This window comes from Xenopus tropicalis, chromosome 5, assembly GCF_000004195.4.
Source record: "Xenopus tropicalis strain Nigerian chromosome 5, UCB_Xtro_10.0, whole genome shotgun sequence".
NCBI classification, from domain to species: Eukaryota; Metazoa; Chordata; class Amphibia; order Anura; family Pipidae; genus Xenopus; species Xenopus tropicalis.
Genome location: NC_030681.2, coordinates 100,265,127 through 100,409,305, shown reverse-complemented (window position 1 = coordinate 100,409,305; position 144,179 = coordinate 100,265,127). Strand labels below are relative to the sequence as shown.

The window sequence follows — 144,179 nt, the reverse complement described above, 5'->3', positions numbered from 1 at the left end:
TACATTACTTCAAGATATGCAGTTAGCTGAGGCTACACTGTTGGTACCCTAAAAACTGAAAATCAATTTTTTTTCATAATCCAGTTGCAGAAACCATTTAACTTACCTTCGCAAGTAATATCTTTGCAGTGAAGATGAGGTTTTAACCCCAAAGTCTGGAGACCTTTGAAGGTTCATTCTCTTCCTAAATGATACAAGCTGGCCTGGGGAATTCTAATAGAAAGAAAAGATAGCACATGAAGGGAAATCTAAATCCTTTTCAGGACATATTAAGCATTCTATACAAAAGCCCATGCTTATTTATGTATGTACTACATACATACATACTGTAAACTAGCGGGATCCAGGACAGACACTTTCTTGGCTTTAAGGCAGTTTTCAGCATACAAAACAAATCATAAAAATAAATCCTTCCCTCTGGGCGCTACCTTCACACATTACATTAGTTCCCTCACTAACCTGGGCCCCTTGTGGACTACCAGTGGGAAAACACAAATGTTGGGGTCACCCCTGTACTCACAACACTTCTGGGGGATTAGCTCAGCCTCCTGGCTTTCCTTTCAGCTCCTTAGATCCTCAGTCTCTTGGCAGCTTTCTCAAGTCTGGGCTCCCTCTGCTTCTGGCAGTGGCAGGAAGCCCCCCAGCCCCTCTGGGAGTCCTAACACAGAGAGGTATCCTTCCTGCTCTGTGCCCTGCTCTGAGAGACTGTCTCACACCTTTCTATACCATTAAATACCTTTTCCACAGGACAGCCTTCCTGTGGAAAGTAAGCTCCAATAGGTGAGCTGGACTACTGGAATGGATCGCCTGATCCGCTTGTTCCTTCCAGAACCCTATAGCTTCCAGGGCCAGACAGCAACATCCTTTAAACAGAGAAACCATTCTCTGTTTAACAACCTCTCTCTTAAAGATTACATCTCCCACTATGGAGAACTTGAAGGGAAAGCTCACCTTTTCTCTTATTTGTTGGGCCATTCTACCACAATACATACAACAGTGGCAATATGGTGAACAAAAATATTATCTGCAAATTAACCCTTCCCTAATACAAACCCACATTACAGCAGCCCCGGTAATTTTCTGGTAATCTCCACTGTCCTAAAGTAGCTGGGTGGACCATCTTATAGGAGGTTCTCCAGAAGGAAAACAAAAAAGTGATTAATTCTAAGGGCTCTGGCACACTGGGAGATTAGTCGCCCACGACAAATCTCCCTGTTCATGGGGGACTAATCTCCCCGAAATGCCATCCCACCGGCGAAAATGTAAATCGCCGGTGGGATGGCATATGCGGTGCCGTGATTTCCTTGAAATCGCGGAAGTTGCCTTGAGAGTCGCGGGCGACTAATCTCCCCGTGTGCCAGAGCCCTAAAGCTTGCAAAACACGATGGGACAATAATGGCCATTTCCTCTATTTACACATTCAATCAATCACTGCATTTTCACAGCTGTGTTGTTGCCAGGAAAAACAGTCATTCAGAACATGTTTGATCTCATGTCACTCCTTCTACTAAAATCATGGGAATTGCTCTGCCTGGCTTGGATTTTAAACTGTAAGAAGTATACAAAATAATGAAGACTAATAATCAAAAACTTGCTTAGAAAACAATAACATACTAAACAATGTAAAGGTGAAGATCCCCTTTAAAAAAAAAAAAAAAAAAAAAAATGTCTTTATATTAATGTTTATATACAACAGAGAAAATCCAGAAATCAAGTGGGTGTAAAAGGTTTTATGTAATTTTTTCGAAAGTTCACAAATTCAAGAATGAATGTTTAAGCTTCTTTAACATATTAGACAACATTGCAGGTAATTATGCAGAACTGACATACCCGCACACTAAGAGGTGGACGGTTCAGAGGGCTGGTGCCCTTCCATGATGCCATCTTGCGCATAGCCAGGCCTGTTTTTACACCATATGTACGTTTCTTTAACCCCTGTGACCTTAAAGTGTTTCCAGCACCTTAGGGAGAAAAATGTTAGAACACAATAAAATACACAGTTACCTATTATACTGGGATTAACCCAGATATCACTAGACAGCATCAAAATAGTAGCAATAGTTGTCAAAATATATAGGACAATGACAATGTCATCTGGTTGTGGAGATATTAAACCAATATGTGACAAAATGCATGGAACTGCTCTATATTAATTTTAGTGGCAACTGCTTGATCTGTGGGTTAAGTAAATTAATAATTAAACCATTAGAAGCAAGGTAACATCCGCCACATTAGGTGATGCTACTGGGCTGATTATTAATCAGTTCTGATGATGTTTCAATGTACTGGCAATGTGAAGCAACTGTCAGCATCCTACCTGAAACAACTTAAAGATAGAAAGCTGGTGGGGCAAATTTAGAGGCACAGATTTTCAATGCTAAAGGGCCATAGTCCTATTGTATTGGCACAAAAGCCCAAAACACAAAGTGTGGCATTTCTAGCCTAGTTCATCTAGTTATTATTATTTGAAAATGGTACCCTCTACATTAAAGCCATTTTTTTGCCAGGATTTATAATGACTATAATCTTCACATAATTTTTCAGGATTCGTTGAGGTTTGGCATGGTGCCGAGAGACTGGCGAATGCTAATGTGGTGCCGTTATTTAAAAAGGGATCTCGTTCTCAGCCTGAAAACTATAGGCCTGTTAGTCTGATATCAGTAGTAGGAAAGCTTCTGGAAGGGGTAATAAGGGATAGGATAGTTGAATACATTGCAGTTCACAATACTATTAGTTTGTGCCAGCATGGTTTTATGCGTAACAGATCTTGCCAGACTAATTTAGTCGCCTTTTATGAGGAGGTGAGCAGGAACCTTGATGCTGGAATGGCAGTTGATGTCATCTACTTAGATTTTGCTAAAGCGTTTGATACAGTACCTCACAGAAGGTTAATGATCAAATTGAGGAATATTGGCCTAGAACATAATATTTGTAATTGGATAGAGAACTGGCTGAAGGATAGATTACAAAGAGTGGTGGTAAATGGAACATTTTCTAATTGGACCAGTGTGGTTAGTGGAGTACCGCAGGGGTCAGTCCTTGGTCCTTTGCTTTTTAACTTGTTTATTAATGACCTGGAGGTGGGCATAGAGAGTAATGTTTCTATTTTTGCTGATGACACTAAATTGTGCAAAACTATAAGTTCCATGCAGGATGCTGCCGCTTTGCAGAGCGATTTGACAAAATTGGAAAACTGGGCAGCAAACTGGAAAATGAGGTTCAATGTTGATAAGTGCAAAGTTATGCACTTTGGTAGAAATAATATAAACGCAAACTATCTACTGAATGGTAGTGTGTTGGGGGCATCCTTAATGGAGAAGGATCTAGGGGTTTTTGTTGATAACAAGTTGTCTAATTCCAGGCAGTGTCATTCTGTGGCTACTAAAGCAAATAAAGTGCTGTCTTGTATAAAAAAGGGCATTGACTCAAGGGATGAAAACATATTTTTGCCTCTTTATAGGTCCCTGGTAAGGCCTCACCTTGAGTATGCGGTGCAGTTTTGGGCTCCAGTCCTTAAGAAGGATATTAGTGAGCTGGAGAGAGTGCAGAGACGTGCAACTAAACTGGTAAAGGGGATGGAAGATTTAAGCTATGAGGTTATACTGTCGAGGTTGGGGTTGTTTTCTCTGGAAAAGAGGCGCTTGCGAGGGGACATGATTACTCTGTACAAGTACATTAGAGGGGATTATAGGCAGATGGGGGATGTTCTTTTTTCCCATAAAAACAATCAACGCACCAGAGGTCACCCCTATAGATTAGAGGAACAGAGCTTCCATTTGAAGCAGCGTAGGTGGTTTTTCACGGTGAGGGCGGTGAGGCTGTGGAATGCCCTTCCTAGTGATGTGGTAATGGCAGACTCTGTTAATGCCTTTAAGAGGGGCCTGGATGAGTTTTTGAACAAGCAGAATATCCAAGGCTATTGTGATACTAATATCTACAGTTAGTATTACTGGTTGTATATATAGTTTATGTATGTGAGTGTATAGATTGGTAAGTATAGGTTGTGTGCTGGGTTTACTCGGATGGGTTGAACTTGATGGACAATGGTCTTTTTTCAACACTATGTAACTATGTAACTTGGATGTTAGCAATGATTTTAAATTTAAAACTGTATTTCATTATTTGGAATTTGTTGGGCACAGTCCGTAAGCTGATAATTTATTATTTGATGTGCTTATTTATGATTAAGGTTGGCAAAGCCTGAAACCTGTAAGGCAATTAAGGCTCTGGTGTTTTTAGGCTAATGCCACACGTAGCGTATTTTCGGCAAATATGCTCCATACGCTCAAAAATACCCCTACCTGTGCCTGCACCCGAATGGATGAAATACGCTCAGGTGCAGGCACATGTAGCCGATACCTGCCAAAAATGTGAAGTCTCGCATTTATTGACAGATATCGGCTACATGTGCCTGCACCCAAGCGTATTTCATTCATTCGAGTGCAGGCACAACGCAGGCTGAATTTACATTAGCAGGGCGTATTCTCGGCAAGCGTTTTTCAGCTTGTGTGGCATGAGCCTTAAGCTGAGCAAATAAAGAACTATTTTTATTGGATGTTTGGCTGCTATCCTGCACAATTTTTCCTAGATAGATCTAAACAGCCCATTAGGGTTTTTGAGTGGTGTGCGGGTGACCCAAAACCCATGGAAGATATAAAAACAAGTAACCTAGTACTTCCTCCTCATTCATTTCCATCATTTAAACTTTACATTTAAAGAAAATGAAAGACTCTTGGAACAAATTACTGTAAAAATGATCAGGGTGGTTTTCTGAGCACTTGTGCTATTTACTATTAATAATTTCAAGGCATTACCAATTTTTACATTAATAATAAAACAAACATTGCCACCTGCTGGTCAGTTCTGCCAACCACAATGACAGCAGTGAAGACATTTTTGGAAAAATGAAAACTAATATTCTATGCTCTTTTGTAAGCAAAGTAACAAAAAAGCGTAAAGTTCCAGGAGTACAACTGGTTCCGTACTAAAGATACAGCACAATCTGATTAATATAATAAAACATTTTTATTCACATTTTTAGGAAGGTCCAAAAAAAATGTTTTTCATTGCATAGAGCAGTGTACTGTATCATATAAATGCAGGAGTCTAGAGGTAAAGGTGAGCATTATATAGAAGTGCACCTCTTTATAATCCTAACTGCAGTGATAGCAGTGAAGAATGCACCAAAATAATTGTAGGAACATACTATTGTTCAAATTACCTGAGGTTCGCTGAGCTCCCCACCTGCCCCAACTGTTCCTGAACTGCCGGAAAGAGCCATTATATCTCCCTTTAAGTTGATTTCTGTTTTGTTCTTGTTTGTTTAATTTGATAATATCATCTGAAAAAAAAATCTGCATAAGTAAAAGATTTAAATGCTTATAAATGATAGTGTAATTGTGACCTAAACTGTTTTAAATGCAGAAAAGAAATAGCTTTGTCTGAGGAAATAATAAATATTATTGTTGCAAATGTTAAAATAAATAAAGGTGTGTAAAATGGAGGCTTTGTGTAATTTTCCAAAAGTTGTACATTTCCAAAAGAAATATTTAAAAAACTTCCCAGCTTAATTAACATATACAAAAAGATTAACTGGTGTTTGATTAAAGTCTTTTTTTAGCTTGTTAATAATTCATGCTTTGTAGGTTTGGACAAAATAAAACAGTTACATCAAGGGCTGGGTTCACACAGGCATTTTTTTTTGCAAATTTTCCACCAGTCTGGTTTTGTTTGTCACCACCCTAATTCCCCCTGGAAAGTATATAGTATTATGCAGTATCTAAATGATAGTGTGTTGATCCATTGATCTTTAACAGCATGTATACTGATCTTTGGATGACAATCATCAGCCAACTACATGTGCACGTGTGGCTATTGAAGAGTAGATCTGATTATATTTACCAAGAATATTTATAGTCTAGATCAGTGGTTCTCAACCTTCTTAATGCCACGACCCTTTAACACAGTTCCTCGTGTTGTGGTGACCCCCAACCATAAAATTATTCCTAAGACCATCGGAAATATGTGTTTTACGATGGTCTTAGGCGATCCCTGTGAAAGAGTCCCGACCCACAGGTTGAGAACCACTGGACTAGATAGAACTGTGCAACTGCGAACCAGGTCAGATACCTAATAGTGCGCAACCAACAATGTTCCAACATCTAGTGAAAAAGATCCCAGAGCAGTAGATGATGTTATAGCAGCATAGGAAGTTCCAAGTTCACATTAATTAAGTTTTGCAATGAGATAGACAGGAAGGTGGCATATAGTGTTTAATAGTTTTTGTCTATAAATATATATAGATGGTTCAATTAATCTTCCTGCCTTATAGATAGGTACAGCCATGCAAACATTTTAAATGACACTGTGGGCAAGGATTCACAAAGTTTATCCCCAGAAGCATTAGCTCTGGTATTAGCTCCAACTAAGCATTTTGGAGCATTTCATTTTCGAGGTCCTTCGCAACTGGGCAGGTCAATCATATATGGCGTGTCACCCAGAGCTGAAACACCAAGGGCTGTAAGCTTGATATCATTGATAGGGACATGATGTGCATGTGCAATTGCATTTTCATATGTCATATCCTTTCAAGCTGGCCAGCCAAAGTCTTCTTTATAACCACCTATTGTGCCAAGAAGGCAACATGGTCCAATAGTATAGACAGCTAAACAAGCCTATACAGGAGTTTAGCAAGATCAAATGCTTTACTCATTAAAAGGGTCAAACTGTAATATAATGTTTAGGCATATTTTATAAAGTGTAATTAATTCAGCTGTGAGCTTCTAAGCCAAGTGCTCAGAGCCTGAGTGTTTCTATATAAACACTTCCATAAGGTACAGAGCTAGGCATTCTGACTTCTATGTTCCCCACATATAATGCATGGTGGCTAAATACCCCAGATCAGCTGCCATCATGCTTACTGTTATCTCTGAGTATCCCTCCCTAATCTGACAAGCCATTTTTGGGATATTCCAATTTACATTAACAAAGGGCATCTGCTGAATGTCCCCAAATAACTGAAACAAAGTAACATATCTCTGCTTTAAAACACATTTAAAAACAAGAGTAAAATGTGCAGAAAACTTAGCTGCATAACTAAATAGCATGCAAATACCGAGTATCCGCAACAATTAGAAAAACATACTGCTTTAATCGGTTACACAATGATGCAGGTTAGCTGAAAGAACCACAAGTCTCCATAATGACGGTATGTGTAAACTACACTGTTATTCCCATGCGCATGTAAATCATGTATTACCACGTAAATAACCCACTGGAGTACCAGTTCCACGTATATATATATATATCCATTCCAGGAAGAGGGTCACGCACACGCAAAAGGGACTACACGGGTATCCTGGAACAGTCATCGCCCGCACGTACTACACTACCCAACGCAGCTTCTCACAGCAGCCCCCAGTTCTCACCAAGTGACATGTCTATTTTATCCATGGTATCAGGAACGCTGGTTTTCAACGGCGCCATCTCTGTCTCCTTCTAAAACCGTAATATCCGTTGAAACTGGCGACGCTCATTGAAGAGCCCTGTCGCTCTAGTACCAAACTCTCCTTTATCACACTAGCGTTCAGCGAACAGGCCAAACCCTATGCCTTTTGCCTTAGCTTAATCAGAAAACGTCACACGTCTCTCTGTGTAGGGACGTAGCCGCCATCTTTGAGGAGGCAACGAAACACAACTTACTATATCATGCACAATACTTCCCGTAGATAGACTACGTTTTTGACACTAATTGACCCCTTAGAAATCAATGCGTCATACATGAAGTATGCATTTCACTCATTAAACAGATCGATTTGTAATATTGTCAGAAAGAGCTACATATCTCTTAATTTTTAAAAATTAAATATTTTTGATAGTTAAGGCAATGCCCTTCATACCCAGCCCTGGCAAATTACATGCTATTCAATCCACAAACCCCATTGTGTTCTGAAAGCCCATCAAAGGTGCAGCTTTACCAAAATGTGATATTAGAACTCACCACAGTAACAACCCCTGCTCTCTATTCAATTCTAAAGGAATATGTGTTGAATAATGAACTCTAATGTTCACCCATTGATAAATACTGCTTGAAAAATCCAACAGAAAAGAATAATGCAAAGAGAATTTTACTGTAATTTCACACTTTGCTATATCTACCCTGTAGAGTTCACACTAAAACATAAATTCAAGCATATTCATCATCTCAGGTTTTAAACATACTCTGCTTATCAGATAGGAATATCTGGGCAGGTAACACAGCATAGATGTTTGGCGTGTATGGGACCAGTAGGAAAATCATGACCAATTTAGGAAATCACATGATCATAGGATGTAAGAAGTTATGGTCATTTTATTCTTGGTCCAGTCCATACTCATGGGAGGTTGTAAAAAAACTCAAGCCATGTCCTGTGGGTGGGGACTAGTGTCTAGTTACCTGAAGTCACTGACATTTGGCATAAATAGTGAGCTCTTCTGCCTAAGAATTAGATGTACTTGGGAGAATCAATTTTTCAGTTGGATGTTATATGTTCTCATTTCTTCCTATGTTTCTCTTTTTTTATTTTATAACTGTTTGTAATTGTATCTTTTAATGTATGTCTTTTTGTAACATTTTTATCTATGCACTGTTACATTTTTTGTAATATTAAAGGAGACATATCCTATAAAAATTAGGAATGTACCAGTGAATTATATGCCTCTAGATATAGAAGGATCGTTCTTAAAAAAATTGTGTTTCGGAATTATTTTTTAAAAAATTCCACCAAATCCCCAGTAGTCCCACCCATCTGTTCCACTTCCTGCTGGCTGAATTCTCTAGATGTGCAGGGGAGCCGGCAGCTCTCAGTACACTGCTCTGTAGGATAGGAACCAATCAGCAGCTAGGCTGACCTGACAGGGAACTGAAGTCTGTCTGTGCTTGTGTGACTGCAGGGCTGTGATTGGCTACTCCCCTCCTACTTTGCTTCTGCCAGGGCCGTTAGGACACACCCACCCTTCATTTCAAACATGGACAGAGAACTAATAGGAACTATAGGGAGCTCCAATAAAGGGGCCATTTTTACAGATAGGATTCATTTTTAGCCCAAAGTGAAACCAGCACCATATATTATTGATAATTGTCTAAAAAAATTAGGGATTTTCCCATTTATCCAATATTTCTCCTTTAAATATAAAATGTAATACGTTTTGTCCTTGGTGTTTTGAATCATTACTCTTACTAAGGCTGACCAAAGCAAAACGTGAAGCTCTGCCCTCTTTGGTATACTGAGCTTTCATTCTTCGTTGAATAGGAAGCTGGTCAAAGACCTGGCTACTGCGCATGCCTGCTGCCTCTTGCTCCAATGGAAATCAATCAGGCATATGCAGTAGACAGCTCTTTGCATGCACCAAAGTGCTTATAGATGCATTCCGCCATATTAAGCATTATAAGGCTTCAGCAATTAAAATTCTATACTATTTCTGATTTAATCTTCTACCATTCACTATCCACACCACAGCACTCATTAAAATACAGTTAATGCTAAAACACTGTCTAGGCAAAGAGAGCAAACACCAATAAATTCACCCTGTTTAGTGCAAGACATTAATTTAAACAATCAGCAAAATATATGTATGATTTATTACTTTGCAAAAAAGGGCAAAAGGTTTGTCCAGCACAAAGATATTAAGCACCCCATGTTGGCAGATTAAAAATAATATACAAAACCCATACAATACATTTAAGAAAAAATAAATAATTTTTAATTTCATTCTGAATGAGAGAGGTGTAGAAGTTTTTATAAATGACCAAAACACCAGCAAAGAGAATGTGTTTGTTGTATTGTGTACATTACTTCATTGCAGATACAAAAGAGACCTAAAACAAAAAAAAATACAGTTTGCGTGAGTGTTATATTCATTTAATATTAATTTAAAATGTTCAGTTCAAAATCATTCAATTGGCTTACTGGTTTCTATAAACTTAACTCTGAAGCTAACCCTCACCCTACATAAAGAACAGTTCTTTAAAGATTATTCTGAAAAGGTCATATAGCCCTCTATTTTATGTTTTTCATCAGTGCTCCAACATGTTGCTTGTTTACCCCATTTCTATCTGTAACAGGTGTGTGCCATAGATTGGCATTTTATCAGTGGCCATAACAAATAGGAAAGGCAGCTAGTTGGCTGAATTATGCCTGCCCACTAGGTGGGTGACACCTGATTTTTCTACATATCAAACCTAACATACATAGCCCTCTTCAGTAATAAAATTCAGTCTGACTAAATTTGGCCTGAAGTCTGTAATATGCATAAGACAAAGTTATCGTGACTCAATAAGACAGAGAAACAAATATAACATCCTATACTGAAGTGTCATTGCAAAGAATACATTATTTTATATAAAGGGGTGGTTCACCTTTCACTTAACTTTGAGTATGTTATAGAATGACCAGTTCTTAGAAACTTTTCATTTTGTCTTTATTTCTTATAGTTTTTGACTTAATTGCTTTCCAGACAAAAAACTACTGCTCTTTGAGGCTACAATTTTATTGTTATTGTTACTTTTTATTACTTATCTTTCTATTCAGGCTCTGTCCTAGTCATATTCCATTTTGTCATTCACAAAACTGCCTAGTTTCTAGGGTATTATTGACCCTAGCAACCTGATAGTGGCTGAAATTTAAACTGGAGAGTTGCTGAACAAAAAGCTAAATAATTCAAAAACTACACAATAAAAAATGAATACTAATTTCAAACGGTTTCAGAACAGCACACTCTACAACAGGGGTCCTCAACCTTTCTTACTCGTGAGCCACAATCAAGGGCTAAGATTGGCTATTAGGTAGCTTACAGGAGGCTTATCTGGCAGTCCAAGTCAACCTAAACTTGCCACCAAGTCAGGAATGCAAAAATAACTACCTGGTTTGGGGCCACTGAGAGCAACATCCAAGGGGTTGGTGAGTAACTTGTTTCTCACGAGCCACTGGTTGGGGATCCATTGCTCTACAACATACTAAAAATTATCTAAAGGGGAACAACCCCTTTACTGTTCAGTTTTCTTACCTCTTGTAACATCTTCCCAAGTGTTTCATGACTTTGTATTGGTTTTCTGTCAAAGAAAATGAACATTTTTTGTCAAAAACTGTACAAGCCTTTGTAACTAGGGTTCAGTTCTAACATGTACAAGAATAAGAAAGAATGATTTACCTTTCCATTTTTGTGGCAATAGTTACAGTAAAGTCAGACTCCTGGTCAGGTAGGTAGGTTGAAGGCACAAGGGTATATTGTCCAGGTAGGAGAACACAAAGTTTGGACACTTCTTGGCAGTGGCTGTGAGGAATGCACTTAACACATGGTTCCAATGAAAAAACACTTTGGTTGCTTGTTACCTACAGGGGTAAAAGGGTACAAACAGTGATCTTAATACCAAGAATGTATTGGCAAGTCAACAATTTACCTATTTTTAAAAGAAAAAACCAGAAGAGGCAAATAATGAACAATTTTGCTGCTTCATTACTTTCCTAGCTTCAAATGAGTTGGTACAGAGGCAGCACAAGACTATGGGCCCCAGAGGTATTCTTCTGTGTTAGACAACTCTAAAAGAAGTATTCAGATATTACTGTCCTTTTTTACTGCCTTGTACTATGCAAACTACTACATTCTCTATTTATGACAAAAATATTATTCCCAAGGTAAAACTTACTGGGTATACATGGAATCCAATAGCATGGCATTTTTCACCATCATGCTGCTGGCGCAGCATCAGCTTTATCATAGGAGTACCATCAGGCACAGAAAATGGAAAACAGGGATTTATGATGTGAGAAGCGAAGTTTCTACTTCCTCCTGCGTTGCTACCTTTCTTCCACTGTCCACTTAGCTCCTGAGTCTCCCACATTCCACATGTCAAATCAGCATTGGCAGAGGGAATATTCCAAGATGGTGCACATTCACTGTGTCAGACATAAAGAACAGTATGAGAACAGCAGTGTTATCATCCTTATCATTCATCGGGTATTTCTGTAACAACAAGGAAAAAACAAACTAGAACAGCTCACTTCCTGTAGCTACAAGAAGAAAGCCCTGTTATCTTATAGTTATGACATGTTTTAATAAGAATTTTTAGTGTCTGGGGTTCTAAAAAAGGGATTTTCGGTGTCATAAGCAAAGATTTACTGTGCCATACATTTTACAATTTTCTGCCAACTTGGCAACTACTGACCAAGTTTACAACTTACTGGTCTATATACACAACAAAAAATGGCCTCCCCAACTAACAGATGGGCTGGTTGAAGAATCCTATTTGATAAGTACCACATTAAACAATCGATGCAGTCCTTCATGACAGGTCCCTAAATGTGTTTCATTTCAACCTCAGGTATCTACCTATTTACAGTTAAAGCATCAGACTATTATTTTTTCATGCTGCAGTTGTGCATATGTAATGCAGAACAGTTTAATATGACAGAGCTGCGTTTTTGTTGTAAGGAGGGTGAGATGGTATGTTGTGATTTGTGTTGCATGATATAACCTCAGTGTGAAGTTGCCAGTGGAAAGGATGCGCAGCAAGAAATTCCCCTCTGCCTCCCTGAGGAAGATGCTGGGGATCAGTAGGTAATACCCAGGGGAAAGGTTGCAGCATAGATGCAGTTGTCGATCATAGCAGTGAGATGAGGTACCAGCCAGAGGCAAAGATGAAAGTGTCTTTTGTAGCTTAAATCGGCGCTTCTCCACCTGACAGGGGAAAGATAAACTTACATCATTTCAAGCTAGTAAGTTTGTAAAAAAATTTTTTAAAGATGTCTGCGACACATAGATGCAGTCTAAATGCACTGGAAAAGGCAAAGCAATGCTTCCTATTTTATGTAAATTGCTGACTGGAATTTTGTTATGAACTCTATTTATTGTGATTCAGAATATTTGGTTAGCATATTCTTTGTAATTAATGACTCAAAAGCAAATTGTGGAATTGTTGAGAATAATGGAAATTACATGAGTGTGTATAATGAAACTGAATAATAGGTAGTGAGCAGATGCTGAAATGAATGACAGAAGTTTGGCTTATTATAAGTAAATGATTAATTTGGCAAGAAAAACAGAGATTGCCCCTGCTATAGTGTTGTTACCTTCCACACATGAATGCCTACAGCATTAATGGCTGTTTTATTATGCCTCAGATTTCTCCGATATACACCATGCACAGGTTCGGGAATTTTGACTCCTCCCTGAGGTATTTGCATTAGAGACAGAAACACTTCACTTGGTTCTTTTACTCGCAACCAGAATTTGGGATTTTCAGGAAAACTAACGTTGTTACGAGATCCACCAGCACTGTAGCCTTTAACCCAGGATCCATAAAATTGCTGCTTGTGAAGCAATGGTAAATCTAGTAATAAAACAAGACCTGTACATTAATTATTTTACACCAATTACAACAATAAATTATTGAAGACCAGTTAAAAAGTTGCTAAGAATAGGACATTCTATAAGGTGAACCACCCCCTTTAACAGGATTTAGTTACATATTCAGAATTTACTGCTATTAGTCTAGAATTTACATACCATGTTTATTTCTCTTTTTTAAGAGAAGTCTTTCCTTTTCTTCTGACAAAGGGGCGTAGCTACAGAAGCATAACAGTATGTATAAAATGTAGAATATTAATTCTGTGGCAATAAAATGCATTTTCTTGCACCACTCACAACTAAATAAGTAACATTTTTTGGTGTTAGAGTCTTCTGTACTAAGAGACCTTGTTTGTATTGTGTTTTGTACCAACCTGTCCAAATGCTTTGTAAGTGCCCCTCATGGCTGTAAGGAAAAGCTATTGTGATTTCATCAAACTCTTGTAAAAATTCTTGCTTTTCTACCCAGAATTCTCCTTCCTGTACTTCAGAAAGAAGTCGAGCGCTGTCTTTGAGGTTCAGATCATTCCATCCATCACCTCTAAACAGAGGAAGAAATGAGATAGAAAACTGAAATCATTAATGAGAACTTCTCTATACTAACTTGGCTATAAAATTACTTACCCTTTGCGCCAAGAGCCTGCCCAGCTGCTTCTTCCCCAGGGGTTGTGCAAACGGAGCAGCAGCAAGTCTTTGCAGCTCTTAGTGACTACATGTTGAATATCTGTGATTGTGTAGGCATGAAGTTCTCCTAACTCCATCACTCCTTGTGTAAAAAAATGGAAGAGCGGACAGATAGTGATTAGATGGAACCTACTAGAAAACACATTTACGATTAATTATATATACCTTTTATGACTATTTTATGACTTTAACAATTATGTGAACAGATACAATAATACCGAAGAGCGGATTTCATCTTTTCATTGTTCTTAAATTTTTAACATAACAATGCTGATTTAAAACAAATACATATTAACTGAATTTATTTGCAAAGAGCAGTTTTGAGATTTTTTTTATGTTGGATTCTCTTTTCGCACCTTGTGTAGTACTAACTACATTTAGATGCATTTTTTTGGTAGCTTTGACATTATAGTGTGAAACCTTGCATCTCTTATCTTTTGAATAATTGACACAGCAGCAGCAGCCTCTGAGTGGATTTTAGAGCGAAAATGCATATTCACTCCGTGTATATGGTCAAAGGCTGATGATGAGCCTGTTAGTGGACTTGTAAGAAAGAGTAAATATCAGTACAAAACACAGGTGGAGAAACAGCCTTTTGTGTTTGTGGCAAATTTAGCCAGTTGCAACTCTTCTGTACATCACCTATAATTGAATTTAATGTGCTCTGATAGTCCCTTTGAAGTTATGTAAAATATTTACCACAGACCACAGACACTCCAATAGGTAGTACCACAAAATCCAAACAATAGTACACCAGCTCCCTTATCCTGGCATATGAAACCTTCCTTAGGGCTCTGGCACACGGGGAGATTAGTCGCCCGCGACAAATCTCCCTGTTCACGGGCGACTAATCTCCCTGAGTTGCCATCCCACCGGCAACAACACGCGGCGGTGCGATTTCGGCAAATCGCCGAAAATGCCAAAATCGCCTGCTTAGCGTCGCCGGTGGGATGGCAATTCGGGGAGATTTGTCGCCCGTGAACAAGGAGATTTGTCGCGGGCGACTAATCTCCCCGTGTGCCAGAGCCCTTACATCCATCCATTCTTTTAAACATTACCTGCTTTGACTAATCACAGCATTACTGCAAACGTTTTTGGTGATCCAGACTATGGCAGTTACTTTATAGCTAAGACTGGTGCCATCTACAAAACTTTGCTTTACACAGCCCTCTAATGCAACCCTTACATTTTACATGAGAATGACAAGAATTCTTTTATCCACTCATATTACCAACTGCCAACAAGATATAATAAATCATAAACTCACACCAAATTTATAATTCTAGTACTGACTGAAATATTTTGCTTCTGTTTCACCAGAGGTTTAACCCTCTGCCTTGACCTTGACTCATCCTTACCTAATAACTACCTCTATAACTTCCACCCTAATTCTTCAAGCCCCTAAACTAATCTGAATACCTTAAATACAAATCGCATATAAATCGCTTTTGTAAACATTTAACAGCAACTGTTTTCAAGGAACATAAGAAACCTGGCTACACACATCTCCTAAAATCAAAGTCAAGAAAATTATATCTGCATACATTTGTTACTTACGGTCTCTGTTATGTAGCACTGAACAGCACATTGCACATCTATCTTTTAATGACACTAATTTGCTGAACAATTTTTCTCTGCCTCTGTCATCCTCGGACTCCAGAGACCATCTCTCTACAAGACCCCCTGTGAGATCCACCAGAGCATCAGCCACCTGTCCAGCCCATAAAGCCTCATAACAGCCATGTAGCCTGTAAAATTGGAAAAACAAATAGACTACAACTGAATAAACATTACCATATCAACAAGAGTTTAAACATAGGAAAATATCATGCAATGTGCAAGTTGTTAAAGCAAAACAGATCAGGGTGCATACAATCTGATCCCATCAGAGCCCCCTGCTTGCCAGACCTGAGCTTCACCAACAATCAGTGCATATTATGAAGCCCCTTCTCCTTATACACAGATTGTTTAGCAGAAAAACTTAAAGGTAGTCTTTAAAATTAATTCTCTTTTTGGGAGACAGGTGTCAGGTTTATCTACATTTGAAAAGTATGAAATGTTTTAATTAGCTACTCAAAAAAATTTGATTATTTCATTTATTGTTTCCATATTTTTATGTAAAGTGAATTTTCACAGAACTTGAAACCTGAAATCTGTTTAAATAGTTAAGAGTTAAGAAAAGGTGATATAATATGCAAGTGTTTCCAAACAAACATGACTTAAAATACTTGCTTGGACTCACAGAAGTATACACATATTTGAAAACACTGCATGAAAAGCTTTCAGTTATATCAAATGCCCAAGGAACCATGAGGAGAAACAAACATACTTTGCATATGCTTTTTCCAGCAATGGCAGCCAAAAGGCCCCTTGGTCTTGGCAGTGGGAAAAGCAGAGCTTGTTTCCTAAGCAAGGAAGATTGTCATCAATGGTAACCTCAACCCAGCAGCCAAAGCGCCAAAATCTGCAGGTGAATTGGCCCAAATAATTGGAATTAGTCCAGGTGCACTGACCAGCAGGGAAAACCTAAAACAGATACAAATAGAGTGTGCTGGGTTTACTTGGAAGGGTTGAACTTGATAAACTCTGGTCTTTTTTCAACCCTATGTAATTATGTAACCAAGTACTTGCATGTCATAGAGACAGAATGAGGAAAGCTTTGACTTGTTGCAGATAATCGGGATATTACAAAGACACAGGACAATAATTAGAAGCAGCCTGATGTAGATTGAATAACTGAAAAAGAGCTGTAGTAAAACATGTCATGTGTGTGTAGGGACCCATAGGATTAATATGCACCTACGGCTTCACACCCTATCATTTCCTTATTTCTTGTTACCCATGTATCTATTTTGTTTTTTACATATACCTCTATTATTGGCCCATAGGTTAGACCACACCCTACCTAATATATGCGTTTGACAAGGGGTGGATCTTCATTCTTGGCCTTTAGAAGTTTACCTGTGTGGATGTGCTCCAGGAAGCCTGGGATCCACACGGCCCATAAATATTCTGCCCTAAGGGAACTCATCACCCTTAGAGAAGTCGGGGAGCAGGGACCCCATGAATGGGGGGTATCTACAGCAGATTATTTCTGTAATAGCATTTTCTAGGCAAATTAGTTAGTCAGTACATAGCTAGAAAGAGCAGTTTCTTGGCTCCAACCAGTTGAGGATAGTTAAAGGAGTAGTCTCCTAAAGGATCTGCTGCCTTAGTTGGGGACCACAGTAGTTTCAAGAGTATCAGACTATCAGGCTATTCTATCTCTGATCCACGTCTGCTGTGAGGGATCTGTACCACTTAAGGATATGTACCACTTAACCCCGAGGCTTCACTGAACTGCCCTTTTCTACTCACCATGGTGGTGCCGGGCTGTTTGGCTATCTGTACCCTGCCCACACTCTGCAGAGTGGGGATAAAATGGTGGAAACTATACCTTTCTGTATGATTTCCAATATAATCTATTGTACCTGTTAAATAATTGCTATACCTACATCCAATTGTGAGTATTATCAACCCTGCACTTGAATCATTTGTTTGAGACAAATTAAATGTTACTTCAGTTTTGCTGCAAAGAGCTCCTGGCATCCTTATTATCTTTCATTTCTTCTTTCATTCCACTCATACACTTGCATCTGGCAGTTGGGAGGTGTAGGTCAACCACACAATTCCTAACAAATTCCATCCCCTTAGCGAAGGCCCATTCTGTGTGTGTATAGAGAACTGCCCATGGCCAGTATAAACAATATAAATAATTTATAGGAAAATACAGTGAACATAAAACCTACTTCTAGACATGCCATAATGTTTGAAAATGGTGGGCTTGGCAGAAGAGGGGTTCTTACCTGACCAAGAAGTCGATCATATTTCTGCAGTGCTGTGCATGCACATATGAACCAGCAGTCTCCCAGAATTCCCTGCTTCCCCAAATTCAGCCTGTTTTTTTCTGAGAATAAACTTGGGGATGCACAGATATCCTGAAATCAGGGAAAATAATACATAAATCCAGCTTGTACAGACAGTTGCTACTGAACTCTGCTAGTGGCAATCTTCCCTATATGTTCTTACCAAGGGCCTCTGCCATGAAATATTATCACTGTGCAAAGACAGTTGTGTATCCCCTCCATGCACCAAGGATGAAACATGAGCTGGGAAATCTGAATCTACAAACAGTCCAGACAAGGGAGATGACATTTCCCCTACATGGAGAAAATAACAAGACATATTACATAGAATGCCCCACAACAACAATCTTTAAATTGCCTATAAATATCCCCAAAAATCTCATACCACACGCCAGGTATTCAATCCGAACAGGTTTCCATCACAAAAGACCAAATCTGCAGCACAGATCATTCACTTCCTCTTCTAGCGTGTAGCCCCGCCCCTTCTAGGTTACCGTGCTCTCTGCTAAGACCGGCTTTCTGTCAGAGTTAGAAGTCTGTTCTGCGCATGCTTGAATAGAACGGGTACCAGTGTCTGCAAAATCTGTGGTTGTGGCAGCGCTTGTTATTCATTTTCAGCAGTAGATCTAATGTGTGATATATAGCTTGTTTGCTTGTGGCATTTAACTAGCTGTTAACAGAATTTTAACAGCATGGCATGTAGCTAGCTAACAGAATATATATATATATATATATATAATCAAAGAAAAATCGGCCCTCACCGTTTCACGAGCACTCGCCGGGTGCTAACCAAAGAAGTAAACAGTGGATGTGTAGAAAGCACTCACAGCATATAAAAGTAAAACAAAAGTTTGTTTGTTTATTAGCTCATCGCATCAACGCGTTTCGATCCTAATAGGATCGTCATCAGAATCCTATTAGGATCGAAACGCGTTGATGCGATGAGCTAATAAACAAACAAACTTTTGTTTTACTTTTATATGCTGTGAGTGCTTTCTACACATCCACTATATATATATATATATATATATATATATATATACATATATATGTAATTCTGTTAACAGCTAGTTACATGCCACAAGCTATATACAGTATATATATGTATATATATTACTGGCACTGGAGTCCAGCACAGACCCGATTTCTGAAACTTGGAAACAAATAAAACTTTTACTATCTTGGACCCACTACCTCAACTGATCCACTCAGTGCTGGGCCAAGCTGACCAGGCTCCTAGGCAACCTGGTCGGCTTGCCCCCCCCTCTCATGCCCCTCAACCACCCCCCCCCCTGCATCCAAAATGTGTGCACACAAGGTGGTGAGGTTGCCGGGCTGCTGGTGTCGGGGGTACTGTAGTGGGGGGGAATTGGCCCGGAACTAGTGGTAAGTGAAAGAAGAGGTACCTGGCACCCCCCACCGTTGCGCCCTAGGCAGGTGCCTCTTCTGCTTACCCCTAGTTCCAGCCCTGGACCCACTATTGCCTAATGCGAAGATAAAGCACTGCCTGCAGGACCCCATGAAACCAGAAGTGACATTGTTACAAGAGTAATGCTTAACAATCTCTCTGTAATGTGCTGTGGCCAATGTACACAAACAGTTTCAGACTGGCCCATCAGGATACCAGGAAAATTCCCGGTGGCCTATTTCATAGTCATTCCCTATTCCTGTATGAGAACAAAGAGGAACTGGAAGAGACTAGGATAATCATGAGGTTGAGGGAGGAAAGGAGGAATAATAGTTTAGAGAGTGGGTCCATGGTCCAAGGTTTATCTGGCGGGCCTCTGGCATCTTAGTCCAACACTGCACACAAAAATGGTGTTTTGGGAGTACTCACTCAGTGCTGGAATGAACACTTTGACACCCATTAGAGTGCTGCAGCCTGAATTTTCTGCATTACATAGCTTCCCTTGCAGTGGGGTAAGCAGCGTGCACTCGACACTACAAAGAGAGATTGGTATAGTAGAGCATTTCCTCTTTAACTTACATTGTTCATTATAATACACAAGTTATAATGAGTCATGTGATGGAAATTGCATCACTAGGCACTGATTATATCTGATGACATCACCAAGCACTGTTTATAAGGATATAATTTACAGGATATTCGGATATTCATGACTCTCATGTAATATATATCACCACACATATATAGAATGTGCATAACATAACCGGACAACTCACAAAACAGTGTGGTTCGGGTGCCAGAGCCCCAAATCCATAGGAACACTGACACCCTGAGTTACCCTTGAATGAATACTGATCCATTTTGCTCATGTTTCTCCTTCTCTACAAAACACAGGGTTATTTACTAATACTGGAACAGCACCACATTTATCTTTACAATGGACGAGGATAGAGACAGACAACATAATATTTCCAACCCATGAAAAGCTGCATTCCATCATTGGTTTTTCAAATATTAGGAATTTAAATTGGGAGGAGCCTGCTCATAAGAGTTTACTATCTAAGGGCTCTGGCACATGGGGAAATTAGTCGCCCGCGACAAAACTCCATGTTCGCGGGCGACTAATCTCCCCGAGTTGCCATGACCCGCCATCCCACCGGCGAACAGGTAAGTCGCCGGCGGGATGGCACACGCGGCGGCGCGATTTCCCGAAATTGCCGAAAAAGACTCGCGAGTCATGGCAACTCGGGGAGATTAGTCGCCCGTGACAAGGGAGATTTGTCGCGGGCGACTAATCTCCCCCTGTGCCAGAGCCCTAAGAGGAGACAGAGTCTATCGATGTAATGCGAGTAAGTGGGCAGTACAAAGCAGTAAGGCAGTAACTATTGTGTGGAACAAGAGTTGGGACACCAGACAGAAGAACTGGGGGCAGAAATGACTGCAGATTGCAGTCACATTATTTTAATCATACATAACCTGTAATCATAAGGATATGTAGGCACCATAGTATTATAATATTATTGCCCTGTTATACTGAGGCTCCTATTGTAAATTAAAAGGTTCCACTTTATTTAAACCTCAATCAGGAGCTGCATCAACTTCATAGTCCCACCTCACTCAACTCAAAAGCTCCATTCCAAAGATTTGGAGCATCTAAACATATTTCTCATGTGAGTTTACATGTTTTCTGCCATTTGCAGACATTTTCACTTAAAGTTTAAAAACTTCTATAACCCAGTCTAGAATGTTCCCTATAGGTCTGAGCTACCCTAGGGTCAACTGTGGGAGTCTCCCACAAATTTTCAATACACAGAAAATGTGAAACCATGTGAGCTACTGGCCTGCGGCTCTTCCTCTGTATCTCATGTATATTGCTTGGCTGATGGTACCAGTGATAGTGTCTCTATACACTCCCCCAATATGACTTTGTTTTCATCTGCTATAGGTAAGTGAAAGCCAAATGGAGTGACATCAAAGGGCTCATCTAATTATACTATATTTATACTATCAAGGACCATTTGTAAGAATTGTCCCATTTAAGACTTCAGTAATATCAGATTCACTTATGTACTTACAAGGGACCAAGTAATAATGACTTCCTACTTCCTACTTCGGGCGACTAATCTCCCCGAAATGTCTTCCCACCGGCGAAAATGTAAATCGGCGGTGGGATGGCATATGCGGCGGCGCGATTTCAGTGAAATTGCGCAAGTTTTCTCTCAAACCAACTTTGCTCACGAACAGGGAGTTTTGTCGCGGGCGACTAATCTCCCCGTGTGCCAGAGCCCTAAAGGGGGAATAGTTTATTGGTAATCTAATTATCTGCTTAGCAAGGACCAAATATAGAGTACCTTCAATTACCATTGCATGCCCTGTTTAGCTCAAAAGATTTTTTTATAATTAAAACAATAGGCAAAAAGTACATTCAGAACAAGGACTATTTACTAAACTCACATTGCACTGTGATTATAGAGAAGAAAGAGAAGACAAACCATAAAGACATCAGGATGGAGGCTTCGATAGTGCAGTTAGGAAGGATGTGTTTGTTTCTAATACGGACATATGCAACCTTCCAAACTGAGGTACAGGACAGTAAGTTTACTGAGGGCTTATTTTCCTCTTCCTAAGAATGCTTACATTGCTAATAAAAGTATGTCACATATTATATTTACAGTTACTCAGTAGATGGACACCATACTTTTTACATTATCTTTCCTGCCAGTTTTGCTGACACAGAGCACATGCGAGGGGGGAAGTGTGTGGGCTGCAATAGAGCAAAAGCAAAGACGGGATGCAAATTTCTATTGCAGGGGACCCATAGATGCAAGTTATGCTACTGGTTTTGCCTAACCTGCAGTTATATTTCTGTGGTAATTATTAAAAACAATTGTATAAATTCGGTTCCTCTGTTCTGACCTTTACTTTACCTTTTGTTTTATAACAAGTCACTCGTATTATATGTTATGGAGTATGCCAGAGGCAGAATGCTGGTCAAGCTTATCAAGCTATTTCTTCAGCCAGGAAGTGCAGTAAGTTCCTTGAGACAACCTTTGGGGGTGGTGGTAGCTCCAGGTTCCCCTAAATTTACCAAAAGTGTCTTATGATTTTATTTCCTTTTAAAGGTTTTATTCAGCGGAAATAGTGGTGGGATTACAGTACCTGCGAGAGTATGGGATTGTGCATCGCTAAGAACATTCCTCAAATTCCTCTCTTTTTTTTTAATCTTTGTTTCTGGGCCTATTTCCCATCCCTCTTTAGATGTCTTATCCTGCTTATTTTAGCTATGATCTTGAAAAATGATGGAAAAACAAACCCCATTGTGAATAAAAACCTGGCAATTAATTCGTAATAAGGGTAGATCTGGTCTTTCTAACCCTGAACCTTGTGCCATCAAAATGTTTAATATTCCTAACTTCAAAGCAATAAAAGTAGTTAGATCCGTAATACTAAAAGAGCAGAATGACCAGGCCCAGATTTGTGGGTAGGCCACAAAGGCCCGGGCCTAGGGTGGCAAAGATCTGGGGTGGCATGCCCCCAGTGCAACTGGTGTGGGAGGTGGTGCAAGTCAGGGGGCGGGGATGGGGGTGCAACCGCTGGATGGATGGAGCGGCCTAGGGGATCTCAGTTTGACAGAAGCTGTTTCTAGCTTAGTTTAAATCCAGTGATTTTTGGCTCCCTACAGCCCACCATCACACACCTACAACTGTTTGACTGAAATTAAATAGAAATTGTTTTCTGTTTTCCATATTTTCAGTGGACTCCTGTGATTTCTCCTATCATTATAGTTAAGGTAACAGAATATTAACTAATATATGCCTTAAAGTGACCTTGAGCCAGAAAATATTTTGCTGAATGAAGAGGGCCACTTGAAGATCGCTGATTTTGGCCTAGCCTGTGTTAACCAGTTCAAAGGCTCAAAGGCCTATCATTTTTATTAGTGGAACATCAGGATATATGGCCCCTGAGGTATGAAACTTTGTTTACAGGGATACTGGCATGTTTTGGCACTATGTTTTATTAGAATATAATTACTCCTCTTTATTTATGCTCTTATTATTCCCATAGCTACAGTTTGCATTTTACTATAATGGCATTTGGTATGTTGATTTAATTTAAATATTTTGAAAGAACAGGGAGAAGTGATTCACAGGCCACAGACTGGACCAAATAGTAGTGGCACCAAAGGCAAATAATACTTGATTCAGCCCCCTGCCTTTTGCGAACCAAAGTGCTCACTCATCCACCTCTCTGCAGCTCAATCTACACACAAAACACCCCAAACTGCTGACTTTATTTTCTGGCACTCTTTCATACAAAATTACCTGTGTATTATTTTTTGTTTACAAAGGTGTCAAAAATATCTTAGATGTTCAAGACTTCAAGATGTAAACCCAGAAATATCTAATAGGCATCTGCTATTAGTATAAAAGGCACTTACTGGCAAAACCCTTGTGACAAACGTACCTATGCGCATTTTTATAGCACAAAGGAACCTTTTAGCTTGAGCAATTATTAAGGAAACTTGTGTGAGTTCCTTAACTTGGGCAAAAATACCTTTATTTCCCAAGAAGGCTTTCTTAAATAATAGTTTGTCGGAAGACTTGAGCAATCATAAATGTACCCATAAAACTCTGTGTTAGCAGCAGTTCAGAATATTTTTTTCAGGTCCCATCAAATGACCATCCAAAAGCTGTGCAGCCATTCCACCATAATATCCGCTAACACCTGGCTTATTCCATCACTTCTCCATCCTTTGATATCAGGAAAGTGTATCATTCCTTCAACAACCAACACACGCACATGCTGTTTATTGCCATTTTCTATCACTGACTTTTATAACTTGTTACTTAGCCTTCCTACTTTGGTTGCCAAAGATTAGCCAAACACTATGGGGCAGGTTTATCAAAATGTGAGTTTAGAGCTTAATACATAAAAACTCACCCACTCACTATTATGGGATTTTTAGAAGCATATTTATCAAACTGTGAGTTCTAACTTTCACCCATTGATAAATAGGAGAGTTTTTATGTATTAAGCTCTAAACTCACATTTTCATAAATCTGCCCCTAAGAGTCAAAATTTGAATCTACGATACTAGCAGACTGTTACTTGTGTATCAGAGCCATAAATTTTATACTGCCTGGCAAAAGAATTAATAAGTGCAAATGAACCTAATTCGGGCAACCCTGACCACCCTGTCAGCTCACTGCAGGCAATAACTGTAATTCACTGGTTTATATACCTGTTCTGCTCTACCTTAACAAACCTAAAAAGCCTTGATTTCACCTCCTTTCTCTTTCACGGGAAGGTTCTCAACACATGTAGCAACTGACCTAATAAGTGCAGGTTTGTAGCACTGTGGATATGGTAAGTAACACCACCAGAGAAAGTACTTCTATGCTATTTACATACTTTCTTAATTAAGATTTTATTTATTGTTAGTAGCCATAAAACTAAATTCCATCATAAACCTGATGCCACAAATATACTCATATTTACATATGAGTATACAAATATACTATGGCACAGATGCTGGACAAGTACAATATTTAAAAGATCCTATGCCCCGACATACATCATCTTGTCATTGTCATTTAAGTACTTACTGGTGGTTATTTTGTTTTTGTTCTAAGTTTGAAACTTTTCCTCCTTCCTGTGTTAATGCTAACCAGTTACTGCTTTACCTTTCTTTTTCTTTCCCTTTCCTTTCTTTTCCTTCCCCACTTTCTCATAGCCTGTGCTGTCAATAACAGCTTAAGGATGATAAAATAGTTTTTATAACTACAAAACAAGCAAGCCTCTGATAATAATAGGTTTATTATAATAGGCTTATTAACTTTACCAACCAGGTTTGTGCTGTCGCCAAAGGGGAGGGTTTGGGGCGGGCATAGCTGGCGACCTTATACTCAGTCTTTTGCCAGTCACAGGCCATTATGGTACCCCTCTGTGGACACCTCAACCTACATCTAACAATATTAGAACTACCCTGTTATCAACATGTTAAGGATGCTAAAATAGGATTTATAATAACAAAACAAGCCCTTGATAATAGTAAGAAGCTTATTAACTTTACCAACCAGACACCTAATTAATGACATTCAAATTATAAATGCATATTATATTATTTAAGGGTTGAATTTAATTTTATTAATTCAATAAATACAAAATACATTTTTTAATTTATTTTCCTAACATAAGATACAGAGAAGGTATTTAATATGTTCATTTAAAATAACAAAGCACAAAAATAGAAGGTGTTTGGTGCTTATATGCCATACCTTTGTCAAGCCAAAATATATAAAAACAGGGGTAGGCTTTCACAAGGACCCACTCAGGCAAGTAAGTGAAGAGAAATTTATTATCAAATTGTCCTCAAAAAAGTCTGATGCTTCTACGAACAAGTGCACACAGCAGGAAACACATCAGGATATTTTTGGAAAGATTTTTTTTTCCTTTTTCCTTTTCTTACTGTCCTGAAGAGATCCCAAATGCCTAACCCCTTTTTCTTAATTTAGCCAAAAAACTTATTTCCGACCAATATAAAGGGTCCTTTCAAATTTTTTTAGAAATACATTTCCATAACATTTAGAAAGAAAGTAAGGATGCCCCTCCCCCTACCATTGGTCCAGAAAATGAGATTGAATCAAGCATAAAAAAAACCTGCCAGATAATTCCCTATGAGAACATTTTCAACATATTACACGTGTGGCAATGGATACAAATAGTAATTCATCACTCTAGGTTGATTTCCATTATTTCTTTACCATGGTCTATGATATCACTAGACGGGAGGGATGGGGGTGGGCATAGCTAGTGGGCTGTGATTGATCATTTGTATATTTTTGACCAATTACAGTCCACTAGTGGTGTCCCTCTGGTGATATCACAAACCATAACTAAGATTTAACGTGACTTCTCTTTATTATCAAACAGTTTTTATTTAATCAAGTATACCTTATATTCATCCCCAACAGAAAGGCTCTAGATAAATTTACTTCAATTTTCCCCATAAAATAAGAGCAGAGACATGGGTGTCTCAGTCAGTGAATTGTCCTTTCATGACTTGTCCCTTTCTCACCTATATCAGTTCCCTTTTGCGTATTTTTAGGCCTAAACTCTTTCTTTCTATAATGACACCTAGAAAATATGGCCATAGGTAAAAATAAACACTGGCAGTTTCCCAGTATTTCCTGCATCTGTGCAATCTTTATCATGATCTGTGATATCACTAGACGGGAGGGCTGGGGGTGGGCATAGCTAGTGGGCTGTGATTGGTCATTTGTATATTTTTAGACAATCACAGTCCACTAGTGGCGTCCCCCTAGTGATATCACAAACCATAACGAAGATTTAACGTGACTTCTCTTTCGTACTCTTTCTTAGCAAACATTATAACTAATTAGGTAGGATTTATAACTTTATTTTTAAATCAATCTTATAATGTACTCAGGTAGACCCTTAAAGGAGAAAGAAAGGTAAAAACTAAGTAAGCTTTATCAGAAAGGTCTATGTAAATACAGCCATAAGCACTCACAGAAACGCTGCCCTGACTTCTCTGAAAAAAGATTAGTTGTGTCTGTTTTCCTGTGCCAGAGACACGCAGTTTTCTGTTCTCTGCTCTCTCCTGCTCCCCCTCCCTCAAGAATGTTAAGAACTCACCCCCCCAGGAATGTGGATCTGAGCCAATCATAGGTGTATAATGACACCTAGAAAATATGGCCATAGGTAAAAATAAACACTGGCAGTTTCCCAGTATTTCCTGCATCTGTGCCACTGTGCAAACTTTATCATGATCTGTGATATCACTAGAGGGGAGGGCTGGGGGTGGGCATAGCTAGTGGCTTGTGATTGGTCAAATTTGAAACCCATGGCCAATTACAAGCCACCAGTGGCACCCCTCTAGTGATATTACTAACTAAAACATTTCTTATTTAGTTATTATTGAACAGGTGGAGTTTTAACCTACAGACGTGCTCCTGATATTAAAAAAGCCACTGATCAATTGAATAAACCAAACCCATAATAATACAGATTCATAATAATCAAAAACGGGCATTCAAAATTATTGTGAAACAGGAAAGTTTGGGTGACTTCAGAAATCGAACAGCCACATGTGCTTTCCCACCAGAGATTCACTATTTTTTTGCTGGTGGGAAAGCATTTTAGGGAGATTTGTCTCCCACAGTAGCCTAGATTGAACCGTAGGTGACAAATCTAGCTGTGTGCCATTACCTTAGTAGCTAGTACTAGTAGCAGCTACTTGTCACGGCTACAACAATAGACAATGCTAATATTTTACTACAAGTGATGAAATGTTTCGCCAGGCATGGATTCGCAGCGAATTTTTGGACGTCCGTTGAATTTTTTCGCGGCGGATTTTTTCATGCGTTTCGCAAAACAATTCGCCAATGGCAAAACGCATGAAAAAAATCACCACGCAAAAATTCAACGCACATCCAAAAATTTATACAAGCGTCAAAAAATAATAGTCACAGGCAACAATTTTTTTGCCCGCACAACATTTTTGCCGTTTCGTGGATCTTTCGAAAGATTTGCTAATTTTTCACTAAAGATAACCAGAACACATTTGCTCATCACTAGTGGCTACTATTTATAAGCATCTACTATTTATATGATACCATTTATATGTGGCTAATATTTATATACACCATTTATATGTGGCGACTATTTGCGTGCGTAATTTAGCGCATGTGCCGGCAAATACCGCATTGAAATAGTCTTCGCGAGTTAAATAACGCATGCAATATCGCGCGTAAAAAAGCGCAAGTATGCTTATAGTGAATCATGCGAAAAATCGCCAAAATTAAGACGCGGTAAAATTTATAGCGCACGCTAAAAATAGCGCACATTTTATGGCACTTTAGTGAATCAGGCCCAATGTTCCAACAGAAAGTATATTTAAAATAAAACCTGAAAGTATGAAGAGCTCACCACTAAACAATTTTAAACCATTAGGTGAGTGTTCAATGAGGTTGTGACCACAAAATTAATATAGACAACAACAAGAGGTCTCTTCACTCTGCACCCATTATCAATATATATAGGACATTAAGACATTCTGTGCATTAAGCTACCAAGATATGCCCTCCCTTTAAGCAAAACAGGGATTGTTTGTCTATATACTGCAATATATTCAAGCTGCCTGACTATGTCATCCCTGGTCTAACCAGTCCTATGCGTTTTGCAGATGAAAGGGCTCATGGTGGTTGGTTTTGAGCATATGCTTATTTTGGAATATCAATAAAACTTTTCTCAACGTTATAAAAGGTCATATATGTGCTGCTGTTTGGTTAACTTCTCTGAATACTAATTTTTCGTAATGTATCAAATTATTCCCAACCCTAAACTGCTGGAGAACGCTGGTAAATCAAGCACTTCCTTATAGGGAAATCACATACAAGAATAGAGGACATCCAGACAAATATGACAAAGTATCGGGCCCATGGCTCAAAAACTCTCGCACAACAGTCCACTAAAAATCAAATGACCACGATGTCTTGCATTACTAAATCACAACTAACCCCAGGATCTGCCTATGAACTATCTATAAAATGATGTATAAACATAAAATAACTTAGCTATGAGTCTTGCCAAACTTGAAATCACTAATGTACAAATATTGCAAGATGTCAACCCTGTTCCTGTTGTTTCTTATTTGTAAACTCAATAAAGTGTTGAATCAAAATATATCAGATTATTTTTTCCTGGCGATTGACACCCGATATGATGCACAAAGGCATTGCTGTCTAACTTTTTTGTGTAGTTAAGTGGGCATTTATCCCCATGTTCTGCTGTAACTCTATCTCTTCTGTAGCTTAATTCACACAGGTAAAGGTAAAAGCTGCACTTTGTGCTTTTCAAGAGATGTAAAATCAGGTCCAGAGCACACGGAAGTAGGGAGTGTTGGCAATGGGTCAGACCAAGAAGGACCCCTACACAAATAAAGGTGAACCCAGGTTCACTTACAGTTCACTTACATTTTACACCTTCCAAAGTAAATATAGGTTCCCTTTACAGTGCTAGGAAAATGTCAGAAGACTCCTGCATCCTATTTATATAGTACTTAGGGCCAAAACCATTTTAATAAATGGGCAAAAGGGGCCCATTTGCCTAGGACCAACAGGACAGGGGGCCCCATCATAGGAAAACGTGTCTGCTATATCTTTCACATAAAGCACCCCTTAGAAAAAGCAGACACCTTATTCTAAGAAAACCACAACCATTTTCATTTCTTTAAAATGTAATTGGTAAAAATGTTCCTAATGGATCTTTCTAATAAAAAGTTGATATTTTTACTGAATATGTATTTGTTTTGCAGTGCCCTTTGTAGAAGTATGTTGTGAAAGTTTATTTGTTCTCAAGCAATGAGTACTATTCCCTACTGTATTATTTTCAAGTTCACCTGCTTGAAAATGGTACAGATGCAGGGCCCACCAACAAGATCTTTGCCCTGGGCCCACTGGTACCATAGGGAGGCCCTATACAGAGCTGGAGTCGGAGCTGCCAGTGGTGTGTACATTGACCTACCACCTGAGGCAGGAGACCTAATGCCGCTCCCCCTTCACCTCTGAATGTTTTTCTTTGCTTTGTTTTGAGTAGAGTGATGGAGAGGAAAAGAGAGTCAGGAATATGAATAGGGGAGGGCCTATATAGAAAGATAAGTAATGAAAACTAACAATTAGAATAACATTGTAGCCTCACAGGGCAACAGTTTTTTGCCTGCTGGGGTCAGTGACCCCCATTTGAAAGCTGGAAAGATGTAGAAGAAAAAAGGCAAATAATTCAATATCTATAAATAATAAAAATTTATTGAAACGTTGCTAAGAATAGGTAATTCTATAAAATACTAAAAGTTAACCTAAAGGTGAACCACCCTTGTCAAGGTGCTGCCTGAAATAAGGTTCTCTTACCTCATGGTCAAAACACCTGTGCTTCAGACTCTGACTGTCCTATGCTGCGTGTTTGTGCCATACTCTGCCAGCCATACTCTACCTGTGTGTTCCATACTCTGCCTGCCCTATGCTGCCTTTCTGTGCCATACTCTGCCTGCCTTATGCTGCCTGTGTGTGCCATACTCTGCCTGTCCTATGCTGTCTGTGTGTGCCATACTCTGCCTGCCCTATGCTACCTGTGTGTGCCATACTCTGACTGCCCTATGCTGCCTGTGTGTGCCATACTCTGACTGCCCTATGCTGCCTGTGTGTGCCATACTCTGCCTGACATACTCAACCTGTGTGTGCCATACTCTGCCTGCCTTATGCTGCCTGTGTATTCCATACGCTGCCTGTCCTATGCTGCCTGTGTGTGCCATACTCTGCCTGACCTTCCCTGCCTTTGTGTGCCATACTCTGCCTGCCCTATGCTGCCTGTGCGTACCATCCTCTGCCCGCCATACTCTGCCTGTGTGTTCCATACACACAGGCAGCATAGGGCAGGCAATACATACAGTGGCACAATGCTGCCTACAGTCTGAGCCAGAGGTGTGAACAGGTGAACAACTTGGGGTTTACAGTCTAAGCCTGAGGTGTGAACACTGAAGGGGGTGAACAATGCATTGACTAAATGGTGTGAACAGTATAGGGGATTACATGTTTAAACAATACAGGGGTTTTACAGCCTGAATCTAAAGTGTGAACGATGCAGGGGGCCAGTTAATCTCAGTACCATTAAAAGCTTACGCAAAGGTAAGCAGTTACAGCAGCCAGACTGGTGGGGGCACACAGAGGGGGGCCGTGGGCCAGATGTGGCTCACAGGCTGCCAATTGGACAGCACTGCAGTAGATTATAAGTGAGCTGAGGGCTTTGGATTTAGCCAGACACATAAGCACTGAAAATCACAATTTAATGCCAAAAAAACCTTTGCAATCTCCCCATGCCCCACATTTTTTGTGCTGGGAGGACTCAGCTCATTAGTGTTATGCTATGGAATCAGGACTTCCAAAATGTGACTTATTGCTGTTATATGGCATTCATAGGAATAAGTGAGACATAGAACCAGGGAGTTCTACAGTTGAAAGGTCATGGGTTAGAGCATTTGGGCTACTACTAGAGACCTACAAACTGATATTCTGAACTGCCAGCTTGAGAGCAAGAGGTTACAAATTGTGCTCTGTGGTCTGATTGGATCTTTCTTCTTGGGGATTCTCCAATCAGAGCACAGCTTTCTTGACAGACAGTAAAATTGACCAATCAAAGCACAGATGCGGACAGGGCTCGGGAAATATTACAAACTGAAGGCAGTGCAGAAATGAAGACTAAAAAAAAGAATCTGCAGATTTCATCCCACTCCCACAGGTACTATACACAGGTTCTATACACAGGTACTATACACAGGTACTATACAGTTCTAAAGGCTGAATCACTAGCTGACATTAAATTGTTTTTTTGCCTGACCTGACATCTATAATAATGTATAATCTATCACTTGTCCTAACAGATTGATGGTAAGTTAACTCTTTCCCCCTGAAAAAGCTCATTGTGCTTTTGTAAATTTGTTGTTGTTTTTTGCACTTACTATTTTTTTTTGTCATTGTTTTGTTCATTTCTAGTTAGTTACAGTGGGGCCAATGTTGTGTATCCGTGCCCGTGTTATAGTGCCAGGGCCTGAATATCTGCCATCAGTACCCACTGCTTCTCACTGCATATAATGTGCTGGTTTTGTAAATACAGACTGCGCCTCACTGTATATAATGTGCTTGGGGTGTCAGTACCCACTGCCTTTCTTGCTATAAAACTAACGTAAACACATCTAAAGGGGTGGTTCACTTTTAAGTTAACTTTTAGTATGTTATAAAAATGGCCTAATTAATTTTCCTAATTAATTTTTTTTAATAATTTGCCTTTCTCTTCTGCTTCTTTCCAGATTTCAAATAGGGGCCAAAAATTATTGCTCTGCAAGGCTACAATTTTATTATTATTATAATTTTTTATTACTTATTTTTTCATGCAGGCCCCTTAACTATTCTTATTCTAATCTCGTTTAAACCACTACCTGGTTGCTCGGGTAAATAAGACCCTAGCAACCAGATAGCTGCTAAATTACCAAATTAACAAAAAGCTAATTAACTGAAAAACCATTAAAAATAAAAGAGGACCAATTGTAAATTGTCTCAGAATATCAGTCTACATTATATTAAAAGTGAATTTAAAGGTGAACTACCCCTTTAAGCTAACTGATCACAAACACAAATGTATGGAGAACCCCTCACAGAAGTGCAGGTATGAATACTTTTACATCCTAAGTATTTTAGGGTAAAAAAAAGCACCCCCACCCGCACTTTTGCACAGAATCCTTGGAAGTCAGTGGGAATGGCAAGAGGTAGCTGGGAGGTTATTTTTTTACACCAGCAGCGAATCCACTAAGTCTCACATTAGCTTTAGGTCAGTCTATGTATGGCCCATCTTTAGCCCCCCCAAACAAAAAAGTCACCCTCCGCCTATGATCATACCTATTAATACATAAGTGATACTCAGTTTTATACAGGTCCCTGTATAAATTAGTCTGCAGCCTTGTGCCTATATATGGTCACAGAACCCAATATATTCTCTAATAATCTTATAACTTACAGTAGGGGATACATTATTCTCTATGTATCATGTGTTTCCTCTGCAAACAAACTGTGCCAATAACATAATTACAAGTCTAGGTATAATTCTGAAAACATTTTTACCCTTCTAATCTGGCTCATAATGTTCCTCTCACCTCTAGGTCAGAGGAATCAATACTGCAATGTTTTATTCACTTCTATTGGAGAAATATTTATTAAATAAAAAGAGGGGGAAGCACAATGAGGTTAAGGAGGGAACACATTCCCTTGGGGAAGCAGGTGCCATTATTGAAGTAGCCCATTAAAAAAGAGGAATAAAGGGGAGAAGGCAGCAAACCTCTGAGGGGAGCAGGGATTGTTTGGAAGTAGCACATTTAATAAGAAGAGGTGAGGGGGGGGGGCAATAAAGGCAGCAACCCCTGTGAAAAGCATTGTTCATTTTGGGAATAAATCAATCAAAGAGAATGGAGGCAGTGGAAGAAGGCAGCACTCATTTCAAAGCCATTCCAAAAGGAGATGAAGGGTAAAGGGTGCCCAGGAGGGAGCACAGCCCATTGCAAATACAGGCAATTCAAAGGGGATGAAAGGGAAGGAGTGCCTAGGAGAAACAGGGCCCATTTTACATCCTGACATTTTAAAAAGGGGTTAAATTGGGAGGTGTTTTCATGGGGACATCAAGATGGAATGAAGAGGAAATGGTGGCACATCAAGAGCACAGCCAATTACAGCCCAGGGGTTAGTAAATAAACTACCCCCATTGTGTTACAATTAAAAGCACTCTTTTTTTTTGGAGTTTTGGATTTTTATGGAGTATTTTTTATTTCTAAATTACACTATTTACACTATCTGACCATGTTCCTTCTTGTTTATTAGATCTGTACTCACTAAAATACTTCCCAAAGACGACACCATTTGACTCACAAATTGGCAGCCTCCTGCCAGAACTTTTTTAAGCTTTACATCACCACAAAGGACTGGGAGATATCTCTTAATTATTTGTTTTATCTAAATGAACTGATGATTATAAGTGGTAATAAACACTGGTACATCTGACCTCATTTTCTCTTTTGTTCTCTTATTTACTTGATTTTTTTAACAGTTCCAATCTACTTTTATTTACAGCAGATTTTAAAGCTGCCTCCATGTCTCTCAGGGCTCTGGCACACGGGGAGATTAGTCACCCGCGACAAATCTCCCGTGTCTCGGGCGACTAATCTCCCCAGATTGCCATCCCACCGGCGAAAATGTAAATCGCCGGTGGGATGGCATACGCGGCGGCGCGATTTCACTGAAATCGCGCTGCCGTGTATGCGATTTACATTTTCACCGGTGGGATGTCATAACAGGGAGATTAGTCGCCCGCAACAAGGGAGATTTGTCACGGGCGACTAAACTCTCTCCTGTGCCAGAGCCCTTATGCTATAAATAAATGAAATTACCTGCTTACTATTATTTCTCAATTGCAAGTCTAAAAATGATATTTCCAATTTATTATAGTGTCAAGTGAATTTAAAATTAGTGTTTATTATATCTTAAAAGGAATTAAAATGAAAATTACTTGCCACACAAAAATCAAATAATCTATAAAGCATTTATATAGTTTTTATTACCCCCTTCTCACAAATTCACCTCTATAGATTGGGTTTTCTCCCACCAACCCATGTAAAGGTTGGAATATGTGGGTGCAAATTGTTCACCCATTAAGGTCCCTCATCTTTGGAGGTAAAATGTGTGATCAAATTTAAAATTGAGATCTAATAATAATGTAGTCACGCTCGATATAATTTTTTTTGTGCTCGTGTCATAGCTACTGTAAAGTCCTAAATGGTAATAAATTGCTTTAAGCCTTTTTTCATGTGGGATACAGGAATATAGGCTGGAACATGAGACACCCCTCATGTTTGGTATCATTTTGATTGCCCACATATGGCTTAAAGCAAGCTCATATTTTCATAATAATAATGAATACTGGCAAGTGCCAATATTATATGACAAGAAACTGGCCTGAGAATTGCAGCTCTCTACAGGGGGTCATAAGTGACAAGTTCCTGGACACTCCCGCCTCATGCATACGGTAATGAGGAAGGGTCCCAGCAGGGGATTAAAGGGAAAAAGACCCAGTGACTAGCAGCTCATACCTGAGGTCCCAATTCTGTTGGGGGTGTGTGCCCAGTTTCCAAACTCTTGCCTCAGGAGGACACAAAGGAAATTCCTAGTTTAGTAACATAGTTATAGGGCTTCTGTGTTTTATTCCCTCTTATTTTATTTACTGTTTGCAGTGTTATGTGTATGTCGCTTTTTTGTCTGGTTGCTCTAAAAAGATCTCAGATAGGTTGTATGAATGCTTGGGCCTAAATGTATTAACCTCTTGTCTGTGTGTAGAGGGAAAGGTGTCTGTGTAAATGCTTATTAACTAGTTGACTGCTAGCAGGAGGGTGTGTTTGACTGTAAGTTAACCCTTTGGCTGCTAGAGTGCTTGTTGAATGTGTGTGTGTGTTGGGTGTGTAAGGTGTGTGTGTAAGGTGTCTGAGTGTAACCCCTTGTTTCCCCGTCCCGGTGTCACGTGCGTCTGAGAGGGGCATGATTGCGACAATAAACAATCATTTCATCTCTAAGTAATTAATCTTTCTTATAAAATGATTTACACTAAAATGATTTAATGGTGAGAAAGAAAGCCCCCCTAGAAATCAATTACATCTCATTAGTAGACAGCTCTTTATTTGACAGATTCAAAACAGTGCTCACCTTCCCCTGCCCCTCCCCCCTCTTATCCTCAATTGATACCACACTAAATCTCCTTTGTGCTCTTACTCTTCTCATTCTTTTAGGTCCTTTTCTTTCTCCATTCTGTCCATTTACTGCACACTTCAGTAACTTACCCAAATTTATATCAAGTCATTTTGATCCACATTATCCTGTACCTTATCTGTTTGTATCTGTTTGTCCCTTGCAGCCCCCTCCCCCCATATATAACTTTGTTAACACCTTCCACACAGATATTCCTTTTTTCTGGTTATTTGATCTATGAGCTGAATGTTGTATATATATCAGAGAGCACCACAGCTTCATTATAATCAGCTTGAAAATGGAACTAAAATGTTCTGAAAGCTTGCTATGGTTATCTTAGTTAGCCAATAAAGGTATCACCTTTATACCACTAATTTTTATTTCAAAAGGGTTACCCTGTCAACATTTTGACACTGGCTAACACGGTACATCACCTTTTCCTGTACTCTGTAATGCAGGATCTTCACCTTCTCTATCTGATCTCCCAGATGGGAGCTCTCATTATGATTATATGTCAGCAGACACAAACCGCTTCAGGATTTAAATATAATGAAGTTTCTTCTCTTTTAACCATGACCATTGGATCCTGGAGTGCATGCTCATTTTAAAGGGGGTCCCCCCTTGCTCCAAATCTGGGGTGCTGCACAAGTCCATCAGAATGGGTGTGGTGAGCACACGTGAACACATTGTTTATATATGAATAGTGAAAGAAGGGCTCCCCTTAAAGGAAAAGGAAAGGCTAATTCACTTGGGGGTGCCAAAATGTTAGGCACCCCCAAGTGACTTAAATCACTTACCTTATACCCCGGGATGGTGCCCCTGTTTGGAGAAAACTGCACCAGCCCTAGGTAGCTGTAGCGAGCGTTTCCTCTTCCTGCTTCTAACGCATGCGCAGTAGAGGGAAAAGCCAAACTTTAACAAAGAAGTCGGCTTTTCACTCTAATGCGCATGTGCCAGACCAGGGATTTGCCAGCAGAAGAAACGCGGAATCGCTACAATTACCCCGGGCTGGTGTGGTTTTCTCCTAACAGGGGCACCAGCCCGGGGTAAAAGGTAAGCGTTTAAAATCACTTGGGGGTGCCTAACATTTTGATACCCCCAAGTGACTTAGCCTTTCCTTCTCCTTTAAGTAAAGGGTTTGGGGCAAGACACTCGGACCAAACTCATGAAGTGGTGAGCGTGTTCTTTTGAAGAGTCTCATTTTTTATTGGTTTTAATAGGGATATAGAAGGAATATATTTTAATAGTGATTGGAGCACAGTATATACATATATCTACATATTAACCCAAGATATGCTAGTATAATTTGTACAGGAAATTGATAATTATTATATTCTGTAGAAATGGCCAATAACCACCCCTTTAACCCCAGAGACAGGGTCGGAGTGGGCTGTGCAGGGCACAGTTCTTCTTTCCTGATGCTCCCACGCTGCTTGTCTCTCCCTCTCTGCCCCCCTCTGCTTGTAAAAAATCCAAAATGGTCATTCCACATTGGAAAGCACAGCCATCTTGGAGTTTTTCCTCAAGGTGCAGGAAGCTGAGAATAACGGAGGATATGCAGTCCTGTTTGTTGATGCCCACCACTTATGGATTTGTTTGTTTTGTGATGTCGTTGTGGTGGGTTGCCATGGCAATATTTGCACATATTTGCAGTATTGTGTCACACAGTAAGGGATATTTCAGATGGCATTTGTTTGGCTGCTTTGTTCAGACAAAATGTTGGATTTCCCTTAATAAATATTTGATCTGGCTCCCAGTGGCCTCAAAGCAGGTGCTCATTTTTGAGTTTCTGGTAAGGAGGCAAGTTTTGTTTGCATAAAAACCCAGTGTAATGCCAAACAAAGCCTTCTGTTAAGTAACCAAATAAATATTGCTCTTATTTGGCATCTCCAGGAACCTTTTTCACGCTTACATTGCTCCCCAACACTTCTTCCATTTAAATGTGGCCCACAGGTATAAAAGGTTGGTGATCCTTGCTATAGATGAATTAGAAGTTTATTAGGAATGTTTGAGCAAAGGAAAAACTTCATAGACATGAGTAAGCCTCGCTATGTTCTTACTATGTTCAGTCAAAATTCAGTTACTGTTGATATTTTATTAGGCCCCTGAGGAATGTTTCACCGGGAGTAAATGGTGTGTGAATGGCCAGTAACAGGGTTGAAGCCTTGACGTGGCGTTACTGCTCACATATACAGTAGTAACGTGCTAATTCAACCAATTATGAGACAGTGGGTTTGGTAATGTTGTAGTATCAGGACTGTGGTATCTTTCGGCAGAGTAGAAAAAAGGTGGCCATACACGTGCAGATTTTAACTGCCGATCTGGGTCCTTTAGACCTTATCTGCCCAAGTATGGGCACCACTTGATAGGCCTACCAGACTGAGATCTGACCTAAAATTGGCCAGATCTCGATCGGGCAGGTTTGATTTTCCGTTGGATCGGGAACCACATTGGATCATTGATGCGGCCCTTGGTCTGATGGCACCTATGCCTGCCGGTTTAATCCAACCGTTTTGGTCGGATATCTCCCACCTTAGGTAGGCATATGGAGAGACGATCCGTTTGGTGAAATGAGTAGATCTTACAGTGTATGACCACCTTTATTCTGGTACAAATAGGGTTTACAGATGTTCAGGCCCGGATTTGTGGAAAGGCCACAAAGGCCCGGGCTTAGGGCGGCACAAGTTTAGGGGCGGCATGCCGCCCCGCCGCAACTGAATTTTTAAATTTGGCTCCCATACGGAGCAGTCGGGGACCTCTCCCCACTGCTCCGTATGGGAGTTTAAATGTGCGATTGTGCATGCGCACTCAGGGGGAGAGGGTGCCGCGCGATTGCGCATGCGCACTCGGGGGGGGGGGGTCGCAAAGTTAAATCCGGCCCTGCAGATGTTGTAAACCCAAATTTAGCATTTTGCATTATAAAAAAGCATATTAAATTCAAACTGCGATAGTCAGATTCCTCTAGACTTCTTACAATGCCTTGCATGTTGTGATTAACAGACCTGTAAATAAAAAAAAAAAAAAACAGGCATAAGCAAGGCATTGTGGGAAATGCAGTCTTGGCTGGAAAGAGATGATTTTGGGCTCTGGCACACGGGGAGATTAGTCGCCCGCGACAAATCACCCTGTTCGCGGGCGACTAATCTCCCTGAGTTGCCATCAGTTGCCGTCCCACCGGCGAAAATGTAAGTTGCCGGTGGGATGGCAAATGCGGCAAATCGCCAAAAATGCCTCGCGAGGCAACTTCAGCGATTTGCCGAAATTGCCTGCGCAGCGTGTGCCATCCCACCGGCGACTTACATTTTCACCGGTGGGATGGCAACTGATGGCAATTCGGGGAGATTAATCCCCCTGTGTGCCAGAGCCCTTATACTTACCGTAAATCCCTTTTCCTTTTAGTCCCAAAGGCAGCACTTACTTTGAGATAGGCTCCTCCCACTTGGTAGGAGAACACCGCCCTTAAAACTTCAACCACACCCTATAAAGCCCTCCTCCACAAGGCATTCATCAGTGATTTTTCAAGCTGTAACAACCAAATAATATATAGGGAGAATTGTGCTGCCTTTGGGACTAAAGGGAAAAGGGATTTACGGTAAGTATAAATCCTCTCTTTCCCTTACGTCCCAAGGCAGCACTTACTTTGAGAGTTAAGTAGCAGTAATTTTGGGTGGGCAAGTAGAACAGCAATGTAACCATCCTAAGTTTTTCAAGAACTATCCATAGTAGTGAAGCCAAATTAGAACAGTAGGTCATAATCACACTCTGCTGCAACAGAAGTGAGAATTAAATGTATAGATTGACCACAATAATAATATAGATAGATAATCTAGATTGACCAGAATAATAATATAGATATGCTGTAATCACAGTAGTCAGTGACAGGTTATATTACCATAAAACTACAGTGATAATAATCAACATAATAGTCAATATCTTCAGGCAGAAACAGAAGTATTCAAGTACAACCTATTTTGTACAACCCGCTATAGTGCAACACAAATTTGTACTGCAGCGTTGCAGCAACATTATTATGCTAATGACCACTAAGGTCACCCTGCCCTATGAAGCCCTTTAAGGTACTCTGCTGCCACAGTAACAGCTACATGTACCAAAATGTTAGGCACCCCCAAGTGACTTAAATCGCTTACCTTTAACCCTCGACTGGTGCCCCTGTTGGGAGAGAACAGCACCAGCCCGGGGTAGCTGCAGCGCTTCCTACTTCCTGTTTGCTCGCGCGCACATGCACAGTAGAGTGAAAAGCTGAACTTTAACAGAGAAGTCGGCTTTTCACTCTAATGTGCATGGACCAGTCGTGGGGTCCCGGCAAAATGAAGCAGGAAGGAGGAAGCGCTCGCTGCAGGTACCCCAGGCTGGTGCTGTTTTCTCCTAACAGGGGCACCAGCCCGGGGTACAAGGTAAGCGATCTAAGTCACTTGGGGGTGCCTAACATTTTGGCTTTCCAAGTGACTTAGCCTTTCCTTGTCCTTTAAGAAGCAAGATTCTTTAATAATCACAGTTTAATGATAAGGACAACGGTAACACACTCAGTACACTAGAAACAAAAGAAAATGTGCTGCAATACTAGGTACTATAATGGGTAAAACAGCAATACATAGAGCAGGGATCTTGGTTCCTGGGGGTTTCATTAAGAGCTAGAATTGGCTACTTAATAGACCCTCTGTGGACTGGCAGCCTATAGAAAGCTCTGTTTGGCATTCTACTTGTTTTTATGCAACTAAAGTTGCTTCCTTACCAAAAACTCAAAATGAGCACCTGCTTTTAGGTCACTGGAGCAACATCCAAGGAGTTGGTGAGCAACATGTTGTTCTTGAGTCACTGGTTGGGAAAAAACTGACAAAGTATTAAACACCAATAGATTTAGCTTACTATGCTAAACCATATAAGACTTATAGTGGTGATCTTACAGTGTTATATCCAATATATCAAGACGACAAGTAGCACATGATGATTATGATACGGTAACTAGTACCATTGTCATTATGACCTCAGGGTAAACCTGCAAAATTAATATATTTAAAAACTATCCTGAATAGAATGATATGATGCCTGAATAACCTATGTCATTTTAAAGGAGACATTTAGTATAAATTGGAAAACCCTAATTTTGTAGGCAATTATGAATAATATACGGTGCTGGTTTCCCTTTGGGCTGAAAATTAATCCTATCTGTAACAATGGCCCCTTTATTGGAGCTCCCTATAGATCATATCACTTCTCCATCCAGTGTGAAATGTGGGGTGGGCGTGTCCTAACGGTCCCTGCCAGAAGCACAGTAGGAGGGGGAGAGCCAATCACAGACCTGCACTCACACAAGCACAGACAGGCTTCAGTTCCCTATCAGGTCAGCCTAGCTGCTGATTGGTTCCTGTCCTACAGTGTACGGAGGGCAGCGGGCTCCCCAGCTCATCCAGTGAATTCAGCCAGCAGGAAGTGGAACAGATGGGCGGGGCTAGTGGAGTTTTGGTGGAATTTCTCAATAAATCAGTCTGAAATACAACTTTTTTAGCACAATCCTTCTATATCTAGAGGAGTACAATTCCCTGGTACATTCATAATTTTTATAGGATATGTCTCCTTTAAACTGATAAATGACAGCAAGAGAACACAGTACATTAATGTATAACATAACCATTTGTACATAAAAAGTACAAGGTAACTAACAGACCCACACAGTATCCTAAGCTAGAGCAGAGGTCCCCAAGCTCTCTCACTCGTGAGCCATAATCATATATGGCTCACATCAATGCAAAAAGACCTGGAGAGCAATGGTAGCATGATAAAATTTAATGGAGGTGCCAAATAAGGGCTAAGATTGGCCACTAGGGGCCTCTATGCACACTATCAGCCCACAGGAGGCTTTTTTCTTTTTAACCAAAACTTGCCTTCAAGTCAGGAATTCAAACCCAACCACCGGTCTTGGGCACCGAGAGCACCCCCCCCCCCCCCACACTACAGAATAAACTAATCCTTAATAGTCTTAGCTACAGTGCATTAGTATGGCATAACCTGCCATAACTATCCTTCACCGCTTAATACTGCATGAGGCACTTGTGCAAAAGTAGCCTTCTCTGGGCCATAGGCTAATAAACACCCCAAGCCTGCCCATCCTGTGTAACAAACAGCTAAGGAGTCAGCTAGAAAAAACCTGCAAGCTGCAGGTGAATTCAATAAGTTTTCAGCAAGCTGCTAATTAGGCTGCACAAGCTGCTTGTTCTCTTAATTCAGGCCAAGTTGCCAAGATTACTTACCTGATCTCCCAGTCTTCTAGTTCTTATTCTTTTGGGCCGCAGCCGACTTTATTCAACAATGATGCAACCAATTGGTTTGTAAATTGTGAACTTTCGGTAAAGCATGTATGCACAGCTGACAACAGCCTTCTGCACAATATGCGTTTGCATATAGTATATCCCAACTTCATCCTGAGGGCCCATCCGGAGGGAGCAAATACCAACAGCAGTTAAAAAGGCATAATCTGACCCAACGTCGGGGTTCTATTCCCTGCATGTCTTCTTCCATTTGCATTTCCTTGCAGCTGCGTTGGGAATCAAGCTCATGATCTTGTGCTCTGTAGGCAGTTGCCCTAATCACTGTTTCATTAGCTACACCTTCTGATGCACCAGTGATCACAATTATGCATTTTATGCACATTGCCATTTTCAACATACCAACAACACACATCATGCAGCTTGCTTAGGCATCTACAGATGCGTACTTACAGGCAGAGTTGGAGCGCTTCTCCTGAGAAGACCACCAGCAGTGTACCCCTGGGAGCGGCCCTGCGCCACTACATACTCTGGTTTAAAAAGCCTGTCCTTCCATTCATGATGCTGGGCCTGCACTCCACTCGCTACTTAGTGCGTTCTACGCACCTGCATTCAACCAGGCATAGCTATGACAGCGCTTCCGTCTCTGTCAGGAACATGCGGTAATCAGGACTTGCGGCGTCCTATTGAGTAACTACAGGAGGCACAATCATCTGATTGGCGTCCTGTGTTTTAGCCCTAAATCTGGGCAACAGCATAACAGGGTAAGATTACCTTGACCAACACACAGGAGGCACAAACATGCGTATGGCGACCTGGTCTTACGCAGCATATGGGGACACAGTCGTCTGACATGTGCCCAGGCAATTTCGGTATAAATCCTTCCAGAGCCGGTAGGAAAAAAACTGATGAATGCCTTGTGGAGGAGGGCTTTATAGGGTGTGGTTGAAGTTTAAGGGTGGTGTTTTCCTACCAAGTGGGAGGGGCCTATCTCAAAATAAGTGCTGCCTTGGGACGTAAGGGAAAAGTTGATTATTGCAACATTGTTTCAATGGTACATGTAGTAGGAACCAGCTATGCTAGGAACAGACCAATACATTTGCTAGCCTCTGCTCTCCAAACTGCTTGCATGTGAATGATAATTATTCAATTTCAGACATTATCTAGGAAATTCTAATAACTCCCACACTGTACCTGTACTCTGCATTGGTAACGTTCCTCTTAAATGGTAAAGCATAGGTATCTCTTTAAAAGTTGTCTGATCAGAATGTATAGGTAGGTCATCTAGACCTATGCTACATTTTAATGAAATATAAGGTAGCCATGTAAAATATTTGCTTACGCAAAAGTGGGTTTAGGGGCTTTAGACTGAGCACTAGACACTTATGAAATCACACTGTTCTGTTACATTGCGTTTATACAACCAGGGCATGTTTCTTAGCAGACCTCTGGGCAGATATGTGGTATATATTTAGTAGAGGTCCTTTAAAGTTCTTTGTATACATTCATCTTGAACATTTGCCTGCTGCATGTGAAAAGACTGTGTAAATCATTAAGGAGCTCATCAAACAGTGGTTTGGGATTATGACTTCAAATATCCACTTGGGAGATAAGTGAGTGCAATAAAATGTTGGCTTTCTTTAGAGATGCTATAGCACTACAGGTATGGGATCCCTTATCCACAAACCCGTTATCCAGAAAGCTCCGAATTACGGAAAGCCTGTCTCCCAATAATTCAGAATTTTAAAACTGATTTCCTTTTTCTCTGTAATAATAAAACAGTACCTTGTAACTGATCCCAACTAAGATATAAATAATCCTTATTGAGGGCAGAACAATCCTATTGGGTTAAATTAATGTTTTGTTGATTTTTTAGTAGGCTTAAGGTATGGAGATCCAAATTACAGAAAGATCCCTTAATGGTGCCGAGCATTCTGGATAATGGGTCCTATACCTGTACATGTACGGATATTGTGCACTCCAGTTAGTGCTGGGCGGTATTCCGCCAAATACCGAATTCCGTTTTTTAAAAAAAAAAGATATTAATTTTTTACATACCCCCATACCGGTGTAGATCGCCCAGCACTAACTCCAGTATATACAGAGAAGGCTCTTAGCATATCCCTTAGTAGTCTTTGGCTATATCTGGGCTGGCTGCTGAGCTGTACTGCTGTTGTCTGGTTGAATCAGATTTAGAACCAGCATCATCACATATCTCACCTAATTCAGGTTTGCTCTCTGGTAAATGCAGATGCTCTGTGTCAGATATGATTGTACCCACTAGAGCTGAAGGTCTCATTCTCTTACAATAGTGTTCAGTGGATTAACAGTGGTTTGGATGGTGTACTTAATCCAGTCCACCACTCATGAGAGCATAGAGCACTTACTGAACACTTTGGATTAACCATGATGTCCTGTCAGTTACACTACCCAGCTCTGGAAATGGGGTTTTGCACAATAGTGTTTACACATGCCCAATCTTACTCACTTACTAAAGGGGAGACAAAAAAAACCCGTGGAATGCAGGCAGAGCAAGGGTTTATAAGAGTCTAAATTTATAAGAGTGTTAAGTCTTTTTTCTGCCCAACAAGTAAAGGAATATTTAACCCCCTAGCAGCTGCACTGACAGTTGTTTTGTGATCCCCACATCACCTTAGAATAATTTTATGTTAAACATCTTATTTATTAGGCAATAGTTTGGAAAGCCTAATAATGGCTGTGAGGTGCAAATTAGAGAGTTTTAGGAAAAGTTTATTTCTCCTTTCTGAACTAGAAGCATCTTAAAACCAATAATATGGAAATATGTCTTGTAAAATGATACAGTCAACAAAATATCAAATGAAGTCCGGCACTGTTTATTCATTTTCTGCTTAAAATTAAAATGACTTTAAAAATGAAACAGTCAGTATAATTCTGGTTTACAAAACAGGTTATTTCACCCCCAGCTAGTAAATGTGAGATTTAAAACCCCACATAACCACAGCAAAAAAACAAAACAAAAAAAACCTGTAGGTGGGTTTGACAATGCAGTAGGTATAGAATGGAATCAGGAATAATCCAAAAAGTATACAAAATATACTCAGAGCTGTCACTCTGATTGGTTCATGGCTCAAAATAGCCTGTGCAAATCAGTTCTGCAAAAGATATAATTCCCTTAGCAAACACTATCAGTACAGACACTGGTAAAGGAAACAGCAGTCAAAGGAATAGTAACAACAGGAGAAAAGCTGGAGTGGCTATATCCAGCCCGGGCTTCCACATAAAATCAGGGGTAAACAGAACTCAAGAAGCCAAACTCCAGTGTTATTGCTTGCAGTCTGTAATTAAAAGGGTGCAGGGGTATTTGGGGGAGAGCAATCCAGGCCCTCCAATAATGAGTGCAAACAAAATGCTAATTAAAATTGTCAAGGAAGCAGAGAGGGGTCAAAAACGTTAAAAAAAACCCCAAAACAAATGGTGATACAAGAAGTTCTACCTTCAGCAGCAGGTGGTGTATGCATGTATAAAATATCTCACTGAAACAAAAGCTTAAAAGTCACTTTACACCACAATGAAACTTAGATCTGGTAAGGGCTCTGGCACACGAGGGAGTTTAGTCACCCGCGACAAATCTCCCTTGTTGCGGGCGACTAAGCTCCCCGATATGACATCCCACTGGCGAAAATGTAAATTGCCAGTGGGATGGCAAATCGCGCCGCCGCGCATGCCATCCCACCGGCGATTTACATTTCCGCCAGTGGGATGTCATATCGGGGAAATTAGTCGCCCGCAACAAGGGAGATTTGTCATGGGCGACTAATCTCCCCGTGTACCAGAGCCCTAATATGTCTGATTTGCTCAGATTATATAGTTTGCCACCTTATCAGTGATTAAGTGCACTGACTAGATAGCACAAGATAGGCATTTACCATCTTACATTTCTTATGTGTTTTGCCAAGGTTTGCAGTATAAGGCAATTTTGAACAGTGCCAAAAGAACAGAATATTGCGAACAAATGTTAAAATTTACAAATTACATTTGAATAAGTGTGTATCCAAACACATTTAGGTGTAAACGTTAAAATAATTTGGAAGGGGTAATGGTGCATAGAAGTTCTGAAACACATCCAGCTAACCTTTAGCAGACTCTTCAAGCCCAGCAAGATATACATAAGTTGGCATTTCCCTCTTCAAGGTTAAATATAGAAAGTTTTCTAAACTTGGGGGCTTCATTTTTCCCCCTCCTGAGTGTTCAAAAGACAGGGCTCGTCTCCTCCTGTGCAAAGTTCATTAGGCATAAACCCTATGTTCACAGACAAAGGCAGCACAAGGCACGGTCTGCTTAAATTAGCATCCAGTTACTGATACAAACCACAGGCTCTGCTCTGTTATGCTGTAACATTTACGTCCCTGAGAGAGGCTGGACTTTGTGCACAGAGCTCAGTTGCCAGGACAGGTACGGCAGATTCGGGCTGTACCACTGAGCCACCCTGAGCCAGGATTTGTTGTATAGTTTTGCGAAGGTTTGGGTGCAGCCTCCCATGAGTCTGATAAAAGATTTCTAGAGCACAAGATTTTAGAGGTCCAGAGATTAGGTCCTCATACAGCGGGATTGTGTACATCCTGGATGTCTGCAAACATAAAGACACACAAATTAAAACTCTTGCACACAATAGATCTTTTGTGTGGTCTTCCTCCATCTAGCGCACACATTATATATATATATATAAGAAACAGGCCTAAATTTTTAACAACCTACAGCCTTCAACAATTGTTACATATGTTGCTTTTATGAGATATAGAGAGAAGTGACACAAACATTGGTAATATAGCAACATTGTTGCAAGCATCATGAGTTAGTAAGCTCACCACACTATAAAGGTCTAGGGTGTAGTGTTGGATTTTTAACTTTCCTTTCTTTTTATTTTTCTAAAAAAAATTTTAAATACAATTTTTAACTTAATAAAAGTTATATTTTATGCACTTGTAGGTGTTCCTTAATTCTATGTCTCTTTAACCCTTTGACCTTTAATCTATTATTACACATTGTGCACCCTACAAACAAATATGCTGTAGTGCGAGGTCCTTTCTACAGATATTTATATGTGAAACGCATTAAAGTCAATTTTTTTTGCTGTGTTTTTTACGCAAAATGCACTGAAGTCAAAGGGCATTTTCCTGCACAAATACACTGAAGTCAATGGACATTTTTAGCTGCATTAGTTTTCATGGAAAACGGATTGAAGTCAATGGGTGTTTTTTGCAGCAAAAAGTGAACATGGCAACATTTTGCAGTGGTTTTGTGAAAAATGTGATCATGACAAAATGCAGAATTTTCGTGCAAGCAACGAATCCAAACCCGCACTCCCTCAGCCCTCCAACGGAAACTCACCGCTCGGTGCACAATGCTAGAGAGGGATCGGCACCCTCCCCACAGATTCCAAACAAGCAAACAGCAACGGCACTCAAGAGCTACATACGGGCCTTGCCCTTAAAAAATCCTTTATTGCGGAATAAAGCTTGACAAAGGGGATGTCCTAGCCTCGAAACGTTGCATTTCCGCAATAAAGGATTTTTTAAGGGCAAGGCCCGTATGTAGCTCTTGAGTGCTGTTTGCTTGTTTAAAATACAGAATTTTGCCACATATCCATGCCTGGTGTAAACATTTGCTCATCACTACTGTTCATTATTCCACCAAACCTACAGTTTAAGATGCAGAATCTGTCTGCAACAAAAAAATTACAGATTTGGAGTATTGATAAATACACAGTATTTACAGTACAAATATCTTGATTATATAACACATGCATTTGAGTTAGCTTAAATACTAGTTTGTGACACACTAAGGACATGAATACAATGTCACAAACTGAAGTATAACTGCATTTTAAAATGTATACATATGCCCTAACTATGTCCAACATCGGCCAAAAATGTTTTTGTACACTGTTCTCACAAGGTTATAAAAAGAAGCCCACAATGCTTGCCACTCCAAATTAATTCCAAGAGAGAAACTTTTATTAAAAAAAAAGTTCTGAGCTATTTTTCTTCTTTGCAAAGCAGGGATTGTTCCTACTGTCAAGATTGTGGATCTGGAATTTTTTTTCCCCACTTCCTTCCCCAAAAATGATTTAACCCTCTTGTATGATTTAGAAAACCTTTCCATACACATTTAGAAAGACTCTCCATATATAAACAAGACAAATAAATAATTATTGCCTCAACCAACACAATTAGAAATTATTGGCACCTTGTAAGTAGAAAACTAATAGAAATATATAAAAAAAACCATAAGCTATAAAACTGCAAATGCCTTAATTCCGTACATTCCCTCTTACATTACTATAAAAATTCACTGGAAAATAGTATGCGACATGTTACTAACCTGGCAGAGCAGGAAGTGACGTACTTGGGGCAAGTCTGGTTGAAAATTGTTCCTCACCACAATCTGCAACCATCTGATCCTAATTTCAGTGTTCATTGTAGCCAGATCAGCAGAATAACACAGGGACAGTTGCATCATTACCTCTAAAACACAAGTCAGAAGAACAAATAAATACACTGCCAGATACATTGTTTGCTCTTCATGTATATGGTGAAGAAAGAAAAGGAAAGGTCTGCTCTTTATATACATGAGTAAACCAAGAAGTTGGTATACACAATTTACACTGAATAAAAAGTGACTGCAGACAGTTCATAAATTATTTGGATGTATGGACTTATTTTCATGTAGAGGTGCTCATTTTGTGACCAATCATATTGGAATGTTGATTGTAAATACTTTTATTTTATAATCCCTAAAAAGCAAACCAAATTCTAAGCAACTTTGCAATATATATTCATCACAAATTTGCAATAGTTTTTTACTTATTTGTATATATAATTGCTATTAGAAGTATTGTTTGCCTTTCCTTTTCTATTCCCTGCCCCGGTGGCTCTGACATTTGTAACACAAACAATGTAACACAAGGGAGCAGACTGACAGACCTGTATTGCTGGAGGAGACTGACCTTTGCAACATTGTTTAAAAAGAAACAACCAGGAGTTCAGCAAATGGTGCTTTCATTAGCAATTACATTGACAAATAACTTTTAAAGTGGTAAAAATGTTTAATAAATTCATATTGGAAAGCTGCTTAGAATTATGTTTTCTTTTATTAGGAAAAAAATTATTTTTCAAGACATGTCCTTTATTAAAGAGGTTGTTCACCTTGCAAACTTTTTTTTTTTTTTAAGTTTAGCTGATTTCAGATTGTGTATTAGAAATACTAACTATTTACAAATTGCTATTTTTTTTTTTATACCATTTTTCTAATATTGCAGTTTAAAGTTAACTCTGTAACCTATGATACATTTCTTATCTTCAACACTGCTGAGCATGAAATGAACCAGAAAAACTGTTTGAAAGGTGAACAACCCTTTAAAACTGTTCAAAAATTCCTATAATTTAATAATAATTAATATTTTTTTTTCGAATAAAAGTAACCTACCTTCTTCAAGGAGACAATTCGATTGTGTTAATTTTATTGGCTAAACTTTTGTTTATCCTAGGTAACTAATTGATCTGGACAGAAGCTGAACCTGGTTTTCAATAAAAAAAAAAAAAGAAGTCCTGGAAACTAACAATAAAAATACTATTATTTTTCAACATGTGGTGTTTAGAAGGAGAATATGCATCAGTATGCACAGTCACCTGGTCGTAGTGGAGATTTATCAAGTAGCTTGTCTAAAAAGAGCACGGTTTGAAAGGTTTGCCAGTCTGAGATATTGGCAAATGAAGAAGCGGCTTCAACATCCAGAGGTTCAGACATCCAAAGCTGACTGAGGGTCTCCACAGGTGCTGTGTACACTGATCCCTGAGACAAATCTGGCTGGGAAAGTGGAGGTCCTGGGGCATTTAACCAACGTTCAAACTCCAGACCTGAGAATGGGAAAAATATCATAATAGGATGGCATACTAAGAGATATACAGTATTTTCTTTTTTATATCCAACCCATTTTAACCTTCACTTCTTCCTGTAGTTTCATCTCTCAAATGGGGAAAAAAGTGAAGGTAAGACTCTAAAAGCTCATTTGCCACAACACTGCGGAACTTGAACTTCTCAATGTATTCCTGAAAAACAAAATAAAAAACAAATACGTTGTTGCTGGAGGAATATTATGTCATACAAATGTGCAGGCTGTGTGTCCTAAATTTAAAAAAATATAAACAAATGGCTAAACATGGTTATAGTCTGTAATGCCAGAACCATTTTCCTCTGGGAGAGTTGCCTAGATATATAAGAATTTAGCTAAAAACTTGAGCTCATCTGATGAGCCTACTGGATGGCATAATTGCCTAAAGGACAGGAAGTGTGGGCCCATAAAGTTTCAAACTGCCCCAAGGCATGATATCCAATCATGTGGTCAATTTTTAGTCTGGTATTCTGCTTTGGAACCAGAAGTTGAAAAATTAATTCTACCTTAAGAAGGATATAAATGAGCCAGAGAGTGCAAAGACGTGCAACTAAACTGGTAAAGGAGATGGAAGATTTAAACTATGAGGTTAGACTATCAAGGTTGGGGTTGTTTTCTCTGGAAAAAAGGCGCTTGTGAGGGGACATGATAACTCTGTATAAGTACATTAGAGGGGACTATAGGCAGATAGGGGGGTGTTCTTTTTTTCACCATAAAAACAACCAGTGCACCAGAGGCCTCCCCTTTAGATAAGAGTAACAGAACATTCATTTGAAGCAGCGTAGGTGGTTTTTCATGGTGAGGGAAGTGAGGTTGTGGAATGCCTTTCTGAGTGATGTTAGATTCTGTAAATGCATTTAAGAGGGGCTTGGAGGATTTTTTGAACAAGCATAATATCCAAGGTCTTTTTTCAGCCCAAATTAACTACGTAACTATCTAAGAACACATCAATAGGTTTGTTAAAACTTTGTATAAAAAAACAAAAAACTTTGAAAGCTTTAATTGGCCTTAAAAGTTAGATTTTTATTTTTTGTTTTCTTTTTAGGGGAAGGGGGTTAACATTACACAAGTAAATCTGATTATTACCCTGAGAAAGGCATCAAAATTGTCCGGATCTCCGCATATCTGTGATAGATAGTGCACAAAGCAGAAGCCCTTCTCATATGTAAATAAGTTCATGAGGTTACTTGGGTTCACACCTGTGGATCATTGAAAAAAAAATATATAGAAATGACTGTATTGAACTTTAAAGGAACAGTAACACCAAAAAATGAAAGTGTATAAAAGTAACTAAAATATAATGTGCTGCTACCCTGCACTGGTACAGCTGGGGTGTTTACTTAGAAAGTCTACTATAATTTATATAAGTAAGCTGCTATGTAGCCATGGAGGCAGCCATTAAAAGGAGAAAAGGCACAGGCACATAGCAGATAACAGATAAAACACCATTGTATTCTACAGAACATATCTGTTATCTGCTATTTAACCTGTGCCTTTTCTCCTTTTTTCCAGCTTGAATGGCTGTCCCCATGGCTACACAGCAGCTTAATATATAAATTATAGTAGTGTTACTGTAGCAAACACACCAGTTTTACCAGTGCAGGGCAACAGTGCATTATATTTTTATTACTTTAAAGCTCTTTCATTTTTTGGTGTTACTGTTCCTTTAAAGTCTGGTTACTGCTTGTAACGAGATGTAAATTGCTTGGCACTGGCAGTCACATTTGTAGTTCACATAGCGTAAAATTCAAAGAACAAAATATACCTAAAAATAAGAAAAAAAATATACCAAAATCTAAAATGTACTGTTTAGCTGTAAGTATTGGTAAGGCTTTAGTTTAGCTGGCAGACAAGGACCTAGGAAATCATTGCTGAAATACACTGCACTATGTTAGATAATGGCTTACATGCTTGTGCCAGCTTATATCCAGGAAATGCCTGGCCAAAATTGACCAGCAGTAGTTTTTTAGAAAATGCAGTATGTATATTTTTATTTATAAAGTACTACTCATGTACACAGTGCTATAGTCTATATCAAGAAGAAAAATCTAAAAATATGAACCTTCAGGGTCCATTTGACCTCCTCAGTACTCACTTTCTTTAAAACTGCTTTTAAATTAATTAGATTTACCTGGATCCAGTTTGGCCTGTAATCTGCTCAATGGAGTATCTTGGCCAAGGATTCGGATCTGTCTATGCAGAGCTTCCAGCCGGAAGGTAGTTTCTAAGCAAGTAAAAGCAGCACCTGTGTAATAGATAAAAGGTGATTAACTAATGGTTAGGGCTTTTAATTTCTATGTGACAAAATGTACAAAAAAAAAAAAAAAAAAAAAAAAAAGACTTTCTCTGCTTGCATTCTGATGTACATTTCCAGTATTCATGAATGTGTATACATTATATATATATATATATATATATATATATATATATATATATAATATCTGTAAAAAAACAAACCTGCAGTACTTTTGACTAAATTATTATGATACATTATTATAATTGTGATCTTAACACTCTTTATAATAAGTTATCCACTCTCCAGAATCTAGAAATCTCTGTTGTCTACACCCCTGCTAAACCAAATGCTTAAGTGAAAATGCAGAGTGAATGATATAAAAAGTTAAACCAAGACAGAATGATCAAAACCAAATTAATTTTGAAATGGTTTTTAACTTGCGCTTCTTGTTCACCAGATTGGAATATCAGCAACTAGATTGCTAGGATCAATTTACACTAGCAAGCAGGCAGTGCCTTAAATGAGAGACTGAAAGATGAATAGGACATGACCTGAACAGAAAGATTAGCATGAAAAAGTAACAAGAAATATTGCTAGGAATAGAACATTCCATAACATTCTAAAAGTGAATTTAAACTACCCCTTTAAGTAATATAGGTACATTCTACTGGAAGAGTAACCTTTTCATGAAAAGTCTTTAGTTATACAAAACAGTGTTTCACATATGGGCATTTGTATGGGATATATTTTAAAGGGATCTGCAATATACAGGGATATATTTTTCCTACAAGTCAACTGAATATCTAAAGATACAGAAAAAATAGAGACCATTAAATGCCCATGCAAATTACAGGGTGAGGCAGTATAAAGCAGTGATTTGGCTCCTCACCATATACTCGAGTAGTGATGCGACGCTGGGCATAGGTTGCTAGGCCCTCACTCAACCACATTTCCTCCCAGCTTGCATTAGTCACTGCATTTCCAAACCAGCCATGTGCAATTTCATGAATAACATCTATAAGCAGGAAGTCCTCACTATCCAGAATGGAGCAGATAACGAATGTCAGGCATGGATTTTCCATAGCAACAATTGGGAAGGAAGGGGGCAGGAAGACAATATCATACCTATAAAAGAGGTTAAAGTTTAAAGTTAGATCATGAATCAGATACTGAAAAGTATCCGAAACATACTCCTGGCATTTGAAGTTTTAAAATCTTTGTTAATTTAATTATTCACCTTAGAAGGACCAAATATGGAGTAGCTTAAAGGAACAGTAACACCAAAAAATGAAAGAGCTTTAAAGTAATAAAAATATAATGCACTGTTTCCCTGCACTGGTACAGCTGGGGTGTTTGCTACAGTAACACTACACCCGGGGGCAGCCATTCAAGCTGGAAAAAGGAGAAAAGGCACAGGTTACATAGCCGATAACAGATAAGTTCTGTAGAATACAATAGTGTTTTATCTGTTATCTGCTAAGTAACCTGTGCCTTTTCTCCTTTGAATGGCTGCCCCCATGGCTACATAGCAGCTTATTTATATAAATTATAGTAGACTTTCTGAAGTAAACACACAACTTTTACCAGTGCAGGGCAGCAGCACATTATATTTTAGTTACTTTTATACACTTTCATTTTTTGGTGTTACTGTTCCTTTAAATGTACCTCTTTAGTTCAAGAAATAACAAAAACCAGAGAGTTTCCACTATTAAAACAATAGGCAAAAAGTATGTTTAGCACAATCAGCACAAGCCCAATTCATTAAACAAGTCTTCTCCAAGGCTGAGGGCACACAGAGCTCTCAGTTTACGTTTTTGTTTTGCAAAACAAGAATCAAATCCACTCCCTCATGCACTTCAGTAAAACGGCACTGATAATTACTACTCCTGCCTTCCCTCAGCTACATGAAACGGAGGTGAGCAATAAAATGCAGGCTGAGAGAAGCAGATCAGGCGCTTCATGTGCCCTCAGACTATTGGTGGCCATGCACGTTACAATTATGATCTTAAAAATTGTTTTTATACTACACTACCGTTCAGAGCTGAATCATAAGATATGCAGGTAGGAACAAAAAAAATGTATATATATAATATTACTCTTAATATATATCAAGAGTTCCTCTATGGCGATTGAAAACATTAAAGCCTCTGACTTTAGCTCTGCATTATTTACCGACTAGGAATCTAGGGGGCAAGCCTTTGAGAGTACGTAGACTGTATCCTTTATATACCACTGGATAGATTCTTTAAAATGTGTTTTCCAACATTAATATTTTAATAGTGGAAAATCAAAATTTCATTTCAGCAGGTCCTTTGTAGTGGAATAGGGTCTATGTATATGGCTATGTATCTGAGTGATATGATGAAACAAATGCACCAACAGAAGCGTAAAACAGGGAGCCTAAAGGACAGCAACCTCTATATATTACTCTTTTCTTACCTTCCCCAGATGTATGGACCATAAAGACTCTCTGCTGCTTGCAGCCATTGCTCTACTCGGCCAGCCAACTTTGACACTGCTAATTGCAGCACACAGGGTTCAGCCCATACACGGCTCCTACAGAGTGGCATGAAGGAAAATTTTATAAGCATGCAAAGACTAGTAATACCAGATTGAAAATGTATTAAGGACTGTTGCCTATATAATATAGATGCTGTGCGAGTCCCAAAGAACTGTGGTCCTATCACAATAAAGATATTTTCCAATAAACTTTCCCACTACACTTCCATGCACTGATGTTCTGTATGGTTCCTCTTTTATCCAGTATACTTGAGACCTAGGGGCTGATTTACTAACCCACGAATCCGACCCGAATTGGAAAAGTTCCGACTTGAAAACGAACATTTTGCGACTTTTTCGTATGTTTTGCGATTTTTTCGGATTCTGTACGAATTTTTCGTTACCAATACGATTTTTGCGTAAAAACGCGAGTTTTTCGTATCCATTACGAAAGTTGTGTAAAAAGTTGCGCATTTTTCGTAGCGTTAAAACTTACGCGAAAAATGCGCAACTTTTCGCGTAAGTTTTAACGCTACGCAAAATGCGCAACTTTTTACGCAACTTTCGTAATGGATAGGAAAACTCGCGTTTTTACGCAAAAATCGTATTGGATCCGAAAAATTCGTAAAGAATCCGAAAAAATCGCAAAACATACGAAAAAATCGCAAAGTACCGATCATTACGAAAAAAACGCAATCGGACTCCATTCGACCCGTTCGTGGGTAAGTAAATCAGCCCCCTAGAGTTTTCTGAATAAGATATATTTTCTATATTTAGATCACCATACTTTAAAGTCTGCTAAAATTCATAAAAAAACAAGAAAAAGGAAATTATTACATATTAGAATTATTTGCTTGAAATGGGCTCTAAGGGAGATGGTCTCTCCAATATTTGGCTTCTGAGTAACAAGTGCCTGAATAATTGATCTCAAACCTGTTGTGGGCAAGCACCCGTAGCAATTATTAATAACATGTATTTAAAAAACACCAACATATTCTGCAGCGTTGTACAACAAACAATAAATTGTACTGTTTATCACTCTTGTATAGCCCTATATGCAAGGCTGGGCACAGCTGGCAAACCAGACAGGGAGCTCCCTTGTGACTACCAAGGGTCACTGGGTAAACAATCATCTTTGCATTCAGCAGCAAATGTCTCTGGTCAAAGGCTGACAGCAACCAAATGAGACCTTGCGGATTATTCTTAGACAACTTGCAGCAGACATTTACATGCTGTAACAAATTAGCCCATATAGACCTACCCAAGAAGAGTGTGCATGTGCTGCATTCTAGAGAGAGAGAGAGACAGACCAGGGAAAATTAAGCTAAAGCTGTGAGGATATATTCCTGTATAATGCAATGTGCCTGTTGTATTATTTGACTCTTGCATAAGCCCTATGAAAAGAGATAAGCCTCAACACAAATTTAAATTGTGCTTTATAGTCATTTTAATAGAGAGCACTGAAAAAAATAATAAAAGTAATACAGCATATCTGCATTTCTCTGTAACAGAAGATCAGAATGGTACCATAGAATAAAGTAATACATAGCTGCATTAAAAGAGGAACCCAACACAAAACCATTTTTAGTTTAATCAATGCTTTAAAATCCATGCTTTTAAAATGATTTACAAATGTAATTGGTATACAGATTTCAATAGCAATTACATTTACAAAACCATAGAATTTTGCAATTAATGAACACTGGAAAGTTGCTTATATATTTAAATAAGGCATGCATTTAAAACCAGGTCCTTAGCTTTTGCCTAGCCCATAGAAGGAAAAAAGTGGCGCACTGAAAAACTTTGAAAATTGATATAAGTACAGTGAGATATTTAAGACATTAGGTTAAAGGCAGTAACATTATTTTACACTGCCCTATAGGCAGCCTATTTTAATACCACAAGCAAAAACACAGAACATACACCTAAAGTTTTTATATCAAGGCAACAATTTCTCTCACCTGGGACCAATGTCTGCAGGTAGAAGATGACCAGCTGTTAGGGCCACTAAGTAGGCAGGAACGGGATGCTCCATATAGAAGTGAGAGACACCTATCTCCTCTATGAAATAACTATGAGTGCAACTCATGAGAACCCGAATTCCAGAAGGAGCCTGCCACAAACAAAAAAAAACTAAGTTATGATTGAATGGGAGACCTACACATTTCTAATGCAAGGAAAAAAAACAAATCATGTTGCAACATTTACAGACTTATATGTAAATAGCTCCAGTCTTAACCAGGGCTCTGGAGTTGGTAGATAAATTCTCCGACTCCTCTGTTTTTAATATGCTAATTTATTTAGTGAAGCATACAGTCAATGAAAAGCATGCTTCATGGTCACTCAACGTGTTGGTTTATGCACTGCGTGCATTGGGCTTTATTCTTATAGCAGAGAAAGTAATTAATTATGTTTGTGAATTGGGACATTTACACTTGCTTTATTTATTTTATTTATTCCCATATAAATTTAGTAGGAGTCGGTTCATTTTTTGCAGACTCCGACTCCGACTCCAGGAACCCAAAATTGCGGGGAGTCGGAAGTATCAGAAACTGAGGAGTCGGAGAATTTATCTACCGACTCCACAGCCCTGCTAATCTCCCCGAATTGCCATCCCACTGGTGAAAATGTAAATCATAGATATCATTGAAATCGCTGCGCCGCGTATGCCATCCCACCGGTGATTTACATTTTCACCGGTGGGATGGCATACGCGGCGCCACCGCAATTTCAACAAAATCGCGGAAGTTGCCTTGAGAGGAAACATCTCCCCGTGTGCCAGAGCCCTTAGGCACAGTGCCCCATCTGAACCGCAACAGCTTTGTCTGCTACATAATCACAATCATAAAACCACGAATGGCACCATAAACTGGGTGTGATGTGAGCATTGATGTAGATGTAATGTCACCTGTGGTTAGGGAAGGTGAATAGTAACAAGCAACAAGGCCTGTTTATCTGCTAAACTGTACCTATACAGGTATAGGACCCATTATCCAGAATGCTCAGGACCAAGGGTATTCCGGATAGGGGGTCTTTCTGTAATTTGGATCTCCATCCCTTAAGTCTACTAAAAAATCAATAAAACATTAATTAAACCCAATAGGATTGTTTTGCATCAAATAAGGATTATTTATATCTTAGTTGGGATCAATTACAAGTTACTGTTTTATTTCTACAGAGAAAAAAGAAATCAGTTTTAAAATTCTGAATTATTTGATTAAAGTGGAGTCTATGGGAGACGGGCTTTCCGTAATTCTGAGCTTTCTGTATAACGGGTTTCCGGATAAGGGATCCCATACCTGTACCTGCATTTCATACCTACCAAATAGCTACTACTTGAAGGTACCTGACATGTTACAGGAGCCTTACCAATTATCAGGTTTTTTTTACATTCTCCTTAAGACAAATTTCTTTTGTCATAAAGTAGGACTCCTCTAAATTATAACATTTATTGAAGTATATCTGTATCTCATAAGCAGTTAAAAATTTTACACATTAATATACATTCTCTGCATTTCAGAAAACAGGGTATTGAAATATTTATTTACCTTGACTGAGGCAGAGTAAGTACACTTGACAGCTGGAGTATCAAAGCAGGGGAAGAAGGAGCGGTTGCAGACAGAGTGTCCCTGAGTAAATACAAACAGCTGGGAGCCTCCATAGGAGAGTTCTGGATCCAGCCACCATACCTGCAAATAGGTGTGGAACTAAAATGACACAGTTTCTAAAAGGTATCTTTGTTCCAAAGCTATGAACCTTAACTTCAATAATGTCACAGGGCAACATTTGTAAATATAACATATATAACGGATTTTTAAAAAATGATTTGCCTTCCTATTCTACGTGTCTCTCCAGAATGCACTTGTAAATCTTGTAACGGTTACTAACTGGGGAAACTAAGAAACTTAGATATTAAATACCCCCATATTAACAAATGCAAGCTGCACTATGTATAATTAATTTGTAGTATTTAATGAAAATGAACATAAAATCAGTATTGTGGCTCATGAATAATCTGGCCTATTACAAGGAATAGAAAGTGTACAAGACTCACCGCAGGACCTTCGCCAGTTATATAATGAATAATAACTTGGAAAGTTTCACTGGTTCGTAGGTTTTCGGGCACAGAGATGTTAAGTGCAGAACCATAGTCTGTGAACTCTTCAACCCTAAAGTCCAATGGGAAGCAACAAGTAGAATAAGGGGGCACCGAGTCATTGGCACTATGGAGCAGACAAGGGGCTCTGAGAGTATTGGGCAGAAGGTCCACAGATGGCAAGTTTGGGTTTGTGGCAGGTGTAACACTGTTGCCCTCAGCTTTGTGGGATACAATAGGTTCTGGGGATAAAGAATAACATGAGGAGGAATAGGATGGAAAATCAGCGGGTGGAGGACAACCATATAAGGAGGGCTGAGGATTTAGGCACCCAACCCTAGAGCCAGTTGATGGAGGGCAGTGCCCATTTAGAGATGGGCATAAACTGTTGTCAGAAGTGGCCTTGTCATTAGAGGAGTCCATGAGAGAACTAGGTGCAAGTGGCTGTGAGACAGAGAGGTCGAGGGGCTCCGGGGTTATCAAAGGAGAACACCTTGAAGGACGCAGGCTTGGCAAGGGAGATTCGGATGTAACATACCACAAACCTTCATTAGTCTGGGGGCTACATGGTGACTTGGGCAGTGCCAAGCAATCCTCATGAGGAATATGAGCAGTCTCTTCTAGAGCCCAGGAGCACACATTATAATGGCTAGTCTCCTTGTTCAGTGTGCTGCTGTAGTTCGTTTGAGGATAGAAGCGCTCGGTGCTCTCTCCTTCCCCGCCCCCTGTTCTTCGGCACCTTACAGAACTGACCCTGGTCGCTGGGTGTGTGTCCAGGACTAAAGCCGGCCCTCCCGGCAGGAGACAGCTGAGTTCCAACACTAAGCAACCGGCCAGCTCCCGGGACTCCGGCCGCAGTTCCAGGCCGAGATGGAAGTGGTGTAAGCGATAAAGCTGAAAACTGGAAGCCGAAGCGGGGTCTGGGGGCACCGGGGCAGCTGGGCTGGCAGTGACAGGCCGTGTGCGGAGAGGGCGGCGGCAGCAGCACAGAGCGGGACAGGCAGTGGCCGAGGCCATTGCAGCGCTTTTCTGTGTATATCACGGGAGAGGATGACGCACCACAGCAGGCAAAGCTAAGTAAAATCCATCGGGACCCCAGAGGCCTAAACCGAAAGAAGACGCAGCTGAGACCGACCGGCCGGCCTGAAACAGGAAGTGACAGAGACAGAAGGCGAGGCCTGACACAGACAAGCCCACCGAGGGACGGCAGCAAACTGTCACTGCATTTAGAGGAAGCGGAATTCTGTCTCACTGCCTTGCCTTGCAGGGGGTGACTGTGCCAGTTTGCGCTGGCTCACATGTGCCTTTTTATGCAGGGAAGGCTAGTGCCATATATGCAGTGGGGTTGATGCACTTTTATTGCGATGGGGAGGGGGGTCCTGTGCCATTTTTGTCAGTATTCTATTGTATATGAATAGTGACTATGACATTCTACAGTGCGGGCTTACAGTGCTATTCAGTGTAGCATTCGGTGCTGGAGTCACCATGTCATTCTTTTAAGGGGTCAGGTACTATTTTGTACTGGCGCTCACTAACCTGTCACTGTAGTTCTAACCAGTGTTAGGGGAATGGGGCCATTCTGTCCAGGGGGAAGCTGGCATTTTATGCAGATGGCCACACAGCCAGTTTATTAGGAATATCACTTTCAGGCCTATTCAGGGGATGTACAGGTCCTTTTCAAAAAATTAGCATATTGTGATAAAGTTCATTATTTTCTGTAATGTACTGATAAACATTAGACTTTCATATATTTTAGATTCATTACACACAACTGAAGTAGTTCAAGCCTTTTCTTGTTTTAATATTGATGATTGTGGCATACAGCTCATGAAAACCCAAAATTCCTATCTCAAAAAATTAGCATATTTCATCCGCCCAATAAAAGAAAAGTGTTTTTAATACAAAAAAAGTCAACCTTCAAATAATTATGTTCAGTTATGCACTCAATACTTGGTCGGGAATCCTTTTGCAGAAATGACTGCTTCAATGTGGCGTGGCATGGAGGCAATCAGCCTGTGGCACTGCTCAGGTGTTATGGAGGCCCAGGATGCTTCAATAGTGGCCTTAAGCTCATCCAGAGTGTTGGGTCTTGTGTCTCTCAACTTTCTCTTCACAATATCCCACAGATTCTCTATGGGGTTCAGGTCAGGAGAGTTGGCAGGCCAATTGAGCACAGTAATACCATGGTCAGTAAACCATTTACCAGTGGTTTTGGCACTGTGAGCAGGTGCCAGGTCATGCTGAAAAATGAAATCTTCATCTCCATAAACCTTTTCAGCAGATGGAAGCATGAAGTGCTCCAAAATCTCCTGATAGCTAGCTGCATTGACCCTGCCCTTGATAAAACACAGTGGACCAACACCAGCAGCTGACATGGCACCCCAGACCATCACTGACTGTGGGTACTTGACACTGGACTTCAGGCATTTTGGCATTTCCCTCTCCCCAGTCTTCCTCCAGACTCTGGCACCTTGATTTCCGAATGACATACTTTGGACCACTGAGCAACAGTCCAGTGCTGCTTCTCTGTAGCCCAGGTCAGGCGCTTCTGCCGCTGTTTCTGGTTCAAAAGTGGCTTGACCTGGGGAATGCAGCACCTGTAGCCCATTTCCTGCACACGCCTGTACACGGTGGCTCTGGATGTTTCTACTCCAGACTCAGTCCACTGCTTCCGCAGGTCCCCCAAGGTCAGGAATCAGTCCTTCTCCACAATCTTCCTCTGGGCCCAGTCACCTCTTCTCGTTGTGCAGCGTTTTCTGCCACACTTTTTCCTTCCCACAGACTTCCCACTGAGGTGCCTTGATACAGCACTCTGGGAACAGCCTATTTGTTCAGAAATTTCTTTCTGTGTCTTACCCTCTTGCTTGAGGGTGTCAATGATGGCCTTCTGGACAGCAGTCAGGTCGGCAGTCTTACCCATGATTGCGGTTTTGAGTAATGAACCAGGCTGGGAGTTTTTAAAAGCCTCAGGAATCTTTTGCAGGTTTTTAGAGTTAATTAGTTGATTCAGATGATTAGGTTAATAGAACCTTTTCATGATATGCTAATTTTTTGAGATAGGAATTTTGGGTTTTCATGAGCTGTATGCCACAATCATCAATATTAAAACAAGAAAAGGCTTGAACTACTTCAGTTGTGTGTAATGAATCTAAAATATATGAAAGTCTAATGTTTATCAGTACATTACAGAAAATAATGAACTTTATCACAATATGCTAATTTTTTGAAAAGGACCTGTATGTGCTGCTTCATGTTGGCAGTCATGGTGCAGTGTTCCAGTTCATTCACAGGATAATCTGTAATAATTATACATTGTGTGTCTGAAAAACTCTGTGTTCAAGCAATGGGCTGGTTGTGCACTTCACAATTTGTCACACCTACTGGTACAGTTAACTGGTGTGCATGCCTACAAGTACACAACCTGGAGGAAACACTGGTGCCAGGTTATTGATAGTGTCATTGTTTTAGTCAATATAGGTGGTCACTTTTCCATTTAATGATAAGTAAGGGTCACTAAGGACAGAAAATGGAAGGTTATGTGATACTTTTTATTGACTAAGTAAAAATTGCAAGCTTTCGGAGCACCAATATATATATATTATGACTATTATCTGTGAAATAGGACATATTGATTATTTTTTTCATTTTAATTTAAATATATTAGGAGTTGGAGTTGGTGCAATTTTGCTGACTCTGACTCCAGGTACATGTAAGGTTTGATATAATATCCTATATTCATATAATCATATATGCATGTATATTGATACTTTGACTTACTTTGATGATTAGCATATCATACTCCATTTTAGAGATGGATCTCCATTTTGTAACAGCAAACAGCAAGGTTTGAACATCCCATAATAGTTGTTTTTCCCAAATAGTACACTTGCACAACTTGCACCTTATGAATATAAGCCTTGAGAAACAACTTAATCTTATCTATGCTCTGACGCATGTTATACTCCTTATGTCCTCCTTAAAGGAACAGTAACACTAAAAAATGAAAGAGCTTTAAAGTAATAAATATATAATGCACTGTTGCCCAGCACTGGTACAGCTGGGGTGTTTGCTACAGTAACACTACTATAATTTATATAATAAGCTGCTGTGTAGCCACGGGGGCAGCCATTCAAGCTGGAAAAGAGGAAAAAAGGCACAGGTTACATAGCAGATAACAGATAAGTTCTGTAGAATACAATAGTGTTATCTGTTATCTGCTATGTGCCTGTGCCTTTTCTCCTTTGAATGGCTGCCCCCATGGCTACATAGCAGCTTATCTATATAAATTATAGTAGACTTTCTGAAGTAAACACACAACTTTTACCAGTGCACATTATATTTTAGTTACTTTTATACACTTTCATTTTTTGGTGTTACTGTTCCTTTAAAATTCCTGTCCCGCATTAGCCATCCTTGAAGGCCATCTTTGAAGCAACAATAGTCTTTTTCTTATTTGCTATAACACACCCTTAGGTAGTTACGTGTGCAACGAAGGTTATAAAAGTGATGATCACTTAACAATAAATTGGACAAGTTTGAGCTTCCATTGGAGTTGTGTCGTTCTTGTCCCCATATACGTCTTGGTCCTGCCAGGAGGTCTCCCTTTGGATTACTAAATTTACAGTTGGCGGTCAGGAACCTTACAGTACCTAATATTGTTCCCTACTCTGTCTCCACAGCTCTGGTTGCACCACCTTTTCTTTTAGTAACATTCTGTAACCATATGGGAAATGAAAGTGAAATCTTGTGCCATTCTCGCCACCTGATATAGGATTTCAGCTGCTCAACAGTTTGTGGTCTGACTTTGTTGTATTTTGCCTTGCATAATGCTCCAAGTGTTTTTAATGGATTACAGGTCTGTACTGCAGGCAGGGTTTTGGGTTAGCACCCAGACTGTTTTTGTAAATCTTAAATGAGCTTGGGATAAGAGAAGGCGGTGCTATTTCTGGATCATGTTTATCTATGGCTTCTACTTTGCATGATAGAGATCTATCTTGCATTTGTAAATGCACCAATGAACTGTGTTCACAGACAGTGGTTTTGAGCCTTTGCAGTGATTTCAACTACAGAATAGTGTATGTTTCTAATGCAGTGCTGCATAAGGGCCAAAGATCATGACCATCCAATATTGACTTTTTGGCCTGTCCTTTGTAACATAATAAGTTAGGTTAAAAAAGACAAAATACACATCAATCAACTTCAACCTTTTATGTTTATATTAAACCTGCCTAACTACTAGTTGATCGAGAGGAAGGCAAAAAAAATCTAAAGCATCTCCAATTTTCCTTAGAGGGGAAAAAATGTCTTCCTCACTCCAAGATGGCAATCAGACCAGTCCCTAAATTAACTTATACTAAGAGTTATTTTCAATAACCCTGTATTTCCTCACTTGCTAAAAGCCATACAACCCCTTCTTGAAGCTATCCAATGTATCAGCCAGTACAACTGATTCAGGGAGTGAATACAACAACTTCCCAGCTTTCACTGTAAAAATCCCTTTCTGAATATTTAGATGGAACTTTCTTCTAGTCAGAATGGTTGCCCTCTTACAGTATCTGCTGGAAGGACCTATTGGTAAATAAAGCATTAGAAAGATTATTATATGATCCCCTTATATATTTATGCATGGTTATCATATCAGCTCTTAAAGGAGGAGGGCCGGTGCTCCTCTTAGCAGAAAACTGCACCGGCCCGGGGTACCTGTGATTGAGTGATCCTTTTTCTTCTGTCTTTGCACCACTTATGCATGAGCAGTATAATTGACATGTACAGTATGTGTGCCCTTGGTTTGTGTGCACAGTGAATCGTATGATTCTAGGGGGGTGGCCCTTAGTTCATAAAATGTCTATTTAAGTGTAAAGCCAAACGTTAACAAAAAAAGCTGGCTTTTTCACTGTGCTTTACATGTGTCAGCCCCGGGATCACAAAGAAAGAAGACAGGAGGGAGATGATCACTTGCACAGGCACCCCAAGGAAGGCAGTGCATTTCTGCTGACAAGGGCCCAGGGTATCAGGTAAGTAGTTGCAATCACTGGGGGGTGCCTAACATTCAGGTACATATTTGTGTTTTGTCCTAACCATGTTTCTAGTATAAAAGTGCATATGTGTGGGAAACAGAGGGAGAAGTTTTCACTCTCCCAAAAGGTCAAAGGGCACAGGACCGGCAAATCATTTAGGCAAGTGGCTGACCTGATTACAGGACAGATGTGAGAGTACATACATGAGCACTGATCTGCCAGAGAGTTCTAGTTCCGCGGTTTGCTTCTTGCTGCTTATATCATCTGACTAACCAATCCCATTAACCACACAGTACCCCAAGATAGTCTGGGATTTGAGGGAAGGGGCACCAAGGTAGGTAGCTAGCCCACAAGGAAAGGAATCTGTTTGTCAAAGGTCTGTGACTTTTGCCAGCCTGGTCACCTATAGAGGTGATGGCTGATGGATATGATAAATTCCTTCCAACAGTGGGAAATGGTTAGAAGCAGCCAAATGCATATATAGGGGGATGGATTTGTTAACTAGGGATATACAGTCATTTAGACCAGGAAGAGTATGACTTCATTATGACTCATTTTTTAGCATAGAATAATACTGATCTCATTAGTATTCTGGAGTGTGTTCTAGGAAGGAGGTCGTGCCCAAGACCCAACAGACATAGCCAAATTCATATGTAAAGAAAATAACATCATAGATGTGTCACTGAGAGTGTTAAACGTATTTCTCTCACTTTGTATTGCAATCTGTAACCCCCCCCTTTCCCCTTCCCCACACCCATATTCTAGTTATATTCAAATACTTTCTGAAATCAGTTTCAGTTGTTTTGTTTGCCCTGTTTTTTTAAACATGATGCTGGCATCAAATTAGAAATGAGCATATCTTTTTCAAAAAACAATAACATTTCTCAGTTTCAACATTTGATATGTTGTCTTTGTGCTATTTGAAATTAAATATAGGGTTAAAATGATTTATAAATCATCCTATTCTCCTTTTATTTTAATTTTACACAGTGTCCCAACTTTTTTTTTGGTTGGAAACAGTGTTGTATTCACAGGTTGACTGTTGTATTTTTTGCTTTGAGTCATTGTCATTAAATGCATGGGTTGCTATTTCATTATATACGAAGTCTCACTGTGCTGCAGTCAGTATGCCAGTATCTGCTGGATTTATTGTGTCATTGTGTACTATAAAGGAACCATTGTGCTGTTATATGATGAGGGAAGGCTAAGTAAGGTCATCTCATATACAGTAGATTCCATTATAAACCAACATTAATTAACAACCAATTCAAATGGTTAAAGAGTATTTCCTTTTTGACTGTAAAAATACAAAAGTAAGTTGTACGTGATCATAACTAAGATATAATTAATCCTTATTGCAGGAAAAACACCCCTATTGGGTTTATTTAATATTTTTTTTTTAGTAGAATAATGTAGGTATGGAGATCCAAATTACAGAAAGACCTCTTATCTGGAAAACAAAACGTCCCAAGCATTCTGAATAACAGGTCCCATACCTGTATAGGCTATAAAATTGAAGGCAGAATGTTTTTTTTTTTTTTTTTAGCATTCCTTTTCTAATGTTGTCCCATCCATCTCTGTAAAAATGTTAAATGTTTAATATTTTAATAAGCATTATCTGCTTAGCAAGAAGGTAGAGTAGCTTTCAGTTCCAATTTTCCAACCTTCAAAGTCATCGTCAGCGCCTACTTTCTTACTTCCTCTCCTCGATGTCTAGAAGCCTCCTGAGAACTCGTTAGCACTTTCTAATTAGCATAAGCAGGGGATGTCACGTGATTAGTGGAATAGTGGCCCAATGTCTCTATGCTCCAAGTCTTGCCCTGTGTCTTTCTGCTCGTGTCAGTTGTAGGAGCTGCAGTTTATTCCTGAAGATAAAGGCCTGTTGTGTGCCCTAATTAGATTTTATTCCTAACAATGTTAGTACAACAGCCTCTCAATGGACTGGATCAATGTTGCCTCTAATTTCTTCTCTGCTATGCGTGGAAAACATTTTGTGCACACAATTGAAACTTGTGTGCACATTAAATTCAGCTGAACAGCATGAGGAATCTAGTTTTATATAGATTATGTATATATTGCCTCTTTAACGTGATTGCCAAGTAATCCAGCAATTATGAACTTATCTTTTTGTTCTTTTCTTTATTTTGCATTTTACAAATAAAACAGATAAACAACTAAAACTGGCACTTACATCACAATTGGGTACAAGTTGCTTACATCATATACTTACGTAGTGACAGTTGTAGAATTAAAAAGCAGTGTAGCATCAGGTGAAGTGAAATGGAATTTCTCCATAGAGGCGTTTTATCTGATAGTTTAGGGAGAGGGGTACAGGCCTTGGCTTGTAGCTTCTCCCAGACTTTGATGGGGGTGGTACTTCAGGTAAGGGAGGGATATAGTTCTTTAGTCTATATGGCAAGTTGCATATGGCCCAAAGGGAAGCCACAATTATGCATGTGGTATTGTCAGGGAGTTACTGTGGTCTGGATTAAACTAGTTATGTATATAGGGATAACTGAGATGCTCCCCTGTTTCTTTAGGAGCAGTAATGGTGAGCCATGATAGTCATAGGGATTTGTTGTCCCAAATAAAGGAGATTAGTTCACGGTTTAGTTGTTGTTAAAAATAAAAAAATAAATAAAAAAAATTACATATATATTGGTTTTTAAACAATGAGTTTTCAATAAAATTTTTTTTTTGAATTTTAAGGGTGTGCCGGCCATGGATTATAGGACTGATATATATATATATATATATATATATAGGCTATATGAATTTAGGCAAATATAACATCTTAAAGAGATTAATTCTACCCCATAGACTTAGCTGTTGTTTATTCCAGTGAGGGGTTACAAATGTAAACCTTGCAAGGATGGGCTCTAAATTCAGTTACATACATTGATATATCTGTTGTAACTATAATACAGGGTAGCAGAATCTAGATACTAGGGCAAGTGTGGGGTGTTCTCTCCTGCAGCTAAGCTCCCCAATAGAAATAGTATGGATTTCGTTTTTTTTATCCATAGGCCACTTAGCTCCCCAAATTTCCAGTGCAGTTTGGAGTGAAAAACCGACATCTGCCAGGAAGAATAACATATCATCTGCATACAGTGCCACTTTCTCCTCTACGTTACAAATCCTAATTCCTTTAACCATGGGAGTTAGTCTTATTTTTGCTATTACAAACTCAATGGCCAGTGCAAATAGGAGGGGTGACAGGGGGCAACACTGTCTGGTGCCTTTCTTCAACTCAAATACCTCAGAGTGTATTATTGACCCCGTTTTGTGCTACAGGCTTCATATATAAGAACTTGACCCAGTGTAATTATTGCACTGTAGCATGAAGAGGGGAGTTACTCTGTCAGAGACGCATATGTTTCAAGGAGCTTGGGGGGGGAGATAGCTGATCTGCCAGCAGTCTATACCAAGCAGCCGGCGTGAAGTCATCTTTAGCTATAAAATGAATATGCAGGCAGGGAGTAGGGAAAGGGAGTGGTAACAGATCAAATTCTTTGGTATGGTCGTAATTCTTCAAATGCATGGTAAACTTTACAAACACGGCAAACTTGCCATGGTGTAGACAGGCTTGAATATATTTAGCAACTTGAAACTGCACTAATGAGCAGTTTCAGGTTTACTAGTTATAATTAGTAATTAAACAACCTCGACTTGTTCTTAAATTGGGACCCCTCAAAACTGATATTTAGTATAATAAAAATATTAAAAAAAAACCAAAAACCACAAACACACTTGATCCATACTTAACCCAGTGCTCATTTTAATATAAAATAAACCAGCTTACATTTTCACAGTAAATATAGGCTATATACAGCTGCATGTAGAAAGCGCCTTTCTAAGCAGGCTACATACAGAACTATGGTTGCCTGAACCATTTGTTTTTCTTTTCAGTGCATTTTTAAGGAAAATGCATATATTTGTATCTTTAGTAATCAGAATAAATACAATAGAACACGAATATTACTTCCAAAAAAAAACTAAAAGAGAAAAAGAATATAATCAGTCCTGAAGTTGGTTTGTGCTAAAAAAAAATAAAAACATACTAAAGTAAAAAAGGGAAGAAATTAAAAAAAGCCAAAAAGATAACAAGTTCAGAAAATCATGAAATATAAGAGGTGGAGTGTGCCTGCCACAGGCAGGGAATAAGAAGCAGCGAGTAGCCACCGCAGGATGGAACGATTGAGGCTTTGAGGTCAGCCCTTGACAGTAATCTTGTTTTCCACTGCAGCAAACATGGAGAAGAACCTTGTATTCTCATTAGACAGCAGGGCAGAAGGTGTGTCATATTCCATGACCTGCAAAAATTGGACATTTTATGAGGAAATCTGGGCATTTAAGTAACAGGCAAATCTTCATTACTAAACATGTGTAACTCACCTGTCCCTGTGCCAGCACCATAATACGGTCACAGCTAAGGACCGTATGCAGACGGTGGGCAATTGTCAACATTGTGCATTCTGCAAAAGCCTCTCTGATAGTTTCCTGAATGAGAAGATCAGTTTCTGTATCCATGGCCGCAGTAGCCTCATCGAGAATCAGAATCTGAAAATAAAGTGTTGCAGGCATTATTTAACTGCAGCTAGGTATCTTCATTTTCTCTTGCAAAGGTACTTTCAGGTGAGAAGCTCATGAAACCAGTGACAGGTTTTTTTTTTGGTTTTTTTTTTAATACTACCGGCAGAAAAAGAAAAATGCCTGTCACCACCTGGGCTTCCTGCCTTTTAAGTTACCATGAATCAGCATAAAAAAATATGGGGAGCTACTGGTGGCACAATATTCACAGCTTACAGGCTGGTCAAGATGCTCAAAGTCAAGATGTGAGGTCTTAGATATTCTAAGAACTACTGACCAATAGAGTCAGGTTTTAATATGCATGTACATGAATATTAAAACACCAGGTGGCCTTAAACCAAACAGAGCTCATAAGATACCCTGTAAGAAGCACAAATACAATGAACATATGTAGTGCAAATTTAGAGATATGAAACCTTACTGATTGTACAGCTACCTGTACATAAAATACATCATTTTTAGCTTTTTTGTTAATTAAATGTTTTGAGCTAAAGAATCAGCAAAGAAGGGAAGACATGGTAAAAGTTACTTGACAGCTGATTGCACAGTCGGCTTTGTCCCTGTATGGCACCCTTCTTTGCTAGTTCTATAATAAATGGCATGCAAATCCTCCAAATAGGCTGGGAGAGAATTTATGGAGGGCCACTACCCAGACAAGCGTGCCTTCACAAGTGCTTACTTTACAACGACGCAATAGTACTCTTGCAATACACATAAGTTGTCGCTCTCCAACTGAGAAATTTTCGCCATTCTCAAGTACTTCAGTTTCAAGTTTCAGAGGTAGTTGTGCAACCTAGATAAGAACAGTTCTGTTAAACTTATGAAACGTTAGTAAAAGGTAAGTTGGGGGAAGCCAGAGGGCAGCTCCATTAGAAAAGATAAGCAGTAGTAGTGGAATATTCCTGTTAAAACACTAAATACTTTAATAAAGGTGCTCACTATAATGATATTATCCTACAGCATGATGTGTTCAATTCAATACAGTTTTGTCAGCAAGCACATTTTCAGTTGAAAATCACAACTTCTAATGTCATCAGATAGGGGCCTGGGAGTGGGATTTTGGCATGCCACTGTTTTTACATGTCAACACAAAAATAACATTTTGACTCATAAAAGGAAAGCAGAATTCTAAGCACAAGCCAGCTGATTAACAGACTTGTCTTTGCTGGAGGAGACCAACTTTTGCAACGTTGTTTAAAAAGAAGTCATAACATAGGAGTTAAGAAAATGCTGCTTTCGATAGCAATTCCATTTGCAAATAACTTTAAAAGCACTGACAATTTATTATAAATTCATATTTGAAGGTTGTTAAAATTAGTTTTTTTTTTTTTTTTTTATTAGCCACCAAACATTATTTAGGTTGACATACCCATTCAGCTGGCTGTACATACGCCAATAAAGCAAATTACTCAGACCCTTCAGAGTTGACATGTGAATGAAAGTTGGCCAGATATCAATCAGGCAAATTTTAAAAATCCAGTCAGAGAGGGTCACACATCTGCACATTGATGCAGCTCTCATCTTGTGTAGAATTATGCTAGGTAAATGACATTTTTACAATTTCCAAAGACACCTTATTAATTTGATTACACAAATGAATAACAAATGAAAACTTACACATTCTTTCATGTGTGTCCTCTCTAATGCATCCCATATTTGCTCTTCACTGTACTGACTGAAGGGATCCAGGTTTGACCTACATAGACATAAAAAACAGCATGAAATTTTATCTTACTGTATGCCCAAGTGCAATCCCAATTTATATAAGAGCCTTTAGGACAAGGGCACACATAGCAGATTGTCCAATTTCCTCCCCTTTCAATTTGTACACAGGTGCAGGAAAGTGATCTGCTATCACGTGCCCACCCCTGTAGCACCATTCACAGGCCAGGCATCAGCCAGAGTGTAGTTTCCGCATGCATATTTTAGAGGAGGGTGTGTTTGACCTCCTACATTCTAGTACAAATGGAAAAATAAATTATGCCTATTAGGGCTGTCAAACTGGATGCAAGTGGGCCAGATGCAGAACTTTTTTTTTTTTGGCCACCAGCCTGCCCAAAACCTCTGCACAATTCTTTACATCATAAAACATTCATATGCCATAATACTGGCCCACTGCTTTCGCAAGTTAGAGCATACTGATATATGTATTTTTTCTCTGCTTACAAAACGGAACGTATTTAATAAACTGACTCATAATTGGATTACAGAACCCTCGTGTTTACTCACCGCACCGTCCCACTAAACAAAACAGGTTCCTGAGGAATTATTGATAGTTTACTCCTTAGGTCTGCCAGACCAATGTCACTGATTTTAACACCATCGATCTTGATGCAACCACCAGAAAGTTCTACCAGTCGAAAAAGAGCCATTCCTAGGGAAGTTTTTCCTAAAATAGTGAGAGCTGGCTGGTAAGTATCACCAATATATAACCACAAAATAAAACTGTCATAATGACATCATTCTACACACAATGAGAACACTTGTAGAAATACATTAAAGGAGAAGTAAAGGCTAAATCACTGGGGGTGTGAGGCACCCCCCAGAGATTATAACTGCTTACCTGAAACCCCTAATCGGTGCTCCTGTTAGGAGAAAACTCTTTTTTTTTTTTTTTTTAAAGTTTGACTTTTTACTCCACTGCACATACGCTTAATGGCATACACCCCAGCCAGTGCAGTTTTCTCCAACAGTAGCACCAGCCCAGGGTATAAGGTAAGCGATTACAATCATTGGGGCGTGCCTAACATTTTGGCACCCCCAAGCCTTCTAACTTTCCTTCTAGAATAACACCAGTATTTAAGCACCTACACCTACTGCCAACTCTAAGTAGTGGATTTTAAATTAACTTTTTGTTCTGCAGATTCCCAGTCGGAAATTTAAACTATAAGCTGGCTGCAGGGACCTATCAGCTTAGCAACTAGGATTCTGTCTTAATGAAGATTAATACGAGGCGGTCTAAGCTGAAAGATAAATAATAAACATTAAACAAAATCTAAAAGGGGAGTCAGAGAGGATCCACAGTGCTAAACATATTACATAGAGGAAGTTGATACAGGTAATTACAAACATCAAGCAAGATACAACCAGTCCTAGCTTACTAATGCCTGGTGAGTTGCAGGATGGCAAAGCTCAGCTTACCTGATCCAGTCCTTCCCACAATACCAATCTTCTCTTTAGGTTTAATGGTGAAAGATACCTTCTTCAAGACAAGGGGCAAGTTCTCGCGGTAACGCATTTCTGCATTTTCAAATTTGATTTCTCCTTCCTGGGGCCAATCTGCTGGAGGTGCCTTGTTTTTAATGCGTGCAGGAGCCTCTAGTGCCAAAGTCTAAAAAAAAGAAAGTGACAATGATTTCCCTTAAAAGTTTATTATAAACTTAAACAAGAGGCTATGTAACATTAAACCAAATTAAAAGTTAAACATAAGTAAGAAGCAATTCTCTCAGTCAACATGTCTACCCATGTCTCACAATATACTCAACAAAATAAAAATGGATGGCCATAACCATATGAAATACAGATTTATGGCAAGGAGGCAATTAAATCTCCCTAGACAGAGAGGAGCTGGGGGTACGGATACCTGTGAATAATGGAGTAATAAATGTAGAAGTTAATGAAACACCCAATATCTAGCAAAAACCTCTCAAAAGAAAGCTTTAAATAACTTAGTATGAATCAGTAAGTGATATGCAGAGAGAATTTGCAATCTTTTATTATGTGTATATATATACATAGAACCATACCTCCCAACATTTGAAAAACAAAAAGAGGGACAAAAAGATTTGGTGCGCGCAGTGCGGCAATTTTTTGACCACGCCCACTTTTGTGACCACGCCCCAATTAACACACCCCATTTTTTTCTAAAAATACTCCTTTTATATATCTAATATAAATAAATTTAAAGCAACTGGACTTACAAGTTATTACTTAACAAGTCCAGTTGCTTTAAATTTATTTATACTAGATATACCATGACCTGGATGAATGAAAATCTTCAGACACATACTCCTTTTATATAGTTGAAATGGCGGGATCAGATGCAAATGTGCTATACCCTCATACTGTACTACCTAAGGAAAACAAAATAGCAACTCCTACATATAAAATACAAATATAGAGAGAAGGGAGTCAGTTATGTATGTATGTATGTATAACTTTATAAATAAAGCGCCACAAGGGTACGCAGTGCTGTACAATCTTACAATATACACAATTACACACAGGGAGGACAAATGTTATAATAAATATAAGAGAGTTATAACGATCTACCAGTTTTGCCCCCCACACAGGGGAGACAGTACCCCCCCATACACAGAGCCCCCCCATACACAGAGCCCCCCAGGGTACGCAGTGCTGTACAATCTTACAATATACACAATTACACACAGGGAGGACAAATGTTATAATAAATATAAGTGAGTTATAACGATCTACCAGTTTTGCCCCCACACAGGGGAGACAGTACCCCCCAAACACAGAGCCCCCCCATACAGAGCCCAACCATACACAGTGCCCCCCCCATACGCGCTCTGACTCCTTGCGCTGCTTCTCTTCTTATGATGCTCCTTCTCCGGCGGTCCCTGGCCCTTTTATAAGGTTGCGCCCCGTGTGTACGTGTGACGTCATTACGCACGGGCGCAACCTTATAAAAGGGCCAGGGACCACCGGAGAAGGAGCTTCATAAGAAAAGAAGCAGCGCAAGGAGTCGGAGCGCGTATGGGGGGCACTGTGTATTGGGGGGCACTGTGTATGGGGGGGCACTGTGTATGGGGGGGGCACTGTGTACCTTCTCATCCTGCTGTCGCGGATCCTTCTATGAATGTCCCGCATTTCCGTAATCTATTACGAAAATGCAGGACATTCAGGGAACTATCCGGGACAGCGGGACACGCTATAGAAAGCGGGACTGTCCCGCTTAAAGCGGGACAGTTGGGGGGTATGTACAATCCATACTCTATATATTGAGAGTCAGCCCCTAAGCTCAGGTAACTGACAGCAGGCCAGATTGCGAGTTGTGAATCAGCAGAAAAGATGACTGGGAGCTACAGGGGGGCATATTCTTAACTGCTACAGGCCTGTATACTGTGTGCTTCTTACAAACTGGGGTCTGATCTGAAATATGGATGCCTTTGGTTATTGGGGAAAATTTGCCCCTAAAGCTAATTTCTCTCATGTTGTGGGGGACACAGGAACAGTGGTTAAAGGGCCCCCCTCCCACCAGGAGGCAGGACACTGCAGGGATGTTAGAATTGCAGACCCTCCCTTGCCCTTTATACCCTCTTGATCCACTGGCAGTGCTCAGTTTTTTCAAGTTTCTTCCTCACAGGAGGTTAGGACTGGCTACTAGAGAGGCTCTGCACAAGGACAACATTGGTGAATCCCCTGCCTTCAGCCACATATGCTCTTCCGCATTGAGAACTGGGCGCACGCGAGCTTGAGGACGACATCACGTGCGTGCCTAAGTGCGGATCCCTACAATTGTATAGCTACCAAAGGCAGGACCAGGATTTGCATCCTATTCCTGACGTGCTTGTGACGCTGTCAGGGGCATCTTTGGTATTTCCCCACTGTTCCTGTGTCCCCCCACGATGTGAGAGAAAGGAAGATTTATGTAACAACTGTTAAATCCTTTTCTCTCCAGCACTGCCAGTGGAGCAAAGTGCTATAAAGGGATAGGGAGGGGCTGCAATTCTGACATCACTGCAGTGTCCTGCCTCCTGGTGGGAGGGCCCTTTACTCACTGTTCCTGTGTCCCTCTTACGGCTGGAGAGAAAAGGATTTAACGGTAGGTGCATAAATCTTCCTATTCCTCCTTAATTGTTAAACTTTTCAACAGATATTTGAGCAATTCCACACTGAGATATTCTTGAGCAATTCACATTCTAAGAGCCTAGTAACGTTTAACACAATATATTTATATAATTTTTTAGTGAGAAAAGGGTGTGTTTGGTGATCTAAAAATAAAATCTCTTACTTTGATGTAATGGTTGATCCTTTCAACAGATGTGAACCGAGCTTCAGTTTCAGAGGCCAGTCTGACAGTAAACTGGAATAAACCTGTTAACTGGAGAATGGAAAAAACTATTAAACAGTATTAAACACAGAACTCTCACTTCCAGTATTAACTTGCAATACAACAGGGCATTGTGGCAAATTGCAAGTAAATAAGGTAAAATAAGTAGTAAGACAATGCTCTTTTTTTTTTTTTTTACTATTTTCATTAAAATGGACATATGAGGTATTATGGATGTACCTTTGCATGATTTCCATTAAAAAACATCACCATAAGCAATTTAGCTGTTCCATAAGGAAAATAATATTTGTTTCCTCCTTCAAGGCCTATACATTCTCTCATGTGTACACAGACCTTTAAGTCAGCTACATATCTGTACCATTGACCAGAACAGATTATGTCTTATTCCAAACAACTGTGCTTACACAGAAGAGCTCTTTCAACCATGCTCAAAGCATAAATACACACTGGTGTTGTAGGAAAATCTGTTGTAATCACCATTTTTGGACATTTTTTTTAAAAGGTGTTGTTCACCTTCAATTTAACGTAGTATGATATTCTGAGACAATTTGCTATTGGTTTTCATTTTTTATTATCTGTAGTCTTTTAGTTATTTCATTTTCAGTTCTATTTCATTGCTAGGGTCCAAGTTAACTTAGCAACAAGGGAATGGTTTGGATGCCTGGTATATGAAATAGGAGAGGGCCTGAAAAGAAAGTTACAAAAAGTAACAATAAATCTGTAGCCTCACAGCGAAATAGTTCTTTGGCTGCTGGGGTCAGTCACTCCCATTTAAAAACTGCAAAGAGTTTTAAGAAGGCAGCAAATACTTCAAAAACTATAATGAAGACCAATTTAAAGGTTAAGTTAACGTACAGGTGAACCACACCTTTAATGATACGCAATGATATCAATGTATCAATTTATAAAGCCGTGTGGATTAACATAACAGCATACATTTCAGGACATATTGAATTGAGCCCAACTTTATTTTGAGCATTTTGTCTATGTCAGTGCTTTGTAAATAGGTGACCATAATAACAAACACTTTCCTGTCATATAAGGCACTTTCTACAAATTAAAGTTGAACAACCCTGTTAACTTTTATTATGACATAGATCAGTGATCCCCAACCAGCCGTGCATGAGCAACATGTTGCTCCCCAATAGATGTTGCTCTTATTTTTGAATTCCTGACCAAGTTTTGGTTGAATAATAACAAGATTTACTATCAAATAAAGCCTCATGTAGGCTGATAGTGTGCATAGAGGCTGCCTAATAGCCAATCTTAGCCCTTAATTGGCACCTCCTGGAACTTTTATGATGCTTGTTTTGCTCTCCAAGTCTTTACATTCGACTGTGGCTCACGAGACACAAGAAAGTTTGGGGAGCCCTGACGGAGATGGTGGCATTCTAACACTTTTGTGATGTTTTTCCTTTTTTCTATTTTTGTTATTAAAACATTTTTGCTTTGCTGATTTCCAATTCAAAATTGAGAGAATACTAAAGGGTCTGAACAGAGAGTATTGATTATATTATATATTAGTATGAACAGAAAGCTATCCACACTAGGTATCTGCTTTGTCCATTCCAAGCTGGTAAAGGCAGAACATATTAAGGTAAAAGACAGAATATACAATATTGATTGTCTATAGCACGCTAAAAGTTTGATTTTAAGGAGAACTGATCCTAAAGTGTTTCTTATTTAGTTTTTTGTGTTCTAAAATTTGTTGAAACTTTAATTGTAATTTCAAATTATGCAACAATGCTAGTGACCAGGATTTTATTGTAGATGACTTTAAAAGAGACGGAAAAGTAGCCAACCAAAAGGGAACACTAGACGTTTTGTAGATATTGAAGCATTAACAAAAAACAAGGTTGTGAATCCACAGACTCAGTAGTCAGGCAACCATGTATTGGGGTAATTAAATCAAAAAGTTTGCAAGAGGTAAGCAATAAATGCTACTGGCTAATTGGCTGCTGTGTTATTAGACCTGAAGTGACTACATTATCCATTAGAATGCTCTGATCTGTTTTGAAGACCACCAGCAACAGTCCTAGGAGATCTAAAGTATCTAAAGAGCTGGCTGTTCTTTCTAATATTATGTCAAGTGTTTTGGCAACACATTAGGCAACCCTGTGCAGACTTGATTACTTCAGGCCAGCATACACATTATAAAGCCAGTGTGACCAGAAGGATGAACATAACCAGCAGATACAATCAGACTATCACAGCATGGAAGGAAGTTTATTTCAGGACAGCTGAATACTGAAGCCTACAGACAGGATACTCAAAATTAAAATCCAGAACTGCTAGTGGTTTTACAGGGTGGTACCAAATGCCTAAAGCAAAAATGATGGCAGAATTTAAACTCTCGAGATATACACATTGAGCATGCATCCTTGACGAATGTGGGAGAAGACCTACGTAGTGCTGCAGTTATGAAACCCCCCCCCCTCCAAACAAACAGATGCCAGTTCAAGGGTTCAAGATTGCCATGCACGTTCAGATTTTAGCCTTCTTCCGACGAACATTCGGATATCAGTCATACGTTTAAATTAGCAAAAGATAGTAACTAAGGCTAGCTTGAGATCAGAATCCATCCGAGTCACTAACATTCAGACTGAAGTTAGCCCTATGGCCTATGGGAGGATTTACTGAACACAAAATAGCTGGCAGACACCAATTGTGCGACAAAATGAATTCCTGGAAATGCATTTTAGGTCCCCCAAGAATATCGTCAGCTACATGATACGTGCGCAGATTTTATCGTTATTCAACTAAAACTTTCTAACCTGTCAACCTGTCTGTCGACTAAACGACAGAGCCCATATGGACTGAAAATCGTAGGAAACTACGATTTTATATTGGTGCGTCTACAGCCAACTTTAGTTTATTTTAAACTTTCACAGCAACAATAAAGCGTTATGCAGCTTTAAAAATGATCTAGTCCAGTGGTTCTCAATCTAGTCAATGTTTGGATATCGATTTTTAAGAATAAAGTTTTTTTTAAAGACTTCCTCAAAAAATTCCTTTATTATTTGTTGTATTCTAAAACAGAATGGAATAATATAAATGTTTAATTTAGTTACCTGTACTGCATATGACATGGCTAGCCCAGCATATGCTGGTGAGATATTTCCATGCATCAAAACAATCATGAGGCCTGTAGTGGTGATAAGGGACACACTGATGACATCTAGTCGTATGGCCAACCAGCGCATGGCACAATTAAAAAGGTAAAAGGGAGCCTGGTTATTATCAAGCAGTTCTTGATACCTGAAAATGAAACATAACGGAAAAAACTTTAGCACAAAAGACCATACATAGCTACTTATTAAGAATGGTATGTACATTTTTCTAGGCAAACTCAAACAGGGTACACATTCTCCATTTATGTATACTATAGCCCTAGCAAACATCCCTGTAGTATGTTAAGTTCACTCCAGATGCTGTAGCTTGCAAATAATTCACTCTACCATTTAAAATGTTATTCTTGAGCCCAAAAATGTATTTTTTTAGTTGTAATATTTGTGTGTAGGCAGCCATCTCAGGTCATTGGGCCTGAACCTGTTCTTTTAACCACTAGGTGGGGCATGGAAGCACGTTTTGCAATACTAAATCTAAGGGAACTGCTATCTTGCTGCTCTCCCCTTGTTCTGCTCATAGGCTGCAATGTAGGAGGAGGGGGTGATATCACTCCAACCTGCAGCGCAGCAGTAAGAGTGACTCAAATTTATCAAGTCACATGGCTGAGGGCACCTGGGAAACTACAAATATGACTAGCCCCGACATAAAAAAAATAATAAAAAACCCCAGATTTCAGTGCAAGATTCTACTGGAGCAGCACTATTAACTAATCTGTTTTGTAAAACATATGTTTTCCTGTGGCAGAAGTTGTTTACAAAACAAGGTGATGCAATACTGTTTTACCCGAACAGCATATTTATTAAGTTGGTAAATAATTTGAGAGATGCACTCTCTCTCTGTCACTATCCAACACAAAATTATTTATTATGGCATTAACAATCAGGCTAAAAGTGGATAGGATGCTACTAACCTGAGTAGGAACTCATTTCCTTTGCTGTAAGCATGAATGGTGGTAAGCCCTTGAATACTAGAAGTTATGTGAGACAGGAAAGGGGACTGTGTAATATTTTCCAGTCTCTTTAACTCACGGATGAAAACTCTGTAAAGAAAAAAAACTTTTCTTAAATAATCCCAATTTTTTTCATGTTTTCACAAAAGACAAATCTAAATCAGCTCCAAGTTGAAAAATAGACAATACTAAATATGGTCTAACATTTTCAAAAATGGGTCTGCACCAAAAAATATACTTGGCACATTAAAGAAGAAAATGTAAATTTTAAGCAGATTTCCAATAAATGGAGGGGAATGGAGGATGACCCCTAGTCGTTATACCACTGAACACAATTGTGCAACATTGCATAGAAACAGCCCTAATCAGTCTTCAAAAAGTGATTTAAAAGGACAATTTGAAAAGGACCAAGCATAAAAAGACTGAATATTTATGGCTTATCACAATGTTTCTGAAAACATTCCCCCTTTTAACTACAATAAAGGGAAATCAGCATCAGCAACAATAAAAATTCAAACTTAGTTTCTGGATTGCACTGACCTTGAGACGACATGCAGTATAGTAAAGAGAACAACTAGAGGTCCAACAGCCACCAGAAACCAAGGAAATACAAAAGAGATAACTCCCAGGCAGAAGAAGACTAAGATCACATTTTGTACAAACATTTCTGCTTGGAAGGGTAGGCGTACGTCAACTGCATAGTAAAAGGGAAAACAAAGTTGAAATTAAGACATAAAATATAATCCCTGCTTTAATTATTACATATATTTTATTTTAAATCTCCCAATGTATAGTTTCTGTACTGCAGAATTAAATTGAATCTATTACATAACCTTACTCAAACCAGTAAAGGTGGCCATATATGGGCCAATAAAAGCTGCCAATGGCCATCTTATCGGCCTGTGTATGGAGCCCTCAGGTAGGCCTTGTATTTGTAATTGCTATTAAAAGCAGTGTCTGCCTGTCCTTTCTGTACTCTGCCCTGGTGGTTCTGGCATATGAAACAATGTAACACAAGGCAGCAGACTGACAGACCTGACTTGCTGAAGGAGCCTGGCACTTGCAACTTTGTTTAAAAAGTAACAACCAGGAGTTCAGCAAATTCTGCTTTCTATAGCAACTGCATTTATAAATAACTTGTAAAGCACTTATAATTTAATAAATTGATGTTGGAAAGTTGCTTAAAATTATGTTTTCTTTTATTTGGCAAAAAATTATTTTTGGGGTTGACATGTCCTTTAAGTGCAAATTGTGAATTGCAAGATTGGAGCCATGGCAGATAGGACACAATAGCCTCTGGGAAATCTCCTCTTACCTGGGCCACTTGGGTTAAGAAGGAAAATAACAGCTAAGTTTCATACTACCCAAAACTAGGCGCAAAGACAAGATTTAACTAAACTAGTGCAACAAAGTTAAAATTATTTGATGAAAGGAGGATTGCCTCCTTACCAAAAGCACCTGTTTTTGTCGGTTGAGAGCTTGATTTTTATAAGCTTAAAATTGTCTCACCTTCATCCATGTCTTTAGAAAACCTGTTTAGAACGCGCCCAGTTGGGGTGGTGTCAAAAAATTTCATTGGGCTTCTCAGGATACGGCGAAATAACTCATCGTGAAGCCTGGAAGATGCACGCAAAGTTCCCTGCGAAGCAACAAAATAATTTGATTAAGAAACTACATACTATTTTTAATAATCTCTGAAAATATAAAATGTGATTTTACCTTAACAAAAACGATGCCACGCACAGCCTTCAAAAGAAGCATCACAACCATGGAGAGAGCATAAATGGCAGTGTAGAAGAGTACGTGTGGATTGTCCTTCATACTATTACTGACAACCGTCTCATTGTGAACCACAACAGTGGTATTCTTAACAGAGAGAAACATGTTCATTTTAGAACCTTTACAATAAACACTGCTCTCATTGAAATAAAAAGCATAGCTTTATACACTGTGTAAAGTCTGCATTTACCCATTTTTCTGTCTAATTTTAAGGTTCCCACATGTTCCTATCTTTACAAAGCAAATTGTCTTTGCTTAAAATGCAGGAAGACCGCTTTCCCATAATTCAGAGCTTTTTGGATAATGCCTTTCCTATACTTGTACAGTTGTAGTAGCTATACTACACACTCTGTTCCTTAAAGAATATCAAAAATCTTGTTATATATGTATGCAACTGCATATTTTCTTATATAGCACTAAGAAACTAATAATGTGCATTGTGCTGTTCTCCCATCAACTTTCATTCCTATCTGTACTTTACTATATAGTCTTCCCTGGTGGCATTGGTTGCTCCTGACAGTCCTGCGAAGATTTGAAAACTTCTTCAGGTAGAAATAACTGATAACTGACTTGAATGCTTTTGTTAATGATAAAACTAAAACAAAATCTTTATTAAAAAAATAATGTGCATTTGTATGCCCCTGTGTAGTAGTGGCATGCAGACCATGCAGGTTACTGAAGGAAAGTCTTACCCCACTGCCTTGTTTTATCCAATAGCTGAGCCACCAGTTACTGAATGCGGTACTTCCTACATTGAGTACAAACAAGGTCATGATGATAAGGAAAGCAAATGGACCTCCAGCCGACTGAATGTAAGCTCCATAAACAGACCATGGCACAGATCCTTTGCCTTTTTCTTCTAGCTGCATGAGCTGGCCTGGGGAAACAACAACAAACAGTAAGAACATCTTACATTTAAGGCTAATGTCACCCATAGCGATTTAGTTCACTTGGAAATAAAGTCATGTCATACTTCACGGACCATTAAAACCAGTAGATATAAATTAAGTGAATGCTTTTACACATAATGTTAAATTTGTCTGCCCTTACAAAAATGTTGTGTGGTTTTTAGAAGGCATTATATTTGTATCTGGTAACACCTGTTTTCTGGGCGTTTAGGACAACTTGTAAAGGTAGCCATAAAAAGGAGATTTTGTGATAACTCACCGTTAAATCCTTTTCTCTTAGGACGTCTGTGGGACACAGGGACCATGGGTATAGTATCTACCAGCAGGAAACAGGACACTAGAATAGGAAGAAGAGGAAGAAGCCCCTCCTCCCTGCTACTATACCCCCCGTCACTTCCTGAGTGAGCCAGTTTTGTCAACAAGATAACAGACAGTAGAACCGAGCTATATTAGTATATACAGAAAACTCCCCAAGGGGATCGCTTCTGGGGGGGAAGCCCTGTGTCCCACAGACGTCCTAAGAGAAAAGGATTTAACGGTGAGTTATCACAAAATCTCCTTTTCTCTTACAGGTGTCTGTGGAACACAGGGACCATGGGGACATACCAAAGCTGTCCCGTTTAGAGAAGGGTGGGAGAAGCGGTTTTAGGCAACTGAGGCATGTGGTACCTCCCGAATGAGTAGGAATGTTGCAATATTGATTTTGCGAAATTTGGTAGGGAGTGGATGGAGGACCACGTAGCAGTGCTGCAGACCTGATCTGCTTAGGCCCTGTTCCAGAAGGCCCAAGAGTTGCTAATACCCCTAGAGCAGTGCTGTCCAACTTCTACGGTGCCGAGGGCCGGAATTTCTCTAGCATACATAGTGGAGGGCCGCTAATGGAAGCCAGTTTTGACCACTCCCCTTTTTGAAACCACACCCACTTCAAACCACACCTATTTTATCACAATGGTGGTAGCACAGCAAAATCCCAAATGCTTGGTCCTTACTGTGGGGATATCAACCATCATTCATATGTGAAAGAATTATGTCATATTAAGATATACCCTTAAATTCCATATGTCTCCTCCTCCCCTGTGGATAGCACAGCAACCCCCAGTACATAATTACACACCTTAGGGACCATTTAATGGCTATTTCCAACTGCTAACAAACTCCCACAACAAACCCCTGCCAGGTTCACCTCCCACAAGCAGCATAGGGCAGGCAGAGTATGGCACACACAGGCAGCACTCTGCCTGCCCTACCCTGCCTGTGTGTGCCATACTCTGCCTGTCCTACCCTGCCTGTGTGTGCCATACTCTGCCTGCCCTACCCTGACTGTGTGTGCCATACTCTGCCTGCCCTACCCTGACTGTGTGTGCCATACTCTGCCTGCCCTACCCTTCCTGTGTGTGCCATACCCTCCCTGCCCTATGCTGGCTGTATGTGCCGTACTCTGCCTACAGTACCTATGTCTGAGGTGTGAAGAAGTGAACAATGGGAGTGATTACAGTCTGAGCCTGAGGTGTGAACACTGCAGGGGTTGAACAATGCAGAGATTAAAAGGTGTGAACAACACAGGGGATTACATGTTTAAACAATACAGAGGGATTACAGCCTGAATCTGAGGTGAGAACCATGCAGGGGGCCAGTTAATCTCAGTACTGATACCATTTAATGCTTACTCAAAGGTAAGCCATCAAAGCAGCCAGACAGGTGGGGGGCCACACAGAGGGGGGTCGCGGGCCGCATACGGCCCGCGGGCCGCCAGTTGGACAGCACTGCCCTAGAGGAAGGGGCCTTAATGCTGAGAGGTGGTGACTTCCCTCTGGTAATGTATGCACTGTGGATGGCCACCCTAATCCGACGGGTAGTGGTCCTGTGAACCCTCCTGGGACCCAGCAAGCAGGAGGAAGGGGATGCCGACTGACGTATGTCCTAGGTCAAGTAAGAGATTCGGGGCCCGGACTGGTCAAGGGAGTGCCGGGCCATTTCGTTGGAGAAGATGGTTGAGGACAAGATGCCATGGGATGTCCTAGTTGATGCGGAGGAACCACCCTGGAAACGAGATGGGAAGGGTACTTGGGACCCCTCCGTCCGCATGTCAGGCTAGGTAGGGCTGCTGATGGGAGAATGAAATAAAAGAAGGTCCTGTCTCCTTAGGGACACTAGATAAAACTGGCTCACTCAGGAAGTGACGGGGGGTATAGTAGCAGGGAGGAGGGGCTTCTTCCTCTTCTAGTGTCCTGTTTCCTGCTGGTAGATACTATACCCATGGTCCCTGTGTCCCACAGACACCTGTAAGAGAAAGGGCCAATAAAAGCTGCTGACTTACCAAGTACGCATAGCTTAATGCTTGACTATACAAAAGAACTAATGGGGCAACAGAGTTCAAAATCACCATCTTCTTCTGTCAGTTCACCACATCTGTATCTTGTAAACATGCAGACCAAAGATAGTGAAAGATGGCATTTTTGAACTCCGTTGTGGAACTCTTCAGTTTTATGGCAGGTCGGAATAATTGCTGCAGGGAGGAAGCTTGGAGGGGGGGCAGTGGAGGATGGGCTGAGGACAGGCTGGGATTGAATTCTTCTTTTAAGGGATAGCTTACACCCAACAACACCTTTGCCAAAAAATAACAATCTTTTTGGCTTTATTCTTGGGGTCACTTTTTTACTTTTAGTTTACAGTGGCTTTCTCTATCCCACTCTACCAAAAGCTGCAAATGGTTAAGCGCAACAGGTGTTAAATGCCACTCTCTCCAGTCTAAGCAACGGAGGCTTGTTACTCCTTTAGAGCTGTCACAGGTACCCTAGTGGCCTCCAATAGCTACTCGCATAGTCACTTACTTCTAGTGGATAACCTGTTCTTGGCAGTTTTACAGCTGTGCCATACTTTTTTTTTTACTTTTTAATTACTGATTTAACTGTACTCCACATTGGACATTTAGTGACTTTTTCATGGAGTTGCTTGGAGTGTTCTTGCCACAATACTTAGTCACCTGAAGCTGGACCCTCCAGATACATGTGAAATCTTTAACACAAAGATGGTCTCAATTTAACCAGTTATTAGAGTCTGAAAATGTATTAACTGCTCCAGTGATAATTTAGGTGTGTCATATTAAAAGGAGTGTATAATTGTGAAATCAGGTGTTAAGTTTTTTTTTTTTAGTCTATTTTTGTTGACCAGCTCAAAAAAAAAATAATAAAACAAATCCAGTCTACACATGAATATACGAGTCCCCTTAGGCTGGCAGAGTCATTCAGCCCATTCCATACTAAAGTGATATATTTTAGTGCATGTCACGCAGCTTCTACTTCCTACCTCCCTTACGCAACTATATATTTAAAATACTGAATGACTATCATTTGTTCCACACAGCTAATTCAGATAGCTTGAAAGGTTTATAAAAGTTAATTTGTTGAAAAAAATCTTCAAACAGCACCTTCTTCCTTTTTCACAGTCTTTTCTTTCTTCACAGATCCAGCCTTATTGCCTTTTTCTAGAGGTTTCTTTAGTGAGTTTTTCAAATTCTTTTTAAGGTTCATCTGCTAAAAAACATTAAGTATTTTGCAAGTTGTTAACAGTATTGGTGCAGCATAAAATAAGCAACATGAAATAAAACAAAAGAAAATAATTTATTGAACATAAGTTCAACGAATAGGGCTTGTTTTAGTCACAAAAATATATACTTTTTTTTTTTTTATTTCTCAAGCTAAACAGGGCAAAAAGGGAATGTTTGTTTTTTGTGCAGTAGTGCCTTATTCACTAAACTTATGTTGTGTGGGGGAGGTACATATTCCCTATTAAAAAACGTGGGGGGGATGTTAACCTCTGAAGAGACCCGGCGACAGGGGCTGAAAGAACAAATGTGAAAGTTAAGGCCTATGCCAAACTTTGTGTTTGCTTTGCCAGCAGGAAAATGGTAAAAAGGCAGATATGGACCAAACCATTCTGTCACTGCACACACTGGAATAAGTCCACCAATGCACACAAAATGTGATTTTAGTCAGAAAATGCACAACAAATCGTTTTCTGTCTGAAAACTCGTTATTGTGCAATGACAAACAGATTTCCTTTCTGTCAACACATCCATATATAAAGCAGTTTCTTCCCATATGTGCCTTTTACCGTGTGTTTTTCTGCCAAAGGGAGCAACACATAAGGAGTCATTTACAACTGCAAGATCATTGTACAAAGTGCAACTTGAGTCCATTTTGCCATGTTTTTTGCCCAAAATGCAGCTGGAGGGGGAAAATGGGTGCATCAAAAACAATTGTAGTCGACTTGTCAAATAATGCACAACTGCAGGAATATATTGAATATTATTAAATAACACACACTTTCTAATTGCAAACATTTTTGTTGTAACAATAGAATAACAAACAATATCTTTCTGGAGTCATATTTTTTAAAGATAATGGACAGCAATGGCCGATTTGACAATGCAATTACATAAAAAAACAATTGTTTTATGACTATGATGAATTTCAGTCAGACAGCATTTACAGCCTAACAAGCTGCCTACTTGGTTATGACGGACTGACAGCCATCACAACTGGAAGAATAATGCAGACAGAAAACAGATATTCTATATCACAACTGTTTTACTGGAGCCCTGTGGCCCAAACATGGCCTTCCTTATGTGTATGTCTTATGTATGACATTATTTTCATCCAGTCATGAACATGTATTATGTCAACTAGCCCAATATGTGGAAAGATGTGTTGTTCTATATGACCAGTATGATGACATTGACTGCTAAGCTGAACTGCTTAAATGTTAGTTTAATTCATCATAAAATGGGCCAATACTGATCAGTAATTTAAATACTTTTTTATATATACTGATAGCGGACAAAACTACAAAATAAATCATATGCTGACAAACCATTTATGTAACAGTTGAAATAAAAGTTTAACTAGCAGTTAATGTAGATGAAAAAGCTCAATTTTACCTCAATGTGAGGAGCATCTCCTAGCTGGAAATTATTAAATATGGCAGCATATTCCCCATTGAGCTTAATTAGGTCTTCATGTGTTCCTCTTTCTGTGATGCACCCTTCCTTCATGTAAATTACATCATCACAGTCCACAAGGTACTAGAAAAAAACGTGCAACACGATTAACAAATTGATTAAGGCAGCATCATATTTAATGCTGCATATATCTGCAAGCAAAGAAGCAAAGTTCTTGAAACCCGTTGAGTTGTGCTTATTACCTGCAACTGGTGAGTGATGAATAGGATGGTTTTAGATTTCAGATGTTTTCTGATTGCGCTGTTGAATATATGGTTACCAACATGGGCATCCAAGGCACTTAGAGGATCATCAAGAATATAAATGCTGCGATCACTATACAAAGCTCTTGCAAGACTAATCCTCTGTCTTTGGCCACCACTCAGATTTGCCCCTCGTTCTCCAATCTAAATACAGGATGAAACAGCATGACTGTGCTTTAATATACATTTGTACTCAATTTAAAATAATCAAAATAATTCAGAAAAAGCACAATCCACATTACAAGTGTAACAAGCTACTTTTCTATATTATAACAGAGAAAAATATACTAAAAGCTGTCAAGAGTAAGAAACAGAATTTCATAGTACTAACCTCTGTCAGGTCTCCATTAGGAAGAATTGCAAGATCTGGTCGAAGGCAGCAAACGTTTAGAACAGCATTATACCTGTATTTGAAAAGAAGAACACATACATAATTAGATCCTAGTAAAAAAAAAAAACAACAAAAACACTTCAATTATTGTCACTCATAAGGTGTCATAGACATATAGATGTTATAGACAAAGATAGCGTGGATACATATAAAAACAAGTAAGCCAGTAAGATATTGATTTATTTTTTTAAAGGGTAACACTGCTTGAAATAAAGATAGCACTGCATCTATACACCCAATCAAAAGACTAGGCTTCTGGATTTCTGTTTTTACATCTCTATTCAGCCCATGTATCCCATCTGCCCATAAGGGCTCTGGTACATGGGGAAATTAGTCGCACGCGACAAATCTCCCTTGTCACGGGTGACTAATCTTCCCGAACTACCATCCCACCGGCGAAAATGTAAGTCGCGAGGCAACTTCGGCGATTTGCCGAAATCGCCTGCGCAGCGTGTGCCAGCCCACTGGCGACTTACATTTTCGCCGGTGGGATGGTAGTTCGGGGAGATTAGTCGCCCGTGCCAGAGCCTTAAACCTGTTTCATGCCTTTATGTTAGCTGCTAGAACAGTAAAAATATTTTATTCTATACTGCTACAACTGTATCACCAGATCCCACTTACACTAAAAATCATACAAGTTGCTTTAAGGATTTTAGAATTGCAAAATGAATCTAATACATTCATAACTTTTTTTTTTTTTTTTTTTTTAGAAACCCTGTCTAGTAATAAGACAAGAGGATATGAATATTTGACACTAAAAACTATTATATATTGATAACGGTCCAAAACGTTGTATTATATATATACATATATATATATATATATATACATATATATACATATATATATATACATATACATACATATATATACATATACATATAAATAAACACGTGTGTGTGTCCTGAAGATGGCTTGAGTCTAAGCCGAATTGTTGCATTAAACATACACACACACACACACACACACACATATATATATTTCCACAAAATTATCTGTTCATAACAAATGCATGCAAAACTTACTCTTCCTCATCAAATTCCTTCCCAAATAAAATGTTGTCCCTGAGAGTGGCATTCAAAATCCAGGCCTGCTGTGCAACATATGCAAAACTGCCGCTGACAGCAATACTGCCCTCCAAAAGTGTCATCTGCAATCAAAAAGCTTAGAATGAAAGTTTGCTCTTTCCCAAAAGAATTTGTTTTACACAACCTAACTGTGCAAAAGGAATAGTAGGGTCTAAAAAAAAACCCATCACAAAACAAAGTTAAAGCAGACTAAATTGATGGCTATTTTTTAACAGGAACAATCCTGTCAATGACTTGTGTAAAAAACAAGTCACATAGAACGGATAAGTTGAAAAGCATATTTAGTACTGCAGGCATGTATACCTTACAGAGGGGAAAGCTTTCTACAGGTGCTTTGTTCTAGGAATACATCATCATAGTGTTATGTTGATCCAACAGCATAACCATTTTGCATCCTGGGCATGAAAATATGGGCAACATGACCTACAGACCACCCCAAAAATCACTAATTCATGTTTTGTAGAATTTTTTTTACAAAGATGCATTGGAAGATATACAGGAAAGAGCAGTATGAGTATGAGGGTTTGCAGTGTTTATATGGCAGATTCTTCATTTAATTTGGTCAGCTTTAAACAAAACCCGAAACCCTTTATCCAGAAAGCAGCGCAATATGGGAATTTTAAACATGAAATATTTCTTTGTTTTAGAACAGTATCTTGTACTTAATGGTAAATCTAGCATAAACCCATGTTATAAGCAAAAAAAAATCCCATCTGATTAAAATGTTTAGAAGACAAAGTATGGTGATCCAAATTATTTGAAGACTCTTTATCTGGATGACCCCAGGTCCCAAGCATGCTGGTAAATAGAGCTCATACCAGTGTATGCATCCTAAGGTGACCACCTAATAAAAGTTGCAGCAAAAAAAAAAAAAAAAAAAAAAAAACTCCAGACCCTGTGCAGATCCATTTTACATAAGATCCTCACCATTTAAGGTTATGATGTATTGCTTACAGTAGACACAGCTAAAACAATATCAGAAAAGAGATATCTAATACCTCTAGTACTTCTGCAGTCATTTCAATTTTAAATGGAGGAGGGGAAGGCAATTGGCAATTCGTGGATTCTGGCAAATACCAGAGGGGCAGCTGTAAATTGCCATAGACAGTGACTATTTAGTGGGCTGGTAATGGGCTGTTTGGGCCTCTGTGTACTTTAAGTGCTAGAACCTATGAGTCTTAGTCCAGACCTGGGAGGGGAAAAATAAAACCATTCCAGCATATTACCTGTCCCAGAATGGCGGAGATCAGTGAGGTTTTTCCACTTCCCACGCTACCACATATTCCAATTAGCTTGCCCTAGATATGGAGAGACACAGTGGTCACTGCACAATACACAATAAAAGTTGTACATGTTATATTTATAGCACTAAAAAAGAAAGTAAATTTGGTTAATTAGTATTTACTATTTTATGCCATCTGTAACAACGTAGAATTAAATAACTGATTAAACCCTCTTACAGAAAATGTATATAAATGCTTTGGTCCTTCCTCTTCAATAGTTAAATTCTATGTGGTTAGGTCTCTCTCAAACAGGATTATTGGGAGCAAGGCAAAAGTGCAAAGAGTAAAAGAAAGGAAAGGGCTGGAAGTACACAGGCAATATTCAGGCCATTGGAGATGCATCCGCAACCACCACTACAGTTGCACTTTATTGGGAAACACTTAAAGGAGAAGGAAAGGCTAGTAAAGAGTTAATCTCAAGCTGTAGGCATACCTTCAGTTGTCTCAATATTTCTCCTGTTTAGAAGATCAGAAGCCAAACAGGAACAAAAAAAGCTGAGCTGTGTATAGAAAATTCCCAAAATGCCTCACTCCTGCACAGATACCCAGACCAAGTGAACATGCTCAGTGTGTAAGACTATGAGTCAGCTTCCTGCTGATTGGCTCAGATCCACATTCCTAAGGGGGGGGTGAGTTCTTAGCATTCTTGAGGGAGGGGGGAGCAGGAGAGAGCAGAAAGCTGCGTGTCTGTGGTACAGGAAGAAATCTTTTTTCAGAGAAGTCAGTGCAGCGTTTCTGTGAGTGCTTATGGCTGTATTTACATAGACCTTTCTGATAAAGCTTACTTAGTTTTTATCTTTCTTTCTCTTTTAACAGCAGAGGCTATTTTAGCCTGAAATGCTATAATGAGCCAAGGCTGCAGGGCTCTGATAAAATGTGTTTTGCTTTGCAAGGTCCTCCACTTGGAATATTCCAAGTGTGTTTGGCTTCTACAGGTTGGAATAGCATGATGTATTTTATGTTTATTTTATGTTTCTCGTTATTGTTCACTACGTAGCAAGCAACAACACACTTAGAGGCAGATTTATCAAAATGCGAGTTTAGAGCTCAATACATTAAAAATCACCCATGTTCTGTTCAATCCTATGGGATTTTTTAAAGCATATTTATCAATGGGTGAAAGTTCAAGTTCACCATTTGATAAATAAGCTTCTAAAAATCCCATTGGAATGAATAGCATGTGGGTGAGTTTTTATGTATTAAGCTCTAAACTCACATTTTTATAAAATTCTGCCCTTTAAATATCACTCTCTGTTCATTTGTAAGGCACCTGCTTACTTGGTATCTGGTTCCCAGACAAGCTGAAGTATCATGAATGTTTTTTTAATATTAAAATTTAATTGATTGCAAAGTCATTTTTAAATATAATCTATTGGAAACTATCAATTTGAACTACTTTTAACATGCTCTCAAAGCACATTTTTTCTCTCAAGTCAAGTTTTATAGCTGAATCCTCTCTTCTCTTTTATTGGTTTAGCGTCCATGTCAATTTTATATCAGGCATTCAATCAAAACAACTTTAAAAATATTCCTGTCTGACTGTGCAGCCCCCTCCCTCTCTGCCCCAGACTGAAGCAGCTATTGAAAGTCTCCATGTTCTTGCACTTCCCTGCATCTTTAAAAAAGAAATCCTCGCTATACACCTGTAAAGATATCTCTGACTACATCAGCAACATCAGTCATGATCAATGGAGCAAGGTGGCACTGTCACAGGAGCACATGGGGGAATATACAAACACATATAGTCTTATTATTTTGATGTTAAAGGGGCATGAGTTCATTAAGTTGTACATAAAGTACATCATTTTGTTTTGTTCTTAAAAAAACTAATTTTACATACTGAATAAAAAAAAATATCATGATGGGTTACTACAAGCAGAGACAGCCTCTCCCCCACCCCTTACACTGACAGAGTGATCAAACCCCTCCCTCCCCTTTTTCCATTATAAAGTCATAGACTCTGGGACTTGAAGTCCCAAAAATTACCAGTACAGGTATGGGATCCCTTATCCGGAAACCCGTTATCCAGAAAGCTCAGAATTACGGAAAGCTTGTCTCCCATAGACTCCATTATAATCAAATAATTCAGAATTTTAAAACTGATTTCCTTTTTCTCTGTAATAATAAAACAGTAACTTGTAGTTAAGCCCAACTAAGATATAATTAATCCTTATTGGAGGCAAAACAATCCTTTTGGGTTTATTTAATGTTTTATTGATTTTTTAGTAGACTTAAGGTATGGAGATCCAAATTATGGAAAGACCCCTTATCCGGAATACCCTTGGTCCCGAGCATTCTGGATAACGGGTCCTATACCTGTATTACTATTAAAGTTGAGATTGTGCACCTTTTCTATGTAAGCCCAACTGAACAATCTTACATCACAAAGTGAACTGGTGTACTGATGCTATAAAAGCAGAGTAACATAGAAGGCCACTATGTACAGTTGTACTCACCTTTTCAATATCCAGGTCAATGCTGTACAAGGCCCTCTGCAGTTTTACATTTATCACTGGAAGCTCTTTGGTCTCTTCATCAGGGCTGGGGTGCTCATCACTATCAATCAGGAGATGTCCTTTTTGCTCAGCCAGAACTGCTTGGGACCCCTCAATTTCATGACTGCACTTTTCTTTCTTTCCCTTGACCCCCTTTTTTCCTTTTTTCAATTTGGGGGTGCCCTTCGGAGAGCACTGGGTACTAGCGTAGGTAGTGTCCCACGCTAATGTGGCGTTTTTCAGCTCTATGATGAGGTTAGGGCTGGATGGCTTTTTCTTTACCATGTGAACCTCTTCCATTAGAAATAAACTCTGATAGGAGGTTGTGAGAGAGGTGCAAAGATGAGACAGCAGGTCAGGCCTAGGGCACTCACGAAGCAAAAACATCAGGCTATACAGTGGAAGGAAGCTGCTGCGGAGCAAAAGGTAGCTCATTAGCATCAACTAACCTGACTTTGGCTGAGGGGCTCACAAACGAGTAATAACACTAAATACACCATTAATCCATTCAAATCAGTCATGCCTGAGTTACTAGCTCAAAAACCCTAATAAATATAGGCACACCAAAAATGTTTCCCTGCATGTCACTGAAATCTGAAGTATGAACTTCTAAAATTATGTTTAATGTGTGATTGTTCTCAATCCAGTCCATAATCCTAACTTTAAACAGTTAAATTTATTAGGGTGAGGAAAAAAGCCAACACAAGAGATGGACTTTATAAAAAACAATCACTGTGAAAAAACATATTAGTTAACCTAATGCAAGATTCTTACCATAAATTAACTTTAATACTCTTATATTTTGCACCCTGGTTATCTCTGGTATTAATAATAAGTAATATATCTTGCAGTTTACCATCTTTTAGACCTTTTAAGATCTAATGGGCCTACTTTACCTTCATGGCAGCCCATACGTCCCTTTGCCTGCTCCAATGTTATTAAACGAGTATTGACATAATGCTAGACATATTGACCTAAAGACTGGTTAAGCACAAAAAGGTGTTTATAAAGACAATTAGGCAGTTTTAAATATCAAACTAAAGTATATTATCAAGAAATAATGGCTCATGGATATGACAGTCAAAGAATAAGCAGTATTTAAAGTCTATTTTTAAACCTGAGCATATGATATATCATTAATCAGAAGGAATGGTTATGGGGTAAACCAAGCAGATTAAGGAGAATATTTTTCAAGGTCACTTATATCTTGAGAGCTAAAAGCCATAAATGGTCACATAACTAACGGCTGACTAGATAAAAATAACTTTCAACCTCAAAATGGAGCAGACATACAACATATTTATTACCTTAAACCGATCCATGGAAACAGAAGCCTCTGATAGAGACTTCACTGAGAATGGTGTCACTTTTAAGGCAAAAGTCATGGAGTTGAAGACTGTGACAACTGTAAAAGCCTTCATTAAATCGACCAGGTGACAGCAAAGATAAAACAAAAGCAATGAAAATATTAATATACATTTTTCTATTGAATGAGTGAATTTTAAAGAGAGCAAGCATAAACCTTTGTAAGCATTCCATTTGAAGGTCAACCAAGTAAAAGATACATCTTCTAGAAATACAATGTACAAAGAAAACCCAAAGGCAAAAATGTGTAAAAAGCTTAGACTAAGCCCCCAAATTTTGTTTTTATTCTATGATTTGAATTGTGATGTAATAAGGTAGTAAGGCGTGGAATATATTATCTGGAATGTTTGCAACTTAGGGTTTTCCATTATTTTAATTACCATACCTTAAATCTGCTAAAAATCATTTAAACAATAATTAAACCTAAAAGGATTGCTTTCCCAAAAATATGGAGTAGCTTAGTTGTCATGAAGTACAAGGTACTGTTTAATTATTACGGAGAAATACAATTTTTAAAAATCAAATTTATTTGCTTAAAATGGACTCTATGGGAGATGGCCTTCCTGTAATTTAGAATTTTCAGGATAAAAGATTTCCAGATAAGGTATTCCATTCCTGTATTTTACCTTTAAATTGTGCAAGAGTAATATCTAGTATATAACTTTGTAAGACTGAATACAAAACCAAAAACTGTAATCTGGATATTTCAATTTAAGCAAGGCAAATTGAATGCATCACCCAAAAAAAAATAAAAAAATACTATTGCCCACTGGTTTAAAAGCTACATGACACTGACCCCCACATGTAATAAAAAGCAGCAAGTTTGCCCAGGTGCTGTAATCCATAGCAACAGGTGATCAAAAATGGTTTCAGCTGATTGGTCGTTCCTGGTGGATAGACTAGTAGCAAACTTTTCACTTTCTATTACAATACTCTATTCGGGTTCAAATTTGGTTTGGATTCAGCAGAATGCTGCAAGAAGGATTCAGAAAAAAACCCACACTAAATTCCCTCCACAAAGGGGGATTTTCCAGGTAACCTTCTTTTTTGCCCAGTAAAATATCTGGACTTTTCAGATATGTTATATAAAGGTAAACTGCATTCTAGGTTTTTTCTATTAGAGCAACTTCCATTTTTTTTTTTTTTTAAACAAAACATACATTTGGGACAGAGCAGTTCTGTTTATTTAGGTAAGACTAAAGATTACCTGTGCAGCAGTTAGATCATATCCTAAAATCATGTGAACAGAAAACGTCAGAACACTTGCAATGACAACAACAATGGGTGCAATTCCAACAGTGATGCTCTGGAAATAACCGGCTCTCTCAAGTATACTACGTTCATTTTCTCTTATTTCTAGAAAAAAAATGACAAAATTACAAGAAAAACTTGAAAATTCACCAAACTTGAGAAAAAAAACAAAAAACTCAAATCTTAACACTCAATTGCTTAAAATGTGGAGAAAAAACTTAAATGCAGTCTACCAACCATAAAAAACTCCTTTGGACTTCTACATGAATTTTGACTTATTTTTTAAAAATTTTCTTGTGCTTAATACATTCTACACTTCAGTTTAGGAAAAACAAAAACAAAGTAAAAACTAAAATTCAAATGTTAAAGCTGTTCAACTTTTAGTATGATGTAGAGAGTAATATTCTGAGAATTTGCAATTAGTCTTCATTTTTTTTATTATTTTTAGTTTCTTTATTATTTCAGTTTTTGTTTAGCAGCTCCCTAGCTTGGAGTTTCCGCAGCTATTTGGTTGCTGGGATTCACATTACCTTACCAACCAGGGTGCGTTTTGAACGAAAGACTGATATAGGAATAGGAGAGGACTTGAATAGAAAAATAAGTACTAAAACAATAATTAGACTGTACTTTCACAAAGTAATTGTTTTTTGGCTGCTGGGGTCAGTGGCCCCCGTTTGAAAGCTGCAAAAAAGTTAGATGAAGAAGGAAAATAATTCAAAAATTATAAAAAAAAAAAATAAAATAAAAAAAAAAAAATGACCAATTGAAACACTTAGGGGCCGGTTTACTAATCCATGAATGGATCGAAAGCGTCCGAATGCGTTTTTTTTTTCGTAATGACCGGTATTTTGTGATTTTTTCGTCGCCGTCGTGACTTTTTCATAAATTGTCGCGACTTTTTCGGAGCCGTTACGACTTGCGCAAATTGTCGCGACATTTTCGTAGCCGTCGCGAAAAAATCGGAAAGGTTTGCCCGCCGTTTCCTAGCGCTCAGTACGAAACAGTAGTAACGGCTACGAAAAAAACGCAAAAAATACGAAAAAGTCGCAAAATGTTCGTTTCCAATCCGATTTTTCCCATTCAGGATTCGGATTCGTGGATTAGTAAATCAGCCCCTTAGTTTAAAAAGTTATTAGACATGTTGTTAAGCATTTAAATATTAGATTAACATGCCTTCCCATTACTTATCTGGCCCCACTACTAGTTCCCTCAGTTATATTGACATTGTCACAAGCACATCTTCAGGTAATAACCAGTCAGGGGCTTCATGCTGAGCTTTCCCAATGATGGAACTGGGAATTAACTCCTTGACATTAGCAATAATTAGCCATGCAACAGGATTATCATTTTCTTAGCATTCTACTATAATCAACTGATCAATGATCCTTTTTAGCATTGGGAAATCAAAAATTAAACAAATGACATGGGTCACTCAAAACACATTCCATCTCACCCCCTCCCGCCAGAGAAAGCAGACCTGGGCCCCTTCTGCTTTCTATAAAGCTACACCACTGTTTTCTAAGTTTACCACAATTAACATTTTGCTCAATTAACATATATTATATATTCATAGATCTAGTACAACACTTACTTTGCACATTTTGGGAGAAGGCCTTCACCCAAGCATACATTTTTATAAATTTAATGTAGTTAAGAACTTCATTCATTTTTTGAACCCGCTCATCCGTTACAGACACACATTTGCGCCTAAAGTAAGCAGTGAGTCTTGATACAAACATCTGGAAGGAAATAAAAAGGAAATTCAATTTTTGTTTCATTCATTAAAAAAAGAATTTAAAGTGCTTAATTATTCTGAAGTTCAAAAAACTGAATATCAAGATATTACTTTGTCTCACTGGCAAAATATTTGCGAAATTATTTCATTTGAAGGTTTGCGATCAATACGTTTTACATTTATATTTAAAGGAGAAGGAAATTTAAAGATTGAGTAAGCTTTATCAGAAAGGTCTATGTAATCACAGCCATAAGTACTTTCAAAACTTTAAGCAGCCAAAATCAGTCCTTTAGACTGATTCGGCAACTTATCTGCCTGTGTATGGGCTCGAACGACAGGCCTTGCTGACTGACATCTGGCCTGAAATCACGCAGACATCGATAAGGCAGGTTTGGTTTTTCTTATCGGGGACCGCATCGGCTCATTAATGCGGCCCTGAACCGCTGGCACCTATACCCGCCATTTTTTAAATTGGTTTCCTTTTTTTCTGTAATAATAAAACAGTATTTGATTCAGACTAAGATATTATTAATCCTTATTGGAGGCTAAACAATCCTACTTGGTTTAATTAATGTTTTCATGATTTTCTAGTAGAGTATGGAGTATGGAGATCCAAATTATAGAAAGATCCCTTATCTAGAAAACCCCAGGTCCTGAGCATTCCGAATAACAGATACCTGTACTGCCACGCCGATTGCTATAAATCCCTGCACAGCTATTATTTATCCTTAAAATTTGTCCTCCCGATTACATCTTGTATAATCTTTAAAACAGAAATATGCCGGTGACATTTCTGGTTTTAAAAATTATACAAAATAAAATTCATTTTATGACAGATAAAACCCACAGTATTGATAATACTACTTTGGTAATCACCTGCAGGATAAAAATATGTCATACTATATACCAAATTTAACAGGCGTTTCCCATAATTTTCACATTATGTTACTCACCATAGCAGGGTAAAAGAGAATGAAAACAGCAGAGCCCAGAAAACCAGTAGGTCCAAGAATAATGACATTATAAATCATCCCCAGTATTGCAACAATGGGACCGCCAGCCAGTAAACTGCCAACAGCAGCAGCTTCAAACATTCTTTGACCATCACTGGAGCAGACATTTATCAGCTAGAAGACAGAAATGGCAATTCTTCATGTCAATGGCCCTGATTTGGGACCCAAATATCCAAATAAAAATCTTTTTGCACATTTTACAAACCCTGAGTGAGCTAGTATTTACCTTGTGTACTTGCCAATTGGCACCCAGGATAATTTACAGATTCGTTCGTGGAGTGCACCTTTACAGCTGTATATATTATATATATCCTTGAGAAAGGTCCTATTGAGGACCGAAACGTTGGATTCTTTTAAAACAATTATTCTTAAATAAACTTATGACAATTTTAAAGGGTGTGAAGGCCACGGAATATTTATTGCTGAATACTTAAAATTTGTCTGTGCACCCCGCAAAGTTATGAGCTTTGGAGTGCAGACACTATAAGGACTGATATAGAGTGAGTGAGAGTGTGTGTGTGTGTGTGTGTGTGTGTGTAAAAATTGAAATATCTCTGATACTTCCCACTCTAGCGTAAAACTCTGACCCCTTTTCTGACTGTGCAGATGATCAAAGAGGTGTCTACTGATTAATTACCATTGGAGCAGAGGCAGCAAGCATTGATCGTTTGCAGTCAGACAAAGGAGAGCTCAGCAAAGAAAAGCAGGCAGAGCTTCATAGCAGACCACAAAGTAGCAGAGAGCTGAAGTTGAGCTGCTTGTGGTACAGAATCTGCATAAAACTGAATGCAGGGAGAAAGGTATGGTATTCTGGGTGCTATGTACAGACATTTTAGAGACAGAAAAAGGCTTTACTTATTCTTTAAAGAATAAAGCAGAAATGACACAGGTTTGTAATGCTGCAATAAAATTAAATGCATATTGCTATATTGCCCTGAAGATTTACAGATCTCAAATAGACATTTTTAAGATATGAGATTAAGTATTGATATTGTCTGCCATACAACTAATCAGGTGCTGTAGGAAAGCACCCTTTGTAATTTTACAGCCATGGCACACAAAATCCCCCTCACCTCTCCCATTGATTTCTCCTTTATATTCTTCAATTTCAGAATCTTCTTAAACGCCATGGTCAGGACAGCACCTCTAAGACGTGAACCAGTTCGATAATTTAAAGCCCAAGTAAGCGCTAGAGACCAGGATCTAACAATCTCCGTCATCAGCAAAGCAAACACTAAAAGCAAGCTGTAACCGGGGTCCTTGCTGCTCTGTTGAGTGTATTCCAAAAGGCTTTTCACTACAAACGCCTACAGGGAGAAAGGCAAAGGTGCGTGACTTTCTCCTCCACTCAGATTCAACAATAAAACAATCTTTATGTTAAATTAGAAAACAGCCATCTGTTGCAAAATGTATAAGGAAATCAGAATTGTCCATCACAGGAGGTGAAAGTGTAACAATGTGAAGGTGTTTTTTGAGCCAGATATAGGGGGTACAGATTTAACCCATGTTGTCAACATGTTAGCATGTGCATGTAAATTCGAGAATGAAAGATTTATTCTTCCCCAAAATTAAAAAAAAATACCTTCAGACTTTTGAGGCTCTGTTACACAAACACCTTCAATAAAAGTGAAGGACCAGTACAATATGGGCAATACATCTTCTAACTTAACATAAAAATTTGGTATTTCTGAAAAGTATTAAATAAAAATAAATTACTTGAAAACAAATTTAAAACAAAATACTTAAAGACAGTATTTTCAACGTGCGCATTGGATAAAAATGAACAATTGTACCTACAGTTGTACTGGGGAAGAGAAGGACATTTTGGCAATAAATTCCTGAAAATAAATATCAGCAGTTTATTATTTCAGAAAATAAAATCGGGAGCAGAAAAAAAAGCAACAAAAGGTGATAATGTTAATATTAACTGGTCTTCGGATTGTCATTTTTGTATATTCTGTGTCCTTTTTTTTTTCTATTTGGCATTTCAAATTCTTTTTTTTCCAAAATAAGTATAAGCATGCTATTTTACAAGACAGAGAATGGAGAGGTTTTAAAAAAAATGGTATAAAATACTATGAACTTAGGGGAAAAACACAATTTTATTCAGGGGAGAGGGAAAAAGCATACCACTACACATTTCAACAATCTGTTTTCATAACAAAATAGATTTGCATTGATATACATTTCAGAAGATGAAGGTACATCATTTACACATGGCAGCTGCACAGCATTAAACCTGTATTATTTTTTGGGAAGGCTTTTCAGCAAAATAGGCCCCTTTGCTGTAGCTCAATGCTTGTTTTCTGTATCACAAATGAAAACTAATTTAAAAAAAATAAACGGAATAATTGCAAGTATAAGTGATGATGCAATAGGAGCCTAAGATGATTAAGAAGATAACGCTGGCAGAAAACAAGTCTTTTCTAGTCCTTTTTCATCAGTCTGTTGAGCTGGGCCAGGCAGTCACTTGACATGCTCCCAGCACAGGTGAGCAGCTTGGATAGTGTACACCATCAGTAGCCAGTGAAGACAGACCTTAGCTGATGTTACCCAGCCTGCCTGGCCTATCATGTGTAACAGAAGTCCATTAAGTCCATGTCCTTGGGAGTAGCCCAAATCAAGAATCATTCTAGTGGATTGGTTCTGAAGGGCTCTCTGCAGCTCATGATTATTTTGAGGGAAATGCAGAACTTGGGATGGCAGAGATTAGCACTTTATGGCTGGGTATGAAAGGCAACACTTAGATTCTTAGATACCTGTTTGCAAATACAGGTACTGTGAGAAGATGAGCCAACCTACCAGTAAACACTCAGCACAGAGAGAGAACAAACATAGAAAACAACAACAAAAAACAAAATGGAAAAAAAACATCCCTTTTATCCCACAGAATTGTTAAAATTCCCTTAGATATTCTTGTATAGAGAAGGAACTAAAAGGTTGAGAAATTCTTTCCATATAGTCACTCCCTCAACAGAAAACAGAAAAGGAAGGGAAATGCAATAAACATTCATATTTTATCTTTTCGGCAATATGAAATTGAACAAAATAAAATAAATATAAAAAGCAAATAAAAATGCTGAACATTACATTATTTAGAGTTTAATGGGAGTATTACTACTGATTAATGTTACCATGATGTAGGCTTCTTGTGGCTGAAAGCATTCCAGTGGAATAAATATGACCTTACCTTCATCTTGCACTGCGAGGGTTTCTGCACAGCTTGCCTGGCTCAATCAGCACGTAGAGCTGCCACCCTGGAAATTCTAAAGAACAGCTTCTGTCATTGGTTCCACTACAGAGGTAACGTTAGTGCCATGACCACCATCCCACCCTCCACCCCCCGCAACCATCCAGCGTCTCACTTGGTTAGTGGGAGAGGCTGGATTATTTGGTACCAAACACAAACAATATCATTCAGGAAACATTAGTATAGCCTGCTTCTTATCTAGTATCCATTAGAATATTTAGCAAAGGGATATTAAAAAAACAAAAAAAAAAACAAAAAAAAAACCGAGGGGGGGGGGGGGTTGATTTTAGTTAAAGGGGAAGTTTACCAATAATAACTATTATGATGGAGACAATGATGGAGTCAGAAAATAAGAACTGTCTGCATTTTTTAATGATTGTGTCATTTTGCAGTTCCCTAATTTTTTGTAGGTTTTAAATTAATTTAGCTTTGTGTTTTTGTTCAGCAGCTCTCCAGCCTAAAATTTCATTGGCTATCTATTGCTATGGTCTGTATTACCCTAGCAACCAGGCAGTAGTTTTGTTTTTTTTAATGAGAGACTGGAAGATGAGAGGTGGCCTCAATAGAAAGATAAATAATAAAAAGTAAAAAAATAAAGTTTGTTTTTTAAAGCTGAAGAGATGCAAAAAACAATTGCCAATAATTTAAAAAAGCAAAAAAGATAATGGCTGTTGAAAAAACACTAAGAATAGGACGTTCTGTAAAATACTAAATGTTAACAAAGATGAATTACCCCTTAAAACTATCTGGTTACAAGTCTTGTGATTCTAAAAAGTAAGCAGTCCTTGGGAACATCACAATAAATGATGAACCATTGAGTGGCTGAATGCAAAGAAAAGCGAAATAAACAAATAAATAAATAATACGCATGTAGCTTCATGATCTTCCTTCTGGGTGGGGGTCAACAACACTGGCAAGCAGATAGTATTATTTAGTTTTATTTTAAAATAGTCAAAAAGGTAATAAATAACTTAACCAAAAAGTAACCATAATGACATTCAACAAGATAAAAATGGGGACAGTTTTTTCCAGACTAATCAGATTTTCTCCATCTGCAACATTCTAAAATTAAAGGTGAACTTCAGCTTTAAGTGTTTTAATCCTAAAAAAATATCATTTACGTGAAGAGCCTAAAAACGATGTAAGATCTGCAATTATGACTCTGGGCTGGAAGTTCACATGTGGCTAAAGAATTCAAGATGCTTTAAATTAACCCATTCTTAAGAATTTCTTAATATATTTTTTTTAATCAGGGGACCCGAAGAAAGTCAAGCACTTCTATACCAATTCTTTGGTTATGGAGTTAACTATACACCTTATTTTAAATACTTTAGTTTATTCTAACACATTTAACAAAAAACCAATAAAAAGAAATAGGTTAGGATTCACCGAACTGAGACTATCACATACCAAGTTGTATAGAAAAATATCAGCTTTATCTCTAGATCTCTATCTCCTGTACATCCAACCTATTATATGCATTAACCTTCTTGAAATGACATTAAATTATCTGGATAAACATACACAATATCTTTCGAAGGGGGAAATGTCATGCAATATTTTCACTTTAATATTGCTCTTACAGCCAAAAAAGGTTTCACACATAATTAATCTCCAATTTCCTTTTTATGGTTGTAATGTAAACTATTCACGGTGCTATGGATTTTTATTGGCATTTACACAGTGATACATGCCAGCTATAACCAGATATAATGAGAAATTTTGACACTGAAAGGGGTTGTGCATTACAAGCATTTTAAAACTATCAAAAGGCATCAATGTTGGTTTCCTATTCATGTCAAACATCCACGATACAGTAAAGAATGATTTGTATCGCTGATGGCAATCCCAAAGTACTTAGAATAATTTACAAATTCGGAAATATCAATCTCTCACTATTACCTGCTCAACATTTCATTAATCCAGCAGCCATATTAGCTGCCCTAAAGAACTGTTTAATGTAGGGCTTTGTGCATCAAAATATTTAAATCAATTCATTTTACCCATGGCTTTTTACCGTGTAAAAAAAGTTATTCTACAGTAGATCATTAATTCTTATTGGCGTAAAATGTAGACTTACGGGTACTTTCTACCCCTCCTTATTGCAATACAGCAGTCTGATGATTTCCTATTGAGAAGCTGCTTCATCCTTAATAAAGCAAGACATCATGTAACAGGGAAATGTCCACATATATATTATTCAGACAAGCAATAGATTCCTTCACCAAAATAATTGTCAACACATGCAAAAACTGCATTTATCGAAAGATTTTTTCCCCGATTTGGAGAAGCTTACAAAAACTACTTTCACGCAAATTTGAGTTTAAAAGAAAGAATAAAACCTATGTTCAACACAAGCCCTATTTGTTCAACTCAGGGGTATACTGTGCCTTTAAGAAAACACTGTCCTCTGTGTATTTAGGTTAGAATTCTGCATGGCCACTACCAAAGCACTCTTCATAGCCTATATAGGAGTAAATTCGATCAACTGTAAAAGGTAGAGTTAATAAATTAGTCTCATGTGACATCCTGAATGCATGCCCAGGGTTATAATGAGAGCTTAGTCGGTCTGTGGATTCTGATTTCTTTTATTTTCTTAAAGGGTTTTGAATATTAACTACCACAAGAAAAATATCTGTTAACATATGAAGTCTGTACTTGCCTTACGTATTAATGCTAGAACTCAAAAAGGCAACAGTGTTAAACAACTTAATCTTACTTGTGACTCCTCGTCGCCCGTGTAGTGTAACAATGACAGAAGCTCTTCTTAATGAAGGTTTGTTTTGTTAAAGCCTTAAACATTTCAATATTAGAATTAGGCCTCAGCCATTGGATTTCAAAAATCACAAAAAAGTACAGTGCTTTTACCTTTCATTATGATGCCATAAGTTGGCATACATAAAAACTAAATGTAAAAACTAATGTAAGAACAATTTATATTATTAGATCATAATTATAGCTACGCAGTATTTTAACTGTTCCTTTACTTTTTTTTTTAACCTGGACATTGTGCCCAATTAGTACTTACCCACTCATTGCAACTCCAGCTTTAAAACAGCAAACTGAAATTTAGTACTACAAGCAGTTAAAAGTTCCTACACCTCAAGACAAATTTGCAGAAAATAAAAATTTAGTAAATGGGAGTACATATTTATCAAGTAACATGTTACAGGACAAGTAAGTTATAGGATATATTATAAAACTATATTTATAAATAAACAATATGCAGGGAACATTTTAAACAAGTGAACTAAAAGTAACAGTTATACTTGGTAACTTACTATACCACTTACTGGTCCAACAATATTAGCTAGACCATCGCCAGCCATGGTCTGCTAGACCAGCTACCACTTAGACATGTGGTAACCACAAAAAAAGTTTGCATATTTGCCAAATATTAATCTGCAAGAATTAACTTAAAAATATGGGGTTTAAGGAAGTGTCCTCAAATAAAAGTGCAGTATTTATTTAGCTAAACTTCAAATATATCAGATCTTGATATCAACTTTTTAAAGTAATGAAATGAAGGTAACATTTTTATTTAAGTCTCTGCAGAGTGAGGAATACAGATGTCATTCCCTATCTCGAAAATTACCTCAAACTGGGGTGGGGGATTTAATGATTCCCCTAGGACCATATTACCACTGGGCAGTTGAAACAGGGTGGAAACTACTTACTGGACCAATGAAGCCTGCCAGCTGGGTAAGCATCAGGCACATGATGGAGATGATGAGCCTAGTGCGACAGAAGTGCCAGACAACGCTGCGGAGTGAAGACTCGTCAGCCCCCTTTTCAGTCACTTCTTCCAGCCAAAGCTTCTCCAAACTGTAAGAAATAGATTTTTGTCTTTTGAAGCAATGCTCATTCTATTTTATATGCCCAAGATTTCATTTTTGCCGAGATGCACATAACACAATCATAAAAATGTATGTAGGAGAGCAAAAGCATATATACAGGGACGCTGCTGCCATGAGGCAAGTCGAGAAGCTCGCCTCAGGCAGCAGCAGCCATCAAATTACTAGGGGTGGCAAAAAAACACTCCTAGTAACTTCAGATTTTTAAATTGGAATTTTGGCTTTTCTACTGCACTAGCGTTGCAACCCCCACTTGCACCTCTGCAATGCTCGGAATGGTAAGTGCTGTGGATGTGTGGATGGCATCCAAAAGAGAAGCTCAGGGTGGCTAAGGGGCCAGAAACACCCCTGCATATACAATTACATATTTAAAGGAGAATGCAAGTCAAAATTTATAAAGCATACTGCCCAATAGTCCTCCTATTGTTTAGTAAAAACGCCACACTTTTGGCTCACCTAATCAAATATTTACTCAGTCACACTTACTTCACATTTTCTAGAACAGGCAGCCATCTCTAAAAAGGTATTATCCCTCCCTTTCCCTCCTTGCTTTATACTGCACATGTTTTTATAAAGTCTCTCCTGAATCGCTGCAGAGTTAATTTGCTCTGCAAAAAGCCTTTACAACCAAATTGTCCCAAGCCACAACCCTAGTGGTGTCAGTCACAGTAGTTGGGGGATATTGCTCTGTTCTTCTAAAGTACAGTTCCATGACCGCGTGTGAACAAAGGTACCTTATGTGGAATATTTTAATACATTATTAATGATAATACAATAATAGGCAGAATTACACATGATAACATTTAATTGGTGCTTAAAATAATCATAAATATATCCAAAATTCATACCTCCTCTGAATCAAGTTAGGAGGTTTTCTGTGTGACACTGCCTATTTTTTCTATTAGAATATTGTTTATTCAGTGTCTAGGGCAGTATTCTGCACATTAATCAGGTGGCTTACTCCTAAATGCCCTATACATAAGACTTCTGCATAAATTATAGTGGTAATCCCCCTTAAAGGAATTCTGTCATGGGAAAACATTTTCTTTTCAAAACGCATCATTTAATTAAGATTCTCCAGTAGATTCCTGCATTAAAATCCTTACTTTTGAAATTTCACATGGGGCTAGCCATCTTCTTCATTTACCAGGGTGCCACAGCCATGTGACCTGAACTCTGATAAACTTCAGTCACACTTTGCTGCTGAGCTCCAAGTTGGAGTGAAATCACCCCCTCCCTTTCCCCCCAGCAGCTGATAAGCAGAACATTGGGAAGGTAGCAAGATAGCAGCTCCCAGTAGATATCAAAATAGCACTTAATCGTAAGAAATCCAAGTCCGCCTTGGGACTCCTCCAGGTACACGGAAGTAGGAGAAACAATAGGTTCCCTGAAAGCAGTTCTAATGTGTAGCGCTGGTTCCTTCTGAAAGCTCAGACTCAGGCACAATGCACTGAGATGGCTGCCTATGCACCAATATTACAATGACAAAAATACATTTGTTGGTTCAAGTTTGTAGGTAGAGTGAATTATTTGCTATGTAAACTGTGTAATTTAGAAATAAAAAGTACGCCATACAAAATGACAGTATCCCTCTTAGTATGAAGCAAGAAGTGCTTTTACTTTATATGTTGTTGTTTTTTTTTGTTCTGCTACTCCCCAGTTTACAATTCCAGCAGTTAGGGTAAATTTGACTGTAGCAACCAGGCAGTGGTTGAAAGGACAGACTAAAAGATGAATAAGAAAGGACCAGAATAGAAAGATTATAGAAAGTAAGTTATAGACTTATATAGAAACTGAGTAGAAAACATAGAAAACTAAGAAAGTAAACATAAAAAAGTGTATCATCACAGATAAATTGTTATGTGGTTGCTAGGGTCAGTGACCCCCCTTTGCATTGTTTGGCTTCATCTGCTATCTTTTTCCAGCTTTTAAACTATTAATAATAAAAAATATAGAGTGATCGAAAAGCTGATACGAATAGGACATTCTATAACATACTAAAAGTTAACTTCATCCTCCAAATCCAAGAAGTGCTGCAAAAAAGCTATTCTGAATATGCAATTTTTTAGGAGTCTCTAGTTTAATGACAATGTACAAAAAAAGAATGCAAAAGAAACCAAGTTCTTTTTTTTTTCTTTTATAAACATACCGCTTGCTATTAATATCAGACGATTCATGTTTTGACAGAGGCCAGATATCTTCAAAGAAAAGTTCTCCCTTTTTGTAAGCTATTCGAGCCATTGGAGTAAGCCAAGAGAATGTCATAAAGGAGAATAATCCAGCATTGTCCACAGGATGTTGGTGCCTGTAAAATATAAATGCAGATGTAAACAACCTAAAGAAAGAAAAATGTATTCTAAGCAACTTTCCATTACATTAATTACAAAATTTTACATATTTTTTAGACAAGTAAACATAATCATACAGTATAGTCTATTTAATTCTTTTTTTGTCATTGGTAGCCCTGACTACATGTTCTGTGAAAACAAGTTCCCCTCCAATCAACTGCACTATGTGCCTCATTTTCCCTTTAACCCTTTCCCTGCCAAAGACGTAGGTACTAAGTCGGTTTAAAAAAAGCAGTTGTATGCCACCGACGTAGTACCTACGTTTTTGGTACTAGTGTAATTCTCTCTGCACCGGCGGCAAAAGCCGCCGGTGCAGAGAGTCAGCTGTGCCCCCAACCCCCTCGGCAAGGAGCCAAGGGGGCTGGCAAGTTGGTCCAGCGATGCGATCGCATCGCACGACCTACTTACCCAGCAGCAGACCGATCGCAGCGTCTGCTGCTTGTCGAGTCTGTTCCCCAGCTTCTTGTTCCTCCTAGCTCCGCCCACTCACTTCCTGTGCTGCGAGGACTGCAGAGAGGACTGCCTGCCTGCGATCCCTGCTGGTAAGTGCTCTTTATTTGCCTAATACACACACTTACACACATTTACAGGCATTTACACACACATCTACACACAATTTAGCATACTTTTTTTTTTTTGTCCGATTTTGCACACTCTAGCACACTTTAGCACACTTATATACACACTTACACACTATCACACACATTTTAGATGTCTGCACACATGTATACACAATTTTTTGTGTATACAATTTTTTTTTACTTTTTTTTTTTTTACCCCTTTGTCTTTAGTTTTTTTCCCTAAAAATTTTATTTTGACACCATGACTATTGGATCTATTATTCTGACCACTAATTACACTGTCATGTGACTTATTTTGTTGTGTCATCGATTTACACAATTTTTGTGGTTTCATTGCATTTTTATCCCTGTATAACTGTTCCTAATCTGTTTTTAGCATAGCTTTGCCATGTGGTACTTTGGTGTAGAAAAATAACTTTACCTATTTTGAATTCCTCAGAATGTGTACTTTCCAAAAATATATGGTTTTCTGGGGGTCCCTGTGTAGTTTGGGGGTGTTACACATAATACGCTGTCAGGGGGCTCTGTGTGCAAAAGCTGAGCTGGCAGGCGAGAAATCCTTACGTGCTATTTTCATTTTTGGGTCAGTACATGCCGCAGACTTTGGTATATCTATGCATTGGGCATCAAACTGTTCAGTAGGCCTCTGGTGTTCCTATTTGGGGTGTGTTGCCTTTGTACGCAAGAAATTGTGTGAGATAAATGCGGCAAACTGCAACATTTTTATGCGATTTTCTCAAATGTCATAAAAACCACTAACTTTAGGAAAGCTTTGCAGATTGGTACTTTGGTGTAGAAAGGACTCTTTACCCTTGTTGGATTTGTCAGAATGTGTACTTTCCAAAAATATATGGTTTTCTGGGGGTCCCTGTGTAGTTTGGGGGTCTTACTGCATATAATAGGCTGTCAGGGGGCTCTGTGTGCAAAAACTGAGCTGGCAGGCGAGAAATCCTTATGCGCTATTTTCATTTTGGGGTCAGTACATACCGCAGACTTTGGTATATCTATGCATATTGGGCATCAAACTGTTCAGTAGGCCTCTGGTGTTCCTATTTGGGGTGTGTTGCCTTTGTACGCAAGAAATTGTGTGAGATAAATGTGGCAAACTGCAACATTTTTATGCGATTTTCTCAAATGTCATAAAAACCACTAACTTTAGGAAAGCTTTGCAGATTGGTACTTTGGTGTAGAAAGGACTCTTTTCCCTTGTTGGATTTGTCAGAATGTGTACTTTCCAAAAATATATGGTTTTCTGGGGGTCTCTGTATAGTTAGGGGGGTTACGGTACATAATACGCTGTCAGGGGGCTTTGTGTGCAAAAGCTAAGTTGGTGAGAAATCCATATGCGCTATTTTCATTTTGGATTCAGTACACACCACAGACTTTGGTATATCTATGCATATTGGGCATCAAACTGTTCAGTAGACCTTAGGTGTTCCTATTTGGGGTGATTTGCCATTGTATGCAAGAAATTGTGTGAGATAAATGTGGCAAACTGCAATATTTTTATGTGATTTTCTGAAATGTCATAAAAACCACTAGCTTTAGGAAAGCTTTGCAGATTGGTACTTTGGTGTAGAAAGGACTCTTTTCCCTTGTTGGATTTGTCAGAATGTGTACTTTCCAAAAATATATGACTTTCTGGGGTGAATGTAATTTTTACTAGCTATATCCCACATGTAATGATGTAAATGTTGATTTTGCAGAAGCTGAAATGACAGAAATGACAGTACATATGGGTATATGTTCACATTGGGGCCCCTACATGCCACATACTTAGGTAAACCTATACATATTGGGCATCAAACTGTTCAGTAGACCTCTGGGGTTCATATGTAGGGTGTTTTATCTTGGTATCTAATGACCTGTAGAAAATAAGATGCTGTATAGTGGAAGTTTTGAGGTGATTTTTGGAAATGCCATAAAAATCGTCAAACTTAGGAAAGCTTTATGGCTTGGTACTGTGGAGTAGAAAGACATGGGTACCCATTTTAGATTCGGGGGAATGTGTACTTTCCAAAAATATATGACTTTCTGGGGTGAATGTACTTTTTACTAGCTTTGTCCCACATATAAAGATGTAAATGTGTTGATTTTGCAGAAGCTGAAATGACAGAAATGACAGTACATATGGGGGTATGTTCTCATTGGGTCCCCTACATGCCACATACTTAGGTAAACCTATACATATTGGGCATCAAACTGTTCAGTGGGCCCCTGGCGTTCATATTTAGGGTGTTTTATCTTGGTACCTAATGCTATGTGGGAGATAAGATGCTGGAAACTGGAAGCTTTGAGTGGATTTTTGGAAATGTTATCAAAATTGCCAACTTTAGGAAAGCTTTGCGGCTTGGTACTGTGGAGTAGAAAGACATGGGTACCCATTTTAGATTCGGGGGAATGTGTACTTTCCAAAAATATATGGCTTTCTGGGGTGAATGTACTTTTTACTAGTTTTATCCCACATCTAATGATGTAAATGTTGATTTTGCAGAAGCTGAAATGACAGAAATGACAGTACATATGGGGGTATGTTCACATTGAGGCCCCTACATGCCACATACTTAGCTAAACCTATACATATTGGGCATCAAACTGTTCAGTGGACCCCTGGTGTTCATATTTAGGGTGTTTTATTTGGTTACTTTATGACCTTTAGGAGTTAAGATACTATAGACTGGAAGCTTTGAAGCGATTTTAAAAAAAATTCACAAATTTTGATAAAAAACAATAACTTTAGGAAAGCATTGCGACTTGATAGTTTGGAGTAGACAAACAGTTGTGCCTATTCTGGATTCCCCAGAATCTCTTCTTTCTAAAAATGTAAAATTTTCTGGGATAAACTTTCTGTTAGTGGAATTTTTGGCCTTGAAATCTAAAGTATGCAGCTTTCTGGAGCAGTGCTTTGGAAATTTGGTAGTGTACTGCTGGGAGTTTTTGACCTATACAAGTGAGAAATCTCCATAAAACTATATATATTTGGTATTGGCACGTTCAGGAGACATGGGACTTTCCAAATCAGTTGTAATTTCATGCATAAACTAATTTTTGTTTCTGGTGCATGTGTTTATATTATGGAAAATATGATTTTTTTTCATTTTTTAGACATTTAGAAGCCTATATCTTGTTACAGAATTGGAATTAGACAAAAATTCTACCATATTTTAAAAGCTTAGGTTATCCTGAAAAAAACAATATATAGTTTTCCTGGGTAAACTAAAAGTCCCCCCAAGGAAAGGCCCCTAAAGTGAAACAGTGCAAAATGTTCAAAAACTGTCTGGCAGTAGAAGTTCCGCTTTGTCCAAAACGGCTGGCAGTGAAAGGGTTAATTCTGAAACCAATACCATTTTTTCATACCTGTACTAATTTTCTTAAACAGTAAATATAAAGTTTATGTTTAGAAACAGCACTTTTTTTTAGAAACAGTTACTATTTCAGCATTTGTGTGAAGTTCTAGTTTTGTTTCTAGCTTGTGGAATAAAAGCTGACTTTGACACAAGGTTATATACAAGTTGTCTTATGAAATATATTTTTGAAAGAAAAACAGGTTGCAGGATCATGGATGGACTCACTTTGAAGTAATCCTAAAGGGTTTAAGCAGGTTGAGTCCTTTATGATATTTGCCTTTGTGGTGGCCCTCATCAAGGATTTTTAAGTTGGAATGCACAGAGATATCCAGCGGCAGTCCCTCAGCACGTGCAGCAGTCTCTAGGGCATCCAGGCAATCCACATGCTTTAAAAGAAAACAGCTCATTAAAAAGAGGACAACATATTTTCTAAGCCTATAACTTGCTTTGCATAAAGGCAAACTGAACGAAAATCTCACTAACATAATTATATCCTAATAAGGGACCTATCAAAGAACCGTATTGAAATGGCACATACGTATCAGTATATATTGCCTTTGTACATACTTAAACTTCAACCACCATTTTGTGATGCTATGCGTGTGTCACTCACTGAGCAACGAACAGCCACATGGGGCTAATTTACAGAGAGCTCTGTACATTAACTAGCTGATCTAACCTAGCAGTTTGTATGTGATCACAGTGCTCTCAGTGAGTAATGTAGGGGTGATGAGAATGCAGAGATGGCTGATTTTACTTATGTCTAAATTCTTTACAACAACTGGGTTTACTAAGGTGCTTCCTTAAATTTTTTCTCTTATAGGATATCAGGCGGATTAGCCATATTGTCTGCCAGCAGTGCACTACAAATTGCTTAAAGGAACAGTAACACCAAAAAATGAAAGAGCTTTAAAGTAATAAAAATATAATGCACTTTTGCCCTGCACTGGTAAAACTGGTGTGTTTGCTACAGTAACACTACTATAATTTATATAATAAGCTGCTGTGTAGCCATGAGGGCAGCCACTGAAGCTGGAAAAAAGGAGAAAAGGCACAGGTTACATAGCAGATAACAGATAAGTTCTGTAGAATACAATAGTGTTTTATCTGTTATTTGCTATGTGCCTTTTCTCCTTTGAATGGCTGCCTCAATGGCTACATAGCAGCTTATTTATATAAATTATAGTAGACTTTCTGAAGTAAACACACAACTTTTACCAAGGCAGGGCAGCAGCACATTATATTTTAGTTACTTTTATACACTTTCATTTTTTGGTGTTACGGTTCCTTTAAGGTGGCCATACAAGGTGTGGTCGCCTGTTTGGCAAGTTTTGGCTTTGTAACAGAACAAAGTAAAACAGTGGGTATATGGGCTGTCAACAAGTCAACGTAATCCCCAATCCGATGGGGAAATCAAACCTGTCCGATCAAGATCCGCCCAATTTTAGGCCAGATATCAGTCAATGAACCAATTAATATCCCCAGTTCATAGATATTGACCAGGATAGTCAGGGTGCCAAACACATTACCAATATTATGGTAAGATGTAATAAAGCTTTGTCCAAAATAAAATATGCAGTAGGTGTCCCCTGAGCAACACTGCAACGTAAGTTCTTTCCGTGTCACCTTCTGCAGCTATTAAAAAAATCACTGCAAGATGTGGAATCAGTGCACCAGTGTAACTATAACTTAGAACCTGCTTCCTCTATAATTACAGTGGTTAATTAGCTATGTAGGAATCCTGTACCACCAGAACCCTCCACCTTATTGTTATCATGGCCCTGCAGGATGCTCTTGAGTAGCGATCCCCAACCAGTGGCTCAGGGAACAACATGTTGCTTTCAGTGGCCCTAAAGCAGGTGCTTGTTTTTAAATTCCTCGCTTTGAAGCAAGATTTGGTTGGGTAAAGAACAGGTGTCCTGCCAAACAGTCTCCTGTAGGCTGACAGTCCACATAGGGGCTACCAAATAACCAATCATAGCCCTTATTTGGCACCCCCAGGTACATTTTTCATGCTTGTGTTGCTCCCCAAATCTTTTTATATATGAATGTGGCTCACAGGTAAAAAAGGTTGGGGACCCCTGCTTTGGAGGGATGAACCTCCCAGTAACCTCACCCTGTCAATGTCCCGACAATACTTCTCACAAAAGTTTGATTTTATTTTTTTGCAATGTACCTTTTATTTTTTTTCTCAAAAACAGTACTTAAAAAACAAAACCAACCATTTAGACTCCCTTGTATTGAAGATCTGAAATGTGCTGGTATCAGCTAACAGCATTACATTTTTAGGGCTCTGGCACACGGGGAGATTAGTCGCCCGCGACAAAACTCCCTGTTCGCGCCGCCGCGTCTGCCATCCCGCCGGCGACTTACATGTTCGCCGGTGGGATGGCAGGGGTAGGCAACTCGGGGAGATTAGTCGCCCGCGAACAGGGAGTTTTGTCGCGGGCGACTAATCTCCCTGTGTGCCAGAGCCCTTAAAACACATACAGTGGAGGAAATAATTATTTGACCCCCCACTGATTTTGTAAGTTTGTCCAATGACAAAGAAATGAAAAGTCTCAGAACAGTATCATTTCAATGGTAGGTTTATTTTAACAGTGGCAGATAGCACATCAAAAGGAAAATCGAAAAAATTACTTTAAATAAAAGATAGCAACTGATTTGCATTTCATTGAGTGAAATAAGTTTTTGAACCCTCTAACAAAAAAAGACTTAATGGAAGTGGAAAAACCCTTGTTTGCAAGCACAGAGGTCAAACGTTTCTTGTAATTGATGACCAAGTTTGCGCACATTTTAGGAGGAATGTTGGTCCACTCCTCTTTGCAGATCATCTCTAAATCCCTAAGGTTTCGAGGCTGTCTCTGTGCAACTCTGAGCTTGAGCTCCCTCCATAGGTTTTCTATTGGATTAAGGTCTGGAGACTGACTAGGCCACTCCATGACCTTAATGTGCTTCTTCTTGAGCCACTCCTTTGTTGCCTTTGCTGTATGTTTTGGGTCATTGTCGTGCTGGAACACCCATCCACGACCCATTTTCAGTTTCCTGGCAGAGGGAAGGAGGTTGTCGTTCAGGATTTCACGATACATGGCTCCGTCCATTTTCCCGTTAATGCGAATAAGTTGTCCTGTGCCCTTAGCAGAAAAACACCCCCAAAGCAAAATGTTTCCACCCCCATGCTTGACGGTGGGGACGGTGTTTTGGGGGTCATAGGCAGCATTTTTCTTCCTCCAAACACAGCGAGTTGAGTTAATGCCAAAGAGCTCTATTTTGGTCTCATCAGACCACAGCACCTTCTCCCAGTCACTCACAGAATCATTCAGGTGTTCATTGGCAAACTTCAGACGGGCCTGCACATGTGCCTTCTTGAGCAGGGGGACCTTGCGAGCCCTGCAGGATTTTAATCCATTGCGGTGTAATGTGTTTCTAATGGTTTTCTTGGTGACTGTGGTCCCTGCTAATTTGAGGTCATTAACTAACTCCTCCCGTGTAGTTCTAGGATGCTTTTTCACCTTTCTCAGAATCATTGACACCCCAAGAGGTGAGATCTTGCGTGGAGCCCCAGAGCGAGGTCGATTGATGGTCATTTTGTGCTCCTTCCATTTTCGAACAATCGCACCAACAGTTGTCACCTTCCCTCCCAGCTTCTTGCTAATGGTTTTGTAGCCCATTCCAGCCTTGTGCAGGTCTACAATTTTGTCTCTGACATCCTTGGACAGCTCTTTGGTCTTTCCCATGTTGGAGAGTTTGGAGTCTGCTTGATTGATTGATTCTGTGGACAGGTGTCTTTTATACAGGTGACTAGTTAAGACAGGTGTCCTTAATGAGGTTGACTAATTGAGTAGAAGTGTCTAACCACTCTGTGGGAGCCAGAACTCTTAATGGTTGGTAGGGGTTCAAAAACTTATTTCACTCAATGAAATGCAAATCAGTTGCTATCTTTTATTTAAAGTTATTTTTTCGATTTTCCTTTTGATGTGCTATCTGCCACTGTTAAAATAAACCTACCATTGAAATGATACTGTTCTGAGACTTTTCATTTCTTTGTCATTGGACAAACTTACAAAATCAGTGAGGGGTCAAATAATTATTTCCTCCACTGTATATACCCAAACGTATTGCTTATCTTGGATCTGCACAGTCACTAGGGATACTTTTCAGCAGCTTTTCCCTGTTGGCAGATTAGGAGAATGCCAATAAGCCAATGAGAAAGCTGTTGTCACGGAGAATTCAAAAACCTGGGGCTGTTTATTGGCTAAACAAACCCAGGCAGTCAGCCAGTGCTCACCAGCTCCTGATAATAGATGTACAGGGAGAACAAAGACTCAGATTGTGTGCAACTCAATACACAAGTATCTCAAGTCTGAGTAGGGGGGGAGGGAGGAAGTTTTTGTCACACTGCTGAGTCACCATGAGTACAACAAAAGCCAACAGTATTATGTCTTCCCATTAACTCCTTTATGGTTTAAAAGTAACCATTTCATTACTTATTGGCATTAACTAATGAATTTACACATTCAGTTGGGTAGAGTCAAGGCTACCCAACTAGAGGCCCATAGTCCTGACATTGCCCTCCAGTTACGACACCCAGCTGTGTATAAGATCATTAAAGTTCTGATAGTTAGCCACAAGCCAATTATAGCAGTTTTCGAAGCTATCTAGCATCTTGTCCCCTCCCAAAGAGCTAGAAAATACCCCAGTGACAGAATGCTTTTACTCCTATAAAAAGAATTGGCATAGGGTCCACCTTGGCAGAGTCAACCCTTTCCCTGCTCCCTGGTGCAGTTTGTACTAACCCAAACAGGATGAATGTGCAGCACTGTAAGTGCAGAAGTTCTGTAGGGCACAAAAACAACAGCAGCCCCACACTCAGAAGGCAAGTACCTATTTGTCAGGTCACTGACACGAAAGTGTTTCAGTTATGCATTCTTCTCTACACCACAACATTTTAAATGTCCTGAAGCTACATGGACATGGGTGTCTCCTGCAAAATACACAGAGCTAAAGGAACGTTGCTAGGGATTACGTATGTTTACAGTTGGGATCAGCTTGGTGAAGCAAGAAAACACCTGATTAACCACACCCTAGAGTTTAGAAAAGGGCAGTGTAAAAACAGGCACAGGGTTTGCTCCAGGTGTTGTAAAAACACAGCAACTAATCAGTAATATTTATACCCACAGGGCAGAATGCAATAAAAATGAATTTATTCAGTTTCTACTTTTTTATATTAGGTAGTTGAGTATATATTTGGATCAGATGCCTGTGTAAATTAAGACATAACTAAATTAAGACATAAAAAATGCTAATGTGTCGTATAACAGCCTGCACAAAAATAAATCCAGTAATAACACATTATATCCATTCTTGCTTACTGCATGATAACACTGAATACATATTTCAAAGGATACACTAACTGGATTAAATGCTACCTCTTTTAGAATACTGGCTTTAGTCAATGGTTCAAAAAGAAAACATTGTGATTATATATTTTGAGATAACTGTGGTATGTGTCCTTTGCAGACACTTGGGGCTCTTTTATAAACACTAGGCAAATTTGCACCCGAGAAGTAACCCATGACAACAAATCAAATGTGTACTTTCATTGTTTAACCTGCAGGTGGCTAGAAAAAGCCAATCACTGATTGATTGAAAGGGCTACTGCCCAAGGGCAAATATGCCCAGTGTTTATAATTGAACCCTATTATCTCTGCTACTCATCTAGTTACATGGGACATGTAGATTCCATTGAGCATGTGTATAAATGTTATTATGCCGAGTGTATATACTTACAAAAATGTAAGGAATAGAATAGAACCTTGTTGACTATTAGGGTAGGATAAATTACACTCCACAAAATCACACACATTTAAATCTTTTTTAAACTGAATATGAATACTGCAGGGAGGCAGGTGGTACAGAAATAAAGCATGGCAAGGAGGGCTAGGGTCAATAAGAACTTACAGTTCTAGCTGGAGCACATAAAAGCAAAATTAAACTACATTTTACCCAAATTACCAAAACACAATTTTATAAAACAGGAACTTAATCTGCACTAAATGATCAAGGTTCAGTCCAACAACCTAAAGACAGATTTATTATATTATTAAAAGATATGTTTTTAAACATACTGCTTAGATTACTGGATAATACTGCTATTTAAGGCAAAACATACCATCTTTTGAACATAAATTTATATTTAGCTGAGCTTCTGTAAAAAAAAAAAAAAATAATAAAATATGCAAACACTATCTAAACCTAAAAAACAATGATGCTAAGATTGAAAGGAAAACAAGATTCATCATAACTAAACCATTTCCCAAGCCATATTAGGCTCACAGTGTCATGCAGCCCCTCCCTCATATTGTTCCACTGTGGCATGAGAAACTCTGTGGCTTGAATTCCCTGTTTTCAGTAAATCTGGGCATCTTCCACTATGGAAAGCAAAAGGACTTTAAGGCCCAGAACTCACCATTTCATAATAAACAAGGCGAGGGAGGGGTTTTACAATGCTGTGAACCTAAGGAATGTTGAGAAATGGTTTTCATGTGTGTCAAGGTTTCCTTTCAATATGAGGAATTAGGTATGATTGGAGAAGAAAAAAAAACAAAACATAAAAACCCCATTTTAGAAGCTCAGATAAGTCTAACTCAGGGGTGCTCAGACTCTTTCCCCCGGCAATCTACTTTTCACTCCTCCCCACGTACGTATGTGACACAGCATATGTACGCATAACTTATAAAAACGCTGCACTTCTGCATTTCCCGGCTTAGACGCAGTCCACCAACGTTTTGGCCACCCCTGCTCTAACTAAATAAGCTCATATAAAAAAGGAAACAATATTTTCCATTTATACGGCCCTCCTCACCCATCAATCATGGCCACATTCACCAAACATTTTTCCCTGCATCATATTTCCAATAATTGGGGGGCAATAATTAAATTGTATTCTAATGCTCACACAATAAACCTATATTTTACCTTAAAGGAGAAGGAAAGGCAAAGTCACTTGAGGGTGCTAAAATGTTAGGCATCCCTAAGTGACTTAAATCACCTACCTTGTACCCCGGGCTGGTGCCCCTGTGAGGAGAAAACAGCACCAGCCCGGGGTACCTGTAGCGATGCTCTTCCTCCTTTCTACTCGCGCTGCTGCTGAATGTCCCGGACAATCGCATGCACAGTAGAGTGAAAAGCAGACTTCTCTGTTAAAGCTTGGCTTTTCACTCTACTGCGCATGTGCGTGCGGCGAGACAGGAACGAGGAAGCGCTGGCAGCTACCCCAGGCTGGTGCTATTTTCTCCTAACAGGGGCACCAGCCTGGGGTAAAAGGTAGGCGATTTAAGTCACTTGGGGGTGCCTAACATTTTGGCACCCCCAAGTGACTTTGCCTTTCCTTTAATTGAAACACATAGGATATGATTAGACCAAAATAAAAAATAGACTGCCATGCTATAAAACCCCAGTTTAAGAGTTTACCAGCGGCAGAGAGGCTGGAATTGTTATAAAGCCTTTGGTCACCATCTCTTTCTCTTTTGCTTGCATTAAAATCGAACAAGCTTTCAAATGTGACCTCTTGCCAGAGCAGGTGGGCTCTGCAGTAAGTGCAGCAGAAGACAAATGGGGAAAAAAAAAAGTCATGCAGAGGAGAAAATGGGAAGGGAAACTAGACATAAAGCATAACAATGCAATAAATCTGCATTCTGCATGACTTTTTCACAAATACATGAAACATAGTAATATATTTTAGTGCACTTGTTGTGAAACTGTTCCCAGCTAGTGTTTTTACTATTTAACCATAAAACAATTCTCACATTTTCTCATTTCAAATTGCACAAATTTGCTTCTCAAAAAAGTACTATTTATCCAAACCCCTACAAAGCAAAAATGTTTCTATATATCCCTCTGCTTTTGCATGTTTTGAGAAATGTCATAGTAAGAACGTAAGCCACACTGACCTGTGACTTTGCCTTTTGGTACTTGAAATCCCGTGGCTCCTTTCTTTCATCTTGGTTGTGTTGCTCCCGAACATTTCTGTATCCCAGGCTGGGTATGACATATTCCACTCCTAAATCTAGGTCTTTCATCTTCTTTTGGCATTGAGCGCCTTTTGTAAAGTAGCACTCCCAAATTTTCTACAACAAAATTAAAAACTTTTTAACTTTTTGCTTTTTACCTAGTAAAGCACTACCATCCTATCTTCACAAATAAAACTGTAGCAAATTAAATTCATTAACAATCCACTTTGAAAGCAGTTTTGCAAGAACTGTAAGGGTATTAGAAAGAGCACAAAAATAATGTTACTTGGGGAGAGAAACAATGTCTAGAAAAGTAAGCTTTGTGACTCTAAGGGCTGTGACACACGGGCAGATTAGTCGGCGCGACTCCTTGAGAGGAAACTTCTGCGACTTCGGCAAATCGTAGCTCTGCGTATGGCATCCCACCAGCGATTTACATTCTCCCCGGTGGGATGGCATTTCGAGGAGATTAGTTGCCCGCAACAAGTGAGATTTGTCTCACAGCGACTAATCTCCCCGTGTGTCACAGCCCTAAAACGTATTATTTTATATTGTAAGAGAATGGATTACTGTATTAATGGGATCACCGAGACCTACCCTAAATAGCACGGGGTCCCATTTTTGGATGCCAAAGCATGGGTTAAGAATCCGAGGTTTACCAACTGCAGAACTACGGATTCTATTTGTCTAGCCCCTCTTCTTGTTCCCACTTCAGTATTCTAATATCACTCATGTCCTTCTGCTTTCTTAACCCAATTTTAATTCTGTTCGTGTCTTGAAGTTGCATTGCGAAAGATTTGTTCCCTTAGTTCCATTTCTGCACGGGGTGCCTCTCTGCAAAATCACAAATAGCAAACCATCCTACACTTACAGCAAATCTTTGATTCTGTAAAAGTACATGTGGCAACAAAACAGAACCATTGCCTCACAGCAGCAAGTGTGTTAAGTCCCTAGCTCTTAGAGGGTTTTTAAAGCAGAACTAATCCCAAAAATAAATATACCTTAAAATGCCATATTTTATACACTTAACTTACTGCACCAGCCTAAATTTTAGTCATCTCAATAGCAGCAGTGATCCAGGCTTTCAAAATTGTCACAGGAGCTCCCCAACTTGGAAAGTGTCTGCAACACTCACATGCTCAGTGTACTCTGAGTAGCTGTTTACAGGGCTAATTATTAAATTATGATGCCAATTGCACTGGTTTTGGAGCTACTATGTAATGTGAATCGGAATAATTTACTAATCTGGGAAGATGGTGAACTTCTGGGGGCATCTTCAGAGGCAAAGATACTCCCTCCTAAATGGCTGTGGTTGCATTGAGCTGGTACAGAAGTCCTAAACATAACGTACATTATTTCTTGCCTAGTTAAGTTTTAGTTCAAAAGTTAAGACTTTATGCCTGCAGTTCATCTTTTCCAACAATACTGTTTGCCCTTAGGGTATGGCACACTCTCCTAAAGAAACATTCCTTAAAGCTACTAAACATGAGGGAACCACTCCTTAAAACTACCAAAAAAAAACCACTTAAAAACCTGATAAGACTGCACTGCCACAAACAAGGTTTAGAATAGGTGCTCTTGTTAAAGGAGAACTAACCCTAAAAATGAATATGGCTAAAAATGCCATATTTTATGTAGTGAACAGCAACAATGGTCCAGGACTTGTCACAGGGGGTCACCATCTTGGAAAGTGCCTGCAACACTCACATATTCTGTGTGCTCAGAGCACCTGTTGTCACAAATTATTAAAGTTATACTGACACCAAAAATAATGATGTTTTTTAAACCTTTCATTGCTTTATCATTGTATTATCTCTTTAATTTTAACCTATAACCATATAGCTATCACTTTTACAATGCCATTCTGGTCTCATGGGTTTCTCTCTGAGGGGGCTGCCATGTTTGGGCACTAGCAGTTTGTTGCTGTTTGAAAACACTCCCCTTAATTTTAGTTTAAAAATCCTAGCCAATTGGAATCAGTGCTGCACATACAAACTATTTCTAATGAAATCTTTTAATGCTGAGGTACAACAGTGGACAGTGGTGTTTAGGAACGAGGTATTTGTATTCCTTTCTAAGCATATTTGCTCTGATACCCTTTGAACTGGCCGTCTGTCATGTACGCTCTATAGCAGACACACGCAGAGTGTATACTTTTTATCTATATGGGAGCGCATTCCTTTCAAATAATAAATCACAGCAGGATTAATTAGTATAGCTCTGGTGCAAAGATTTATTGAGAAGACACTTACAGGCAGCGCTCGGTGAAAGTATCTTGATGTCTGTGATGTGGGGGAGGCACAGACTGCAAGGAAGTAAGGGGAATAGAACCGCCCAGCTTCAGCTGACGTCAGTGAAGTGAAACAGTAATTGACAGGTTGAGAAGTGCCAGTCGGGTTTGCAAAACAGTCGGGTTTGCAAAACAGTCGGGTTTTAGACATTCATGTAACTTTACTAAATAAAGCAGACTCTGGGCAAAAAACAAACAATCAGTATAGCCCATAGCTAACTTTTGATGTACACCATTATTTTGAGGACTACATTTTTCATGTCAGTATCACTTTAAGCAGAAAATGAGGTTCACCTGTCACATTAGCTGAAGCTACAAAGCTGGTTATTACATTTGCATGAGTTTCTATGTTGTCATTTAGTAAATATCTGTATAAATTACTAATCAGCCTTTATATTATATATATATATATATATATATATATATATATATATATATACAGTATATTGTGAGTCGGCCCCTAAGCTCAGTAGCTGACAGCGGCACAGAGCTTGTGCAGTGAATCAGCAGAAAAGAAGATGGAAAAAAAGAAGATCTTCCCTGCTAAAGTGGTGTGGTTGCCTTGGGCTGGTGCAAAAGCCCAAAACATAATGTACAAAATTTCTAATTACTTTAGTTAGGCTTTAGTTCTCTTTTAAAATCCTTTAATTTCAGATTTCCAGAGATCCTCTCTCAACAGCACATAAACAATGGCCAGTTCTTGCTGCTGTGCAGACTCCTAGCACTGTTTTCTGTTTCAAATTGACAGGAATGACTATGAAAAGCAGTGTGCAGACACTCATTTATATTGTTCTTTTCTCTGCCCAGTCATCCCGGCCTCCTTTCTATTTCTGTATTCTCTTATGCCTCCCTTTCTTTGTCAGTTTCTCACACTCTCACTTCTTTTCTCCATAAGTTTTGCGTTTTCATTATAGCAGAGTCTTCCTAAAGGATGCCTTAGCATATCCTCTATTAACTGCTTAGTGTTTCCAACCTTACAAAGTGTTTACCCTATCAGTGCTCTGTTAGGAGATTCCCCTATGAAACAAATTGAGTGGGTCATTTTTAGAAGGCCTATTTAAAGTAGCATTTACTTGCATTTATATCAGTCACACTGGAGGTACTAGGCACGACAGCCATCACCAAAGGGGACCCAAGCTGGATAATTATCTTCATAGTATGGTTAAGAATTCATGCAACTGAACTGTAAAATAGTACCTGTCTCAATTGTCACAAAGCAGATATCCATGAAAAGAACTTAAATAATTTGCAATTGCCATGCTTATCATCAGATCTTAACTCAACAGATCTGTGACGCTAAGACTTCTTCTGTCTTCTATCACGATTGCAAAATTATCTGCTGAAAGAACAATTCTTTGACTCTTGGTGCTGAAGCCCTCTAAAAAAGTTCTAGTTGCTTGTAGAGCCATTATGGTTACAGAGCAGGCCCAGACTGTGAATTTTTTCAAATGCAAATCCTTGCACAGACCCTCATGCTAACAGCATCACTCCCAAAAATACGGTTTAAACTCTAATAGCGATGCCACTGGAACAAAATAACATACTAAAACTTGAAGGTGAACTACATAAATTACATAACATTTAATTAAATTATATTGTATTGATTAGTTTATTTGGTAGCTCTCTCTCCTACTTGAGATATATTTTGTTGTTTACCTACAGACACAAACCGATTGTATTGGTCCATGCATGAACTGAGTTGCTGATTTTAATTTTAAGATGCGTTATTTTGAATATCCTTCACAGAAGGGATGTGAATATCATAGGTGGTAAAGTTAGTCAAATATTGCAGCAGTAAGTATAATATATATAGCTGTTACATCTCATTGTTATATCAAGTGCTTATGATGTGGTTATGTGTTCATTTAGGTATTATAAATTATCATAGTGATGAAGTATTTAGTTGTACAACATGTATTAGAAGTCTTTGGCTCACCTATGCTACCATACCACACATTTTACGAGAACTTAAATTATTAGACTAAAAAAAATTGCTGCAGTGTTAGAGTGAGCTGAACTGTTTTTTTTACTGGGGCTCAATAACTGCTATTTAGAATAGCTGTATAAGCTATCCTAAATTCCATACCGTGGCAGCTTACTTGCCCCTGAATGGGGTTAAACAAATGGACTATATCTGGTTGCATCTTGGTTAGAAATCTCTCCAGCTGCTGTCCTGCCATTGGGAAGGACTGCAGCCGTCACTAAACAAGCAAATATTAGTTAGCAGATGATGTGAAAAAACTAAGCTTATAAATGCTTTTAAGGGATACTGCCATGATTTTTATGGTGTACTTTTTATTTCTAAATTACACTGTTAGAGCAAATAATTCACTCTATTATTTAAAATGTTGTTTATGAACCAACAAATGTATCTCTTTTAGTTATAATATTGGTGTGTAGGCAGCCATCTCAGTGCATTGTGCCTGAGTCTGAGCTTTCAGAATGAGCCAACGCTACAGCACATAACTGCTTTCAGGTAACCTATTGTTTCTCCTACTCCCATGTAACTGGAGGAGTCCCAAGCTGGACTTGGATTTCTAGTGCTATTCCGATATCTACTGGGAGCTGCTATATTGCTACCTTCCCATTGTTCTGCTGATCAGCTGCTGGAGGGGTGATATCACTCCAACTTGCATCACAGCAGTAAAAAGTGACTAAAGTTTATCAGCGTACAGGTCACATGGTTGTGGTACCCTGGCAAATGAAGAATATGGCTAGCCCCATGTGAAATTTTAAAATTAAATATAAAAAAAGTGTTTTTTTAAAAAGCGGATTTCAATGCAGGATTCTGCTGATGCATTTTGAAAAATAAATGTTTTCCCATAACAGTATTCCTTTAGCTAGATTGCTGGGCTGCACCAATCACACATATGCACAATTATTTTCTAAACCTGCTAGCTGCATTTTTTTTTTTTGGGGGGGGGGTCCACAATTATTCACATGATGTGGTATAAGCTTATTGCAGTGATGGGGCTACCCTCCCCATACCCTCTTTGTGGTGTACTGCATAGCAATGGTTTTATTTAGAAAATATATGTTCTAATCGGTTATCTTCAGAGAATGATCATTCCAGGACCAAAGGCCAACAGTTCTTGAAATCAGAAAAATCCAAATCATAACCTGGTCTTTGAAAGCGTATCCAGCTACAGCATTAACTTGCTTTCCAACTAGACTATTATATTATAATATTGCCCTATGCTATCTGATTTACCATTTCTATGCCAGGCCAGTTTGAGTGATAATATACAAAAATGAGCTGTAATGAATAAATCTGTAAGACCCCTACTGGGACGACCTAAGCAACATGGATCTTGCCTCTGTATCTAGAGTTTCCAGGGTCCGATGTTCTGAAATCATTAACCGTATTTAGTTTTTACCATAAAAGAATATCAAATGTATTTTTCTTATATGAAAGTGTAACGCCCTCTCTACTGAAATGTATTTCAGTTGTCCTTAAAGATCTTTGCACCAAGTTGTCAAGCCGGTATCTACAGGGTTCCCTGACCTTTCTTAGTTCTGACACCTTGGCCTTCAGTTCGTGCATCACGGGGCCTTGCAAGGCCAGGCTAGTATGCGGTAAGAAGACGTCGGCATCATTTCCTAACAAGCAGCAGGAGCCGCATACAGTCAACTCCTACATTCAGAGCGCCATCTGCTGCTCAGTGCCGGAAGTGAAAAACAGAACAAACAAGGAGAAGCCGCATAACATCTAGGCAGCTTCCTGTTCTGTATAAGCACTTCACTTGAACTTCGCCAGGTAAACATGCCCAGACTAGGATGTCTGGAATGACTTTTAGTCTCTAATGTCTGAAAGACAGTACATTTTATTACAAAGATATCAATGCTCTTTAGACAGACCCATCACCAACTAAACGTTGAACGCCAGTAACATAAAGTAAATGATAAGGAAGATAGCGGCCGAGCAGTTGGGGGGCGGCAGGCGAATAGAACTGAGACAGGCCTGGGTGGGCCTCGCTCTCGAATGACATCGCCACTGACAGGAGCTAGTTCCTCCCCGCACCACAGCTTGCTCTTAGCCCCGAACAAATCCGCTATCCGAAACGTTAGCGAGAGAACCGATACCGAGTAACTGGCTCCCCCTATTCAACCCCAGCTCCATGACAGACTATTCATTAGCCGCGACCCCTCTTATGCCGGATTAGAAGACTGGCTGATTTTTATTTCACTAAACTGTACGGAGCTTCAATAATATTCCCCATTCAATAAGCTGCTAGGTGTTGTCATTCATAAAGAGCAGCTGAGGCCTGTGGGGCGGGGATCTCCTTACCGTTACCTGATTTAATTATGACTCTTGGGATCCAACACTCAGATAAGATGAGCTCCGCTGCTGACTCTTCCACTGCAGCTCTTCAACTCAGGAAAACAAGCAGCCGGGTTGAGGGGGTTGTTAGGGGAGAGCCAGAGAAAGCCTGCGCACAAAGCACGCCTCGGGTCTTTCTGGGAATTGTAGTTCAATAAGCGCGCATTGCCCGTTAGACGATAGGTAGAAAACTCAATTTCCCACAATTAGTGGCGATGTCAAAGTTCGAGGTTCCGCCCCGTGGAAAGAAATGGGCGGTGCCGCGGGGAAGCAACACGCCTTTGTTCTTGCTATGCGGTAGCACGCTCTAGAACGTTCTAGGCGGGGACGCGCTGCGCGGGCACATCAGCGGCCATATTTAGCCTGGGTGTGACAATAAAAAATGTCCTTTTCTTCTTGTCGCTGATTGTTCTGTCGACAGTAATTTTGTTTTATGAATGCGTGAAGCCGTTGTTCACCATTTATGTGCCGGGGTTAGAAATAGATCGTGTAGCTATCATTTTATGGTTAGACCTAGTGTAATGGCATTAGGAGATAACTTTATAAAGATGTTCTAGTTTGCTGTAATGTAAAGCAGGACATTGACACAGTTTATATTTTATAGGGAACGGGTATATGTTAATACATCTATGACACAGTGACATTTAGTGGCCCAAGTCACACTTAGATAATTTTGTCAGTTACATTGGGTTGAAAAAAACCAGAGTCCATCAAGTCAACCCTTCCAAGTAAACCCAGCACACACAAACCTATACTGACCTATCTGTACACTCACATACATAAACCATGTATACCAACATCAATATTAACTCTAGATCAGTGCTTCTCAACCTTCCTAATGCCCCAACCCTTTAACACCTCATGTTGTGGTGACCCCCAACCATAAAATTATTCCTAAGACCATTTGAAATATGTGTTTTCTGATGGTCTTAGGCGACCCCTGTGAAAGAGTCGTTCGACCCCCAAAGTGGTCCTGACCCACAGGTTGAGAACAGCTGCTCTAGATTTTAGTAATTATAACCATATTACTAGTTGACAAATATAGTTTGCTTTGCTGCATCAAGGTCAAGGGGCAGTTCACTATCTAGAAATACAATATGATGTATTATTAATCATTGTACCAGCAGGTGTTTGATGTCATTACCTCTCAGAAGATTAAAGCGCAACTAAAAAGTGGGCGTCCAACATGGCAATGACCCCAAACATTTCAGTAAATCCACCAAGAGATGGAATGACCTAGAAAACTCTGGATCTAAAGCCCATCAAGGTGCTATTTGGGGGATATTTTACTTATTATCAAGGTTAATGCAAGCTGGTTTGTATTTAGTGGGTTAACCAGTGTTACGCAGCCCCAGGTGCTGTTTTTATTTTTAAAGCAATATTGGTTATAGTGTTCAATAAACTTTTCCCCATATAAGGTCTTGGAACTTCAAGGTGACTAATAATTTCCTAATATTTTATGGGTACATTATTTATGCAGACGTTTCAGTGAGTTATGTGACTGTAAATACATTACTAAGATCTGATTCTAATTGGTGATAATACTAAGCACCATTTATAAGAATACATTTTACAGGATATTTATGGCTCTTGTGTATTATACATATATACTAGTTGAGAAAATAAAATGCAGACACTATAAAGGAGTCAAGAAGATGATTGCTACTGGATACCTTGATAACCGGGCCAAGGGGAGAAGCTTCATCTAATTATGATGAGCTTAAGAGGCAAGATAGACAGAAGTAACTGTTAAAAAGGTTAATTGGTGTGTTCATTAATCTCACTGGTTTGAGACTTCTTAGAAAGTTAAGGAACACAGTGTTCCTCACAGGAAGAGAAGTCCCTCTAAAACTTTGAAATGAATTGAACTCTGTGATTACAAAGTCCATGGCAATGTGCATTCAAGAGGGAACTAATAGAAGTTGCAAAAGGTAGAGCCTTACAAACAGAAACATATTTGACTACATTGTGTTGTAAAGACATAACTAAGAGGCTCAGAATATAAACTCCTCGGTTTTCTTAATGCTGAGATGAAATTGTGCCCCTAAAAGAAAAAAATCTTAAAATAAGAAGTGCTACATTTCTCTAACCTGGAATAGAGAACATTTTCCCTGAGATGGAACAATATTTGTAAGATATAATTTCAGAAGAGAGAGGGAAAGAGAGTAATTTTGAATATTATCAAGTTATTCTAATAGAACACAATATAGAAAGTCTGTAATAATTGTTAATTTGTGGTTAGGGAGGGGGGCATTGTTTGAAAAGTAGAGTGGATTTGTTATAGGACAAAATAATGAGTTAGCTGATACTGCTTAGCTTCCTGCTCCATATGCCTGCGCAAGGTCTTTATGACATGCTACTGGCATGAACCAAGGTAAGTCACATCAGCTGGGCCCAAGCTTAACTGTAAAGTCAGGGCAAATAGTAAAACTGCAAAGTCATAGTTTAGGCCATGATCGCTGAAATAAAGTTTAGTGTGCAGGTAAAAATTAGGAATAACAGGCTAGTGTGATCCAAATAGAAACTCCAAGCTTGGTCAAGGACCATGGCAAGTGGTGTAAAAAAAATGGCAAAAAATAATTAACCTACTTTGCTACCTTACTATATTTTTCAGTTTGTTGTTGTTGTGATATAGTTTCTGGTACATCAGGTTCCAGCTTTTATTATCAGATTCAGTAAAAAAGATTTTTCCTTTCTTTGACAGCCTGCTCTTCATTAGAATGATGGGAATGTCTGATGTAGAAATCCTTGACCTTCAACCTAAAGAAAATTCTAATCCTAATGAAATCAGAGATGTTCATTATATGGCCCTTAGTCTTCACAAGTTGAATTTACAATAATAAAATAATAATAACTGAAGTGCATGTTTTGTGGTTTCAATGTGTCAGGCAATCTTGTAATATGACTGCATTCAATTCTTTGTGAAAAATCACTTTCAGGAAGGACATTTTAGGGGATTGATTATGTATTCCCAGCAACAAATGTTAGCAATTTCATGTGCCAAAAATAACATTTGGTGCTATTTATGCAGATTACAACACCAACCTTTAGAAACCCTTGCAGCCCAGATTTCAAGATTAAAACCAGCATGGGGTTTGCATTGAGGAATTGTTTTCCCCACGGTTTGCCGTTTTTTCCCTAGAATTTCAGCACAGTTGCACCGCCATTCCTGACATGCATGAAAACAAACTGTTGCTATTGTGTTTGTGCATTTTAGTGAATAGGGGGTTCTGTAGAATACAGTAGTGTTTTATCTGTTAACTGCTATGTGCCTGTGCCTTTTCTCCTTTGAATGGCTACCTCCATGGCTACATAGCAGCTTATTTATATAAATTATAGTAGACTTTCTGAAGTAAACACACAACTTTTACCAGTGCAGGGCAGCAGCACATTATATTTTAGTTACTTTTATACACTTTCATTTTTTGGTGTTACTGTTCCTTTAAGAGTGGAGGTTGCATCACTTCTGTTGCGCCATTGTGGATGGTGTCAAAAACAACATTAGCATGCCATTCACTTGGAGGAGGTCACTAATGGCTATTTATGCAAGCCACTGTGGGAAACCCTGGAATAGTAATACCACATCCAGGGTGCTGATAATTGCAGGGTTTCAAGTGTCAGTAGGCACACTACTTATCAGAGCAGACTGGGCAGTGGCATGGGCACTAAGCACAACAGAATTGCAAGGGATTTGTTTAGGCACACCTTTATTAAAAACATCAGTATATGTACTAATTGGATCAATCCATGCTAAAAAATGAGATGGCAATTGGATTGGTCCCTGCTAAAAGATAATTTCAGTAACCCTGAATTTTCTTTCTTGCTAAAAAGCCACCCAACCCTTTCTTCTCTGCCAGTACAGCCACTTTAGACAAAATATTCCATAAACTTCAACTTTCTCAGTGTAAAAAACTCCTTTTTCCAATCTCAGTGGGTGCCCTTGTGTCTGCTTGAAGGACCTACTGGTGAATATGCATCAAAGAGTTTATTTTATGGTCCCTTTTATATATTTATACATAGTTATCATATTCCCTTTAAACACCTCTTTCTTCATACATGAGATCTTCTATACCAGGTATCCCATATAGCTTAAAATTTTTCAGGGCAGCCTTGTGCTAGGTAAGTTTCTGGCGTAGAAGTGAATCATCTACTAATTTTCACCAGAATTGTAGTTGTTGGTATCAAGAGGTTTCCAGTGCATTAAGATTGCCTTTTTAGCATAATACAGGTATGGGACCTATTATCCAGAATGCTCGGGACCTGGGGTTTTCTGGATAAGGGATCTTTCCGTAATTTGGATCTCCAAATTAAGTCTGATAAAAAAATCATTTAGATATTGAATAAACCCAATAGGATTGTTTTGCCTCCAATAAGGATTGATTATATCTTAGTTTGGATTGAGTACAAGGTACTGTTTTATAATTACAGAAAATAAGGAAATCATTTTCAAAAATTAGAATTATTTGCTCATAATGGAGTCTACGGGAGATGACCATTCCATAATTTGGAACTTTCTGGATAACGGGTGTCCGGATAACGGATCCCATACCTGTATAACAATTGTAAATAGCCCATCCTGGAGTAAGACCGGAGCTGTAGGGCTCCTGTTAATCCTAGTAAGCATAATTCAGGGGAGCGAATATTTGGAAGAGCTAATTTCTCATTAATGTATTGAAGTACCTTGCTCCAGAATCTTTGGATTACTGGGCAAGACCAAAAGAAATGAAATAGGGACCCTATCTCTTGCCTACACTTAGGGCATTGGTTCAAGACTCCATTGTATATTTTAGCTAACCGATAAGGTGTTAGATATGCCCTATTTAGAAATTTTATTTGTACATATCTGTCCCTCATAGAAATGGAAAGTTCTGGATCCAAGCTAAGAGCATCAGTCCACATCTCTTCATCTAGTTCTGGAATATCCCTTTGTCATTTAATCCTAGTCTTCTCTAGGAGTGATGGGCCTGATGTGGACAATATAATATATAGCCAAGATAATGGCTTAGTCAGGTTTTGCCTATGTGGTAGACCTCTAAAGTTGTTTCAGTTAATGTTATTGGCCTAGTGGGAAATTGCACATAATGGCATGCTGCAGCTGCAGATACCTACACATCATATCTGGGGGGGCGCGCATCTCTTGCCTTATCATATCATAATTTTTACATTCTCCACCAGTGACTATATCGCCTAATGTTTTAACTCCTAGCTGAGCCCATTTGAAGATGTAGGGTACAGAGTGAAAATGAAGGAAAAACTTATTGCCCCATAGTGGAGTCTGAGGAGACCAGGTATCTGTAGGCCCCCTGGTCAACTTCTGCACCTTTTGGAAGGCCTGGATGACCGTTTTTACAGTGGGAGTAGTAGCATAGGAAACTGACACTCTTCGGTAAGGGAGTTTAGAAAGGACTTCAAAAGAACCTACTATTGCTGGCTCTAATACCACCAAGGCAAAAATACTCTTGTACAGAAGACCTATGCTAACAGGATATGCAAGCCAGCCTCTCCATATTCTCTAATAGACAAGATCTGGCTCTCAAGAACATACATCTCAGCATTCCCTCTCCCAAATTGGGACCTACATTTATCGGCCCCTTACCTATCATCAAGATTATCAATCTTGTTGCCATTTGCCTTCAGCTTCCCCTTAAAATGCAAATTCCCAATGTGTTTTATGTGTCTCTTGTCAAACCAGTGATTTCCATCCAATTTTCCTCTGGACAACAACCGCCTGCTCCTATTATTGTGGATGCACAGCAAGAGCTTGAGATGGAAAGAATTCTTAACTCTAGAGTTTCAAGAGGTGTCATTCTAATCATTTGGAAAGGTTTTAGTGATTTCCATGCACCTTGTCTCATTTGTGACTTTTCTAAACAGTTTCCTCACAAGCCTGGCAATGGTGGTCCTGTGGCCGCCCCTGGGGGAGGGGGTACTGCAACGAGCGCCACCGGGTGCACTGCTGGAAGCGTGTCTTCCCCGGAGCCATGTCCTCCAATATGGTGATGTGACATCACGTCACGGTTCGGCGCCAAATTCAAAATAAAAGGACACTTAGTACCCGGGTTCAGTGCCCGATTATCTCTTTTCTCAGAAAGCTCCTGGGTGTACCTAAATTGTTATTTCCGCTTGACTCTCTGCTCTGCTCCTGACTATGCTGTTTGCCGCCTGTCATGAAATTCTGCCTGGATTCCACCTGAGACTTGTTTTAACACCTGAGATACTGTGTATAGGACATTCTGAACCCAACTTCCTCCTTGGTCCTGACCTCAACCCTGGTAAAGGCTGTCGGGCCTTGACAGTGACTTGTGTCAAAGAACTGTGCACTGTTGTCAGGTCCAGAGACAATGCTCCAGATCAGCTCATTGGGAATTCTACTTTATCTGTTATAAGTACTTAAGAAGAGGATGTTCATAATCATGTCTAGCTTATTATATTATTTTGCTTGAGTTTAATTCAACCCAATATATTGCTTCTACCCTGCAGAGAGCCTACGACATGCAGGGTAAAATATAAATATAAATATTATTATATGTTATTATGAGGCCCATTTATTAGTGGTTGCAGTATTAGGTGCAAAAGTGTCACAGAAATTGAACTCCAGTAAATATTTATTCTGTCCTCCCTCTTGGAGCCTACATGTATGGAATTATAAAACAATAGAGAAGGAAGCCATGTAATGCTTATACATCACCGCTAAGGTCCTAGATGTGCATACATAAACTACAAAGTAAGTTAGCAGTGAAGAAGCATGGGGACCATGTTGCACTCTTATGTCATTTGGTATAGTATGGTTAACTTTTTGATTTTTTAATTCATTATAACCATTAAATGTTTTTGCATACGTCACTTCTAACGTGTTGTGTAGTTTATGTATTCAAGTATGGAATTCAGTTTTTCAACTGGTTGTGTATTTCAGGTTATTTGTATTAAAGATAAAAAAAAATGAAATACAGGATAGAAAATAGTTCTATATTAAATTATATAACTCGCAATGTTACATACTAGAGTGCTCTGTTATTTGCAAATAACTCCCATCCAGCATTGTTGCTTTATGGACCCCAAATTGTCAGTCCTGTTGACTTGTTGGTATGTTTACTAAAGGAATGTTAAGTGCAAAAGAATTAGCACAATTTGCTTTGTTTTTTTAATGTAACTGCACCTTTTGCAGTCAGGCACAATATTTGGAACCAGATACTAGAGGTCCAAAAAAAATGGCTACCTGCAGGTAGGACATGGGTTGTATACCTACACAGCCTTCAATTCCATGAGATTCACCTGCATCAACAATAAGTGTCTTTACCCACAATATGCAAAGGAGGACACTGAATTTCCTGACTGGTCAAGGCAAGTGTTAGGTACAGCATCATGCATCAAAGTAAAATACTTCTAGCAAATGGTCATCCCGTCATGATATGTCCAACACTGCCAGAAAATTGTGATGCAACTTCAGGAACAACTCTGCCAAATGTGTCTGTCTCTTCCTAGAAAGCCACTAGCACTTTCAGAAAAAGAAAGGATACTGCAAAGGCAATTTACACCTTGGGATAATCCAGTTATAATTAGATTACTTTCAGTGGATAAATCAGTCAGATGAAGGATTAATTATATAACAAGCCTTCACCTGCTGAAGGGGTTAGACATTCACATTGCCATGTCTGTGCGTTGGGGAAATATATATTTTTAATGTTTGTAATGATTTAAAGGGGAATAAAAAGACCATGAAGAAAACTCACACTACCTCATGCATAAATGTCATACCACATGTATGTATGTATATTTAAAATGCCGGTTTCTTTGTCAGCTCCATGGATCCTTCTTGTGGACTAGTGTTCTTCTGTATGTGTCATCAAAACGAAAAAATTTTATTGAAGCAGCTCTTCCTGGCCATTGTCCAGTCACAGTGAAGTAACTGGATAAGAATGGACACAAGCAAGGCTTTGTCCTATATAAATATAATAAAGAACAATAATATTTTATTTTGCAAATTAAATGCATTTAGAGTTTTCAGATTATTTACCTTCTGTCTATAAAGATATAAAAAGGTACAGAAATTTATATTGCAGAATTTCATGAAACTTCTAAAGCTCCAGTATTACCAGTATAGCTGCAGATAGAAACTAGCTTAGAAAACCTGTTTTGTTTTTTTGTTTTTTAAATGAAACTTTATATAACCATATAGCTAATGTGTAAGATAGCTTTGAAGGAGAAGGAAAGTCATTTTAGCATCTTACTGACAATAGATTAGCCACATTAGTGCAAGATAGAATGCTATATTTATTCTTCAGAAAGCTTTACCATACCTGGGTAAACAGCCCTAAAAGCTCCCTTGGTTTATTTAAGAATTCTTATGGGAGGGGAGGCAGGAGAGATTAGAGAGCTATGAGACTCCTGGCTGGGAATAAAGGATTTTTCGGAGAGAGGACCATATTCTCTAAACTTTTTTGTCATCTCTGTTCTCCTAGAGGACAAGGATTTCTACTCAATGCTGCCAATGGCTGATGCCCAGACAGAAGAAATTTAGAAATACTGACAATAAGATTCTTGCAAATTTGTGCGGTTCACTCCCACCTCTGCCACACTGAGCTTTCTAATTATAGCACTGGGGGTGGGGTAACAGCGGCAGGTGGCAAATGGGCAGTCAGGGGGTTGTTTATTTTGGACTGGTGGCAGGCATTGCAGGAGAGGGTTGGCTTTGGTTAAAAAAGCCTTTGTGCATCCCACCCCACTGATCTGCAATCAGGTACTGACAGGACTGGAACTAGGGGTAGGCAGAAGAGGCACATGCTTAGGGTGCGCTGGGAGGTCCTAGGCATGTACCTCTTTTGTCTGTATACCCCTAGTCTGGGCCCTCTTCTCCCACTTATTGCTTGTCACTTAACCATGTCCCTGGCCACACTGGGGGACCACTGAGATCTATAGGTTTAGACAGGTTTAATACCTGTCTAGGTTAACCCAACCCATTTCTTCTCTACAACCTTAATACAGTCTGTTACAAGATTAGTTTCAGATCATGTCAGATGCCAGCATCAATAAGAACAAAGGTCTTCATCTTCTTATCACTGTGAATGAGTATACTGGCCACTACTAGTATACTTACAATACCCCACCTTATTGTGTTTAATTTTGTGTTGGGTTGTGGTGTCTGATTAAACCAGCACTCAGGTATTTCATGGTCAAATCCTTTGCATATGAAGCAGCACATGTAACTTAGCTTATTTGTCATTAGTTGATAATTCTGGACAGTCAGCCACAGTGCAAGTCTGCTCATGCCTCCAAGTAGCTGATACAGACAGGGCAATATCCTTGGTTTTTTTGTGTAAACACCTTCCTATCCTGAACCAAGAAAATGCTGTTTGGAGAAAAGAAAGCTATTTACTGTCAAAGTTGTATTGTAAATTCTATAAGGTATGACACACACAAAAAATATACAAACATACTGTATATGTGTGTGTATATATTTTTAATTAACAAGAAAAAAAAAGACATCAATCATATTAAGACAAATGTTCTGTGAGGTAAATAATACAGTATTACCCTAAGGGGCAGTTATTTTTGGAAGCATATTTATCAAATAGTGAAATTGGTTATTCAATTTAACTTTCCAGCTTTCATATATTCATGAGTGTGCTCACTTCTTTGTCGTGATACTTGCTGTGGTTTGGCCAGTATCACCCTAGCCTAGATAATGCCTCATATCAAAAATGCATATGACATCTGTTTCTGGTATATTATGACAAAGAGAGAGATAAATGTTCTTTGAGACTCCAAGAATTTTCTGTATTCAAAGTAATTTTATTACAATACATATTTCTTCACTAAATGTCCTGACCAAAAGTAAAATTAAAGAAGGATTTGGATGCCAAAAATAGAATATAACAAATTAATCTCTTAATCTCAAATTAGTTAATGCAAATCCTTCAAACGTTCTAAATCTATATGATTCAGCTATGAACTGCTGGTGACCTTTTAAAATGTGATGGTAGGTTGTCTGTCCATTAGCTAAAAACGCTGCCGTATATATATTAGATACTTATAGCAAAAATAGAAAGTACCGCACTCACAGGACTTATAGTAAATCAAAGATATTTATTAAAGAAACTACATCTAATGTTTCGGCTGATACAGCTGCCTTTCTCAAAGACAATGTGAGACAGAATGTGCACACTGATAAACACAAAATGGCGCAAAAAAGGGTGACGTCACAGAGTGTGAAATAGTGCTCATATCCCCCATAACATCTACAGACCTGTGTAAATAAAATCAACTTAAAAATGTACAGCAAAAAAGGAAAGTAGTCAGTGTACACTAAAGCAGAACTGTAACTCACTCATGTTCCAGCATAGAGGAAAGTCAATGGTTCTAAATGAGTAGGGCTGGCAGGGTTAAACGGGTAGGCATATATACAAAACAAGGAGAAAGAGTGAAGCAGACCAGCAAAATACAGAAACCGATAGCCGATCGATGGATCGAGGAAAGTATAGTACGAGCACGAGTACACATGGTGGAACCTGTCACTAGGGCGGTCCACTTGGCAGTACCGTGTTCACAATTGTGCCGTGTCGCCCCGCAATATTAACAGGAAAGCAAATGTTTGTGCATCCAACATACTGGTATCAGGGGGGTGGCACGACTGGTCTACCAATACGGGATAGGGTACCGTCAATTCCTACGGACCAAAACCCAGAACTTAGTACTCAATTATGCCGTGGTTCACCCCCTGAACTAGGGGTACTGCATACATATATTTCAAGAGGTTCAAATCAGAAAGGACTAAGCGTCCAGAGAAAGACGATCATATAAATAAAGTGGCTCAGTTGTATGAGAAAGGATACCGCCAATAAACAGGGTCCAGCCGGAAGTCCCCAGGCAAGAGACAACAAAATGAAAGGGGTAACTCATCCCAAAAGAGGGAACAAGCCGTCATCTTGAGATGCCAGTGCTCATTAGTCGTTAAGTTATAAGTGCATTGGTAAGGCATATTAAACATGTAAACGTTGCACGAGGAAGCTAAGACTGCTGTTAAGTACACTGGGAAAGGAAAAATAGAAGGAAAACAGAAACATCCCATGTAAAAAAGAGCGAAGCACCAGTGGGAAAGCCAAAGCAAACTGTAGCTGTAAAGGGTATAGTTCCCATAGTTTAAGTAACAGGTCACCCGTATCCTTGATGTATGTAGAGGACTTCCTAACAAGTGGTTGCAGATAGTGATCAACAAACATCGACAAGGGTTGAAGCAAAGAGTCTCTTGCACTGACAATTGGATGTCCCGGAGGTCTGGTAGGATGTTTATGGATTTTACGCAGCGTGTAGAAAATAGGGCATTTAGGGTGTTCACTGGTGAGAAAATTTAATGTGTCATTGTTGATATACCCACAATCCAGACCAAGTCTTAAGGAAGCATCAATCTGTTTTTTGAAGTTCCAAGTAGGGTCTCTTTCAAGTCTGCGATAAGTAGTAGTGTCAGAAAGTTGAGATACAATTTCTTGCCTGTAGTCTGCATAGTCCTTTACCACCACTGCGCCTCCCTTGTCAGCAGGTCTAATAATAATGTTTGGGTTCTGTGACAAACTCTTAATGGCCAGTCTTTCCGTGTAAGTGAGGTTTCGATGGGCAAGATGTGGTTGGGTTGTTTGCGCGTTTCATCAACTAGAAGTCTCGTAAAGGCCTCAATGGACTTCGGGGTGTTGGAAGGTTCAAATTGGCTAGGGGCCCTAAAAGTTGTGCTAGATAGATACTTAGATACTTTTTTTGGTAAAGATTTTGTGATCTATACAGTAGAGGTCACATAACTTCATAATCTGTTTATTATATGAATGCTGTTTTTCCCCATTAATATGAATGTTGGCTATTCCATTTTAAATTGTTTCTTAAAGGAACAGTAACACCAAAAAATTAAGGTGTATAAAAGTAACTAAAATATAATGTGCTGCTGCCCTGCACTGGTAAAAGTTGTGTGTTTACTTCAGAAAGTCTACTATAATTTATATAAATAAGCTGCTGTGTAGTATGGGGGCAGCCATTCAAAGGAGAAAAGGCACAGGCACATAGCAGATAACAGATAAAACACTATTGTATTCTACAGAACTTATCTGTTACCTGCTATGTAACCTGTGCCTTTTCTCCTTTTTTCCAGCTTGAATGGCTGCCCCCGTGTCTACACAGCAGCTTATTATATAAATTATAGTAGTGTTACTGTAGCAAACACACCAGTTTTACCAGTGCAGGGCAACAGTGCATTATATTTGTATTACTTTAAAGCTCTTTCATTTTTTAGTGTTACTGTTCCTTTAAAAGACACATAGATGCACTGAGTACAGTTTTACTGTTTTACAGTAATATAACTAAAGGAGAGGGTATGGTTATATCACTGCAGAGGGGGGTGATACCTGATAACCCAGGAGGATGGGGATCTCCTTTGAAGACTTTGAAGGCCTGGATAATTACTACTATAGGGATGTTGAACCTAGGCTGGTGCAAAAAGCCAGCTTTCTCACTCTGCTGCCCAGCTAGGGGCCATTTAAGAATGAAGAAATTTCCTCACAAGGAAACTTTTGATTGTTTTAAAATGCAGGCTTCTTATAAATTCTTTGCAGTTAAGGGCTGGATTGTTGATGTTTCCTATTGTTTGAAAATGGAACAGTCATGATCTTTACATTAGCAGACACAACAAAGAGAGCCAAAGTGCCAGCTAGGGGCCATTGAAGAACAAAGACGTTTCCTTGCAAGGAAACTTTGGGTGACTTAAGAAAATAAAGCGCTGCATATGTTTTGCCCCCAGGGATTCAATTTATTGCTGGTGGGAAAGCATTCTGGGGAAATTTATTGCCCATTGTAGCACAGATTTAACTGTGGGCAACAAATCTCCCCATGTGCCATAACCCTTAGGGCTCTGGCACACGGGGAGATTAGTCGCCCGTGACAAATCTCCCCTGTCATGGGCAGCTAATCTTCCCGAACTACCATCCCACCGGCGAAAGTGTAAGTCGCCGGTGGGATGGCACACGCTGCGCAGGCGATTTCGGCAAATCACTGAAAATGCCTCGTGAGGCAACTTCGGTGATTTGCTGAAATCGCCTGCACAGCGTGTGCCATCCCACCTGCGACTTACATTTTCGCCGGTGGAATGGTAGTTCAGGGAGATTAATCGCCCGCGACAGGGGAGATTTGTCACGGGCGAGTAATCTCCCCGTGTGCCAGGGCCACTAATCTCCCCGTGTGCCAGAGCCCTTAAAGGTTCAATGTAAATAGTTTTTTTAATTGTTTTAAAATGCAGGCTCCTTATGAATTTGCTGATGTTAAGGTCTGGATGTTTGGTACTGTTTTAAAATGGACCATTCTTGAAGAAGTCTTAAGCATTTGTGTACTTGTATATGCAGCCATGATTTTGAAATTAGCAGACACAACTAAGACAGCGTTTTGCAATTGTATCACCTCCTCAATACAGTAAGTTATGGTCTATTTTTCTTCTTCTTTGACATCTTACAGACAAATTTCATTCTTTTTATCTTTAGCTCTTTATGCTTCGGAAAAAGGTTCAGGCTTTGCAAACAAATACTTTATACTCAAACATAGGTAGCATTTTTTAACTACTTATCCTTAGCATCACTAGGATTCCCATAAGGCAGTGCTGTCCAACTTCTGTTGTACCGAGGGCCGGAATTTTCCCGACGTACGTGGTGGAGGGCCGATAATGGAAGCCAGTTTTGACCACTCCCCTTTTTGAAACCGCACCCACTTGAAACCACACCCATGTTATCACATGACCATACCCATATTAATGGTTGTAGTACAGCAAAAACCTGCCATACTCTGCCTGCCCTACCCTGCCTGTGTGTGCTATACTCTGCCTGCCCTACCCTGTCTGTGTGTGCCATACTCTGCCTTCCCTACCCTGCCTGTGTGTGCCATACTCTGCCTTCCCTACCCTGCCTGTGTGCCATACTTTCACTGTGTGTGCCATTCTTGGCTGGTTTGTGCCATACTTGGCCTGTGTGTGCCATACTCTGCCTGCCCTACCCTGCCTGTGTGTGCCATACTCTGCCTGCCCTACCCTGCCTGCGTGTGCCATACTTTCACTGTGTTTGCCATTTTTGGCTGGTTTGTGCCATACTTGGCCTGTGTGTGCCATACTCTGCCTGTGTGTACCATACTCTGCCTTCCCTACCCTGCCTGTGTGTGCCATACTCTGCTTGCCCTATGATGTGTGTGTATGGCACACACAGGCAGCCTACAGTGACACAATGCTGGCACTGCTCCTACAGTCTGCACAATAACTATATATTAAAAAACTTTTTAATTGAAGTACCACCTCCGTATATGTTCTTTTTGTAGGGATTATTTGTGGGTTTCTACTGCTCCTGAGGTGTGAACAGGGGAACAATGGGGGTGATTACAGCCTGAGCCTGAGGTGTGAACACTGCAGGGGGTGAACAATGCAGAGATTAAAAGGTGTGAACAACAGACTGATTACAGCCTGAATCTGAGGTGAGAGCCATGCAGGGGGGCTGTTAATCACAGTACTGATACCTCTTAGAGCTTACACAAGAGTAAGCCATCAAAGCAGCCAGACAGGTGGGGGGCCACACAGAGGGGGGGCCAGTTGGACAGCACTGCCATAAGGGATTAAATACTGCTATTTTTTAAATACGGCAATCCAAGACAGAGCACTACCTGCAAGAAGTTTTATATTCTCCCTGTGCTTCTGTGGGTTACAGGCAGGTTAATTGGCTTCTGACTAAATTGACCATAGTGTGTGCGTGTGTGTGAACGTGATAGGGACCTCAGATTGCAAGCTCCTGTGGGATAGCTATGAATAATCTCCGTAAAGAACTGTGGAAATGTGATATATAAATAACTGGAAATAAAAAATCACTGACATAACAAAAACCTTGTGAACATTATACTGTATATACCATGTTCTCCTTTTTTCAGTCTTTGTACTAGTTTAATCCTGTTTGTATCTTGCTGACATCGATTTCAGTAGTCAGCAATACTTTTTATCATAGATAAATTCACTCAGAAGTCATGCATTGCCCAAACTAAGCAGTTATGCCAAACTACTATGGGCTGTAAGGCCAAAGTCCTTAATAGATTCTACAATAGGACTAAATTCTTATTATTCCCCTAGCTTTAGGGGGACAGAAAATTATAAAACAGAATGGTACCTTTGCCTTTTGCGATAAGTGCATACCCAGTACGGATATTGTACTTTCCATGTGCCGGTCACCAAAGGGAGTGGTGGTAAGAGATCTGGTGCATTGGGCAGGACCAGACAGAAATCCAGCCCTGTTTGTCTTGGACTTTTTGTGGACTGAAGGGCTATGCATCTTTGCTGCTTACAAAATGTATAGTTACCTCTGCAGGTTTTAACCTTTTCCATAATTTAGCCGTCAGCAGAGATTCTGCCCCCTGAGCCACCCTGGAGTGGTTCCTGTGATGCTGCCCACCCCTTGCTCCTCAGTGCTTTCCTTTCTTGTGCCAGAAGGGGTCCAGTGTATTAAGTGGTAATTCGATTCTTAAAGTTACCAGGAGCAGCTTTCTGCCACCTCTGGTAACTTGCTGTGTGCTGCCACCTGAAGCAAGTTTCTCAACTTGCCTTGTGGCAGTAGCACCCCAGTTGGCTGTACATGCCAATACGTAGTTGGGCAGTTTGGATAATTTAGAGCATACTTTCTGACCTTCTGGACATGTGTAGTAGTGTTAAAGTGTTTGGAACTACTCAGACATTTCGCATTAAAACGATCAAACATTATAACTTTACATTTATTAAAGAGTTCTGCTGCATTTGCAGTAATTCCAACTTTGCAGACCTTTGGCATTCTTAATGTTAGTTTTTGAAGAAAACTTTTGGTAAATTTTAACTCGTACGCTGTAGCTCTTCCCAGAGGTATGAATGACTTGTAGACCTTATAATAAAGTTCTTCCCTTTAGAGATTGATAGGGTTGAGGTCTGGTGATATTTCTAGCCAGTTCATCAGTGACAGTATTCCTGGTTCTTGTTTGTTCTCTAAATAGGTTTTGCATAGCTTAGAAGTATGCTTCAGATTATTTCTTCCACATGATGAAATTTGTACCAGTCAAGCACTAACCACAGGGGGCAGCGTGATGTTGTGAAAAACAAATTTCTGGGGTTTTCCAAACTTTGAACACTAGTGTATATCAAGTAGGGAGTTCTGAGAGAACATCCTGTGACTGCAGATGATCTTTCCAGTTTTCCAATTTAAAAATTACAATCTTTCAGGCTGTTGGTCCAAACAAATACAATAATGGAATTTAGCCATACAAAGCCTGGCCATTCATAAGGCATCTGTCTGTTTGGCAAGCTGACAATTGGTTGGATACCACTGAATATTAACCAGTGAATGGCCACCTTTAGCTAGCATCATATATTTATCAGCCACAACTATTCAGAAAATAGTTAAGTATTCAGGACTCTTTATAAAACTAATTTGGCCAATGACTCGCTGAATTTTATAGGCCTCTCTTGCTAAAGTCAAAGAAGTACAAAAGTAGAGTTTCAGGCTAAGGTCAAACAATGGTTCAGACAGACCATGTCTGAACCTGACACTGAACCTGGCTGCCTGTTTTGTCTAACCCCAACATATATATTTTTTGCATTCTTATTAGTATTGTTATGAGTATTGGGATAGTAATAGTTGCTGGACATGCTAGCCCTTAGGTTAGTCTGCCAAAAAATGAACTATTCAAAACGATCCCTATAACCCAAGTAAAACTTCGAATGAATATAATCGCATACAATGAATAATACCTAGCTTAATTTCAATTGTATATTTTCCATTTTTAAAATCTGGAAACCATTTTTGCTCTTTGCTCTGAGATCTGGAATATATTGGAACCCTTCTCTCTGCCTAAATAAATATAACAAGCACTTTCCATATACTAACATACTAGTGCCAATCATGTATTAGATACATTGATTAGAACCATCTTATTTTCCTAGCCTGATATCATCTGATATCAGTCAGCCAATGAAGTTCATAGTATATGATTTACCTAGAAGATAATTATCTTAGTCTTTCTGGGACAAAGGCTTTAAGTAGGCCTTAGACTTTGTATAATCTGTTCATTATGGAATTTCATTATCCTAATAACTAAGGAAGAGTACCAATAGACTTACTGGTCATGTAAGTAATGTGGCTACTCTCTATGTTAAGAAAAACTAATCCCCACTCTTGCTGTCACTAATTACACTGAACTCCTGCATCAGCCACAAGCTCTGAAAGTTACAGTGTCTCCTAATTGGTTACCTATGTAGGCTACAGCAAATAAAATGATTCTGCTGAACAAATACAGAGGGAGAATGAAAGAGGGATCCATCTAGGAAGGAAGATATGCAGAATACCAAGACTAGACCAAGAAGGGCAGCTGGACCTTTCTTTTTCCTGGCTTTTTGTCTCTTGTCACATGGTGAGATTGCATTATACTTGTATCTGAAGACAGGTGAGAATACGATATAATTGTATCTAAAAGGGGTAATACATGAGAGCAGGGAAGGATAATGTGTGACAATGGAAACTGTAATTCAAGAGAAAAGATGCACAATATTTTCAGAGTTTTAAAATGTGGTATTGTTATGTAGCATAGGGTTTCAAAATCGATGTAAAGGATTGAGATCACAGAAAATGTGTTTACCATCAGGTTGGTAGTGATATTCTGAGCATGAATGAGCAGTACTGATGCTACACATTATGCTTGGGGTTCAGTACCAGCCCAATACAACCACAGCCATTATCAGTGAAGATTTGCACCTCTCAAGATGCCCCAGTAGCTCCCATCTTCTTTTCTGCTGATTCACTGCACATGCTCTGTGCTGCTGTCAGTTACTAAGCTTAGGGACTGACTCACAATATACTGTATATACAGAATATAAATTTCACAATATGAGGCTAATTAGTAATTAACTAGATTCTCATTACATGGAAGCTCAGAAACTATGTAGAATTAGCAACAAAATTTAGCAGCCCTCTAGCCTTTGGCATAACTACCATAGCACCGACCATCAGAGTCTGCCACAAAGAAACCAGAAGGGGAGAGACTCACGGCAGCTGAGCTTGCAATCTGGGCCCCCACACAATATATTTTTG

At 39.1% G+C, this 144,179-nt stretch overlaps 4 protein-coding genes and 1 long non-coding RNA gene across 16 annotated transcripts in view; 1 reads left to right on the top strand and 4 right to left on the bottom strand.

The window, feature by feature from the left end:
• fyttd1 (forty-two-three domain containing 1) overlaps positions 1 to 7,658 on the bottom strand; it is a 16,272-nt gene extending 8,614 nt beyond the window's left edge. For 2 of the 5 annotated variants that reach the window (XM_031901748.1, XM_031901749.1), the window contains exons 1-4: positions 7,259 to 7,385; positions 5,222 to 5,341; positions 1,831 to 1,961; positions 107 to 213 (exon numbers count right to left, since the gene is read on the bottom strand). In XM_031901748.1, coding sequence (XP_031757608.1) covers positions 107 to 213; positions 1,831 to 1,961; positions 5,222 to 5,341; positions 7,259 to 7,370 — 470 coding nt within the window. In that variant the 5' untranslated portion in view covers positions 7,371 to 7,385. 5 annotated transcript variants of the gene reach the window in all.
• A 1,942-nt stretch (positions 7,659 to 9,600) lies between these two features.
• On the bottom strand, positions 9,601 to 18,494 carry capn10 (calpain 10). Of its 2 annotated transcripts, none has more exons than XM_002935137.5 (13): positions 18,358 to 18,494; positions 18,136 to 18,266; positions 17,913 to 18,044; positions 16,397 to 16,593; positions 15,625 to 15,815; positions 14,008 to 14,149; positions 13,758 to 13,924; positions 13,107 to 13,366; positions 12,512 to 12,714; positions 11,684 to 11,933; positions 11,188 to 11,369; positions 11,044 to 11,089; positions 9,601 to 9,856 (listed from the first exon to the last, which is right to left on the bottom strand). In XM_002935137.5, the coding sequence occupies exons 2-13, from the start codon at positions 18,259 to 18,261 to the stop codon at positions 9,830 to 9,832; spliced, it is 1,923 nt and encodes a 640-aa protein (XP_002935183.3). In that variant the 5' UTR covers positions 18,262 to 18,266; positions 18,358 to 18,494; the 3' UTR covers positions 9,601 to 9,829. The 2 variants fall into 2 exon arrangements, with proteins under 2 accessions (XP_002935183.3, XP_031758428.1); XM_031902568.1 differs by having other exon boundaries at positions 16,397 to 16,531.
• A 26,359-nt stretch (positions 18,495 to 44,853) lies between these two features.
• Positions 44,854 to 59,925, bottom strand: rnpepl1 (arginyl aminopeptidase (aminopeptidase B)-like 1). The gene is given in 12 exon segments (NM_001199946.2): positions 44,854 to 45,664; positions 45,830 to 46,628; positions 48,383 to 48,525; positions 49,690 to 49,917; positions 50,001 to 50,109; positions 51,039 to 51,151; positions 52,084 to 52,197; positions 53,078 to 53,313; positions 54,628 to 54,744; positions 56,649 to 56,800; positions 58,236 to 58,376; positions 58,742 to 59,925. Coding segments are annotated over 11 exon segments (2,655 nt in total). The 5' UTR covers positions 59,801 to 59,925; the 3' UTR covers positions 44,854 to 45,664; positions 45,830 to 46,385.
• Positions 59,926 to 68,556: 8,631 nt separating this feature from the next.
• On the bottom strand, positions 68,557 to 126,219 carry abcc5 (ATP binding cassette subfamily C member 5). Of its 7 annotated transcripts, none has more exons than XM_012962631.3 (30): positions 126,052 to 126,200; positions 119,408 to 119,584; positions 111,681 to 111,841; positions 107,329 to 107,484; positions 105,003 to 105,150; positions 99,149 to 99,382; positions 98,016 to 98,189; positions 96,919 to 97,066; positions 95,284 to 95,432; positions 94,019 to 94,126; positions 92,673 to 93,023; positions 90,160 to 90,231; positions 88,871 to 88,995; positions 87,786 to 87,858; positions 87,395 to 87,598; positions 87,132 to 87,275; positions 85,620 to 85,722; positions 81,977 to 82,161; positions 81,225 to 81,371; positions 81,015 to 81,144; positions 80,046 to 80,199; positions 79,467 to 79,595; positions 78,499 to 78,685; positions 75,368 to 75,457; positions 72,532 to 72,721; positions 71,620 to 71,779; positions 71,008 to 71,086; positions 70,070 to 70,183; positions 69,196 to 69,360; positions 68,557 to 69,113 (listed from the first exon to the last, which is right to left on the bottom strand). In XM_012962631.3, the coding sequence occupies exons 2-30, from the start codon at positions 119,534 to 119,536 to the stop codon at positions 69,012 to 69,014; spliced, it is 4,311 nt and encodes a 1,436-aa protein (XP_012818085.1). In that variant the 5' UTR covers positions 119,537 to 119,584; positions 126,052 to 126,200; the 3' UTR covers positions 68,557 to 69,011. The 7 variants fall into 7 exon arrangements, with proteins under 7 accessions (XP_012818085.1, XP_012818084.1, XP_012818083.1 ...); XM_012962630.3 differs by having other exon boundaries at positions 85,620 to 85,725; positions 126,046 to 126,199; XM_012962629.3 differs by having other exon boundaries at positions 85,620 to 85,725; positions 126,052 to 126,199.
• Positions 125,211 to 128,937, top strand: LOC105947377. Its single transcript, XR_001170781.3, has 3 exons — positions 125,211 to 125,514; positions 127,206 to 127,345; positions 128,783 to 128,937. It is a non-coding gene; the product is annotated as an uncharacterized LOC105947377 (long non-coding RNA).
• The last annotated feature ends 15,242 nt before the right edge of the window (positions 128,938 to 144,179 follow it).

Excerpts from the sequence above, each read along its gene's own strand:
- capn10 (XM_002935137.5), bottom strand. The coding sequence starts at position 18,261 with ATGTCATCTCCCTTGTCTGGACTGTTTGTAGATTCAGATTTCCCAGCT. Across the intron at positions 13,367-13,757 it reads CTTACAAAGCATTTGGACAG|ATTTACCATTGCTTCACAAG; the intron begins GTTGGTACAAAA and ends TTTTATTACTAG. Across the intron at positions 12,715-13,106 it reads TAGGCATTCATGTGTGGAAG|GTGGAGAAGCGCCGATTTAA; the intron begins GTAACAACACTA and ends TTCCCCTGTCAG.
- abcc5 (XM_012962630.3), bottom strand. The coding sequence starts at position 119,536 with ATGAAAGACCTAGATTTAGGAGTGGAATATGTCATACCCAGCCTGGGA. Across the intron at positions 99,383-105,002 it reads TGGCAGGCTTCATTGGTCCA|GCGTTTGTAGTGAAAAGCCT; the intron begins GTAAGTAGTTTC and ends TTCTCCCTGTAG. Across the intron at positions 71,087-71,619 it reads TTGTTTAGTGGGACGGTGCG|GTCAAACCTGGATCCCTTCA; the intron begins GTGAGTAAACAC and ends ATGTCTATGTAG.